At 61.9% G+C, this 123,986-nt stretch overlaps 7 protein-coding genes, 1 long non-coding RNA gene and 1 pseudogene across 20 annotated transcripts; 3 read left to right on the top strand and 6 right to left on the bottom strand.

Annotated features, from left to right (window-relative positions):
- The first annotated feature begins 3,250 nt into the window (after positions 1-3,250).
- LOC309614984 lies at positions 3,251-54,960 on the top strand. The gene is made up of 2 exons (XR_014236488.1): positions 3,251-9,789; positions 53,094-54,960. It is a non-coding gene; the product is annotated as an uncharacterized lncRNA (long non-coding RNA).
- ARC (activity regulated cytoskeleton associated protein) lies at positions 36,602-40,377 on the bottom strand. Its single transcript, XM_082363996.1, has 3 exons — positions 38,022-40,377; positions 37,601-37,743; positions 36,602-37,378 (listed from the first exon to the last, which is right to left on the bottom strand). Exon 1 carries the CDS (start codon positions 39,823-39,825, stop codon positions 38,635-38,637), a length of 1,191 nt encoding a protein of 396 aa, XP_082220122.1. The 5' UTR covers positions 39,826-40,377; the 3' UTR covers positions 36,602-37,378; positions 37,601-37,743; positions 38,022-38,634.
- A 2,973-nt stretch (positions 54,961-57,933) lies between the features above and the next one.
- On the bottom strand, positions 57,934-65,289 carry JRK (Jrk helix-turn-helix protein). 3 transcript variants are annotated; one of them, XM_082363993.1, is made up of 3 exons: positions 64,312-65,289; positions 63,335-63,483; positions 57,934-61,226 (listed from the first exon to the last, which is right to left on the bottom strand). In XM_082363993.1, the coding sequence occupies exon 3, from the start codon at positions 60,838-60,840 to the stop codon at positions 59,254-59,256; it is 1,587 nt and encodes a 528-aa protein (XP_082220119.1). In that variant the 5' UTR covers positions 60,841-61,226; positions 63,335-63,483; positions 64,312-65,289; the 3' UTR covers positions 57,934-59,253. The 3 variants fall into 3 exon arrangements, with proteins under 3 accessions (XP_082220119.1, XP_082220121.1, XP_082220120.1); XM_082363995.1 differs by having other exon boundaries at positions 63,335-63,464; XM_082363994.1 differs by lacking the exon at positions 63,335-63,483.
- A 3,640-nt stretch (positions 65,290-68,929) lies between these two features.
- Positions 68,930-72,703, top strand: PSCA (prostate stem cell antigen). 2 transcript variants are annotated; one of them, XM_082363998.1, is made up of 3 exons: positions 68,930-70,119; positions 71,549-71,656; positions 71,933-72,703. In XM_082363998.1, the coding sequence occupies exons 1-3, from the start codon at positions 69,879-69,881 to the stop codon at positions 72,142-72,144; spliced, it is 561 nt and encodes a 186-aa protein (XP_082220124.1). In that variant the 5' UTR covers positions 68,930-69,878; the 3' UTR covers positions 72,145-72,703. The 2 variants fall into 2 exon arrangements, with proteins under 2 accessions (XP_082220124.1, XP_082220125.1); XM_082363999.1 differs by lacking the exon at positions 68,930-70,119 and adding an exon at positions 70,145-70,495.
- A 4,397-nt stretch (positions 72,704-77,100) lies between these two features.
- Positions 77,101-82,486, top strand: THEM6 (thioesterase superfamily member 6). The gene is made up of 2 exons (XM_082363997.1): positions 77,101-78,653; positions 80,802-82,486. The coding sequence occupies exons 1-2, from the start codon at positions 78,141-78,143 to the stop codon at positions 80,913-80,915; spliced, it is 627 nt and encodes a 208-aa protein (XP_082220123.1). The 5' UTR covers positions 77,101-78,140; the 3' UTR covers positions 80,916-82,486.
- A 3,307-nt stretch (positions 82,487-85,793) lies between these two features.
- On the bottom strand, positions 85,794-87,324 carry SLURP1 (secreted LY6/PLAUR domain containing 1; the record flags this gene model as incomplete). Its single annotated transcript, XM_082363866.1, has 3 exons — positions 85,794-85,998; positions 86,242-86,361; positions 86,808-87,324. The coding sequence occupies 3 exons, from the start codon at positions 87,322-87,324 to the stop codon at positions 85,823-85,825; spliced, it is 813 nt and encodes a 270-aa protein (XP_082219992.1). The 3' UTR covers positions 85,794-85,822.
- Positions 87,325-90,309: 2,985 nt separating this feature from the next.
- On the bottom strand, positions 90,310-91,525 carry LOC309614933 (annotated as a pseudogene). The gene has a single exon. The product of its transcript is annotated as an uncharacterized misc_RNA (transcript).
- Positions 91,526-98,412: 6,887 nt separating this feature from the next.
- LOC309614664 (ly-6/neurotoxin-like protein 1) lies at positions 98,413-104,028 on the bottom strand. Of its 9 annotated transcripts, XM_082363254.1 has the most exons (7): positions 103,888-104,028; positions 102,790-102,991; positions 102,474-102,575; positions 102,247-102,269; positions 101,743-101,885; positions 99,497-99,531; positions 98,413-99,095 (listed from the first exon to the last, which is right to left on the bottom strand). In XM_082363254.1, the coding sequence occupies exons 2-5, from the start codon at positions 102,839-102,841 to the stop codon at positions 101,757-101,759; spliced, it is 306 nt and encodes a 101-aa protein (XP_082219380.1). In that variant the 5' UTR covers positions 102,842-102,991; positions 103,888-104,028; the 3' UTR covers positions 98,413-99,095; positions 99,497-99,531; positions 101,743-101,756. The 9 variants fall into 9 exon arrangements, 6 of the variants coding, with proteins under 6 accessions (XP_082219380.1, XP_082219378.1, XP_082219379.1 ...); XM_082363252.1 differs by lacking the exon at positions 101,743-101,885 and having other exon boundaries at positions 102,247-102,300; XM_082363253.1 differs by having other exon boundaries at positions 98,413-99,531.
- A 5,657-nt stretch (positions 104,029-109,685) lies between these two features.
- Positions 109,686-111,207, bottom strand: LY6D (lymphocyte antigen 6 family member D). The gene is made up of 3 exons (XM_082363241.1): positions 111,080-111,207; positions 110,192-110,290; positions 109,686-109,976 (listed from the first exon to the last, which is right to left on the bottom strand). The coding sequence occupies exons 1-3, from the start codon at positions 111,129-111,131 to the stop codon at positions 109,741-109,743; spliced, it is 387 nt and encodes a 128-aa protein (XP_082219367.1). The 5' UTR covers positions 111,132-111,207; the 3' UTR covers positions 109,686-109,740.
- Positions 111,208-123,986: the final 12,779 nt, after the last annotated feature.

Here is a 123,986-nt window from a genome sequence, read left to right as displayed (position 1 = left end):
CTCTCGCAGCCAGGTAGGACTGGGGTGAGGTCTAGAGGGAGACCCTCATAACCTTCACACAAGTGGGGCCCGGAAGCGTCAGTTTTCTCATTGTTGAGTTTGAGCTCCTCGTATATTTTGGACAATCATTCTTCATCAGATATATGTTTTGCCAGTATTTTCTCCCAGTCCCTGGCTGGTCTCTTCAATCTTCCAGCAGTATCTTCTGCAGAGCAGGATTTTTTAATTTTAAAAACAACTCTAACATCATTTGTTTCTTTCCTGCATTGTGCTTCTCGTGTTCTTTCTAAAAACTCATTGTCACATCCAAGGTCATCCAGATTTTCTCTATGTTAACTTCTAGAAGTTTTACAGTTTTGTATTTTACATTTAGCTCCAAGATCCGCTTGAGTTCATTTTTGTGAATGGCTGTGTCTGGATTCTTTTCTTTCTTTTTTTTTGCTACAGATGTCCAATTGTTCCAGCACAATTTATTGAAAAGACTATCATTTTTCTGTTGAACTGACTTTTCCCCTTTATCAAATATCAGCTGACTGTAATTGGGTGGGTCTATTTCTGGGCCCTCTGTTCTGTTCTATTGACCCATTTGTGTATTCTTTCGCCAGTACCACAGTCTTGGCATTTTACTCTTGTCTGTCTTCCATTTCTCTGTTTTAGGTTTCTGTTCATGGCACTGCTTCTTAGATCATGGTTACAACACTTGCTTTAAAGTCTTTGACAATTTCAACGTCTGTTTCATCTCTTAGTTGGTACTGTTGAATGCCTTTTCTCTTGCAATTGAGATTTTCTTGGTTCTTCATATGCCTAGTAGTTTTGGACTGCACCCTGGACATTGTGAATATTTGGTTGTGAGACTCTGGGTCTCGTTCAGATTCCATGAAGAATGTTGATTTGGGGGTTTGTTTTTGTAGGCAATCAGCTGCCGGTCCCACTTTCTGTGAGCTGTGGTCCCACTTTCAGGTCAGAGAGGTTTCCAGAGCTATTCAGATGTGTCTTATGTATGCATCGCCCACTGGCAAGTCTGGGACCTGAGCAGTGGTCTACCCTTTAGATCAATTCTGAAAGGCTATGGTATGCTGTTTTGGGTCGGACGCAAACATAGTGAGATCGGGGGAGCCCAAGGGTGCACATGCAACTTCGTGTGGTTGCTCCCCAGAACTCCCCCCTCTGTGTGATTTCCCTATACTTTCTGGCTCTTAGGGGACCCCCCTACCCCCATCCTGGCCTTCTGGTTAGAAAGTTGGGCTTTCAGCTTCCCGCCCTGCTGTACACCTTCTGCAAGTGGTTCTTTCTCCCATGCCAAGTGCCAAGACAACAGAAAGAACAAAACAAAAAAGCAATGGGCGCTCTCTCCCCACACTCGGTTTTAGGTGCCTGTACTGCCGGAGGCTACGTCACAACCACTGCCTCACTGCAGATTTGCTGGGGCCTGGGGCAGAGAACAGAAAACAAACAAAAGCCTAAGGCGTCCCTGCCTCTTCCTCTGCCACGTGGGAACCCAATTTCCAGCTCTTTGGACCAGAACTCGAGGGTTTCTCTTGAAGCTCTTTCTGTCTACACCTGGTGAACGCATCCAGGTCTGGAAATACCAGAGGATAAAACAGGACATTTATCACCAGTTCAGTGGTACTTTGAGTTCCACAATCCACATGCTGGTATTTACTTTTCAAAGCCCTCAGAGAGCTGCTGCATGCACGTGGTCCAGGAATTTTAGCTTCATTCGCTGGACAGCAGTGTGGAATGTGCGGACTCCCTCTTGCCCAGACCGGAGCTGGTTCTCGGCATTATTTCTTACTGTCTCGGGCGGGGATCTACGTGGCAAGCTTTCCCTGTGTTCCGTCCGTCCACTTCTCAAACGCTTCACCATCACCAGCACTACTCTGGCGCACATCCTCACAACGAGCCCCTTTGGGACTTGTACAGGGATTGCTTTGTTTTGTAAACTCAGAAGTGGAATCCCTGGGTTATCAGATATGTGTATTCTTAGTTTGCTCCAGGGGTCAGATTGCTCTCCACTTGCCCACACCAGTGTTTTTGAGAGGCAGCAATACATTAAAAAGTACGGTTATTGTACTTTATCCAAGATCTGGCTGTATCTTGGTGGGAGGCATCTTCCGAACACCTGGTCTGTGCACCGCGGAGGTGGGAAACTTCTGTCCCCACCTGCTGACCCCGAAGTGACCTCGGAAGACCTCAGCCCTTTCGCCTTCCTCATCCCCAGCCTCGGGGGCGCTCCACACAGCCCGCCCCCCATCTGTCTGAAGATGCGTCCATTCGTGGCTCCTGACGCTCCACGCTGCCCCGCTCCCTCCTCTCTCAGGCAGGGTCCCCGCTGGGCTGCTCTCCTCCATCCAACCCTGACAAGCAGGAATTCCTCAGATGCGGGGCCGGCCTGCTCCTCCGCGGGGCCCAGGTGCACTGATGCTGCAGGCGCCTCCCCACAGCTCCCTCGCCAGGCCCACACCTGCCGCCCTCGGCTTCTGCAGCCCGGCCAGACGCACTGGTGCCCCCGCCCTGCCGCCCCTGCTGCTCGGCACCACCTTCACACGGAGCTTGGATGCCGCAGTGGGGCCGGCCGAGCACCCAAGGGCGAGCGCTGTTAGGAGGAGCGCTCTGGCCTCCACCAGGGAAGGGCTGTGGGGGGATTCTCTCCTGCCCAGCGCCCACGCGGGCCCACATCCTCGGCAGACACAGGTCCAGACCCCCCAGGCGGGCATCCTCAGCTTCCAGCCTGGCCCCGGCCTGCCCTTCCAGCCGTCCTCCCACAGTCCGCCCTCACCTCCCCTCAAGCAGCACCTTCCGCCCAGACGGGGTCCCGGCTCAGCGCCTTCCAGCGCCCCCTGCCCCTCAGTGTGGACCTCCTCCAGGCCGGGGACAGCAGGCCCTTCCCACCGAGCTCCCTCCCTGCCCTGGCTGGATGTGGAAGTCTCTGGGGATGCCGGGGCCTTGACACGGTCCATTCCCCACAGCTGTCCGGGGCACGTCTGTGCTTCTCCCCAAAAGGGCCTGTGGTGCCCAGTGCAGACCTGAACCGCGTCCCGGGCACCGTCTTCACTCGTTCATTGGATTCGCGTTCACTGAGGGATGACCTCGGGCCAGGAGCTTTCGGAGCAGCTGTAGATGCCATTCCCAGACCAGCCACGGGGAGCCCGGGGGCCGTGGGGCACTGCTCGAGGGCCCCCCCACCTGGGCCTGGGGCAGGAGGGAAGACTCCGACCTGGAAGTGGTAGAGTCCAGGTCAGGCAGGAGGACCGCTCTGGAAAGGGCCGGGCACTGCCCGCTGGGCACTGGGGGGGCAGGGAGAAGACCTCGGGCCAGAAGGCGGTGGAAGTCGGGGACCAGATCGCCAAGGGTCCCAGGGCCACATTCCAGAGTCAAACAGGATCCTGAGGGCAGGACGGGCGTGGGGTTAGGACGGCCTCTCTCAAGGTCCAGGGGACGGGCGCCCAAGGAAAGAGTGCTGGCCCTTCACTCATCAGTCCCCAACAGCCACGGGCCCTGGTCTCACGACCCCTTTAGAGAGTCCCTGCGTCCCCGTGATGGGCAGAACTGTGTCGCCAAGATCCATGTGTTGAAGTCCTAACCCCCGGTACTTCAGGATATGAATGTATTTGGAGAAAAGGTCTTTAAATAGGTGATTAAGTTAAAGCGAGGTCATGAGAGCGGCCCTAATCCAGTATGACTAGTGTCCTTATAAGAAGAGGAGATCAGGACACAGACACGCACAGAGAGATGACCACGTGAGGACACAGGGAGAAGATGGCTGTCTACACGCCAAAGAGAGAGGCCTCAGGGGAACCAGCCCTGCCGATGCCTGGATCTCAGCGGCAATATCTGTGGTGGTTCATTACGGCAACCCAAGCTGGCTAAGACAGGCCCCATTCCCAAGCCTGGCCTCTCCCTCCTTGCTGAGTTGGGAATGACCTGCCTGGCTTTCACTCTCCAAAGCCCTTAGCCTCTCCCGCTGAGTCCATGCTGCCAGGGTGCTGTGGGGCTCACAGCTCTGTCCCCGGGAGGCAGTGCTCCTCAGGGGAGGGCCACCTCCTCTCCAGCACCTCCTGATCGCAGGAGGACCCTCTGTCCCCTCCCCCTACGGGCAGTTCATCCGAAGAGCAAAGACCCAACTCTATGCTTCCCATGAAAAAAACCCACTCTAAGACACAGACAGGTTAAAAGGAAAAAGGCCTGTGATGCTGACACCATCAGAAGCTACATTAACACTAGACAAAGTCGACTCCAGCGCGAAGAACAGACCCGCAGTAAGGATGGTCGTTCCACAATGGTTCTGGGGTCCCTACTCCAAGAGGACAGGTGTCCTAAGTGTTTGTGGAACAGAGCTTCAAAGTAAACGGAGCAAACCTGATGCAGCTACAGGAAAGAGACAATCTACAGTTGTACTGGGATTTCCACACTCCTTTCAGTCACTGATAGAAGAGACAAAATTGGTGAGTACACAGAAGATTTAAACAGCACCACCCCTCGCCTTCACCTGATGGGCATTTGTGGGCACGCCCCAGGGAGAACGGATTGCACAGCCTTTGTCAGCTTGCCCGGCATGTTTACCGACACAGGCTGTAGTCTGGGCCAATATATTTTAAAAGATTCACACTTGTATAAAGTGTTTTCTTTGACAAAAAAAGGAATTAAACTAGAACCTAATTAACGTACTTCTAAATTAGTCATAGAACAAATTTTTAAAAATCTAAACTGAATTTAGAAAGTGTTTTGAACTAAGTGAAAAGGAAAATACAACATATCAAAATTGATCATCACAGTAGATACAGCAAAAGCATTTGACAAAGTCCAACCTCCACCCTCATAAACACTCTCAGCAAATTAAGAACAGAAGGGAAGTTTTTCAACCTGACAAGGAGCTTCTAAAAACCCACAACAAAGCACAACTAGCAGCATGCTTGAATGGAAAGACAGGTGCATTTGCCATCAGATCAGGAGCAAGATGAGACGTCTGCTGTCACCACTGCTGGCCAGCACTGTCCTCGAAGTTCTAGCGTGTGCAGGAAGTTAAGAATGAGATAGAAAAGGCATCGAGATTGGAGAGGAAGACTTTATTAAATAAAACTGCCTTTATTCACAGAAGTCATGCATCAAATCCTATGGAATCTACAGGAAATCCAAAAAGCTAATAAGTGAGTTGAACAAGGTTGCAGGACGGTACAAGATCAATATACAAAAATCAATTGCATTTGTATATACCAACAGAGCACAACTGGAAATTAAAATATTTCTTCTTTTTAAAATTTTTATGGAAATTAAAAATTTTAAATATCATCAGCAAAATCCAAAAAACGTGAAATACATTGGAAAGATCTGACAAAAGATATGCGAGGAATGAGAAGCATGGTCTGGAGGAATTAAAGAAGCCTGAGTAACTGGAGAGGTGGAGTGAGGTCACAGAGCACAAGGTAAAACAATGTTGAGATGTCAGTTATCCCCAAATTGATCTAGAGATGAAACAGAATTCCAGCATGCTGTTCAGTAGCGGCCAATCTGCTGATTCTCTCATTCATATGGAAATGCAAGGAACCTACAATAGCAGAAGGAACTTTTAAAAAGATGAACAAAGTTGAAGGATTCATACCACTCAACTTCCAAGACTTATTATAAAGCTGCCACAAGCAGACAATGTGGTGTTGGCATAAAGACAGTTCTAGATCAGTGGAACGGAATAAAGAGGTCGGAAACAGAAACAGACATGTGGTCAATTGACTTTTGACACAGGTGCAGAGTTAATTCAATAGAGAAGTGTGCTTCTGGAACAACTAGGTATCCATGTGCAAAAAATCCATCCTCAACCCATACCATATACCATATAAAAACTAATTCAAAACAGATCACGGACCTAAGTGTTAAACCTAAAACTACAAAACTTGTAGAAGAAAACGTAATTTAGAAAATATAGAGAAAATCTCTCTTGTCTTGGGTTCAGCAAAGATTTCCTAGATACATTCATCCCTTGGTATCCGTGGGAGATTGGTTCGAGGACCCCCGCAGATGCCAAAATCCACAGATGCTCAAGTCCCTTAGTATATAAAATGGTGCAGTATTTGCATACAACTTATGAACAGCCTCTCATATACTTTACATCGTCTCTAGATTACTTATAATACCTAATACTATGTAAATGCTATATAAATAGTTGGCAGCCTGGCAAATTCAAGTTTTGCTTATTAGAACTTTATGGAATTGTTTTTGCCAAATATTTTCTATCTGAGTTTGGTTGAATCTGCAGATGGGGAACCCGTGGATGCAGAGGGTCAACTGTAGGATACCAAAAACCAAAATAGATGAATTGAATTTCCTCAAAATTAAGAACTTCTGCTCTTCAGAGGAGACAATAAGAGAATAAAAAGACAAGCCACTAACTGGGAGGAAATGCTTTCACATCACGTAACTGATTAGGGCTCACATAGAGACTATAGCCAAACAAATAAAGCGACTTAAAACTTAGGCACAAAATTTGAACATACACCTCACCAGAGAAGATATAAGGATATAAAAAGCACATGGGGGGCTTCCCTGGTGGCGCAGTGGTTGAGAATCTGCTTGCCAATGCAGGGGACACGGGTTCGAGCCCTGGTCTGGGAGGATCCCACATGCTGCGGAGCAACTAGGCCCGTGAGCCACAACTACTGAGCCTGCGCGTCTGGAGCCTGTGCTCCGCAACAAGAGAGGCCGCGATAGTGAGAGGCCCGCGCACCGCGATGAAGAGTGGCCCCCGTTTGCCGCAACTAGAGAAAAGCCCTCGTGTAGAAACAAAGACCCAACACAGCCAAAAATAAATATAAATAAATAAATTTAAAAAAAAAAAAAAAAAAAGCACATGGAAAGATGTTCCCCATCTTAGTAGAGAAATGAAAATTTAAACCACAACGAGACACCACTACAAGCCCATTAGAACGGCTCAAATTTAAAAGACCCACCGTACCGCGTCTTGATGAGGACTTGGAGCTGCTGGAAGTCTCGCCCCCGAGGGGTGGGAGGACACTTGGCAACTGGTTGAAATGACCCAGCCATTTCACCCCTAGGGACTCACCCAACAAAGGTGAAAACATATGTCTATACAGAGACCTTACACGAATCTCACGGCAGCTTTGTGTGTAATAGTCCCAAACTGGGAGCAAAACCAACGCCCCTCATCCAGCGAGTGGATCAGCAAATGGTGGTAAATCCATAAAATCAAATACTGCTCAGCAATAGAAGGAGTGAACTACTGATGCACGTACAATGTGGACGAACCTCAAATTCATTGTGCCGAGTAAGAAGAATCCAGACAAGGGTAACTGTATGTGTGTGATTCCATTAGTACAGGCTTCTATAAAATGCAAGCTGATCTATAACGACAGCAATCAGGTAGTGGTTTCACTGGCAAGGGGGAGAAGGAGAGGTTCCACAGTGGCACAAGGAAGTTTTTGGGGTCATGGATCTGCTCATTATCTTGATTTGGGTGATAATTTCACAGTGATAGGTCAAAACGTGTGAAATTGTACGTTTCAAATATGTCCAGTTTTTGGTATGCCAGTTATACCTCAACTGTTAAATCTGTTAAAAAACCAAAACCAGTGCCTGCCCAGTGTCACGTCCTGTGGCCCTACCTCCGATGCCCCAGGACTGGCTCCGGTTAGACACACGGGTGAACGTGCGTGCTGGCCCAGGCCCCATCCAGGGTCCAGGCACCCACTCCTGGCTGCCGACAGCTCGGACTTGCCCTTCGGTATTATGCCCCTTTACCTAGGGCAACCATAGCCAGTGACTGGTCAGCTCAGGGGCTGGACAATGCCCCAGTTGAGTGTCCTCAGGGCCAGAGGTGGCCCACTTCTCCTGGGACCCCACCTGTCTTCTAACATCTACACCGGCCTCCCAGCTCACAGTCTGCTCTCGGGGGCCCAGCCTAGGTCCCTGCTTGGCCGCCTCCCCATCTGCTGTCTCTCAGTGACCGGGGCTCCTAGGATGGGGAAGGCCAGAGCAGGGTTTATGGCTGGCTGGCTGGCTTTGTTTTCACGGATCTGAACGTCAAAGAAAGTGGTGCCCCTATTTACAATAGCCAAGACATGGACACAACCCAAGTGCCCACCAACAGATGATTGGCTTGAGAAGATGTGGTACATATATACAATGGAATATCACTCAGCCTTAAAAAGAATGAAATATTGCTGTGTGCAGCAACATGGATGGACCTAGAGAATATCATACTAAATGAAATAAGTCAGACAGAGAAAGACAAACATCATATGATATCACTTATATATGGAATCTAAAAAATAATACAAATGAATCTATACACAAAACAGAAGCAGACTCACAGACACAGGAAACAAATTTATGGTCACCAAAGGGAAAAGGGAGGGGGGAGGGATAAATTACGAGTATGGGATTAACTGATACAAACTCCTATACATAAAATAGATAAGCAATGAGGATTTACTTACAGCACAGGGAACTATATTCAATATCTTGTAATAACTTATAATGGAAAAGAATCGGAGAAAATATATATAACTGTATCACTTTGCTGAGCACCTGAAACTAACACAATATTGTAAATCAACTACACCTCAATTTTTAAAAAACGTGGTACTGGGGGTGGCAGGGGATAGGATGGGGGAATTTATGGTTACTTGTAGGTTACAGTCAAGGTACTAGCTTTGGTTTTGGGTAACACGTTTTGTTTTTACAAATAACTAAACCAAGTGTAATATACATGGGCCAACAGTAAGAGTGTATCATAATCAAGGATTATGATCATCTAATTCTGTGCACCAGGGATCCCCTTGAAAAAAAATTAGCAAAGATACTAAATGTTGAAGTTGTAAACGCTTCTAAATAAAATCTTTTCAACATTAAAAAAAAAAAGAAAAAAAGAAAGAAAGAAAGATGTGCCTGTGCCGGCACCGACTCCGGGCAGGGGCTGGTGACAGGTGAGGCGTGCCCAAGGATGTGGGCAAGCCCGAGTGGGGTGTGTGGAGGCGGGGAGCTCGTGTTCCAGGTGGGCAGCGGGGTCTTGGGAGGAGACACAACTCGGGGCAGACCCATGGTCTGGGGTGAGGGAGACCTGGCCACTCATCTTGGGGTGCGCTTTCGCCCCATCACTCCTTCTGATTCTCACAAAACCCTATTGAGCGATGCAGAGACCACAGCCCCATTTGAGGAGGCAGAACCCAAAGATCCATGGTGAAGCCGGGATGAAATCCAAGCAGGCCCGGAGCTCTCTCCTCTGCTTCCCTCACTCACCCACGCGGCCCAGCGCCCAGAACCCCCCCCCCCCAGGAACAGGGCGGTCCCCACGACGTCCGGGGCCAGCTCCAGCGGTGCCAAGCTGATCCTCAGCTTCTCCGTGGGCGGGAGCGTGTACGAGCTCTGCAGGCAGGTCTGCGGGATCCGGGACTTGACCGTGGGTTTGAGATGGGGCCGCAGGCGGCTGGAAGAGACACCAAGGAGGTTCTGGACTCATTTGCACGGCCACAGTCCCAGGAATGGAAGACCTGGCTGAAGCAGAGTCCCAGCGGGCAGGGGCGGACACCATCCACAATGGAGGAGTGGACTCTGGCTGCGGTGAGGCGGCGGGGGGGGGGGGGCGCTGCGGGGAGTGCGGAGCTCATTTGGGCCGGGAGGGGCCATCCCAGCTCATTCATTCACTTCTCTTGGGCTCACTGACGTTTACTGTGAGAAAAGTGAGGGATTATTCTGGGGTCAGTATCAACACTGTGAATAGGATCTGGGTCAACCTGTGAGAAAGGTCAGGGCTCAGAGTGTGACCAGGGTCAGGGGTCAGTGTGACCAGGGTCAGGGCTTAGAGTGTGACCAGGGTCATCGCTCAGAGTGGGACCAAGGTCAGGGGTCAGTGTGACCAGGGTCAGGGCTCAGGGTGTGACCAGGGTCAGGGCTCAGAGTGGGACCAGGGTCAGGACGCAATGTGTGACCAGGTCAGAGGTCAGCCTCTGCTGAGGATAGGGCACAAAGCCATGGACATGGAAGCCTCCCACCCACCATGTCCCACCCTCAGCCCCCGCTCCCCCGTCTTCACAGCTGACTCCTCACCAGGCCTTGCTTCCCGGGTGCCGTCAGTACAGCCCATCTGACGGGCAAGGAAGTCGACTTGCTGACTGAACGTGTAGAAACATTGGCTTGTTCTGCACACACACACACGCACACATAATGCACACAGGGGCACACACACGCACACGGCTCCGCTGCCCCGCTGCCCAAGGCCAGGCCGGGGCTCACGTAGGTGCTGCAGGAGAAGGGGTACCGCACCCGGGAGGCGATGTTGTCCGCCCAGGCGGGACCTGCTTCCCGGCGTGTGTGGCCATCTGCCCGTAGCAGAGCAGGGCGGCGCTGCTGACCCCGCCCCGGTGCATGTCGGGGTCCAGCTGCTGCGGCGGGGAGCGCGGTCGGCAGCGGGGCTTCGGGCTCAGAGAAGGGCCCCCGGCGCCCCCCGCCCTGCTGGACCACAGCCCCTCAGGGCAGACCACCTCCTCTGAGCGGCCTGGCTCATCTGCTCTCCGGGCGAGGCACCCAGGGGGCAGAGCCGCTCAGCGCGGCCCCCCAGGTCAGGTGCACCGTGTGGACACAGTCCTGGGCCGCACGCACAGCCCAAGGTCAGGGTGGGCCCCCCGGCCCCTGACCGTCAGCCCCGACAGAGGCTCGGGAGCCCGCGGGTGGGGTCCTGGGGACGAGGCTCACGTCTGCCGGCCCCCGCGAGAACGGAGGAGGTCTGAGCCCCTCACCGCAGCCCCTCAGGGAGGTGGCCTGCACAGAGCAACCCCGCTGGTTCCAGTGAGCAAACCGAGGCTCAGAGGGCACCAGTGGCCTGGGACGCTCTCCAGGCCCCCGCCCTTCCCGCCCCCACGCCACCCTCTCTACCTGGCTGTCCGGGGACACGGGGGCAGACCTCAGGAACCTGGTGTGGCCCAGGTGCTCCAGCATGGCCCACACCTGCTCCACGTGCGAGGTTGACGTCACACCGACGGCCAGCGCGACGCCCTGTGGCCAGAGGACCCCATGATCCTGTCCCAGGGGGCAGCGCCCTGTAGCCCGCCCGCCCCTCCTAAGGGCCCAGCCCGCGCCCGTCCAGTGTCTGACAAGCAGACGGGCAGGGGCGCCCTGCTCGCCCTCAAGGGCCTGCGCCTCGGTGGGCCCTCCAGGCCAGGACGGAGCCAGGACACGCCCCGGGCAGTCCCCACCGGCACTGCAGGTCAGCGCCTGCTCCAGTGGCCCCGGGTTTATTGACAAAGGGCTGGGGTGCTGTGAGAGTCGCAGAGTCCCTGTGGGAAGGGTGGCAGGGCCATCGGCTGTGAAGCAGCAAGGTGCGCAGGAGGCGGGCTCGGGCCCCGCGGGACTGAGGGAGCCCAAGGGGCTGGGGTGGCACAGGCCTCCGACCCACCTCCCGATGGCAGCACGACCGGTGGGACAGCTCGAGGAGCTCGGTCAGGTGTCTCCTCGCAGCTCCTCGCCGGCGCTCTCTCTGAGGATCAGCCCGTACAAGCGGAAGAGGAAGGCCTGGGGCGGGGAGAGCAGCCGGCGGTGCGGGGCTGGAGGCGGTGCCCTCCCCCCACTCTGTGCCCAGCGCTTGGCAACAACGGCCCTCCCAGGCTGCTCATGTCAGGGGCCCCGGGCAGAGCCAGGCCCTCTGCACCCCAATCACGCTTCAGGTGGGTGTGCAGACTGAACTCGGAACCTTCTAGAATCTTCTTTATTTTCCTCTTAATGAAAATTTGTACTTTCTGTGTTGGGCAACACGACTCGAACGGGGCTGACATCACCATGTGTCTCCATGCGAGAGGGTAAGGCCCAGGGGGCAGACACTACTGTACCCCCAGGCCCGGAGCAGGTCCGGCAGGCCTGGAGCCAGTGCCTAGTGTGCGGGGAGGCTGGCGCCCCTGAGGCCCGAGTGTCCGCAGGCCTGGCCCCCTTGCCTGCCCCGCCAGTTGGGTCTGGGTGTCCTGGAGCAGCCAAGGTATGAGCAAAGCCTCCCCTTGCCTTTCCAGCACTTTCCGGGCCGGGCTTGGCATTTGGGAACGGGGGGTGGTCTGTGCAGTCACAGCCCCCCGGGGTCTCCGAGCCGCATCCGTGGGAAGCCCTGGCAGCCCCGCCTGGGCACCGGCCTTCTCCAAAGGCGACTTGAAGTCCAGGTTCAAGGGCCCCAGGAGCTCCTGGATGCTGGCATCTAGAACCTTCTTCCTGATGAGCTGCAGGCAGCACACAGTGCTCGGCCCCCCGCCCCCGAGGCTGGCGGGACGGAGCCCAGAGTGCACAGGGCAGACAGGCCCCGCGAGGACCGGGTCAGGGACCTGGAGGCCAAGTCCACTGGGAATCTGCGGGGACAGCAGTCACCCCTGGGCAGGCAAAGAACACACAACTTGTTCCCAGAGCGGGTAAGGCGAGGCCCAGGATGCTACTCCTCCAGCAGCCCCCCGGGCACTCATTCTAAGTGGATTCCGGCCGTGCCCACCCCTGCTGACCCCCAGCAGCCAGCTGCCCGTAGGACAGAGGCCTATCCCTTAATACGGCTGGTGAGACCGGCCTGGCCCTGCAGTATCTCCCGAGAGAGCTCCCCACCCTTCTGTGCTGCTGTCTCGAGCCTCACGGCCTTTGCACAGGCTGTGCCCACGGCTGGACGGCTCTCCCCACCCCGAGCCAGATGTCCTGTGCATGGGTCAGCCGTCAGCCAGGTTCCCGGCCCCTGAGGCAGAGCCGAGCTATGCTTGGAGCCCGACCCCCTCTGTAAGCACACGTGCCCTGCTGTGATCCCTCCCCATTGGTCCTGTCTGTCCATCAGCCCCAGACTCCCAGAGAATCTGGAACAGGAATGAAGTCCGGCGGCAGCCCAGGCCTTCACGCTGGACGGAGGGCCGGAGCACGGGCGGCGTCCCCTCACATCAGGCTGAGAGCAGTCACAGGAGGCCCGAGCTGGGGAGTCTCCTGCGTCCTGCAGAGGTGGGCCAGTGCCGCCCAGTCGTCGGGGGCCCCCAGGGTCCCGGGGGCAGGTAGAGCTGGCTCCAGGTGGCGCCCAGGCCCTCGCCCGGCTGACGGGCACCGACGTGTGGGGTTGTGTGCCCACCTGCCCTCCACTCGTGCCCTGACTCCCTCCTACCTTGGGGAACCTTCCCCTGCATGTGCCAGGAGGTCAGGGGCTTCAGGGACGACAGAGGCCGGTGATAGCCAAGGGGCGGAGTGGACCCTGAGGCCCCGGAAGACCCCCCCCTCAGCGGCAGAGGGTGGGGTGTGCGCCTCCTCGGTGGCACGGGCCTCTCTCAGAGGCCCGCCTGGCCGTGCTGCTGGACGCAGCAGAGGATGGACTCCGACACCAGGCTCCTCTCCACGGCTGACCTGGTCCTGATCTTGTTGACGAGCGGCGGGCTGCCGCTCAGGGGCTTGTGCAGAGTCACCTGCCTGAGTGGTCGGCAGGGCCCAGAGGAGCGGAGAGGCAGTGCTGGGGACACCGAGGAGGAGCCAGGCCTTCCGGCTCCAGCTCCAGCTGGGCCCCCACGTCGCAGCAGCCCGGCTGCTTGGTGCACGAGGCATCTGCTGTGAATGTAGCCAGGAAACTCTGAAAACACAGCACTCGGAGGGTACACGCCTCCCCGGATGCTGAGACTCAATCAGGAGGCGCGGTGCCGAACCAGCACCCAGTCCGGGAAAGGGGGACACGGCGCAGGGCAGGAACTCAGAACCTCCGATGAAGGGGAGAAGGGGGTGCCAAGGAATTGCTAATCATTTGGGGCCCCAGTTAACCTGGATCCCAACCCTGTTCCTCGCACCCAAGTAAACAGCAGACCGTCCTGATAGCTGAACTTCCGAGCTGCAACCGTGAACGTACAGAGGAGACCGAGGGGTGTGTATCTCTGAATCCTGGGGTAGAGAAAGGCTTTCTGAATATGGCGCAAAGGCAGAAACCAAAGGGAAGGAACTTGTAGAGCTGGCGACGTGAACTTGGGGCCCAAGCAAGCATTATATTCAGTGTTTACTGGTTAAACACTGAAAACATATTTGTGACATCTATAACAAAGGGTTACTATCAATCTATTAAAGGCTCCTATCAGTCAGCTGGTAAGGATTTGCACCATCATTTCAAACTCAGGCAAAGGGGATGGAGAGAAGGCTTCCAGAAGAAATCCTACAGGCCAGTAATTAAACCAAAAGGGAGTCCCCTCACCAGTGAGGAAAGAAACACAAACTGAAACCAGGAGAGAGGCTCTTTCTTGTCAGCGAGACAAAGATGAACCAGTGTGAAGAGAGACATCCTCATGCGGCTGGGGGTGGGAGGAGGGACCCACCCTGGTCCCTGGGACCCCCAGTTCAATGCGCCCAACCTGCATCTCAGGACTCCTGCCAGCCTCACAGCTCTCCCTCCCCTCCCACCTCTCTCCCCGCCTCCCAGCCCCACCCTCCGAACCCACACCTCTGGCCCCCCTTCCTGTCCAGACCCTCCAGGGCCCTGTCTTTTCCGGGGTCACACTCCAAGCCCCACCAGGTGCCAGGCCCTGCCCCACCCTCATCCTCTCTCCCCACCGCCCCTGAGCTGGCCGTTCCCCCTCAGTGGCAGCGTCCGCTCCTCCCTGGGCCCTGTTGCCCACCCAGCAGTCCCCACTCTCGTGTGACTCTTAGCGGTGCCCCCTCAGCAGCCACGCCCACAGAAGCGCTCGCCCCCACAAAGACCCTCGTGACCAGCACACCGGCTATTGGTTTGGCTGGGGGACTGTTGCCCTATTTAGAGGAGACAGTTTTCTCCGGAGGTTGAACCCCCACTTCTGCAAACTGGTCCCCCAAACCGCCTTCATGGAGGACGGAAAGGCCCTTGTCATCCATTCCATGCCTGGGGTGGAAGTGACAGTGGGCAAGAGTCTGAGGAGGTAAGACCAAAGTCAGCAAAGGAGACAGTGAACCCAAGGAGGTAATGTTAGGGTGGCCCAGGGTAACTGAACCCCAAAGAGGATAATATGGCCAGAGAGCAGAGGTCCGCTGGTAAAGCAGATGGCAGAGGGGAGAGCATGGGCGCCTCGAGCTCCTACTGCCTCACTGCCCCCACCCGACATGTTCCTCCGCCTCTTCCACCTGCGTCCCTCTGCTGTCAAAGCGAAGCAACCACCCCAGCCCCATGGACCCTGCCCATCCTGCCGCCTTGGCCACTGCTGGCCCCCAGGGCCCTCCCCCAAAGGCCACAAAGGCCTTCTTTTCCGTTCTTGCACTCAGCCCTGCCACTCCCACTGCCACGGGGCCTTTGCACAAGCTGTGCTAATGCCTGGAACATTCCTGCCCTGCTGCCCCGTGTGTGGCACCCTCCCCACCCGTCCTCCCCATCCTTCCAAGCCTGGGGTTCCCTTTATCCCCCTTTAGGGTGTGCCTTCAATCTGTCTCCTTGAAGCTTTACGTTCCCAGCAGGGAAGAGTATCCCCAAACACGTGGGTCAGGTGCCTGGAGAAGGACTCAGCCCTGGACTCAGAAATGAGTTCCAGGCAAGCAAGGAAATCACTTACAGAAGATGTTATTCAAATGTAAAGATTGTTTAAAAGGTTATAAAAGGCAACAACCTCCCCCAGAGGGGAGTCTCTGATAAGACCCCCCCAGGAGCACACACTAGTTGGCTGAGAATCCCACTTCTGGGAATTTAATCAATGGAATGAATGAGAAATGCATACAAAATTCACTACTCAAGGATTCTTCTCTGGTTTAAAATAGCCATGCATGTTCAAAAATACAGGAAGAACAGGCAGTGGTTAAAAATCATATTTCTGAAGATTAATGAGGTGGGAAATTGCTCAGGATCCCACGTGGAGTGAAAAAACCATATGATTCTAATTTAAAATTAAGAGTTATCTCTGGGTGTTGGGATTGGGGTAATTTTTTTTTCCTGTACACTTTTCAAATTCCAACTTGTCTGCAATGAGAATGGATTACCCTTATGAGAAAAAAAAAATACTTATTTAAGACCAAAAATGACGTGAGGTTTAAGCAAAAAAAGAAAAAAGTCAGCAGACACTAACTTAGGTCCTGGGGACGGGCTGGGCGGGGGGCCGGAGGGGGAGCTGGCACGGGGCTCTGCCCAGCTCTGGGGTCCAGAGGGCCTGGCAGCCTTAAGGGCCCTGAGAAGATGGAGAGGGCTCAGGTCTCCAGACTCGATGGGGGGCTCAGGCTGCAGAGGGGCTGGTGTGGCAGGAGAGGTTGGAGGGGGCAGGACCCCAGCCCCTCTGGCCGCTGGTAAACGTGCTGCCCACCCTGTGGACATCTGAGAGGAGGAGGCTGGGCCCGAGGTCACTCAGGACCCTGCAGGGTGGCCTGGGTCCCCGTGGCTGGGACTTCCGCTTGATGCTGGCGGCCAGCAGAGCAGCGAGGAAGGTATTCTCTGAGAAAGCCCGGCTGATGACGGCCAAGGCGGGAGGTTTTGAGGACTTTTATGAGTTCACAGGGTGGGGGCAGAAACAGGCCACATGGTCCCAAGACCCAGCAGCCCCGACCAGGAGCAGTGTGTGCAGGTTCTCAAGGTCGTTTGGCGGTCAGGAGGGCCCACTGACGACAACTAAAGTGGGCAGACCAAGGTCACGGTCAACGTCGCCAGTGGTGGCAGACAGGTGTCACTCTCTGAGCAAAGCAGCCGAAGGGGCAGCTGGCGGTGGGGGGCCTGGGGATGCTGGGAGCCCAGAAGGGGGCGGGCGGCGGGGGGGGGGAGGGCGCTGGCATGGGTGGGGTGGGTACCTCCCGAGAGACCCCTCTGTGAGTCGAGTCCTGTCCCAGGGCTCCTGAAGCCACGGTTCCTGCTTCCCAGCGGCCACCCTGCCTAAGAATTCCGTCCTCCAACCGCTCCCAGTGACAGGTGAGGTGTCCTCCAGGTGCGTGGCCCTGAATTTGCTTCTCTGGGGCCCAGAAGGACCCGATCCGGACACAGACAGTTCCCTGAGACGGTGGCGGCCCGAGGACAGGCCCTGCCGCCCCAGGCTCCTCTTCCCGGAGCCCCGCGCCCACTCCCGCCAGCCAGCAGGAAGGGCCGGGCTCATGTCCCCACCGCCAGCACTGGGTGCTGCCCGCCTGCGTTCATTCCATGGGTTTGGGCTCCCTGGGTCCTTCCAGAGTGTGTGGTCCCTCCCTTGCCTCCCTGACCTCAGCCTTGGCTCTCAGCCCCCAGGAGAGCAGGAACCTGGCCAGACCCGGCTAATGCTCCCCGCAAGACTGGCACCTCCACCGGTCACACCCAGGAGGGCAGCTGGGGGCGTGGCTACACCAGCTGCTTCCTCCCTCCTGGGGCGGGGACTCTGGGGAGCAGCCCATCCCTGCCTGGGCCCCCCAACACCTCCTCCTCCCTGCCCCACACCCCGGCACAGGGCAGCTCCGCAGCAGGGTCTGTGCCCTGTCGCCTTCCTCGTAACAGTCTGAAGGGATAACTCCTCCGGGACCCTCTGCCCATTCAGAGAGGGGGTCGCAGGTTTCCAACTGGCGTCTGGGATGCTTTGGAGGGAATCTCTGCCCGGCAGCGTGGCTCTCCGATTCCTGGGGCTGAGGAAACCTCAGAGCCACACACCGTTGAGATAAAACAGGGCCCCCGCCCACCCGCCGACAGAGGGCTGGACTGGGGTGGGCCCACAGGTGGCTTGAGGCTTGGGGAGGTGGGTGGACGAAGAAGGGAGCCGAGAAGAGTGACCCCGGCTCTCGGGGCCCCGCAGCCACCAGCAAGGTCCCCGAGGAACCCAGGGGGCAACCCCACAAGACGATCACTTGCGGGGGTTTCTACCGTAAGTGCCCCCATGCCAACAGCACCTTGGAGAGGTGGACCCCGGGGCTCGGGGAGAGCGGGGGCGCGCAGGCAGCTGACCGGAAGCCTCAATCTGTGGGCCAGTCTCCCTGCAGCCAGAAAGCCGGTATAGAGGGAGGGCCCACAGCATCAGGTTCCCTGGGAGTGGCAGCAACGTGGGGACATTTTGAAAGCTTCAGCCCTGCCCATTGCTCCCAGACGAGGGCCCACAGGGTCGCTCTGACCTCTGTGGGTATTTGGGGGAGGACAGACGACACTGACACAGCCCCGTCCAGGCTCTGGGGCACTGGGGGGACACCCGGGGGTCTCCCGGTCCCTGCAAACCCTTTGGACTTGCGGCATGACCATTTGCACTGGAAGAGGTGCCAGAATGGGCCCTGGCGGTGTGTAACGGGGGGACCTGTAAAGACCCCTGATACCCCTCAGATCCCAGCGGGGTGGAGCTGGACCCACCAAGCCACGCTGGGGCTATGTGACCCTGGAGGATGCATGGTCCTCAGAGGCCCCAGATCTGAATCAGCACCTCCATCCGTGGGGCTCCTGGAGTCTGGTGCCATTTCCATGGCAACAGAGGCCGCTGAGGGGGAGGGGCTGAGCTGAGGGCCCTGGTGATATGTGGGCACTGAGGACCTCTGTTTCGAAGCTCTGAGCACAATGGCAGGTGGGGGGTGGGAGCAGCCCCTTTTAGGGCAAAGCAAGTTGCCCAGTGGCAGGTTCAGCGCAGAGGGTTCTACACCAAGGGGTACAGCCCTAGTGCTGAGCAGAGGGGGTCACTGAGGCAGAAGCAACACGACCCTTTCCTGGAGGAGAGTTAGGAAGTGTCACCTGCCAAGTCTCCACCCAGGGCCCTGCCGCCTGGCACAGCCCTGAGGGGCTCCGAGCCCCCAGGCCCTGCTCAGAACAGTCCCCCTTCCAAGGCCAGGGAGAAGGCCACGTCTGCCCTTCCCCCAGAGAGCTCTGCCCCGAGCCCTCAACCTGCCTGGATGGAGGGGTCCTGGGAGGAGGAAGAGAGGGGAGATGGGGAAACAGAGGCCTGAGGCTGGGCCTGAGGAGGTGAGGAAATGGAGGCTCAGGGACCCTGGGATAGAGGTGACAGGGTCCATTGCAGTTGGGGTCAGACATTAGTGGGTGACCAGGGCTTAAAAGGCGATTCTTAGGAGAGCTCAGGTGCCTGTGGTGTTGCCAGTGTGCTCTGGTCTGGGGACCAGGGACAAAGGATCCAGAGGTCCGAGCAAGCTGGGTATGGCCCTTGCCATGGGGCGGACACAGAGCCCGCACAGCCTGGGAAGGCTTCTGGGGGAGGCAGGAGAGGGACAGAGGACCCCGGGCACTCTTGGGGAAATGGCATGAGGAGAGGAGCTGCGTGTGGCTGGAGGGCGGAGGGTGCAAATACCTGGGAGGTGGTGCAACCCGCCCAGTGGCGGGGGCGTGGGGGGAGGGTGTTACGGACGCTGCACTGGTGGAATCCAGAGGTGAACATGACAGCAGGGGACAAGCAGGCTTCGGGGTGGGGGAAAAGCCCCCCTGCGGCTGCCGGAGTTCAAGCACTTGTGAGTGAGCCGGGCAGGAGGTACCGGCACCCTTGCAAGGGCGAAGCTGGGGTGGCCCGAGTGTTCCCAGAGAAGAGGCTCTATCCCCCCGGTGCCCCACGGGGCTGGGGGCCAGAGGAGGGGCGAAGACAGACCGAAGTGTACGGGTGCTGGAGGAGGGCTGCCCACCCCCTGCGTGCCCCCTGTCGCCCGGAACTCGGCTCTGACCCCTCAGTGTGCACCGGTCACCACAAGAGCTGGAAAGCCCAGAGTCTGGCGTGTAGAAATCTGGATTACCACTGGGGAGAGCAGCGCGGGGCGCGATCACCCTCACAGAGGCTGGGGGCCTGGAGTCCAACCTGCTCCGTCCTCGAGGGGCCGGCTCTGCCCAAGGCACACGCTGTGCTGGTGGTTGGTGACTGGCACATCTTACGTGATGACTTTGCTCCCTGCTGCCCACAGTTCACATGGGGCTGGGGCAGGGCTGGGCAGGATGGCGGAGGCTGCACGAAACTCAAGTCTCAGATGGATCCCATCTCGCTGGGGAGACAGGATGGGAACGACACAGGCTCTTCTGAGTCCCGCTGCAGCCCACGGCTCCCCATGACAGGCTGTCACCATCTGACTCATTCATTTATTCAACATATAATTGAGCACCCAGAATGTACTGTCTTCCGTCAGCTTGGAAAAGGAAGAAAAAGATGTGACCAAGGCAGTCTGTGCCCCCAGGGGCTCACAGCCTGGTAGGGAGACAGAGTCATAAACGGACAGCCGCTCAAAAAGACAGGTGCTCGGTGGAAACAGTCCATTTCTGCCTGGGAAGTTCAGGTCAGGCCTTGCAGAGGAAGGGGCATTTGAGCTGGGGCTTGAAACATACATAAGAGTTTGCCAGATGTTGAGGAAAGAAGAGGAATCGCAGCAGAGGGAATGGCACAAAAAGGTGTGGAGCTGGGAAAACCCAGCGGGTCTCAGGGCAGGTGGGAGGGGAGCAGAGGCAAGTCCCAGGGTTGGGGTGGGGGGATGTTGGGGTGTGCAAGGAGGTGCCTTGTGGGGGGGGGTCACACGGCCCACGTGGCAGGGGGAGTGGGTTGGTGTCCTATTAAAATGTAGGGCTTGGGATTTAGGTTCTGTCTTTGGCAGGAGGGAGCCTTCTGGGGTTTCAGAGCAGCAGTGGCAATGGGGCTTTGGTTTGAGGAAAGTCATGTGGGACAACCAAGGGGCGGCCCGATGGAGAAGGCCAGCCAGCAGGGCGGCCAGGTAGAGGCCGAGCCAGGCTGGTGCCACCCAGCCGCCTTGCTTCCTTCCGCTCGATTCGGCCAGTCACTCTGAGGTCTCTCTGAGCGTCCCCGTGGCCCAGGCCAGCAGAGAGCACGTGGCGTCGAGGGGCCCCACCAGACTCCAGGACTCTCCCACCTCCGGGCAGCGCTGCTAACACGCCTCCTCCAGCCGGGCTCCGGCCCATGCCAGCCCCGGCTGCTCCTGCGTCTGTCTCCCCAGGGCCCCCCCCCGCCCCCCGCCAGCTTCCCCCCTCCCACCCCTCCCTCCTTCCCACCCCTTTCTTCCTGACTCTCCTCCCAGACGCCCAAGGGCAGGAGGGGGCCCAGGTCAGGGCGGGAGGGGGAGGCCAGGCTGGGCAGAGACATTCCAACTGGTGCTGGGGAGGGACCTGGGACGTGGGGAATGGGAGACATCAAGGTGCTCACGGCCGAGCAGCCCGGGCCTGGGCTGGCTCCTCCTGTGGTGGTCCCAGCTGTGGTCCAGTCCCACAGGGCCCCTCCTGCTCCGAGCTCAGGCTCAGATCTGCTCCTCCACTACAGGCTGTGTGGCCTTGGGCAGGTTACTGAGCCCCTCTGTGCCTCTGTTTCCCCACCTGTAAAATAGCACCTGCTATTTGTGATGGTTGTGATGAAGATTAACTGAGCATTTATTTATAAAGCACAGGGACAGCCCTGGGCAGAGAAACACCTCTGATAGAAATAGGATAGAAATACGAAATCAGAGAGGACCACAGGCCCTGAGTCTCTGTCAGGTGCGGTCGGGGTGAGGGAGGGGCGAAGGGGCGAGGAGAGATGCAGCCGCTGTCCTCGGGTTTGGTAAATGGGAAAATGGTGTCTGAGATGGTGGCGTTTGGGCAGGAATGGGAAGGAGCCGGCAAGCACAGGTTGGAGGGCCCGGGCGCGCGGGTTCCAGGCAGAGACGAGCACGGGCACCAGAGGCCTCGCAGGAGCCGGGCCAAGGCCTCAACCCCAGGACCGGGGAGGAGCGGGTGGGATCTACGAAGGGGAGCCACACGGCCAGATTGAAGCCTGTTTTGGAGAAGGGTTTACTGTCCTCCCTCCACTCCTGTCTCCCTCCCTCCCTTCACCTGGTAAATGTCAAATGAGTGCCCAGCACAGGCCAGGCACTGGGGTGGCCCCCCGAGCACAGTGGGGGAGGGACTGCTGTCTCGCGGGGCTCCTGGTCTAGCTGCCACCGATGGCCACCAGTGGTTTAGCTGCTGCAGGTGCCCCAGCCTGACATCACAGCCAGCTTCTGGTCCCGGGACCGAGGCCGGTCAGCTACGGCCCACAGAGCCCACTCACCTGCAGTCGCTCGCCGGCCAAGGGGGTCCACCCTGAGGATGGACCACAGCGCCGGCCTATCCTTGCCTCCCTCTTCCACCTGCAGGGTCCCGGCGGGTCTCCACACAGGCCAGCTGACAGAAGCCCAGTAGAAAAAGGGGGATCCTGGCCAAGTTGGGGAGGGGAGAAGCAAAGGAGTAAGCGGGCAGGAGGTGGAGAAGGGGTGCCGTCCGCCTGGTGCCCTGCATGGGCCTCATCTGCCGCCCAGAGCCCACTGGAAAGAGCCCCACCAGGTTCTCGGCTCTAAAGCTGGATGCTGGGGTCACCCCGGCCAGTCCCATGGTTCACCAGCTGGGTAACTCAGGATACGGCACGAGCGTCTGTGCCTGTTCCCGGTAAATGGGGTTCCCCGGTGAAGAAGTCGGAGGGTGCGGCCCGCGATGCACGCGGCTGGTGTCAGTGGTGAGGTCAGCGGCTCCCACGCTGGGGGGTGGGAGCTGTGCCCTGGGGCAGGCCGAGGAGGACCTCTCAGGTGCCTCCCAGCCCAGGATGCTGTCCCAGGTGGGTGGCGGCAGGAAGGAGGCCTGGGAAGGGGCGGGTGGGGAGCAGAGTCCGAGGGGCTGACCCCGGGAGGTAGAGGGTGGCTGGGAAGAGGTGCAGCTCTGTCCCTTTGGGCTGCAGGGCCCTGGGCAAGCCCTCCCTCTGAGCCCGTGTCTTCATCTGCCATTGGCACATGAGAATTAAACGGAGTCAAGGGCTTCCCTGGTGGCGCAGTGGTTAAGAATCCGTCTGCCAATGCAGGGGACACAGCTTCGAGCCCTGGGCTGGGAAGATCCCACATGCCACGGAGCAACTAAGCCCGTGCGCCACAACTACTGAGCCTGCGCTCTAGAGCCCGCGAGCCACAACTACTGAGCCTGCGTGCCACAACTACTGAGCCCGTGTGCCTACAGCCCGTGCTCCGAAACAAGAGAAGCCACTGCAATGAGAAGCCCAGGCACCGCAATGAAGAGTAGCCCCCGCTCGCCGCAATTAGAGAAAGCCCATGTGCAGCAATGAAGACCCAACACAGCCAAAAATAACAAATAAATAAAATAAATAAATTTAAACGGAGTCGAAGGAGATGATGCTCTCAGAGCTCGGCCATCCTCCCCTTCGGGTGGTCCCACCCGCCCCTCCACGCGCAGCCACGTGGTGGCAGAGACTGTGTCCGCCGCACAGGAGGTTCGAAGAAGCTTGGAATAAAGGACTCCATGTCTTACTTTCTTGGCACATTGTGATGCGCAATGAGTGTTTGTTGAACGAATGAGTGGGAGGACGGACCGGTGGATGAGCAAAAGGACGCGGCAGAGCTGGTTTGTGCATGGCCGGCCGTGGCCAGGCCTGACACCGAGGCGGGGACTCGGCTCTGGAGCAAGTCTGGCTCACGAGGAGTGGACGCGGTGGGGAGGCCCCGCTCTGGCCACACCAGGAGCCCTTGGCCCAGAACCCCAGAGCCCCTGGGCCTCCTGCTATCTGTGCTGACCAAGCACCGTCCTCCCAGCTGTTCCGCTCGGTCCAGGCTCCAGAGCAGACGCCCGGGGCCAGGCCTCGCCTGCCCAGAGCCCGGGGACCTGGAGTGGGCGGGGGAGACCTCCTCCAGCACCCTGGAGGCTGGAGCAGGAGCAGCCACGGCCTGTGTGTCACCCCCCCCCGTAGACCCTGCTCCCAGGAGGCATCGTGGAGGACTGGACGCTGCCCGGCTGCCCATCTCCAGCCGAGGGGCGGGCGCTGTGTCTGCTGGCAAAGCCTGCTCTCCTTCCTCCACGGAAGCAGGGGGCTGGAAGTGATTAACTCGCAGTCGGGCACCCTCTGAGAGGTGGAGGCTGGACGGGACGATCTGTAAGAAGCCATGCTGCCCTGGCAGCGCAGGACGGTATGGGATCGCACGTGCGTGAGTGTGTGCGCTTTCCCTGGCTCACGCGCTCCAGGGCACGTCCAGCCTCCGGGCTCTGCTCTCTCTGGGGATGAGCGTCCATCCTGCTGCCTCTTCCTGCTGCGGAGTCCCATCCTCTGACCTGTGTCCACAGGAGGCGGAGCCAGGCACAGGCTCCTTAAGTGCCCTTTGGGTGGGCCAAGCCTTCTCGTCCCCAGCCCCGGCCTCTGCCACGCAAGATGTGGGCATCCCAGCCTGGCCGAGTCCGAAGGGCCAGGGTCAGCCTCCTTCAGCCCCGGGCCTCCCCTCAGGCAGCTGCTCTCCCAGTAGGCCTTGGCCATCGGCAGCCCCCAGATGGCCCGACTGCCCTTGCTAAAGCAGCTGCACCAAGACCTCCCCTACCCCTCAGGGTCTCCAGCACTTCCAGGTGAGCCCAGGTGTGTCATGTGGGCCCCAGTAGCCCGCCCTGACAGCCTGGCCAGCCTCAGCCCCACCCCGCCACCTCCCCAGTACCCACTGCACGAGTGTCAGTGGTCGGGAGCCGGACCTGCCTTCCAGCCGCAGACCAGCCCCAAGCCGTCTGCTCGGGCAGGACCACTGGCCCTGGAGCTGGCTCCTCATCAGTTAAGGACAGAAAGCTGACAGGGGACGGGAGCTGGGGGCTGCGGTCAACTGGGCACTCAGAGGAGAGCGGCCCATCTGTCCACCCACTGCTGCCCGCGTGAGTGCAGGCGGCCTCTGAAGGTCTCGACTCCTCTGCACTTCCCGGCCAGGCCTGCAGGTCCAGCCCTGCTCTTTGGAGGTAGCCTTGAGCGAGGAAGAAAGGGGGAGGCTTGAATGGAAAGCCATGAGCTTGTACAGGTGCTGCTGCCCACTGTAGCAGAAGTCAGAGATGAGCTCAGAGGGTGTGGCATGGGCTAACCCCAACCCAGTGGTAGTGGATAGTCTTCTCATATAATCAGAAGTCTGGAGTGGGCAGCCCAGGGCTGGTTTGGAAGCTCTGTGCCCCAACAAAGACCCTGCCTCCTTCTACCTTCTTAAAATGAAAAAAAAAAAAAAAAAAAAAAATTTTTTAATACCTCTTACCTCCAGTATTGCTGTTTTGCCTCCAACCATCACATCACCACTCCAGGCAGCCAAAAGGGTGAAAGGGTCTGTGTCAGATGAAAACAAGAGCTTTCGTATAAGCTCTCCCCAGGGACTTTTTATTCCTCATTGGCAAGAAATGGCCACGTGGCCAAAGATTCTGGGGAGGGGCTCTGTGAAGGGCCACATGGCCACCTCAAACAGAGTCAGGGCTTCAGGGAGGAAGGACATGGGTGTGGATGTTGGGCAGGCAGCTGTGGAGGTAGATGTTATTATTTGTGATGATTCCTTAGAAACCCCCTGTTCTCCCACTTCACTACCTGACTCTGTCCTCACCTGCTCCCTGGGCACAGCGTCCAAGTGGCTGCTGGAGCACCTTCCCCACACTAAGTTTGCCAGTGTGGCCCGTCCCCCCATTTGACCTTGAGCCCTTCAAGTCACCTCTGAGCCCCCAGAACCCCCCCCCCACAGAGATGTTATGGCACGGGGTCAGTGACTGTGCCCTGTGTGAGGACTTCCTGTGGGCTGGGCGCCCACCAGGGGTGTGGACTCTGGGGTCACATCCTCAGCCCCCCTCGACCTCAGCCACAGCACGAGCAAAGTGGACGTCCCAGACGCCACAGGTAGGGCATCATGATCATTAGCAGTATATTAGGGCAGTGACTTTTTTTGCTTCACACGCATAACCCACAAGTCCTTGCCTGAGTCAGAGCTGATGACAGGCATTGTTTCTCCTTCAAGGACCACCTTGGTGACCGTGTGAGGTGACAGCTGTGTGAGGGAATGTGATGGGTATTTCCTCTGGGGGCAGGCTCCCACAGCCTCCATCTCCCAGGGTTGGACAGTCACTTGATTCCTTCACCTTTTCCTTGGCCACCTCTTTGAGGCTGGAATTGTCCCCACCTATCAGCCTTGGAAAGGACCAGCTCACTTTGGGAGAAGCTGCCTCAGCTTCCCTAAACCTAGGCCTGAAGAGGACTTTCGTGGCCAATCCCCCGCCCTCCTCGATAGGAGTCCCTTCCACCAGCCGTCGGTTGGTTACCTCCAAGGCCGGGGAACATTACTCTCTCTCCAGGCACATGAATGCTGCAGGGGGCGAGGTTTGTTGCTAATATATAGAAATATACAGTGGATTTTTGTGCATTGATCTTGCATCCTGCAACCTTGCTGAACTCACTTACTAGCTTTAGGAGATTTTTCTGTTGATTTCTTGGGATGTTGTACACAGACAATCATGTCATCTGCAAACAGGAACAATTTTGTTTCTTCCTTTCAATGTGTATGCCTTTTATTTATTTTTCTTGCTTTATTCCAGTGGCTAGAACTTCCACTACTATGTTGAATGAGAGTGGAGAAAGAGACATCCCTGCCTTATTCCTGATCACAGGAGGAAAACATTCAGCCTTTCACCCCAGCGGCATGAGGTTGGCTGTCAGTTTTGGGGGGTTTTTTGATGCTCTTTATCAAGTTGAGAGCATTCCCCTCTCTTCCTGTTTTTCTGAGAGTTTTTATCATGACTTGACTGTTGAATTTTCTCAACTATTTTTTCAGTATCAATCGATATGATCATGTGACTTTTCTTTTTTTAGCTTGCTAACATAGTGGATTACATTGCTTGATTTTCAAATATTGAGCCAGCCTTGCATCCTGGGAACAACCCTAACTTATTCTCTCCAGGAAAAGAGGAGCGATCCCCCCAGGGAGGCCTGAGGCACCTGAGGTTGGGGTACCAGGGAAGCTTGAGGTTAAATAGGGCCAGGTCTCTGTGGGTGAAAGGAAGCCCATACTCTGGTTTTCTGGCCATCGATGAAATGCACATGTGTCAAAGGTGTTATTTCCTTCACCAGTGAGGGACCCAGGAAAATGTTTCAACCAGTTCAAAGGAAAATCCAGGGAACACACATAAACAGGGAGGAAGAAATGCTGAAATGAACTGACAAAGAGATGCAGCAAGAGTCACGTGTGTCCCGTGGACCAGGATTATCTGTGTGATGGTGGTTTTCTACAACCGGCTGACATGTAAGTAGCTCTGAGTCAATGGAAGGCAGAGGCCACCTGGGACGGTGGTCCACCCTCTCTGGTGCAGTGGAAGGTGGTCCCTGCAGACAGAGGGTGGGGCTGGGGCCCGGGCACTGGGGACGTGGCAGCCCGAGGCTGGGTGCTCTGAACAGCTGGCATCTTGGGGACAGGCGTCTGGGTTAGGAAGTTTCCCACAGGGCAGGTGGCAGAGCCCTCACATCAGGCCTGGTGTCCAAGGCCTGGGGACAGAGGAGGTCATGAGCAAGGGTCCACTCTGTGGGCTGGGCCCAGAGACCCCTCCCAGACCCCTCCTGTTCAGGTGCAGGGGCGCCTCTTTGGACCAAGGGGTCACCATCCAGGCTGAGACTACAGGCATCCCTGGCTGAGCCCCTCCTGGTCTTCTGGGCCAAGCCCTGGGGCAAGAACAGAAGGGCCACACCACCCCAGGGGAGAGACCGGCCAAGACTGTCCATCAGGGTGCCCAGGCCTTGGGCATGGGGTCATGTGGTTTCCTCCATGTGGAAGGGACAGGGCAGCCCCCCCAGGGCCTGAAATTCAGATGCCGCCCTTCTGCCCCAAAAAGATTCTGGTAGAGCTGGCCTCGGGCTAGGCTCTGGAATCTGCATCCTTAACCCAAGCTCCGGGAGCTGAAGTGCCTATGAGCAGAGTCCCTGTACATTTGGGGCCAGAAACCCCTCCCCATGGCTGGGAGCCCCTGGGTCGGGGAGACTGACCCCAGGGACAGCTGAGCCCTGAGTGCGGAGGGGCCGCTGGGGAGGCCGGCCAGAGTCCAGAAGGCAGGAGGGTGCGGAGAGGGAGGGCCAGGTGTGACAGGACGGGCCTGCAGGCAGAGCCAGGGCTGGGCACCCCCTGTGCAGGTCGGGGAGGTGGCACCAGGCTGCCAGACTCCCCTCCAGCCCCACACCCCAGTCCGATCTGGGAGGGACACCTCTGCCAGACCGTGTGGAATTGGCCTCAGGCGCTGGAAGCCAGGAGAGGGGGTGACCTGGCTGCAGCCTGGAGCCCCAAGGTGTCCTCAGTCACTCACTGGCAATAACCGCTCAGGGCCTCGGGCTCTGGAACGGCACCCCCGCGGAGATCCTGGCCGCCTTGGAGCCTGGGCAGGGCCTTTCCCAGAGCCTGGAGCCCTCTGGGGTCCCCAGGTTGACAGGTGGGGAAGCCAGAACTCCAGGGACCCCCCAGTACTCAGCCCTCCCCCAGGGCAGTCAGGATCAGCAAACCAGGTGCCCCCCACTGCCCTGAGGTCTCCCCTGGACGGCCCTGCTCTCCACCCATCCCCACCTTTCGAAGGAAGCTCAGCCCCAGGGGTGGTCCTGTCCTCCCCACTCTGGGCGAGGCAGACAGCACCGAGAAACAGAAATAGAGTGGGCCGAAACTGTGATTTAAAATTTTCTAGTAGTCACACAAAAAAATAAAGAGATGAATTAATTTTAATCACATTTTATTTAACCCAGTATATCCAAAATATTCCACAGTGTAGGGAGTATTCCAGCCTCCAGGCAGATGCGATCAGGATGGCCCCTTGTCAGGTGTGCAGAGCTGGTGGGGGGAACATGGCTGATGGCACGTCACAGGGCGGCACAGTCCTGCCGTGGGAGGAGACCCCGGCTACTGGCTGGCTCTTCAGCACCCCCACCAGCCCCTGCGGCCTGCATTCCATCCCCGAGCACCCCGTCCACTGGCTGGGTGGGCGGGGTGGGAGGCGGGGTAAAGGGAGGACTGAGGCAGCCGCTCAGCAAGGCCCAGCCCCGCCCTGCCCAGCCGGCTCTCCTCTCCCACCCACGCAGCTCTTCGGGACTCCAGGCACGGAGCTCCCAGGTGGGCGGGAGGCCAGATGACAGGCGGGGGCTGCTGTCAGCAGTGCGGGCACCGACCCCCGCTTCCCCCACCCCCATCCTGGCTGGGAGCCCCTCTCCCCTCAGCTCCCCTGAGTCCAGTGGCCTGTGTCCCGGGGGGGCTCTGGCCATTTGACAAAGGCCCCCTCCCCTCCCCGCCAGTGCTGCCGTGGCAGGGATGGGGAGACGGAGGCGGGAGGAGGGGAGCCAAGGCAACAGCAAGGACTGGTCCTCAGTGAGTCTGTGGGGAGCCGGGCCAGCGTCCCGGCACTGAGTCTGATCGTGACCATGGCCTGCAGGGGGGACAGGCCCAGCACCATCACAAAGCCACAAAAGGGAAAGAGCTGGTTCAGCCAGGGCCGCCCAACTCCCCCAGAGGCCAAAGGAGAGGGACCTCAGCGAGGGCAGTGGGGACAGAGCGAAGCTGCTGCCGTGGCCTTCCTAGACAGTGATGACCAGGCTGATGTCAACCGGGGCCAGGATGGTGACAACCAGGAGGAGGCAACCATGAGGAAAGGGAGGGTGGCAGTGACGGGGCTGTGCCCTTGGTGGGGATGCTGGAGAATCACAAGAATGGGGTGTCTAATAACCCCCTCCCCCTCTCTGGACCTCCTGATCCCAATCAGGAAACCTCAGGGACCTTTCTGAAGCCCCGCCCACCATACATACACTTACAGACACACACATACATGCGCACACACACGCTCCAGACGCACACACACACGCTCCACACACACACACACATGCACACCCACAGACACACAGGCACACACACAGGTGCCCTGAAATCTGTCCATCAAGGATGCTGTGGTACCACAGCCTGGTTCCCATAGCAACACCTAGATGGTGGGGGAGGGGAGAAGAGTGGAAATGCAGAGAAACACTAAATAAAGAACAACAACTTTAAAAAATGAGCACTCAGGGAGAAATAATCTTGGAGGGATGGCCCAGCCCTGGGCTGAGGGCACCTCTGCCCGTCACTCCCACAAACGCACTGGCCAGCTCTGGCCGCAGAACGGCACTGCTGGAAGAGGACAAGCTCATGCAACGTGACTGAGTCTGTCATGGGGGTGGCCAGGCCAGGTGTGTGGGAGGGGTATCCTGAGGGGAGGAGGGATTAGCTGGTCTTGGGGGCCTGGAGTGCCAGCCTGGGAGACCTCTGCTGTCCCTGCAGTGGGAAGACCGGCAGGACCGGAGCAGGGCTGTGATGTGGGTGGCTTGTCAGAGGTGACTTATTTGCTGGGCTCACCTGGATGAGAACGTGCATCACAGTGGGCTTCCTAGAGGAGGCAGCCCAGGCATCTGCCTGCAGAAGATGGAAGGATTGGAGCTGTGGTGGGAGCAGTGGGCTGGGGGAGGGCGTGACCAAGCGAAGCCGCCAGGCAGTGCGTGGCGTCTGCATAGGGCGGCGGGGGGATGGGGTGGAGCAGGTGAAGGGCCTTGAAGACCTGCCAAGGGGGCCCAAAGGAGGGTACCAGGGGTACCTCAGGAGCAGGGTTACCAGACAACTTCAGGAGTCAGATCTGAGGGGATGCATTGTGGTCTGGGGGTCAGGAGCTGGAATCCTGGGTGGGTGCTGGCCCCAGATCCTTGGGTGTGTCACCTGCCCCCCACCACCGGCTGAGTCGCCTCATTCCATGTTCCCTTCCCATAGGTACCTCCAGCCCAAGGAAGGACTTAGAATCCCAGCCCCAGCCTGCAGTGTGGGCGCCCACGCCCCATCTGTTCTCGTTGGGGAAGCCCCGCAGAGCAACGGGCTTTCCTACACTTGCTAAAAGGAGCAAACCCCAGGTGAGGTCGCCTCACAGACTCCACGGAGCAGCAGGAACACAGCTTTCCTTCTTTCCAAGCACGGGGCTCCGGCGGATGTGGGGGTCTGAGAGGACCACAAGCCCTTGCTTCATCCAGGGATCAGAGGAGAGCAGCGCTCCTGCTCCCCAAACCAGGTCTGAATCGTCACTGGTGAGAAGTCATTGCACAGATGGTTCCGGTGCACCTCCCGCACCAGGTGGTTTCTGAGGCTATGCGGGCACGAGAGGGGCTCATCGTCTGGGACCCCCGGTCCCCTCTGATTGGGAGGTGTCAGAACTTCCTGTAAGGCCCTCCTGGCCTTTGTTAAGTAGAGCCAGCGTCTCCCACAGCGGACAGACCAGAGTGATCAGAGGAGGTTCTCTGACCACCAGGCCTGACACCCTCCTTCCAGGGCAGGTACCCCTCCTCCCTATTTCTCCTGAGTGCAGAGAGACAGACTAACATTTTCCAGCAGAAATGTACGAAGCACCAGGGCAAAACAAAGACAAGATAATTACGGGGATAACAGAGGCTAAAAATAGCCTCCTTCACAGCCCAGACTCCTGGCACGGAAGATGCCAGACAATCCAGCAGCAGGAGCACGGAGCCCAGGGCCCTCCGAGGAGAGGAGGGGCAGACCCCTGGCATGTGCAAGGGCCAGGAAGGGGTGCAGGGCTGGCATGGGGGCCTCTGTCCTCAGGGAGGGACCGCCAGGACAAGGAGGAATGGGATGGGGAGGACCCAAAAGGTGACATCAAGGGTGGGGTGCAGGGAGGTCTCCGTGGAGGAGAGGACGAGAGCAGGGCTTTGGAGGATGAGTAGGAGTTCGGCAGACAGTGGCCATTCCCTGCAGAAGGGGTGGAGGCGGGAGTTCCGTGGGCAGCTCCCAGTGGGACAGTCAGAAAGGCAGGCAAGGGTGGTGTCGGAGGGGGCCTCCGAGGTCCCTGGTCTGAGCCGTTTGGTGACCCTCAGCGTGGGGAGCTCACTCCGTCCTCAGGAAGCTTCTGTCTTTGGGGAGCAGCCTCTAAGCAACACTTTCCCCCCGTGGGCGACCTGAGCCAGGCTTGGCGTGCTCCGTACGGGGCTACGGCTCGGAGGCAGGGCAGCGGCTGGCCCCCGCCCCTGCCCTTTCCAGCTGAGCCCCAGCTGCCTTCAAGGCGCCTTCATGGCTCAGAGCCAAGCTTGGGGCTTAGCCATGGACGTGGCAGGGGACAGACCCCTGGCAGCCCTGGGCCTTTCTGGTGCCGAGCTGAGGAGGCTTGCTTGGAGGCCCCCGAGGTGGCGCCGTGCCCGAGGTCCAGGGCTCCTCCACGGAGAGCAGTCAGAGTAAGGAGGCGTTCTGCCGCAGTGCCTGGTGGCCAGAGGTGGGCGGCAGGAGACAACTAATGAGAGCCAGGCCGCGGGCAGGGGCCTTTGGGAGAGAATGGTGGCGGAGGTTTGCTTCTAAGGGATTCTGGAAGGACAGTGCCTGGCGGGATGGGGGAGGACCAGAGGGCAGGAGACAGAGGAGGCAGAGGCAGAGGGGTGGGTGTGGAAGGAGGGGACAAGGGGGGATGGGGACAGCTGCAAAAAGGGGGCTGGGGAGTAGGCGTCACCTTCCACTGCGGGGCCCTGGGGGCTGGCTTGGAACTGGAGCTTCATCCAGAGGCCCTGGGAGACATTTAGAGAGCTGGGCTCAGGACCTTCCTGGTAGCGATTTTATTCTTTAAAGATCTTTTCATTCCAGGAAAAGGGTTCCAGGAAACAGAGCAATGCAAACCAAAGGCACAAGCAGACCCCAGTGGGAAGTCTTATACGGTGGCATCTCTGAGGGGAAGCGAGTGTGTGGTGATGGTAGATAGAATGAGAGAAGCTATTCGAAATCCCAGGAAGAAACAAAGCGTTGTATAAGAAAGGAGAACTAATTCTCTGGCCTGGAAGATGCCAGGTTGGGATAACTGAACACGGAATATGAAGTTAGCAGAGATGGCGATCTGACCTCCTGGGGAGAGGCAGGAGGTGTGCCGCTCAGGGACGGGTTCCATGATGCCTGAAGCTGGCAGGTGACTAGTTCTCTGTGGCAGGTACAGAGGAGACACGGAGCCTCAGCCAGCTTGCCCGGGAACGGGGCTGAGCGGGGGTGCGGGGGGAGCCTGGGGCCGTGGGCTGCGGGGAAGCCAGGACCTTCCTAGGGTCCCAGCCACAACGGGGCCATCGTGAGACGGGGAGACCCAGGCTGGGGGCAGAGCCGCAGCTTCAGGTGGGCAGGTGGGTGCAGAGAGAAGAGCAGGACTGGCCAGCCAGGGTGGGGGGCTTGGAGAGAGCACCCCTGCCCTGCCCACGGCTTCCCACTTCCACAAAGGCCACGCCGCCAGCTACTCCGCAGCCCTGGGGTCTGGCTTCAGCTCCTGCCCCCAGGCCATGCTGCTCTCCCGAGGTTCCCTGAGGTGGGCCCAGGGTCAGCACTGGGACTATGGGGTCCTCTTAGGTGTTCCGAGTGACTAAGGGAGCACAGCTAGTTTGGATGGGCAGAGTGACGCCGGTTCAGGGTGACTGACAGAGGGCAGGTGGGACCCAGAGGATGGGGCCCGAGGAAGGAACGCTGGCTCCCTCGGCCTTCTCCCTGGCCCACGGGCCAGCCCGAGGCCAGCAGAGATGCAGAGGAGGACGTTTGGTGCACCTGGGGACTCCCTGCTTCTCTTGGGCCTCAGTTTCCCCGTCCATAGGAGAGGCCATTCCAGCTCTGAGGCTCCATCACGGAGAGGAGTGGTAGCTGAGGGCCAGAGGAGCCCCCTCCAGCTGCTGCCCTCACATCTGGGTCCCCCCCAGAGCCGAGGGCTGGGCGCTGGGGCTGCCTGGCCTCCTTCCTGGAGGAAACAGGCTAATGTATGCCACCCGCCCCGGCTGCTGCAGAAGTGGGGCGCCAGCTGGGAGCTCGGCAGGCAGCGTGGGAGAGCCCCTGGGCGGTGATGGCGGGTCTGCGGGGGCCCCTGGGTGGGGACCGGAAGAGAGGAAGAGGCACGAGGGGAGCCTTGTAATTTGGGCCGGTGGGCAGGCCGGGCCAGGGTCAGCGACTGGTCAGAAGCAGGGGTCATGAGTGGCCAAGGGGAGGGGTCCGTGGTGACCAGGGTCAGGGGTCAGTGGGGACAGGGTCACTGGGACCGGGAAGCACATTGTCCTCCCGTAGACAGTCCTCTGACCCTCAGCAGAGCCACTGCAAACTCAGTGCCTGCCTCTTTCTTTGTCCCCAGCAGGAAGAGAAGCAGGCTTTAAAGCAGCAGCCGCAGTGGTAGAACCAGCTTGGATCTCAGAGTCAGGCACGTGTGGGTTCAGGAACAGGCCTTCAAGGAAGTCAGTGTTTTGAGCACATTCCAGGAGGCATGGAGGGCGGAGAATCCTGGCCAGGTCCCCGCCTCTCCCCGAGCCTCAGTTTCGGTGTTGGGAAGGTGGGGCTGTGGAAAGGGGCCCGTCGTGGGTGACCCCGTCATGGGCGGAGCCCGTCGTCGGGCCGCCCCAGCAACTCCTCTGTGCCACTTCTCTGCCGGCAGAGTTGGGTGCTGCACCCCGGTGTTGGCAGTAGGGGAAACCCTTGGCCTGGAGGAAGGCAGCTTCCTGGGGGTGGGGAAACCACAGACATCCCAGGAGGGGGCAGGGCCCACCCAGAGAGACAGCAGTGCCCTGGGCCCCTGAGCTCCACTGCCCAAGCCAGACCTGCCCCGGTCCCCTGGGCTGGCGCACCTGGGGGCACCTGAGGTCTCACCGTGGGGAGTGGCTTTAGGTGTCCCCAGTCTCCTGCCTCCTGTCTCAGGCCCAGACGGCTGGGCGTGGGCTCACTGAGGCAGAGAGAAGGGAGAGGGCCGGTGGGAGGCCCAGGGGAGGCTGGAGCACACATCACACCTTGGACCCAGAGCTGCCCACCACCCCCGGTGAGGTGGGCCTCTGGAACCCTCAGGTGGGCGAGCTACTGGCTATGCGCCCCCCACCCGCAGGGCACAGACGGTCTGTGACACCCCTGGGTGGCCAACCAAGTCACACACAGTAAGACCCAACCTGGCGGGCCATGAAAGCCCACCGGGGGCACGGGGCCCTGCTGACGGCCTCGGCTGAGCCTCGGGGGCCGCCGCACGTGACATCCTGAGCGCCTGCTCTGGCCGGCACCGTGCCCTTGAACCCTCACATCAGCTACGTAGGCAGACTTGATTTTATAGAAAGAGTGGCCCTGGGACTTGAGCCCAAGCCCACCTGGCTCGGAAGCCCCCTCCAAGCTGGGTGTGCAGGCTTAGCCTCTCAGCGCTGCCTGGTACCCCCAGCCCCAGTCCCAGCTCTGCCCTCCCAGGCCTCAGCTTCCCGGCCCCCTAGGGAGGAGAGGAGACCAGGTCTGTGATATCTGGATGGGCAGGACGGGGAGCGGGGGGGGGGAGGCCCACAGCAGGGAGCACCCCGTCCCGGGGCTTGGGCTGTGGGCTTCCTGATGTCTGCTGGGGGTCTGGCCCCCGACCCACGCCACCCCACCCCATTCCGCCCTCCCACCTCTTTTCTTGGGACACAGAGACACAGAGCTGCATCTCAGATTGCCTGTTCCACAATCATCCAATTACAGACAGGAACTTTTTATTAAAAGGAAAAGGCATCTCCAGCTCCCAGCTTTTGATGCGAGCTGTAGTAGTTCTCCCGGAGAAATTACCGACTCTCAGGAATCACCATGGTGCCCAGCGTCCCGTTCCTGTCAATTTCCTTCCCCATGCGTGTCAGCACTTTCATTATTTAAAAAGCATAAAGGAGAAGAACAGGGAAGAGGCGGCCCTCCACCTGGGAGCCTCATACTCGGCCGCCCTCTTTGCGTGCAGGGTGACGCCTTTCCTGGCAGCGGGTGGTTCTCGGCTTCTGCTCGCTTCCTGCCCCCCCAGGTCCCCGTGCGTCCCAGCTCCGTCCTCTCAGCAGGGGCAGCCCCACCCGTGCGGGGGGCGGGGGGCTGAGCTGGCACCGCCTGGCCGGGCACCCCACCTAGCACAACAGCCCCTTCTGAGGGCAGGACTGGCTCCGGGCAGACGACAAGCACCTGTGGATGACCACGGCGGCTGTGAGGGGACTTTTACCCGTCAACCTGGCTGGGCACCGCCCCCAGGCATTCCATCAGACCCTAATCTACGTGTGGCTCTGAAGGTCTTTTGTGGGTGTGACTGACGCTAGATGGTAGGAGAGAATCTGGGTGGGCCTGGGTCAATCGGTTGAAGGGCCTGAAAAGCAGAGCTGAGCCTTCACCGAGGGAGACATCCCACCTGTGGACGGCAGCCCAGCCCGTGCCTGAGGGTCCCACCTGCCCTGCGGACTCTGGACTGGCCCCGCCGCCCCACGGTCAAGTGAGCCAACTCCTGGGAACAAACTTCTCAGTGTCGACCTCCCCGGGCCTGCTTCTCGCCCAACATTGGCTGGTATTGGGTCCGAGCCCCCTCCAGGCCATGTCTCCATCTCTCTCAGGGACCTGGCATCCCCCATGAAGGCAGATGAGGTCGACCGCCCACCCAGCGAGGACGGCCCTCATTTCCAAGGTCTTGGGCCCCAGCATGGATTATATCACTGATGGCTCGCCCGTTTGGCAGACGGGGAACGTGAGGCTCAGAGAGACCAAGCTTATGACCCTGCAGCCAGGACTTGCCAGGGTCCCCTCCCAGCAGGGATCTTTCCCCACCCTCCAGGGATCCAGGGCCTGAGAAGCCCCCCTGGGCCCACAGGCCTCTGTGCGGGCTGAGTCCTGGCAGCAGACGAGTGCCCAGCACCCCCGCCACGCCCACCCCGGGGGGCAGTGGGTGGGAGAGTGTACAGGGGGTTCGGGGGCCTGTCCTCAGCTCAGCACGAACCGCGGCCCTTCCCACTCACTCCCACCGCAGGCTGTCTCAGGTCCCCAGAGACCCTTCAGTCTAGTCACTGGGTTCGAGGAGCCGGCCACCCTAAGCTGCTTCCCTCTGCAGCTTCATGATGTCTGCTGGGGGTCTGCCCCCCGACCCCACTGGGTTCTAGGAGCTGGCCACCCTGAGCTGCTTCCCTCTGCAGCCCCCCTCCAGCCAGCCCCAGCCGGCAGTGAAACAGCAGCACACACACGCCAAGAAGTTTCAGTGTTTTATTAACAAAATCTTACAAAAAGAGTCTGTCTTCAGGTAAGGTGGCAAGGGTGCACGCAGCCTGGCCTGACATTCAGGGCTTGATCCGTTGGGGGGACGGGGAGTTGGCCACACCCTCTTGAGGACCCTGGGGCCTCCCTGCTGCCTGCGCCAGCCTGGGAGTATGGGTTATGGCTTATGTGCAAAAATAAAATGTGGAGGAGCTGGCAGAGTCACCTGTAAGTGTCATTCCCCCGAAGCTGGGAACCCCCAGGGGACAGGCAGAAAGGGGAACCCCCACCAGGCCTGCTCGGGCTGCAGACACGAGTGGCCGGCCAGCACCAGGGTGTTGGTGCCCTGGCAGAGGCGGGGGTCCAGGCCTGGGCAACGGCAGGGCCTGGTAGAGGGCCCACATGAACCTCAGGAGCAAAGGCTGCCGGCTCTCCTGGGGCTGGGCTTGGGGCCGCCAGGTAGGGGCAGGGGCTCTGGCCTCAGCCCCAGGCCTCGTGGCAAGCTCTGGCAGGAGAGGATGGCTGCGCAGTGGGCAGCGGTTCCTGGGCTGGAGCGAGGCCGGGCCCGGGGTGGCGGCCCTGGGGGCGGGCGGGCCGGTGGGCGGCCAGCGGGGCGGGCATAGCGGCAGGCCCTGGCCCTCACGCTGGCCCGTCTTCACCACCAGCCTCTCGCCGGCCTCAGACTTCTCCTCTCATGCAGGCAGCTTGCAGGGGGAGAGGAGAGGAGACACTGCCAGGCACAGCAGCAAAGGCTCCGCAGGAGCCTTGAGACCTGAAAGGAAGGAAGACGCGGATGGCCAGGGACTCAGGAACAGGCCAAGGCCAGGAGGGGCTGCACGGGAAGGACATGCGGTGGACGTCACGGGGCTGCTCTCCCATGGCTGCTTCTCAGCTCACCCAGAGGACTGGAGGGGGGGGCCTGGGACCTGGGGGCTGGGGAGGAGCTTGAGGGCCCCGTGTGAGGACAGCCGAGGGACGGGGTCTCCTGCATTACCTGTTGTCACTCTCCTGGCTCCGAGGGCCGGCTGCTGCCTCAGCCGGATTTGAGGACTCAGGCCCTGTGGGACCTTCCACCTGCCACGGGTGAGTCATCGAGCGGGGCTCGGTCCCTCCCCAGGCTGGCATGAATCAGTGGTGCTGAGGCGAGAGAGAAAACACGGTCCGTGTGAGAGCTGGCTCAGCAAACTCCCCCAGCCCTGCTCCCACCCCAGCCCCCTCTCCCTGATCCCCGGGCTCTCTGCTCCTTCCCCGCCTCCCCACCATGTCCCCCACCCCCCACCCCATCCCGGCTGCTAACTTGCTGGGGATGCGGATGCCCCAGGGCCTCGTGGGCTGGCCTGGAAAGTGGGCTTGGCCCGGGGCCCTCCCGGCTCTACGGCGCCCCCTGGCGGTGGTGCCATGGGGCAGGGGCTCACCTGAGGGGCCAGGAGGCACCAGGACGCCAGGTCTGTTGCTGCCACTGCTGCTGCTGCCTTTTTGGCTTCGGCTCTCTTCCAGGGGAGGGAGCCACACTGCCCGAGGCTGGCCAGCTGCCCTGGGCGGTGGCAGGGGTGCCAGTCGGCTACGAGGCGACTGCCAGGAGAGGCGGCTTCCCAGAAGCCCAGGCTCCTGGGGCACTGGTTCCGCCAGAGCTTCCGCTCTGGGGTGTCCCTTGAGCTTGGTGCCTGTTGGCCCGTGCCATCTGGATACTGGGTTTCTGAGTGCCCAGAGGGCCAGGACACAGCAGGACGAGGCCGCTGTCATGGCCTGAGAGTACGGAGGGTGGGGTCGCTGGCCCAGGCCGGCCCATGCTGGGGAAGACAGACCAAGGGAGGGTGAGAGGGGCAGGGCCCCGCAGGGAAGGGGAGCCCCTTTGGTGTTTGGGGGATGCTGCCCACATCTGAATCACACGTGTCTGTTAGAGTCAGGCTAGGAGGCCGAGGCGGGTGTCCAGCTGCATGAGGACGAGGGCTCCCCCTGCAGGGGTCAGCCCGCTCAAAAGTCCCGGTGGGCAAAGGCCACGGCGGGCAGGCGGGGGGCCGGCGCCCTCTATTCGGGCTGGGTCCGGTCACTGGCTACAGACTCGCTGGTGAGGGCTGGCGTGAGGGCCTCGCTCTCCTCCTCGGCGGGCAGGCGGGGGCCGGTGGGCTCGGCCACCTGCGCCAGGCCGTCCTGCACCTCCATGCCCTTCTGGATAAGCTGCTCCAGGGTCCTGGGCAGCGGGGGCCGCAGGAAGCGCTTGAGCTTGGGCTGCAGGGTGCCCACCACGTACTGGATGATCTCCTCTTCCTCGGCATCCACGTGCAGCGTCTGGTACAGGTCCCGCTTGCGCCACAGGAACTGGTCCAGTGGCTCTCCCTGCTTCTGCGGCAGGTCCAGCTCACGCTGGATGGCCTCTCGTGACAGCGTGCCCTCGCTGTACTGCAGGAATTCCTTCTTGAACTCCACCCAGTTCTTCACCGAGCCCTGCTTGAACTCCCACCACTTCTTGGCCGGCCCATTCATGTGGTTCTGGATCTGTGACAGCCAGTACTCCTCGGAGCCGCCCACCTGGCGCAGGTACTCCTCCAGGTGGCTGAGGAACTCCCGCGGGTCCTCGAAGATCTGCGTGTCCACGCCGGGGCTTGGCTGCCCGTCCTCTCCCAGCCCCCAGGGTGGGTACTGCTGGGCCTCCACCGCCTCTTGTCCGGGCAGCTCGCCCGCGGCCGGTGGTGGGGTGATGGCATAGGGGCTGACCGTGTAGTCGTAGGTGTCAGCCTCGTTGCCGTAGCTCTCGGGACCCCCGACACCTACAGAGACGGTGTGGCGGGAGGGGTTGCCGCCAACCGGGTACTTGCCGCCCATGGACTCCAGGCGGTCGGCCCACCTCTCCAGCCGGTAGAAGACCTCCCGCCACACGTGCATCTCCCGCTTAACCCAGCGCTCCAGGTTGGCGATGGTCTCCTGGCAGCGGCACAGGCAGGCCTTGATGGACCTCTTCCAGCGCTGTGAGTCGCCCGTGGGCACGTACCCATCCAGGTTGCTCTCCAGCTTGCCCACCGAGCGGTGCAGTCCCTTCAGCTCCCGCTCCACCTGCTTGGACACCTCGGCCAGCAGGTGCCGGTGGGTCCTCCGCACGTGCTCCAGCATCTCGGCCCGGCACTTACCGATCTGCAGGATCACGTTGGGCTTGGCCACCGGCCCGCCGCGGGGCGCGGGGTAGGCGTGGAGGCCGCCGGTCGTCCTGCGGTCCAGCTCCATCTGCTCGCAGGTGGCGGCGGTGCTCGGACAGGCGGCGGGGGCGCAGAGGCTGCAAAGTCCTCTTGGGACCGACGAGGAGCGGCTGGGCGCCGGCTACGCGGAGCTGCGCGTGGCGGAGGCTCCCGCGGAACAGCGGCTGGCCCGGGCTGGTCTCGGCGGCCGCGGACCCGCAGGACCCGGCACCCGAGCTCTGCGCTCAGCCTCTCAGCCTCGGCCGCCGGCTCTTTATGCCGCCAGCGCGGGCCGTGGGCGGCCCCGTCGCCGAGCCCCGGCTCCCATTGGCCCGGGCGCAGGCTCCGCGCCCGCGCCCCCAGCCTGCCGGCCCGCCTCCCCGCGCCCACGCGCGCTCCCGGCGGAGGGAGGACCCACCCCCTGCACACCCGGCGGCGGCGGCGGCGGGGTGACTAATGCGCTCGCTCGCACCGCCCCCTCCCTGACCCATTCAGCCCGTGGGACCCAGCGACGGTACTGGGAACAGGCCTGCGACGGCCCCCCCTGCCAGCCAGCGCCGGGCAGGGAGGCGCGGTGAGCGCCCCGCTGCCCCCAGCCAGAGGTAAGGAGGGAGCCCCTTCCCCGGGCCTCAGGGTCAGCTCCCTCCTGTGTCTGCTGTGTCCTGACTGGGGCGGGGGGCGGGGGCGCTGGACTCTGCTCTCCTGGGCCGCCGGCCGCAGACCTGATCTTGCCCAGTCCCGCGTCTGCAGGATGTTCAGCCACAGGTGAGACGTGGCAACGACCCCAGTATTCAGACCCTCTTTCCCTTGGGCTGAAGACCTCCAGGAGTTTTCACGTCCACACACACTCGCAGGTGTCAGGTGTGAGCTCCCGGACGTGGCCTTGAGCTTCCGTCTATCCCCGCCCCGGGCGCCCTTGCGTCCAGGCCCTGGGCTGGTCCTGCGCCCCGGGTAAGGGACAGGCACCCAGGCCTTGGCTCTCCCAGGGCCCCTGGCCTTGGTGTGGGTGTGCGTCGCCTAGGTGGCAGGAGCTAGACAGGACTGCCCCATGCCCCGGCTCCCAGGTCTTTGCTGAGGCCCAAGACTTCTCCACTTAGTGCCTCCCGGGAAACCTGGCAGCTGCTCTCGGGGCAGGGTGGGTGGCGGGGGGATGTGGAGGAGACGGAGGGGCCCTCCACCCACTGCAGGGTGTAGGTCCTGAACCCCCAGGCCACAGCCCAACCGGTCAGAAGCTCCAAGACCTCTGGGCGGGAGTGGTGGGGGGGAGGGTGCTGGCAGCCTGATGCAGTCAGGAGAGGTAGAGAAGCAAAACACCATAAAAGGAACGGGGCTCCGGAAGCTGAGATTCCCGCGGGAGGGAGGCCCCTTCTGCCTCCCTGGCAACAGTGGTGGGGAGGGGCCCTCCCCCTGGGTCCCCTCCCCCCTGGGTCCCCATCACGATGGGTGTGGGCCCAGGTCCTCTGCTGCTCAGTGGGCACAGGGAGCACATACCTGCCCGTGGCCACACACAACCAAGGCCAGTCAAGACGCCCTAGCCGTGCTGCCCGTCTTCTGCTCTCACACGCACACTGCACACTCATCCCCCCTCCCCCACAGACATACTCATAGCTCCCCACCCACCCATCCTCCCCCCGCCCCCCCCCCCGTCCAGTCACCCCATCCACGCCCACCCCCTCACAGGCCCGCCAGCCCCCGGGTCTCAGCACACTCAAGGGCACGTGGGTACCCCTGCTCTGGAATCCCCACTCCCTGCCCCCCTTGGAGGCCCCTTCCCTGCCACCCCCTGCCGCTCTCCTGGGAGCACCGCCCCCCAGAGCCAATCTGCCACCTTCTTTCCCTCTCTGAGCTTCCACCCTTGGTGGGGGGAATGTCTCTGGCAGAAACTCCCCCAAAATCGCTCTCCCGGCATTTCTAATTAAAGGCAAGTGGGTGAGCAGAGAGGGGAGGGTGGAGGGGCAGCACGGAGCAGGGAGGGGGAGTCGGGCCAGAAGCTGCGAGAACAGGAATCCCGGAGCAGGAGACGGCGGCAGGCCCGAGCGTGCCTGTGCGTAAGATGCCTGTGCGGCGGCGAGCAGGCCGGTCACCGTGGGGCCTGAGTGGAGCCGCGAGCCCGCGACCACGTCTGGGTGAGCCCAGGCCTGCGTCCGAGGGCCCTGCTCTGGAAAGGCACGCGATGAGCCAGCTGGGCAGGGACCGCGCTCACACACCTGTGTCGTGTGTGCGCGCGCGCGTGCACACGCGTGCGGTGGGAGTGCCAGAGCCATCACTCGAGTGACCAGGAGCCACCCCTCCACCTCCTCCCACGGTTGACAAAGGCCATGTGGCCCCTGGGGTCCGGCACCCAGACCCGGGAGCCCTGACCAGCTGGGCGGCCCAGGCAGGAGATTGGAAGGGGAGGCACCCCCTTTGTGGGGGGAGGCAGGCAGGAGAGGGGATCGTAGGGCAGCCCAGCAGGCAAAGCTGGTCTTGACCCAGACCCTTGGTGGCCCCTCTGCATGGCCAGCCCAGCCTGACGTGTGTGTGTGGGGTCACAGCCCAGAGGCTGCACTCGCAAGGCCGCTGTGACAGGTGACAGGCCACAGCCGCTGCTCCGGGAACACCTAATCGCTGCCAGCTTTCACCCCAGAAGCCCTCAGCACACCCCACACTGCAGCCTCAGGCTCCACTCTTCTGCCTCCGGAAGGAGGCCTGGCCAGCTCCCGTGCCTCGGGGGGGGGCTGCCCCCACCCTGCTCCTCCGCGCCCCCCTCCCACAGGCAGCCTCACCCAGAGCAGGACGACTCAGGGCCGCAGGCCGAGGAGGGGCAGGCGGAGCGGGGAGCCCGGCCTGGGCCAGGAGGCAGGGGGCCTGGGCTTCCCCAGCTCTCAGAGCCAAGCTGGTCCGCTGCTCCTCAGGCCTGACAGCTCCTGAGGCCTCGCCTGCCTTAGAAGGTGGGGGCTTTGCGGGGGAGGGTGGGCAGGCGGGGTGACCGCAGGCGGGTCTGCCCGGCGCTGGGAACCAGGCAGCCCCCATTCCAGCCCCTCTGCCCCTCGGGCTCCGGGCTCCCAGACCCCAGGTGCTGCTCTCCTGATGCTAAGATGCTTATTTCGGGGGGGTCTCCCCCCAAGTCCACAGCCTCAGGAGACCCACCCCAAACAGAGCCTTGGGTCTCTCCACTTTCCCTGGACAGCCCCCTGCCTCCCAGCAGCTCCTGCCTTCCCAGGGCTGCTCTGCTCTGTGACCAAGTCCTCCCCGACGGGGCTCACCCCGGCCTCTGCAGACCCTCGGTGCCAGCCCCTGGGCCCGCAGAGGTGCTGGAGGTACCCCTCAGCAGGGCAGGACAGGCCGTGCAACCCGAGCCTCCCTCCCCGGCCCTCCTGGGGGCCGGAGCTGGCCTGCCCTCCAGCAGGGCCCTGGCCACAGTCCTGCGCCTCCCAGCCTCGCGTGAGCACCCAGTGCTCGCAGGAGCGCCTTGGGGCAGAGCTCCCGCATCTCCGGCACACACGCTCTCCCGGCCCAGCCCCGCCGATCGCGGCCGCCTGCCCAGGAGCCGCTGTGGCAGCTGCTCGCGGAGGAGAAGCTGGGCCAGGGCGGCTGTCCGCTGCTCACTCTCACCTGACCCTTCCTGCCTGGCTTTGGCCTGGGGTCCAAGTGCCCACCCTCCACATGTACCCACTGCCTGTCCTGCCGCCCAGTGGGACCGTCCTGGGTCATGTGGCCTCACTCTACCTCCTCGTGCCCGCCGGGAGCCTGCCAAAGGCATCTCCCGGCCCAGGCGTCCCGGTGCTGCAGGATCTGCCCACCTCGGCCGCAGCTGCTTCTGGCCGCTCGCCTGCCCCGGCTCCCCGCACCAGGCCACTCCTTCCTTCGGCCTGAATCCAGGCCTCCCTCGGTTGCTGCTTCCCTCTCGCTGGCTGCGACTCTGGCACCAGGGCCCGCGTCTGCACCTCACAGCTGAGTCGCCGGAGCCTGGAACAGAGCACACATTCGGGATGAGCCGTGGAACAGACAAAGTTTTGGGCCCTTCTCCCTCCCTTTCTGGTTGGGAAACATTTGGCCGTTGCCCACCTGAGCCTCAACTTTCCACCTGTAAAATGGGGTGACAGTGCCAGGGCCTGGCGTCCAGCGAGGCCGAGCGCTGGCCCTCTTGCCTCACCCGGTCCCTGCCCGAGGACTTCCCCCACCTCATCCTGCCGACAGCCTCCCGTCAGAGTGTCACTTCTGGGATCTGGGAGGTGGGACGTGGTCAGGACACCCTCCCTGTGGCCCCTGGGGAGGGGCTTCAGTGCTACTTCCTTGCTCTGCTCCCCGAGGCAGCACTGGGGCCAGGGATGTCTGCGCAGGCCCCGGTGATGAGGGGCGAGCAGAGGCGCCGGGGGAGCAGCTGGCAGAAGGGGTCTGAGCCCAGGCAGCTGGGAGGATGCCAGGCGCCCCACGGGTCTGCCCCCGCCATGGCTGGCATCCAGCCACCACCCTCCTCTGAGACCACCTGCAGCGGGGCCGGACATCGGAGAGGGAGAGACAGGGACAGGCAAGGGCCCGGTACACAGGGGTTGGAGCTGAGACCGGGAAAGAGAGCGTCCAGGTGGGAAATGGGGGAGCAGCAAGAGGGAGAGACGCCAGGGCTGGCGGGCTCCTGTCTCGGGAGATGTTCTCCCTCATCTCACAGAGGTTCTGTGAGGTGGGGGCCCTCCCCAGGCCCTGAGCCGGCAGGTGACACAGCTGGGGTCCCTCTGCCACACCTGCCCGAGATGTCTGCTGCAGCAGAGCAGGCCCTGAGAGACCCCGGGAGGCCAGGGCAGAACGGGGAGGGGTCTTGGGAGACCCGGCAGGGCAGGGCACACACTGACCTGAGACAGGAGCTGACGAGGGAGGGGGCTGGGCCCACCTCGGGGGCCGTGGGAAGCAGCGGCGCTGGGCCACGGGGAGGGCTCCGAGCGCCCAGAGCCGCAGGGACATTTTTTTCCCATCCTTGCCCCTCCTCCCGGACCTCCTCCTCTCTCCTGGTTTGGCGGGGCGCGCGCTGCGTCCCCGGAACAGGCAGCCTGTTCATTCCGGGCCTCCACACTCCAGACCGTCTTCCTCCTCCCTCCTGCCTTAGCGCCTCCCGGTCCGCTCTCCGAGGAAAATTTTGTATTTTTCTGATGATCCCGGCACGGTGGTGCCCGACCCGGCTGCTCCTTGCACCCTCCAGGCCAGGGGGCCGAGCCGCGGGGCCATAGGCACGGGGGTGGGGAGCCCATCCTCAAAGGACCTTCATTCCTCACCACCCCCAGCCATGGTAGAAGGGAAAGCAAGGCCCCGAGAGGGTCTGGGGCTGGTCTGAGCCCCTCAGCCGGGAAGCCAGAGCCAGGAAAGGCTGGTGAGAGGATGTGGGGCTGAGCCCGCCAGCTCCCGGCGGCGTCGTGAGCACGGTTCACCTCCTGCGTGACCGTGGGTGAGTCCCCTCTGCCCCGCCCCTCCCTGGCCTCAGTTTCCTCACCCATAGAGTGGGTACAGCCACAGCTCTGCCCTGCTCAGCTGTGAGGTGAGTCAGCCAATCAAACAACAGTTCCGGAGCCTGACTTGGCAGGAGCTGAGCAAGGTGAGGTAGCAGGGAAGTGCAGTTCGCCCCATGAAATAGGGCCATCACCGTGACCCCACACAGTCCCTGGAGGACGCTGGGCTGCGTGTGACCCTAGGCGTGCTGCCTGCTGGGCCACCAGCCTTGGCACTGCGGGCACCAGCAGGCCGTGCCTCTGCTCAGAGGCTCAGGCTTTTCAAGGAGCAGCTGCAGCTTCCAGGGTGCCTGCTGGGACATGAGCGAGGTGAGACGAAGGGAGGGAGGCCGTGTGGCTCCACCGGCGGGGGCTCGGGGTGGAGCCAGGAGGCAGGTGCGAGGGGCAGGAACACTGGACAGGGCTGAGGCCGAGGACGCCTCCGTGCATGCCACCCGCTGGGCGATCACCCACACGGCATCTGAAGTTAAATGTCCCCTCGGCTTGGCAGGTGCCCTGGCCGGGTCTGCGTGTGTCCACAGAGCCGGGACGGGAGTCAGGCACCTGCCTTCCCCCCCGCCCCTGCTTCTCCCCAAGGCATTGGCTGTGTCACCTGCAAATCACTTAACCCCTCTGTTCCCGCCATCCTCATCACACAACGGGGGTAGATGACGGTGGTGGGTGGTGAGGAGGAAAGGGCTGGACCTCTGAGGGCACCATTCCCACCACAGGAATGCCCCGGCCAGCCTGCCGCCCACCGCTCCTTGTTTAGCTCACAAAGGCCTGCCCAGTTTCGAAACCCAAGCATAGAAGCTCAGCACGGCTTACGTGGGGTCTACCTCTGAGCCAGGGTCACCACCTCCAGGAAGGCTTCCCAGCCTCCCAGTGTGGTGTTAACCCCGTCTTCTGTGAGCCTTGTCCTCCCTCTTACGTGCCCCCCTTGGAGCCCCTGAGCACGGCCTCTTCCTGCGTGTGCCAGTTTATGAGTGTGTTGTGAGTGTGAGAGTTTGAGAGCGTGTGTGTGTGTGTGTGTGTGTGTCAGTGTGTAAGAGTGTGTGTGCTCGGCTACCTCTTGATCTCTCCAGCCAAGGTGTGCTCCTGCTTGCTGACTGCCAGGCCCTGAGCTTGCTCTGGGCACATGAAGTGGACAGACCCCTGCTTCCTGCCCTGAAGAGTCTCCGTCCGGCCAGAGGTGCCCCCATACCCCAAGTGTGCCAGCAGCCCAGAGGGGCCCTGCCAGGCAGGGACAGCCTGAGGGTGAGTGGGGTGACGTGGGTGCAGGGGAGGCCGATGGGCTGGTTTGAGGGCTCTTTAAAGGGTCAGGGATGAGGGGAGAGCCACGGTCCCGGTGGCCCCGGTGGTCCCGGCCGTCAGGGGCGGGAGGAGCACGAGGGTTCGGCAGCTTGCCTCGGGGGCTGGAGCTGGGCGGCCGCCCCCTCCTCTCCACCCCACTGGGCGCCAGCCAGGCTGCATGCGGCCACCACCGCCTCCCTGGACGCCCAGGCGGGCCCAGATCGTGCAGCAGGAACCCCAAGGGTTGCTGGCCCCTCAGCCAGGATGAGTGGTTCTCTGCCAGCTGGCTCGGCTGGACGCCCCCGGAGCTGGGTGTTGAGGATGCCCGTGCCAGGGAGGGGGCGGCGGCTGCTGTCCTTCTGTTCCCTGTGTTTCCATTTCCATCTCAGAGCGGGCGCAGTGCGCCAGCCTCCACCGCTCACTTCCGGAGCCATAAAAGGAGAGAGGCTGAGAATAGCTGGTGTGACGGCACAAGGAGCTTCCCCACGCAGGTGCGGGCAGCAGGGCTGCCGCAGGGAAGGCCGGCTCTGTCCCAGCTCCTCCCCGGCCCGCGGCCCCTCCTCCACTCCCTCTGCTGCCTCTCCCTCCCCGCCCTGGGGGCTGGGGCCTGAGCCCCCCGCCCTTCAAGCTGCCTGCCCCACCTGGGCATCTCGTCCACGCCCACAGGCCACCTGGTCCAGCTGAGGCCTCTCTCCTGGGCTCCTGATCCCACAGCCGCCAACGCGGGTGCCCTGCCCAGCTGCAGGCTCCTGGGCGGCCCCAGGCTGGCGTCTTCCCCCACTACCCCCCACCCCCCGCCCTTGGAGGTGGGCACCTCCCTGTCTGCTGTCGGCCTCTCAGATGCCAGGCATGGGCCACGATGATCTTTGGCCCTCAGGGGCCCAGTGTCTGCCGGGCCTCAGCCTCCTGGCCCCAGGTCTCAGCTCGACATGTCCCTGGGCTGCCCCACAGGGTGCCTCGAGGGGCATCTGTCCCTGGGGCACTGTCCGCTCCCTCCAGCTCTGTGCTCTGCCGTTGCTGCCGCGTAGTTCTTACTAACTCTGAACAAAGGGCCTGTGCTTCTGTTCTGCCACGGACCCCGCCAATTATGCAGCCGGTCCCACCTGCCACGGTCCCCTTCTTGGTTCTGGGGTCTCTCTGGAAAGAGGGTCGACACAGAAGGCGTGCGGGAGAAGGGGCCCCACTGTGTGCCGAGCATTTCCCGGCACCTTGGAACAGGCTGGGCAAACCATCATTGTCACCCATTTTACAGATGAGGAACTTGAGGTGCAGAGAGGGTGGGGAATGTGCTTGGGGAACCGGCTGGTGAGCAAATGACCGAGACTCCTGGCCCTGAGGCCGATCCTGTCTGACTGTCCGCTGCCGTCGGCCACTGTCAAAGTCCAGGGTCGGGCTACTCCGGAAGCCCTCTGAGCCTCAGTTTCTTCAGCTGATGGGGGAGGGTTGCCCCTTGGAGGTTCAGGGTGGGGGCCAGGTCAGCAGGACACCTGACCCGCATGCCTTGTTCCAACCCACGTCCCCTCTTCTGCATCCTTGGTCCTAAGATCCGTGTCCAGGCAGGTGCCTGACCAGGGGGTGGCAGCGACCTCTGTAAGTGCTCCCTAGGGTGTGGAGGCCGCCGCGCCAGGTGGCTGGGGGAGCTCAGGGAGGATGATGACGTCTCGGACATTCGCCTGCCCTACCACATGCTGGTGCTGTGACTCTTCCTGGTTTGGGGGTGCCTGTCTGATCCCCACAGGCCAGGGCAGACCCCGGAGGCCCGCACAGACCACTAGGCTCCTTCCGCCATCCAGACACAGCACCCGCCTCCTCCTGTCCCCGCCTCCCTCCCCTGGCTGAGCTCCAGCGGGCTGTTAACCACGGCTGGCCCGGGAGACTGTGACGTCCCAAAAGTCAGGAATCGCCTGAGATGGCCGAGGAGCTGGGTGCACAGCCCAGACCGCCATGGGTGTCCCCACCCTCACCCCACTTCATGGATTCTTCTAAACACACCCTCACTCCTCCCTGGCCACGCAGACTGGGCATCAGGCCCCGGGGCGGGGGCGGGGCAGCACATCAGAGGACGGGCCCCTAAGAGAAGGCCCGGCACCAGGGCTGGGGGGCCGCAGGCTCAGGCCGGGCTGGGCCTCAGAGGGAGGAAGGGTAGAGCCAGCCGTCCTGGGGGTCGGCGCTGCCCACCAGCTCTGGAAGCAGGCCTGCCCTGCCCCGTGCTGGCACCGGCCCATGACTGCCCTGTGGACAGGTGTCCTCCCTGGAGGTGCTGCCCTTGCCCCTCAGCTGGAGGTGAGGGGCTCTGGGACCCCTAAGGTCTCGGGCGGAGGCAGGGGTGGGCTCCAGGGCCCTCCCCGCCGCGGCCCACTTGCCCAGACCCATGGCCGCCCCTGCCCTCTGCTCCCCTCCTGCCTGGGTCCCCGCCTGGCGCTCTCCTGCCACCCCCTCCACCACCATCATCATCACCACCATCATCACCACCATCATCATCACCACCGTCATCATCATCACCATGACCATCATCACCATCATCACCACCGTCATCACCAGCACCACCATCATCATCACCCTCATCATCACCACCATCACCACCATCATCACCATCACCACCTCCATCACAACCATCACCCTCACCATCCCCACTGTCTCAGTCAGCTCAGATCCCTGCAACAAAATACCACAGACCAGGTGGCTTAAACAACAGACATTTATTTCTCACAGTTCTGGAGGCTGGGAAGTCCAATATAAGGGTGCCAGCCCATTAGGTTTCTGGTGAGAGCTCTCTTGGCTAGTAGATGGCTGTCTTCTTGAAGTGTTCTCACAGGGCCTTTTCTTGGCTTGTAAGAAAGAGAGAAACTGAGAGCGATCATCCTCTTCTGATACAGGCATTAGTCCTATCAGGTTAGGGCCCCACTCTCATGACCTCCTCTCACCATAATTACCTCCTAAAAGCCCTATCTCCAAACACTGTCCTGCTGGGGTTAGGGCTTCATCACATGACTCTGGGCAGGGGGACACAATCCAGTCAACAGCACCCACCATCCCCAACATCACCACCACCGTTAAAACCACCACGAGCTCCTCACTGCCCCACTTTCAGCACCAGCACCCTTGCTACCACGCTACCTTCATCCCCGCCTTCCTCCACCCGGGCTGCTCTGAACAGAATACCACCGACGGGGTGCCTCGCAAACAACAGAAATTTTCTTCGCACCATTCTGGAGGCTGGAGATCCAAGGTCAGGGTGCCAGGGTGGTAGGGTTCTGGTGAAAGCCCTCTTCTTGGATGTGGGCCGCAGACCTCACTGTGTCCTCACGTGACGGAAGGGGCGAGGGGGCTATCTCGGGTCTCTTTTTTAAGGGCATTAATCCAAATCAAGGCTCCACCCTCATAACCTGATCACCTCTCAAAGCTCCCACCTCCAAATACCATCACCTTAGGGGTTAGGATTTCAACAGTTAAACTTGGGGGGGTTATACAAACATCCAGACCATAGCACCCCCCGTCACCAGCATCCTCATCCACTACCACTATTACTGTCACCTCTACCACACCCACCATCATAACCGTGACCTCCGCCATCAACCATCCCCACCGTCCTCTCCACCCCCATCACTCCTGTCACCAACGTCAAAGCCACCACCTCCACTGTGCACAGTACATACAACCATCACCACTGTCACTGTGTCCCGCCATCTCCTCTCCACCCCCCGTGACCACCGCACCCACCGCCATTCCCAGCACCACCATCGACATCACTATCACCACCTTCATCATCCACACGACCACCCTACCGAGCCTGCCCTCTGGCTGGCGGTGCACTTCACTGATGACGAGTGAGGGCCTCGAGGGAGGCAGACCTGGGCTCAGATTCCAGTCGTGCTCATTATTGTGGCCACGGCACTTGAACCCACCTTCCTAATTGGAGAAAAGGAGTTCACTGTCCAACTCCAGACCATTGCTTCCTATAAGGACAACTTTGCCCTCTGGGGGCAGTGGGAGGCTGTCTGTCCAGGTGGCCCCATTTCCAGCCCCCAGGAGAGTCTCCAAGGGGTGTCTGGATCATGGGATGACAGCTTGTGACCCAGTGGTCGGGCGAGGCCCTGTCGTCAAGTGTCTGGAAGATTCCGCGTTGTCGGACAGGTCAGATGCAACCGCAGCGTGGGCAGCTCGCGGACCCGGGGCAGGGCGTGGCTTCCAGCCCCCGTTCTTGCAAACAAGCTGGGAGGACCTTTGTGTCACTAAAGAAGAAAGTCCCTTCCGGTGAGAACCAGAGCTGAGGGGATGGTGAACTTCGAAGCGTTTGCTGAAATACCCATTTTGTGTTCTGACGTCCAACCTTCAGTCCTCTCGGTGAGAAACCACTGAACAAGGACTAGTGCTGCACAGGGTGGAGGTGACACGGGGCCGCGGGAGGCGAGGAGACGGGCACTGAACCAGGCCGGCCGGCGCCGCAAGCTCTAACCCTTAGCTGCTGCCCCACGGTCTCGTCCAGGCCTCCAGCTGGGGCGTAGCAGCAGCTGCCCACCCCCTTTGCCAGCCTGGGGCCCAGCAGCATCTCTCTGGCCGCCCAGGACCACCAGGCCTGAGCCTCAATGCCGAGGTCACCGCGCCTGCTGGCTGGGCCCCCCTGCTAGGATGGCGGGGCAGCGCAGACGCCCGCGTCTGGTGGACGGCGGCAACTCGAGGCCTCGTGGAATCCGCTGCAGAGCCTCCCGAGGACACCTGGACTCCTCTTTCGTCATTAGGAAGGATCGGCCAGTGGAGTGGCTGGCTCACGGAGAGCCCGGTGACATCACTGCGCCGCTTCGTTAATAAAGTGACGGAACAGATGCCCACTCGCCGGAGGCCGCAGCCGAGCCCCCTCCTCGGAGGAGAATCCTGGGGCCCGAGCTGCTTCCTAAGCTAATGGAGCCCTCCTTAGACCCCTCTTCCGACTGCCCCCTAGCCCCAGCCCTCTCGCCCTCCTCCGTTTCTCCATCTGCTGCTAGTGGGGCCTCAGCTTCCCCCTAGCTGTTGGCCAGGCTGCAGGTATGCTGCTCGTGGAGGAGAGATGGAGAGCGAGCCTGGAGGATACAGGGTCGGGACCCGGACCCAGGGCCACCTCACCCTTGCTCCGTGGGGTCCTGATCTGGAAGTGGGGAGCAGGGCCTCCTCCAGGCCTTGTTGGGGAACTCCAGGGATGCAGGAAGGTCGGGCACAGGCCCCCACTCCTGCCAGGTCCAGACGTAAAATCCGGGGTCCATCTTCTCCACTGCAGTGAGGCCCCCCCTGCCCTCGTGGTGGCCGGTGTCTCAGTGTCTTGAGGCCTGAGCTCACACCGCAGCCTTGGGGAACAAGGGCACAGGGCCTGCCCATCACCCGCTCCCCAGCCCCTCGCACCTCACACCTCTGTCCCCCAATCCCCACCTTCAGAGGTTCCCAACTGCAGTCGGGACACCACAGCCTGGCAGAGGGGTCCCCAACAGGCAGGTCCCGCCCCCTCCAGGACACTGGCCTTTTGCTCTCACAGGCCTGTTCTGGCCTCCCATTGTCCCCCTGGGAAGCTCTCTCAGCCTGTGACTCCCAGCCCCCGGGCTCCACCGGTGTCGGTCTGCGGGCCTGTGGAGGTGGGACCTGTGTCTGAGTGGGCACAGGGCCAGGCTGGACAGAGAAGGAAGCTCCCCGCCCCCGCAGGATGCCCGCGGCGGGCTCTCTGGCCCCTCCCCACCGCAAAGCCTACAGCCTGACCTCTGCAGCCAGAGGCCACTGGCCCCAGCTGGCGAGTGGGAGGAGCCAGAGCCCAGGTCCCTGGGGAGGGAGGGGCAGAGGCAGGGCAGCTGGCTGCTGGGCCCCCAAGCCCCGTGGTCTCTGCGAATGGGGCTGGCTGGAGGGGTCTCGGTTCTGGTCCCTGCGTGTGCCTGCCCACCAGATGACCGGGGCCTGGCGCAGCCCTGATGCTCCCCCAGGAGCCGCCTGGACCAGCTGGGGTCTGCGCTTGGGCGAGCCCAGCTCTGACACTCACACCTCCCCCGCCCTGCAGTGAGTCAGCTCCACAGTCACTCTCCACCCCCGGAGACTGTCACCCAGGACCTGGAACCGCGCTGCACCTGGAGTTGGGCAGAGGCGGAGGAAGGGGAGTGTTGTGACCACAGAGAGCACTGAGTCACACGTGGGGGAGGAGGGGGGAGGTCAGCAGAGGCTCTTACCTTCCCCCAGGGGAGGAGTGAGACCTACACAGGGCTCCAGGCCCCCTGGTTTTGCCCTACTTATGAGCTAAGGGAACATGGGGGCCAGGGCGAGGGCTCAGCGTGGGACCAGGGCCAGGGTTCAGTGTGTGACCGGGGCCAGGGTTCAGCGTGGGACCAGGGCCAGGGCTCAGCGTGGGACCAGGGCCAGGGCTCAGTGTGTGACCAGGGTCAGGGCTCAGCGTGGGACCAGGGCCAGGGCTCAGCGTGGGACCAGGGCCAGGGCTCAGCGTGGGACCAGGGCCAGGGCTCAGCTTGGGATCAGAGTCAGGGCTCAGCGTGTGACCAGGGCGAGGGCTCAGAGTGTGACCAGGGTCAGGGCTCAGCGTGGGACCAGTGTCAGGGCTCAGCGTGGGACCAGGGTCAGGGTTCACCCAGGCCAAGCACAGCAGATCCCTGAGTCCTGGCTGATCAGGAACCTTCTAGCTCCTTCAAGCTTCTACGCTGGGGCTGGCTACACTCCCTCGTGAGCCCAGCAGAGGGCACTGTGCAGCCCCCGAAGACAGAACAAAGGAAGCCCCTGTTCTGGAAGGGTCTGTGAGGGTGCCACAACCCCCTGCAGTTTCCACATCCACACACCCATTGGCCCCAGGCTGGAAGACCGTCCCTGGAGAGGGTGTGTCAGAGGGGTGACCACCACACCTCACAGCCTGGCCTCTGCCAGGGGCTGGGGGCAGCCAGTGAAACCCAGACCCCAGGAGCTACCCTGGGGCCCCCACCCTGCTGGGCCTCTGGCTCCTCTTCTCACTGGGGCTGCTCACGACACGAAGCAGGCCTCGGTTCCGAGCCCAGTTCCCGGGCCCCGGCCAGCGCGATGGGCCTTCTGCGCCTGCTCACGTGTCAGAGGGACGTGGCCATTCCCCCGCCGAGCCTGGGGTCTCCAGCCCACCCTTCCGGCACTGCCCAAGAATCCCCTCCTGCCCAAAGTCCAGAGCGGTGGCCACACTGACCGGGAGTCACACAGCAGTAAGTCTGCGGTCTGGGTCAGGCCTCGGGACCCCTCCGTGAAATGGGGCCGTCACGGGGACGGGCCCCACGTCCACCCGCGAAGGCCTGTGCCCCCCGTAGGCCCGGTTGGGTAGGAGAGGCGGCAGACAGCAGCGGTGGCTCGGGAGGGCTCAGGGCCCAGCGCCACGACCTCCAACTGCGACGGAGGGCCAGGCTGCTGCTGCCGCCTCGGCCTCCCTTTCTGGGCAGTGGGTGACATTGTCCCACGTGGCTCTGAGACCATCCATCTTCTTCATTTTCATCCTGTCCTTTGAATGGCATAATCTCTATCAGCCTCGAGCACTATCAAGGTCACTAATTCTTCTGTTAGTTCACATCTCCTGTAGAGCCCTTCCAGTGAATTTTTCATCTGTTGTTGTACTTTTCGACTCTGGAATTTCCATGGGTTTTTTTTTTTAAGAGGAATGGTTTTTTGTTGTTTTTTTTAAAATACTTGTATTAAGGTGTCATCTGTCTATTCTTAATTAAGATAGCTGAGTTTCCTTTAAGATGGTCACAGAAGCAGGGTGTGTTTGTTTTTAGACCACGCCCCGCGGCATGTGGGATCTTAGCTCCCGGACCAGGGATCGAACCCGTGCCCCCTACAGCGGAAGCACAGAGTCCTAGCCGCTGGACCACCAGGGAAGTCCCTCCAGGTTTTTTAAAATAACTTTTTGTTTATAATCTTTTTATAGATCCTCTCTACTTGATACCTTCCTTTCTTTTTTCCCCCTTCTTTAATCATGGTTTCCTTTCGTTCTCTGACCACATTTGTAAAGGCCAATTTGAAGTCTTTTCCTGTTAAATCCAACATCTCACTCCCTGAGGCAGTATCCGTTGCCTGCTTTTTGGTAACAATATGGTATGTGGCCATATTTTCCTGTTTCTTTGCACGCTCGTAATTTTTGGTTGGAAACTGATCCTTTTAGGAAATGTATCGTACCAACTCTGGGTACTGGGACTTGTTCCCTGCTCGTTTTGTGTTTGGCTGGCTGGGTCATCTCAGTGGCTCCTCTGCAGCCCCTGGCGGCGCCCCCAGTGCTCCTTCTCGGGGGGGGGGGGGCTCCAGCAGGCCCACGCTCCGCCCACCTCCAACCCCACGGCAGCGGTGTTGCCAAAGCTCTGTGCGGTCCCTGCCCACAGCCAGCTGTTAAGTTCCACTCACAGCTGGCTGACTGCTCTGTTGTTTTTTGTTTGTTTGTTTGTTTTTTATAAATTTATTTATTTTTGGCTGCATTGGGTCTTCATTGTTGTGCACGGGCTTTCTCTGGTTGCAGAGCACAGGCTCTAGGTGCATGGGCTTCAGTAGCTGTGGCTCGTGGGCTCTAGAGCACAGGCTCAGTAGTTGTGGTGCACGGGCTTAGTTGCTCTGCGGCATGTGGGATCTTCCCGGACCAGGGCTCGAACCCGTGTTCCCTGCATTAGCAGGCGGATTCTTAACCACTGCGCCACCAGGGAAGTCCCTGCTCTGTTGTTTTTAACAATGCCCTGGGCGTAAGCTGCTTCTCAGACCGATCCAGTCAAATTTGGCTCCTTTGAACGAATAGATACTGAGATCAGTGCTTGAGACTTTTTCCCTGACCCACAGACAGCCTCCAGTTTAGCCTGCATCACCAGTAAATCTATCAGCCTCCTCCCACTGGCCTTTCTCCACGATGTCCGGTTTCTGAGAGCAGCCTTAGGCTTGCACTTCTCCACACTCTGCAGCAAACGAAGTCAGCTCCTTAGCAGAGGGACTAGCTCTGTCCCACGGCCCGCTCCTCCCCGGGAAGAACCTGAGCACAGCTCTGGGGCGGGGGGTGAGTGGCAGCCCTGCTTCCCGAGCGGAGTGGTAGGTGGAAGGGGCAGCGATCCAGGCCTCCCGGGCCTGCCATGCAGGTGGCGCACCCCACACACGTCCTGGGCTCCCCTCAGCAACGTGCCCCGCGTCCTCACGGACACGGCGGCCGCGACCCGGGGAAGCGACTGCCGGACAGGGCGGCCGCCCCAGCAGCCCTTCTCGGGAGACCTGCGCTCCCTGGAAGCAGGAAGGGGCTTTGTCTCACCGCCCTCTGGCCTCAAGCTGAGCCCAACGCCCAGCACGCAGCAGGCGCTGAGCAACGCTACGCGTGGACGAAACAGAAGCACGTCTACGCGCCAAGAAAACCCACTGACGCTGGTGCCTGTGGATGCCTCCTTCCTGGGGCTGCCCAGGCGGGTCCTGTTTGCCCAAAATTCTGCTGCCCCTGTGCCACAGCCTCCCAGGAACAGAAGCAGCGTGTGGCCCTGCCGCCGACCCCCATCCCTCCAGGAACAGCTGGTGACGGCGGCCCCGAGCTGCCTCCAAAGGGCTCTGCCTCCCGACCTGGGTAATCCTGGCCGAGAAAGGTCCAAGCAGAGGCTGCAACTGCCTGCCGTCCTTTCTTCATTCATCTGCCCTCCACCCAGCCACCCTCCAATCCCCCCTACCCCACCACCCGGCCCACCAGAGGTGTGAGTGCTACCACGCGGACACGCCCAGGGCAGGGCCTACCCCGCCCCCGCCCCCGCCCCCGCCCCCGCCCCGGCGGGAAACACTGGTGAGGCGGGGCGGTTCACCCCAGACCCCTACGCAGGCTCAGCCTTCCCCAGCTGGACGACCTCCAGGACCTCCCACACTGCACCACGGGTCTAACCTGGGGCGCCTGCAGACCCCCCAGCACTGGGCAGCAGGCACTGCAGGCAGCGGACCCAAAGCAAAAGACTGTGAAGGACCACCGACCCACCCAGCCCCCTGGCAGCTGCCTGACTTCCATCTACAGCCTGCGGGTCCAGCCCCTGCTCGGCCAGGCTCAGGCAAGGGGCACCCCCGGCGGAGGCTGCCTGTCCTGGGTCGGGGGCCCCAGGCCTCCCAGCAGACTCTGGCCTCCTCCCCCTGCATCCCGGCACCGCAGGCACTGCCCAGGAACCGTCCCTTATCCACCGCAGGCAGGGCTGACGCCTGCTGCCCGTCCGGCTCCGGGGACGCCCCGATTCCTCCCGCGGTGGGAAGGAGAGGCTGAGGACACGGTGCGGCCGCAGGCGGCTTCCTCCCAGCTCGGGGTCTGCCAAGTCGTTTTGACCACCGAGAAGGGGGAAGGTCAAGGTGGGCAAACAGACCGGAAGGGGCCGCCGAGTCCCGACAGGGACGACTCCTGGGCTCGTCCCAGGGCACCGGTGCTGCCTGCCTGGGGCGGGAGGAATGTGCGCAGCTCCCGCTGTGCCCGAGCTCGCTGCCCCCGCAGGGTGAGCAGGGGGCCTGGAAGAGGCTCTGCCAGCGGGACGGAGACCCCACTGCCCCTGGGGGCTTCAGGAGAGGAGACAGAGGGGCCGATGCACGGGCGGATGAGGAGGCCTTCCCACCCGGCTCCGATTTCGCACCCGGTCCAGTGGGGCCCCCGAAGACTGTTTAGGAAAGACTCTGAGACCAGAACATTCTGACCCCTTGAGCCTCTCAGAAACTGTAAGTGAAGAGCAAAGCCCCAGGGGTGGGCGCCCGGGGGCGGGGCAGAGACGGGGGCATCCCCGGGCAGCTGGGCGCCGCTGGGCTCCGGTCCTCCCCGGGCGCGCGCACCTCACGCTGCACCTCAGTCTGCACCCCGAGAAACCTCGCACCGCCCGGGATCTCCAGCACCGAGGCCATGAGGAGGGGCCCGTGCTGGCTCGTTAGGGGAGAGGGAAGCAGGCAGGGCCGAGTCCTGCCCCCTGAAGAACGCAGCACAGGGGGAGCGTCTGGTCCTGGAAGGAGGACAGACACCCTCAGCCAGGCAGTGACAAGTGCTCATTGATCGGCCACAACACAGCCAGGACGGGGGCAGGCTGTGAGGGCAGGACAAGAGTCTGGCCTGGGGTCTACAGTCTGGTGGGGACAGAGCACCCACGGGGGGCCTAGGAGAGCCGGTTCCACCCGCCCCCGCCCCCCAGCACAGTCCTGCGGCTCCAGAACCGCTGGCCTGGGGTCAAGGGGCTGACAGCGGGGAGGGAGCTTCTCCACGTGTCCGTCCATCTCCACGCTGCCGCCCCTGACATCGGACCCTGTTAACACCTCAAGCAGCTGCAATTCAACCGCACAGGGGACGCACAGGAGTCCAAAAGTGGCACAAAAGTACACGGTGCACAGATGTCGCCCCAAACACGTGAAGGAAACCGATGTGACAACGCAGCAGGAGGCGATCAGGCCCAAAGAATCAGCAACGACACTCTGAGAACGATCTGTGCTTGTTGCACAATCTTCACACACGCATTTAAAGCGGGAAACACACGGTCCACAGAGCAGTGCCAGGTCAGCCACGACTGTCGCCTCACTGTTTGGAAAGATGTAAAAACACCAGAGACATCGACTGCGGACCAAGCCCTCACCTCCCCTCGGCTCTCACGGGAACAGAGGGCTCTCGGCACGCAACAAACACAGGAATGAAAACTATGTGCCGATTCAGCTACCCACGAAGGGGATGCAACTGAAGGCAAGCAGTGAGAAGAGCACAGAAAAGCACGCCCATTTCATGTACGTTCACAGAGGGCGACCACTGCCGATAAGGGGCTCTCTGTCCTACGGCTGTGCTGACGAGCGACATGGCAGAACGGAGAGGCTGGGAATCAGCTGCAACCCAGGAAACACAGCCGCGTCATCCCGCAATCGGCCTTCAGGAGACCACCAGCACAGCCAGCGTTCCCCACGTGAATCACTGCGGGGCAAACAGCTGAAAAGAGGAGTTCAAATACTGCTAGGCAGCTCAGCTGCATGTTTTACTGTTTTTGTTATATCGCCTAAGGCTAATTTCTGAACATCTGGTCAAAGTTTATTAATGCAGAGGCTGTAAATGTGAAATTCCGGGGAACGAGGCCTGTAGGTTGGACTCGGAGCCAAGATGCTCGAAACACTGGCAGTGTCCTGTAGCCCCGCATTGGGAAGACGGGCACCCCAGCCGCCCGCTCCTGCTGGCTTTAACGGAGCAATTCTATCACATCAAGTCGGCGTGCAGTCTGCTGCATCGTGGGGTCCAAGCCTGAGAGGCAGGATGTGCTGGCAACACGGAGAAACTCTGAGAGACTTGTGCTGCTACGTGAGCTCACGACTGAAGGGGGACACGTGGCCTGTAAAGCCACAGGCAGGGGCCACGCCGACTCTTATTCGTATTGAGTCCCGCCCTCGGTGACCTGCCCTCAGAGACCTGCCCGACCCAGGGCTGGCCCCCAGACCAGCAGACTGAGTCCCGGTGGAGGGGAGCGGTGGGCCACAGGAAGGGCCAGCCCCGTCAAGTGGCAGCGGGTACCGCCATTGGTCGGCTGAAGGCGGCTCTTCCCCACCTGGACAGAGAGACATCTCCACCCTCGGACACAGCAAGGCTCAGCCAGCGAACACGAGGCTGGCTTCCGGCCACCGGAGGCTCCGGCACGTTTCGGGTCTGGGTGGGCCCTTCAGGAAGACCCCCTGGCACCCATGTGGCAGGCCACACGGCAAAACCCCGATGGGGCGGCCGTCCTGAGGGACGTGACCCCTGAGACCGCAGGTCGGGCCCCGCTGCCTCAGGCCTCACCCGCTGTGGACGAGCCGGGCAGAGGGGAGCGAGGCGGGGCGCCGCGAGGCCCAGAGTGCTCCCAGGGCGCCTCGAGCTTGACTGCGGCCCGGAGGGCCCTGCGCCGCTGTGCCTGCTGCCGCCTGCCGAACGCGGAGCGCAGCGCGCGCAGCTGGCCCACCTCCTGTGCCGAGAAGCAGGGCTGGCCCTCCGCAAAGCGCACCACAGCGTCGAAGGACGCAGCTGCCTGCTCCCAGGCCGCCTCGTCACGCTCCCCGGCCTCGGCCAGCTCGGGACTCCCCGTGGCCGCGCCCCCTAGGCGGGCCGGGGCGCCTCCCCCGAGCCCGGGGATGTGCACGAAGGTCTGGTCGGGAGGCTTCGTCCTGAGGCGCTCGGGCTCCTCCTCTGAAGACGAGCCTTCGACGAGCGTGACCTCGGGCCACAGCTTCCTCCAGGCCCGGCTGAAGACGCCGCCCGGCACCGCGTTCCAGGCGCAGGCCACGTCGAGCACGGCATCGTGCACGCTGCAGCGAGGGGTGAAGGCCTGCAGCGTGCCGCGAGGGGTGACGAAGTTCCTCATGAAATCCCTCCGAATGCCCTGGTCCATGGGCTGGATCAGGGAGGTGACGCTGGCGGGCAGGAAGATGGTGAAAATGTTCTCCGAAACCAACTCGGCCTCCCGCGGGTGGGCCCGGGAGCCGTCCAGCAGGAGGATGGCCTTGCTGTCTTCGGGCAGAGCCACGGCTCGGAAGTGCTCCTTCACCGCGGGCACAAAGATGTGATGGAACCAGTCAGTAAAAATCTCCTTGTCCACCCACGCGTGGCCTTGGGCCTTGTACGCGACAGGCAGGTGCTGGATGCCCTGGACCGCCTTGGGGCCGCCGCATTGCCCGACCACCAAGGGCTTGATCCTGTGGGAGCCCGTGGCGTTGGCGCACATGAGGACGGTCAGCCTGTCCTTGTTCTGCTTGGGGCCGGGCACCACCCCACCCTCCGGGCTGGGACTGGGCGAGCTGCGCCAGAAGAGGCCGGTCTCATCGGCGTTGTACACCTGCTCGGGGGACAGGCCGTGCTCGGCGGTTAAGCTCCGGAAGAAGCCGCAGAACTGCTCTGCAGCCTGGTGGTCGGCCGCCTGTTTCTCGCTGGACGCGTCCAGCTTCTTGATGCCGTGTCTGGCCTTAAAACGCCAGAGCCAGCCGCCAGAAAACACGCAGGGCTCGGTCAGCTGCATCTGCTCGTAGAAGTCCTTGGCCTTTTCAATGAGCATGGGGCCCGAGACGGGCACGCCCTCGGCGCGCTTCACCAGGAACCACTCGTACAGCACGCGGTCCAGGTGCTCGAGCTTGGGCGTGTGCAGCGTGCGCCGGTGCGCCAGGGCCTTGTCCGAGTCGGAGTTGGCGAAGAAGCGGAGCAGCTGGGCCTTGTGGGCCCTGATGTCGTACAGGGTGGACATGCCCACGTTGTACTCCTGCATCAGCGCCTTCCTGCTCTCCCCCTTCTCCAGGCGCCGGCAGATGTCCATCTTCTCCTTCAGGGTCAGCACCACCCTCTTGCGCTTCTCCCCCGGGCTCCTCCCTGCAGCCGGCTTGGAGGCCATGAGGAGGGGGCTCGGCCCGGCCGACAGGGGTCGCGCCTGAGCCAGTACTGGAGGCCTTTCCACCCCTCCCTCCCCTCCCACCACCCTCGCCCACCTGCGTCCTGCTGATGCAGATGCTGACGCTGACGCGGGGCCACCACGAGCCAAGAGCCAAGGCCCCTTCCCGGCTCCGGCAGCTTCCCGGCCCTCTCTGCAGGGGGGACCAGCGTCAGCCGCCCTAGTCTTCCACGGCTGGAACCTCCAGCCTTCTCTGCAGGGACGGTGGCAGCTTCTCCCCTCAAACACGGACCGGAGGGTAAAGGGGCCCCGGAAGCTGGTTTCCGGCAAATCGAGGTTTCACCGTCTGAGCCGTGGGTGCCTCTCTCACGCACATGGTGCTTTAGCAGCTGGAAAGCAAAAGGGGGAAGAAAGAAAAACGTTACGGGGGCACGCTCCTCGGCCACCATAGGCACATTGTTACTTTCGACGTGCTGGGGAGCGGCAGGGGGCGGTGTGGTGGAGGCGACGAACACGCGAGCTGGCCGGCAGGTGGCGCAGGGAAGAGGCCTGCCTGGCGCGCTGGGCACACTGGCTCGTCTCAGCTTCCACAGGTGACCTCGGAGTCGCTCGCTACGGCTCCAAATTAAAAGTGGCTCTCTTGGAAGCAACCTGGCCTCCCGGGAAAAACGCCAAGGGCGATGCCACTGAACGAAGCAAGGAAGCCATAGACGCTGGGCGACCTGAGAGCCACGTCCCACCTCCAGAACCAACCTTCCCTCTGTAGCTGCTCTCGGCCCACCTGACCTATCCACCTTCACAAAGCCCTTGTTCCCTCGAGGGCGGCCGAGGCAGGGGATGGAGGTGCTGCGAGGGGCAGGGATTCCTCTAGACTTCCGGGGCTGAGGAGCCTGCAAACCTCTTCTGAAACAAGGTCCCCTCAAACCCTCGCTTTGACAGCAGGCCCCAAACTGCTTCTAGAAAACCAGGCCTTGGTAGGCCTCGGGCTCCTCCCAGAGCTGGGAGGGGCTGCCAGTCTCTCAGCTACTGGTCCCCACAGCGACACGCTCAGACGCCAAGGACGCCTCTGGATGCAGTCACACGTGAGTGTGCAAACAACACTCACACGCACCCTCCCTCCATTACACACACACAGGACACTGGAAAGGGCCAGGCCAGGGCGGGCTTCCTGAATACTTGTTGATCGAGAACACCCTATGAATAAATTACTAATTCATGCTGGAAACAAAAACATGAGAACTGTCTTCTGGCCCCGCTGGGAGCAGGGTGGTCTTCCTGCATCAGTTATGTATCCTTGTAAGTAGTAAACTTCGTGTTTAAGTTGACATACACGTCTTTGGTTAAAGCTAGTAAGAGAACATAAAGGAAAGTGACTTATATAAACCCCACAGCTCTGGTCTAACTTGTCTTTCCTCATCATCTCGTCTTTCATCCTCATAAAGATCTGGGTCATTACGGTCCCTTCCAGCTGGTCATGTCCATCCCTTTATGACAATTTCCCCAAACGCCCCCCACCCCTCCCTGCTCCGTGGAGCAGACACGTAGGACTTAGCAGACGGTCCTGGCTGACCTGGGCAGCCTGTGAGAGTCACAGCCCTGTCACATGTCACCTGGTAAAACGCCAACTTCCTCCAGCCCCTGAGGAGCGAAGAGTTGTTATCCCCACACTGACCAGCCCTGGCTGCTCTGCTCGGGCTGTGTGGCGTGTCTGCCACGAGTCCTGTCGTCTCCGTCCCGGCCAGCTGTGTCCCCGGCGCCCCTCTCACCCGGGCAGGACTGCCAGTCACCGAGGCAGCACCACAGCCAGCTGTGTCCCCGGCGCCCCTCTCACCCGGGCGGGACTGCCAGTCACCGAGGCAGCACCACAGGCCAGCTGTGTCCCCGGCGCCCCTCTCACCCGGGCGGGACTGCCAGTCACCGAGGCAGCACCACAGGCAGCTGACGGCATCCGTCGCCAGGTCCCAGCGCGGAAAGGCAGCAACTCCCACCTCACCTCCCTCCCAAACCCTCACACTCGGCTCTGTCCAACTTCACGCCACAGGTGAGGCCACAGGACTACTCACGTGTGGGACATAAAAAGGTAGCCCCTTGAGACCACAGCTCAACAGAAATGAAGTTTATTCAGATGTAGCAAGAGTCCCAAAGACAAACCCTAGGCATGTCAGCAGCCAGCCCAAGGTACCTCCTTTCACCCTTCTGAGTCAGTCTCCTGGTCTGCAAAGTGCGGGTGCTGGGCCTGCTGGGACCTATTTTCATCCTATTGGGTTGGCTAAAAAGTTTGCTCAGGCTTTTCCATAAGATGCTACGGAGAATCCCGAACGACCTTTTCGGCCAACGCAATATTTACTGGGTGACAGTGTGATTGTGGACTGCCTGGCCCTGTGGAAAGCAGAGAGAACTAAAGGCCATAATCCATCCTTAAGGAAACATTCAATATAAAACCACCGTACAAACCAGGAGGAAACAGGGGACCCCCGGTCACTTGCGAGGGACTTACTCTAAGCACAAAAGGAAGGAGGAAGGGCCGGACGCGGCACCGGGAGGAGGTTCAGCGCCAGACACGGGCCCACTGCGGACGTTTCCTCACGGCTGAGCCTGATACAAGGGAGATGGAAACACCGGTCCCGCTGGAGACACAAAAACTTCCTTTAAAAGTGAAATTCAGATATTACTTCTGAGACAATTTCTTAAACCAAAAGGAAACAACACGGCCAAAAAATTAAGACGGTTTGCAGCCTTGCCACTGATACCCTCTTGGGCCATAGGGGACGGTAGGAGGGGGCAGAGTTGGGGCAGGAGAGAGAAGAGTGGGGCACCACCTGCATTCTGCCCCTTCCTGCAGGCGGGGAGATGCTCGTCCTTAGAGAAGAGCCTGAGGAATTTAGGAGGAGAATGTGAGAAACCACGTTTCCTCGGCAGTAGCCAGTAGTGCGCAAGGGCGTGTGTAGGGAGCGGGGCGACTATCAGGAAAAATACTCCAGACATAAGTGTTCCGGCCCGAGGAAGGGCTGGATTAAGTCTTGAAGGGCAAGAGGGACTGGGGAGGGGTCCTGGGTCAGGGGCGGACATGGGGGTGCGCACCCTGCAGAGAGGGGAGGCGGGCAGTTAGTTACCCACGCAGACCCCTCCTTCGTGGGCGCAGGTGCGGGGCCGTGGGCAGCCCGAAGCAGGGGGGCGGCTCGGGTTAGGGGAGAGGCTTGTTTTGATAGCGTTTCTAACGCCGGGGACCACGTTTGGGGCAGAAAAGCAAAAACCAAAAAGAAAAGAAAGCGGCCAGGTCTCAGGCCGGCTCCTTCCTGGCGAAGGGACCTCGGGGGCTGGTCCTTCCTCAGGGGGAAGCACCGGCCAGGCTCGGAGGGAGGCTGCGGAGAGACCAGCTCGGTTTCGGGGGCCCCGGGGAGGCTCCGCACCAGCAGCTCGGCCCCGGGCCCCAGCGGCCCGCCCGGCACCCCCGCAGGCCTGGACCCCACTCACCTGCAGACCCCGAGCCGCCACCGCCGGCCGGAAGCGCCCCGCCCCCCGCCGGTCCGCGCCGCTCCGCCTTCCCCCAGCCACTTCCGGGACGCTCTAGGCGGCCCGGGGGACTCGGCGTTTCTGTGGCTCCGCGGGTGGCGGCGGGCGCGCGGTGACCGTAGGCTCGGGTTCGGAGATGGGTGCATCTCTGGGCCGAAAAGGCGGGGGCTCTTGTCCTGGGCAGGGGTGGCAGCAGGGCAGGGTGGGCCCGGCGCCCCCGGCCGGGAGGCCTCGGGTGGGGACGTTCCTGACGGAGGAAGGCAGTGCTTGAGCCCCTCCCTTTGCGAAGTCCACCGGCAACGCTGTTTTCCTCCTCCCTGGCCTCATCCACCCCTAATTTAGATGATTTGGATGATGAGATTTGAAACTTCCGAGCTGGGGAGACTTGGATGAGATTCAGACTTGAGTTGATGCTGTAATGGGTTGAGATTTGGGGGACCTTCGGATGGGGTGAATGTATTTTGCATGAGGGGCAGAGGATGTCCAAGCTCGAATCCCCAGAACCTGTGACTGGGTCACCTCACATGGCATCAGGGACTTTGCAGATGCAATTGAGTTACGATTTTTGAGATGGGCGATTATCCCCATTATGAGGATGGGCCCGGTGTCATCACAGGGTCCTCATAAGAGGGAGGAAGGAGGCACAGAGCCGGAGAAGGATGTGAGGATGCAGGCAGAGGGAGAAAAGGAGATGTGACAGCAGACGCAGGATGGAGTGTGCGCCTAGAAGATGGAGGAAGGGGCCACCAGCCAAGGAATGCAGGGCCTGCAGGAGCCGGAGAAGAGCCTGCAGAAGGAACCAGCTCTGTGGACACCTTGATTTTTAGCTCCGTAAGGCTCGTGTCAGACTTCTGACCTCCAGAACTGTAAGATGATAAATGTGTGTTGTTTTAAGCCCAGTTTATGGTCATCTGTTGCAGCAGCAACAGGGAACTAGGATAGATTTTCATAGTTCTCTCCCTCTTTGTTCACCTTCTTCCCTTGGCTCCCAGGACACGACCACCCCTGGCCCTCCTTCCTCACCTTCCCCTAATGATTCCCAACGGGCCAGCTTCACCCCTCCGCTCTCTCCTCTCTGTCCACGCCCCCTCATGGGATCTCCTCCAGTCTCGTGCTGTGCCTACCAGCAAAGGCAGGCAGCTCCCAAGTTTATGCCTCCTGCCAGGACCCTGCCCGCAAACTCTAGCCGCCTGTGCCCTACCCAGCGTCCCGACGTACGACGTACGTAGCCTTCTAACCCTCGAGCCGGCATTTCTACACCTGGACTCGCACTCCTCCCCCGGCCGGGCTCCAGCTTCACACCACCCACCGCAGTGAGTTGCAGCTCCACGTCTCCATCGCTCTGGCCAAAAACACGGAGTCATCCCTGACTCTTTGTCCCCCCACCCCCACGCTCTGCCCTCCACATCCAGGCAGCGTCTGGCCTCTGCTCACTCCCCCCAGGCCGCCCTGAACCCGCTGTTGCCTTCCCTGGCCCTGGCTTCTGCCCTTGCCCCCAGCGGACTGGAGGGCCCTTAGCCAGCGGGGTTTCCGGGATTGGTGAGGTTGACCCCAGGGAGGCCGGCTTCATCCCCGCATGGCACTCTGCTGCCACCTTGTGGGCACCGGATCTCTTGCGCCCCCCAGAACCTGCTGGGGCCGATGCTCCCACCATCACGCTGGGAGCCTCGGGCCTCGTCTCCAGGACTGAGTCCACTCTGGCAGAGAGGAAGGGGTCGGAAGAAGGAAGACCATCCCCTGGTGTCACATGAAGCCTGGCATGGAGGGCCCCCTCCCCCAAGTATCCCCCCAGTGCACAGGGTCAGGCCCCCGACCAGGCCAGACTGTCCACAGCCCGAAGGCCTTGGAGAGGGTCTGGCTGAGCGGACGCCCCTCCCCGCCCCCTCCCGTGGCATCCCAGAAAGGTCCTCCTGGGCCACCAGGCCTGGCGAGGTCCTGCTCTCACTGTCTTCCAAGCCCACGGGGCTCCTGAGTGCTGTGGTCCCTCTGCCCATGGCCCTTGGCCGGGGCCACGCTGGGCACCCAGCCCAGGTTCCAGACCCTCGGGTGGAGAGATGTCCGGTCCCCCCAGAGCCAGGGCGAGGGTTTCTCACAGCAGAGGGGACTTTACTTGGGGGTTGGGGGTGTGGCCGGAGCTCCTGGCTCCCCGACTTCACTCGGGGAGGGAGGAGTGGACAGGAGAAGGGGGGCCGGCTAGGGGCTCAGTCCTGAGAGGCACCGAGGCCCTGAGGACTTGGGAACACACAGGAGGGGCACCTCTGCGACCAGGGCTCTCTGGGGACTGAGACCCCTGAGCCCAGGACGGACAGTGTGGGGCTGGTGCACCGATCAGGTGGACGGGGTCTCAGTGCCCTGCACGCACACTCAGCTGTGGGACACGCATTTACACACGCCCTCCACATGCACTGTCCACCCAGGAACACACCCTCACACACGCATTCCACACGGTCGCTCCCACATGCAGTTTTCACACACACAGACAGCTCACAGAGTCGGAGCTTGCAAGACTCGGCTTTAATTTTGAGAACCTATAATGGGGAGCCCGGCGCCATGGACGCTGTCCCCAGTCTGTCAGGGATCTGGCAGTGCACCAATTACCTTCCTGGTGATACATGCACTTTTCTAAAGGAAAATGTCTACAAATGTGGAAGAGAATTCAGTTGCGGTTTTGCAGTAATACCCCATCTTTATTTTTCTTAATTAATTCTGCATAAAATAATGAATTCATTCAAAACTGATGTCCATTAAAGTGTGGAGCCATGTGGCAGCCCCAGGAGGCGGCAGTGGTCTGTTGGCAAGGAACCCCTGTGAGGTGGGTCTGCCCCACACAGCCTGCCTCCCCCCCAGTGCCCAGCCCCACCACCAGTCCTAGCAGCCCCGGCTGCACACTGGCAAGATGAGGGAAGTCCCTGAGCTATGTGAACAGGCAGGATCTCCAGGGAACCCAACCGGTTTGGGCCCATGGGCGGGCAGGCGGAGGGCCAAGAGAACAGGAAGATCTGGAGTCCCAGGAGGTGGCTGCAGAGCGGAGGAGAGGAGGGGCTGAGGGCGAGTCACATGGAAGCCACCCCTCGACCCCATTCACTGTACAGAGGGACTGCGGGGAGCCACGCCCCTACAGGCCTTCCCGGGAAGGTGGATCCCACCGAAGGATCCAGGCTCAATTCAGGCTCCCTGCGTGCCCAGAGCACGAGTGGCGGGATGGGGCTCAGCATGGGACCAGGGTCGGGGCTTAGACTTTGACCCCAGTGAGAGCTCAGTTTGGGGCCCAGGTCAGAGCTCAAACTGTGATTAGGAGTAGAGTTTAATAACTGTCCACAGGGCATGACAGCCGTGGTCTTCTATATTTGAGTCATGTCCATTAGGTCATCTATCTCGGTCAGCTTGGGCTGCCATAACAAAATACCAGAGTCTGGGTGACATAAACAAGAGAATTTGTTTCTCTCCCAGTTCTGGAGCCCGGCAGTCTGAGATCAGGGTTCCTGGGTGGGCAGGTTCTGGTGGGGACTCTCTTCCTGGTTTGCAGGCGGTTCCCTCGCACTGTATCCTCGCGTGGCAGAGAGAGAGCTGGTGCCACATCTTCTCAGGTCACCGAATCCCATCGTGAGGGCCCCAACCTCATGACCTCATCCGACCCTGAGGCCCCCTCTCTGAAAACCATCAGGTTGGGGGTTAGGGCTTCAACATATGAATTAGGGGAGGACACAGTTCAGCCTATAGCGCTGCGCCCTTGGCCCTCAAAATTCATGTCCTTCTCACATGCACGGTGCAGTCCCGTCATCCCAATAAGCCCAGGAGTCTTAACTCATTACAGGGTCCACACGAACCCCTAAAGCCCAAGGTGTCCTCCAGACCCTCTCTACATCAGACATGGCCGAGTCCAGGTATGATTCATCCTGGCAAATTCCTCTCTGGCTGTGAATCTGTGCAACCAGACAAATTACGTGCCTCCAAAATACAGCCATGGGACAGGCCAAGGACAGAGATTCCCACCGCAAAGGGAAAAATCGGAAGGGAGAGTGGCGGGTCCCAACCCCAGCAAAGCAGCGCCATCGCCGGGGCTCCGGGCGGTCCTGCCTGACGGCAGCCGAGGACCCTGCGGTGCTGTGCTGTGCACGGCGGGGTGTGGAGTAGCATTCTCGGCCTGCACCCCTGGACGCCAGGAGCACCCCCATTAGGGCAACTGAAAATGTCTTCAGGCCCCGCCAAACGTCCCCTGGGCCACGGAGACGCCCCCATCTGAGAACCAATGCCTTACGGTAACCACTTCATATCAAATCACATCAACGAACACATGGGCAACTGTCAATATTTGAAGAATGAGTGCTCCAGGCTGGTGCTAGGTGCTGGGTGCCTTGAACACAAAACAGAGAAGAAAGGCCCCGGCCCAGGGCACCGCAGCTCCCTGTGAACTGGGGTGGGGGCGGGGCGCAGACGGGCAGCCCCACAAGGGAACAGTGAAGGCACAAACATTTTACTTCCCACGTGAGGCAGCTGAGCTGAGGGGGCGGGGGGGCAGGGGGGGCGTGTTCAGAGAGAAAGTACCAGGCGGGCAGCGTGGGCAACGAAGGTGCCGGTGCAGGGGCCACGCTCACCTCTGTGTGACCTTGAGCAAGTTCCTCCCTCTCTGGGCCCCAGGCTCCAAGGGACAGAGCCCGGCCTGGGGGGAGCCGGGGCGCTGGGGTCGGGGTAGACCCCAGGAGTGCCGTGAATCCCGGGAGGGCTGGGTCTCAGGGCACCCCTGCACCCAGGCGTCCCCCCACTGCGGGGCACTCACCTGCTCCCCGGCCTTCCCTACGGCCCAGGGAGCCCCTTCCCCTGGTGCCCCTGCTCCTGGCAACGTCCTTTCCACCCCTGACGTGCCCTGGGCCCTTTTCTGGGGGGTAAATCAAGGAGGGGAGTGAGATATGCTCCACAAGGCCATCCACAGGGCCAGGAAGATCTGAGGAAATGAAAGGCCCTCTCCCCCTGTGGGAGGAGCTCCTCACCCCCAGACACACCCTGGGACCAGCAGGCGGTGGGTGCAGCCTGTGCCTGCTACCACCTGGCCGACACTCCAAGGGGTCCCAGGGAGACTGGGCACAAAGGGAGGGTCAGGTTGAGAGGGCCACAGGGACCACTCATGGCCCCCAGAGCAACAGCAGCCGGGAGCCACTGGCCCCCCTGGTGCAGAGGAATGAGGGGAAGGGCCAGTCCCAGAGGCTGGCTGGAGCCGCTGTGATGGGAGAAGGCTGGTGACATGGAAGCAGCTGCTGCCAGGGTGGCCCAGGCGTCAGGTGTGGCGGAACAGCTGGCCTGGCTGCTGAACCTCTCACCCTCAGGTCTTGGCCAGTGGAAGCCTTTATAGGATCCTTACGGGACCCAGGACACAAACAGGGTGGAGAGGGGGCCTGGGTCTGGATGGAGAATGTCTGGCCCAGTGCCAAGCTCTTGTCACCTCCTCGTCCCGCAGAGGCCCCTGACACGGCATTTCCCGGACTCCCCTGCAGCTAAAGTGCCACGGTGTTGGCGGGGTATCGAGTCAGGTCATGAGGGTGAGGCCCGCAGCTCTGGCCCGTACGCTGTGCGCCACACCCTCGCACCCTCCCCAGGAGGTCCCCACCAGGCCCCCTCTCTGCAGCCCACGTTTCCTTCCTGCTGATCGTCTGTGCCGTCTGATCGAGGCCTGTCAGCCCAGCGGGACTCAGCCACAGGGGTCAGCATGGTTCCCGCACAGAGCACAGTGGGGCCGAGGGAGGGGCCCTCAACCTGGGCTCAAAGACGGAAGGAGTGAGTGAATCTGGGGAATGCGGTCTCCTTTCTCTGGCCTCGCCGCCCCTCTGAGGTGGTGGAGAAGCGGTCTGGGGCCTCGTCCTGGGGTGGCTGAGACATGGCCCCTGCCCCGGGCAGGCTCTGCCTTCCCGAAGCAGAAAGAAGGCCAAAGGGAGCGGGAGGGTGCAGCCGGGCGGGGGCTGGAGATTGGGACCTGCCCCGCCCTGGAGCCCTGCGGCCAGGAAGCTAGTGGTGTTGACCGTGGGCGGCCACCCCCCCACCCCAGCCAGCAGAGCCATATAAAGCCGCCCAAGGTCTGCTCCCCGCTGCCCACCCGCCACCATGAAGGCTGTCCTCCTTGCCCTGCTAGCCGCTGTCTTGGCCCTGCGGCCAGGTGAGACCACAGGGGGCCAAGGGGCAGGGGTGGGGGGAGTAGGGCCGGGGCGGGGGGCGGATGATCGAGGAAGGCCAGAGAGGCAGAGAGGAAGGAGGTGGTGGGGGCAGGCTGGGCGGAAAGACGGGAGGCAGAGGCGGGGAGAAGGGGCTTTGACCCCACCCAGGTCCCCCTGGGGCAGCTCTTGGTGCAGCCAGGATACCGGGTCATCTCCTAGCTGTCCCCCGAGGCGGGAGCAGGCGGGTCAGAGCAGGGGTCTCTCCTCTAGCGCCGTGGGGCCGGCCTGGCTGCTGGAGGGGTGACGGATGGAGGGATGCGCAGAGAGCCTGTGGGGTGGGCGGGGGGCACAGGGGCAAAGAGCCTCAAGTGAAGAAGGGCCACAGAGGGACGGAGGGAAGAGTGATCGGGCCCTTCTCCCCAGGCCCAGCCCCGGCTTCCGATGGGGGCAGCAGGGGTAGGCTGTGGGCCTGCACTGCTCCAGGACTCTCCTGGCCCAGGGTCCCCGGGTGATCAGTAAAGCTCTCAGAGCCTCAGCTCCCTCTCCTGGAAAGCATGATCATGGTGGTGCCCGAGAACACACGGGTCGGCCGGCGTGTGCGGTGCCCGAGCACAGGCCACCCGCGGGGAACCTGTTGGCACTGAGGTGACATGGATGCCAGCTTCGTCATCGTTTTACCCAGAGGAGACCTAATTGTCACGACAGCTGGGGCCACTGCCCCCAGGGACAGAGCAGGGCCGGGCCAGGGGCGCACCTACGGGCTCACAGCTCCGGCTCGGGGGGAGGGGGATGCTGAGAGGCAGTGTGAAGGGTCCTGTGCCTGCTGCCCCCACCTGCCTAGCGTGCGTCCCTCTCAGGAGCGTGGGCATCGTAGCAGGGCCTGGCAAGCAGGGGGTGGGCGTGGCGCCCTCCCTGTGAGGGGCCCCCGCTTTGTGGCTCTTGTGCACCAGACAATGCTCCCTACTCTGTGTGACCGCTGAGAAAACGAGGCTCCCCCCATCCCCCCGCAGCATGGGTGGGCAGCCTCTGAGCTCCACCCCACCCCCACCTTGCAGGCACCGCCCTGCAGTGTTACTCCTGCAAGGCCAACGTCAGCAACGAGGACTGCCAGCACATGCAGAACTGCAGCCGCTCTGAGACCCAGTGCCGGACCGAGTTCATCCGTAAGTGGCCCTGCTGTCCCCGCAGGCCTCCCTGCGCCCCTGCCCTGCCCCCTGCACCATCCCCTAGAAGCCCTGCACCTTCCCTCCACTGGCAGGGATTCAAAGGGCCTGGGATTAGGCGTCTGCGCTGAACTGTCCATCCTTCTGTCCACCTGTCCCCCTGCCCACTTGTTCTCCTGTCCACACATAAATATTGATGCTCAGCTTCCCATCTGTATTTGGCGGGTGAGTATCCAGGGCCCGGCCCTCGCCCAGTGGTCCCCGTGCCTCCCCCAGGTGCTGTTGATCTCCTGACCCTCATCAGCAAGGGCTGCAGCTTGCACTGCATGGACTCAGAGGACTACTACGTGGGCAAGAAAAACGTCACATGCTGCTCTACTGACCTGTGCAACGCCAGCGGGGCCCACGCCCTGCAGCCGGCCATTGTCACCCTGACGCCGCTCACCGTTCTTGGCGTGCTGCTGTTCTGGGGCCCCGGGCAGCTGTAGGATCCAGGAGGACCCTGTTGTGTCCCATGCTGGGCAGTGGTGCCCAGGGGCCCGGGGGGCACTCCTCACACACACCTGGTCCAGTCACAGCCCTTTCTGAACCCTAACTCAGGTCGGGCGATGCCCCTCTGCCCTTTCCAGCCCTCCCTGGCTCCCTCCAGGACTCCTGCCCAGCTCCCACCGCTCGGCAGGCTGCGCTCTGTGATGTGGAACAGCGTGCAGATGGCCCAGCAGACCCCTTCCCAATATTCCGACCCACCCCTTAACCTTCACTCAGGCACCTCTTCCTCCAGGAAGCCTTCCCTGCCTGCCCCCGCCACGAGCTGAGCCAGGTCCTGCCTGTGGTGTCCCCCGCACCCAGCATGAAGCAGGCTCTCAGGAGGGCCCCGAAAAGGCTGAGAGGAAACATTCCGAGTAGAATTAGGGTCAGGGGTGTGAGGTCCTGGGAGCCCCAAGAGACGAAGCTTGGAGGGGGGACTAGCTCCCCATGTTCATGGGGGTCCTGGGGCAGCAACCCCAGCACACAGTAGGCCCTTAATAAAGGTCCATGGGCTTGGTTGCAGTGAGTCTGTCCTTGCATGCCCGCAGGCTGAGGTCAAGGTTGGGGTCCAGGGCTGTGAAGCGTTGCCACCTGGGGCCACGTCTGTGGCTGTGGCCGTGCCCTTGGCTCCGGCCAGGGCAGGAGCAAATGTCTGACTCCTGGAAGGGAGGACATCGCTGCAAGGCCGCGTCCCTGGGGCCTCCCGGCTCTTGCTGTGTGGCCTCACACATGTTGCTCAACCTCTCTGAGCCTCAGATGCTCACTGGGACCCATCTCTGCTGTGAGGACTGACCCAGAGACTTCAAGGCATGGAGACATTTCTGGGTGGCAGGGGCTGCTGCTGCACGAGGCCGCCAGACCCCTGCCCTGTCCTCCCCCTTCAGCTTGAGGACAGCACCTCTGTCTGTTTCTTCAATTTCTTATTTTGTTTGTTGTAAGGGCTTCACACCCAGAGCAAAAAATTCAAACTGTACAAGAGGGTCTCCAGTGCTGAGCCAGTTCCCCAACCCCGAGCGCGGGACCCTCCCCTCTCTAGGATGCTCCCATCGCATGCTTGGGGCTCCTTCCGGGGTAACTAACTGTGAGGCCTGGGGGAGCCCCAGGGGACACGGCCCCTGCCTGGCCTCTTTCATACCTGGGAAAGTCCTTCTGAAAACCCAGCTGGCCCCTGCCCTCGGGCGCCAGGGCTCAGGAGGGCCGGGGCCTGGGTGAGACCTGCCCGCACAGGACGGTGCTTCCAGCCCACACCAGGCGCTGGGCGGTGGATGAGGCAGGATTAGAACCCGGGTCCTGGAGGGACCCTCCAGGTTGACACAGCAGCAGGTGGGGTGGGGTCACGCTCACCAGAGTCCAGGCCAGGGCACAGGGAGCCCCAGGCAGCCCAGTGCCCCGGGTGGTGACGTCGGGAGGGCAGAGGAGACCAGAGGTCTCCACACTCAGAGCCCACGGCAACCCACACCTTAGCGCCTCCCTGTGGAGGGGTGCGCTGCCCTGGGGCCGAGGCTCATGGAGGTGAGGTGCCCTGGGCCCCAGTGGTTTGAATTCTTTGGGTCAACATGAGAGGAGAGAGACGGCAGGTGGGAGGCCTGACCGCGCTCCCCAGGCCCTGTAACCCGGGGCCTCCCCTCGCCTCCTGAGCCATCCCTGAGGTCACGCAGCCTTGAGCCTCCAGAACAGGGACAGGCCCCGGGCGGCCCAGGAGCCTGTTCTGCTCCCGACCCAGCACCTCGGGGCAAAGGTCTCCCCCTCCTGCAGGACGGAGGGCTGATGGGGGCTCTGCCTCTCCAAGCGTGAGGACAGCACGGGGGCCACCTGCAGGGGCAGCCCAGGGTCCCTCAGCCGGCCCAACGCAGGGTCTGGACTGGGATCCCCACCGCTCCACCCCACACCATTTCATCGTCAGAAACTATGCGAAAGCAAGAAAGAGCAAGTGCAGAACCCTCTCCCCGAGCCCTAGGATGGTATCCGGCCCCATTTTCACCCTCATGCTGATGCTTCTTGTGCAAGAATAAGGAGCATCCTGTGAATTTACACACCTGGTCACACTCTCTTCAGGAAGCGGCTTTTTTTTTTCTAAACCTCTATCTCTCCTTGGTAAGGACTAGACACCCCGTGGTGGTTGAGATGATCCTCCGGACAGACCGACGTGTCTTTGTTTTTAAGATGCCACTTGCTGAGCATCTTCCGTGGGAGAGATACTGTCCTGGTCTGTCTGCATCTCTAGTAATCGGTGATGACAAGAGCAGACATGGCGTAGCGCTCACCACGGGCCGGGCACTCCTCTGCCGCCTCCCATGCAGTCATTCATCCATTCCTCCCCCCTTGGGGGCAGGGCTGTGCAGAGGAGGAACCCGAGGCAGAGAGAGGTGAAGCAACTTGCCCAAGATCACACAGTTAGTTAGAACTGGTGAGGCTGCATTCCAACCCCGGTTGAAAGAGGCTCAGAGAGGTGAAGGAGCTGACCTGGGGTCACACAGAAGGCTCCTGCCCACCCCAAATCAGGCCCCTGAGTGGTTATCTCCCGCCCTGGCCCCAGCTCCCAGCCACACCCAGCCCTGGGCTTTCCTCCCCTGAGGACTCTGGCTCGGCCGGACCATCTCTCCGGCCCCTCGGGGGCTGAGGTTGATGACTGGTCCGGCTCCCTGGGGATGTCCCCACCCTCCCCACTGGACTCCAGCTGCAGCAGAGAGTCAAGCTAGATGGGAAGGAGAGTGGGTCTCCGGTGGGTGCTGTGCAGTCCTGGAGTACCCCAGGGGGCCCTTCCTGAGTCAGGAGAGACGCAGAGCTCTTGCCCAAGCGCCCACAGCTGCAGGGCGCAGAGCTGGGACCCCATCCATCCACCCCACAAAAGCTGTGGGGTGTTGGGGCAGGCCTCGGGTGAGCAGCTCGCCTGTGCCCGGTGCTTGGACCACCACCGTGGCCCGCTGCCTGAACGTCAACACGCGCCCTGGGGGCCCAGGCCTGCCTCACCAGGGACGCTGGCTCAGGACTCGCCCAGGGCAGACAGCACCCAGAAAAGAACCCCAGCACAGGAGTAATCGAGTCGGTCTCCCCCAGGCCTGCGATAGAGCTACCCTCTGTTAGGGAGACCGCCCCCTTTTTACGGAACTGAGTTTCAGGTGGCCGGCCCCCCAGCTCGCACTGCGGACCAACAGGTCTGCTCCCTCGCGACCCTGGTTCTGTCCCGCCCGCAGGCTACCCCTTCGTGGCACTGTGGTGGTGACCAAGGTGTGCGCGTACCCATGCGAGCCCTCGAACGCGGACGGTCTGGGCCAAAAGGGCTCGCAGAGCTGCTGCCGCCAGGATCCGTGCCCCGCGCGGGGCGCTGCTGGCGTCCGGGCCGGGCCCGGCCCGGGGGCGGCTCTGGGGGCGGGGCGGGGCGGAGCTTGGGCGGGGCCGGGGCGGGGCCGAGGTTGGGTCCCGGTCCAGGGAGGGGCTGCCCGCCGCGTTTCCGCCACTCTCACTGCTGCTCCTGGTTTGCCGGGCGGCATCCTGAGCCCCTGCTCCTCTTGGTTCTGGAGCCTCGAATCCAAGCAGGCAGCCGCTAGAACTTAGGCTGCGGGCCTGCCTCTGGCGGTGACGCCCGGTGCTACCCAGACACGAGAGTCCTTGAGGAACCAAGGGGACCCAGAAGTACCCCTCCGCTGCTCCTCCACCCTGCTTGATACTCCAAGCCAGGGCCGAGGGAAGGGATCGAGGTTCCGCGCCCAGGACTCCTTCCAGACTCCCAATAAACTGCCAGTGACCCATCACAACATGCCTGCGTCCATTGTGTGGGACTGAAGCGGCCCGATGGTGGGAGGAGGGGGGGCGGAGAAGGCGCTGGTCCTTACAGCATTCACGTTTTGAGCGCCCTCGGTGCACCGGGCATCCCGCTGGCCCTGGGATTTAGCAATCAACGAGACAGACCAGGCCCTGGCCTCCTGGCCTCAAGGTCTAGCAGGGCGAGAGCCCCCCGTGCCTACGGATCATATCTGTGAGTAAAAGTGGAGTGAGACCAGGGCTCTGGGGATCTAGCCCAGTCCGGGATTCAGGAAAGGGGCAGATGGGGCAGGGGGGGTCCCCTGGCAGAGACAACAGCATGTGCAGTGTGTGTGTGTGTGTGTGTGTGTGTGTGTGTGTGTGTGCGTGTGCGGTGTTGGGTGGCCTCCTGGATAGCAGAAGCTCAGAAGGAAGCCAGGTGGGCGGGGCGGTGGGGGGAGCACAGGCTGTGAGGAAGTTGGGGGCAGGGGTCTCATAAGCTCCCGGCTGGATTCTCATTCACCAAACTTCACTGACATCTCCAGAACCAGGTCTCTAGCTTCGGGGCCCTCCCCAGGGGGGACGGGACAAGGTGGGTGACAAGGAGGCTGTGTTCTCAGAGGAGCAGCCAAGGGGGGCTCCAAAGACATGTCATTCTTCTGTTCGCCCTGAGAAGCTAGCTCACCCCCGACAGACAGCTCAGAGCCAAGCCAGGGCAGGGAGAGCATTACCCGGACACGCGTGAGCAATGTGCGGGAAGGGCCTTCTTACCGCCAGGGCTTCCTAGGGCAGCTGGGCCTGCCCTGATAGGAAACGAGTTCCCTGTCCCTGGGAGTATCCAAGCAGATCCAGGGACTCAGGAAAACCCAGACCCCACTCTGCCCAGCTGCTGGCCCCAGAAGCAAAGCCAGAAAAGCAAAAAACTCAGCCTCTGCCCTGACAGTGAATGTGGCATGGGAGGCCACCCAGCCCCAGCGTGGACTGTGGAACAGGGCTACCCCAGGATCTCCTTCAGGGGCTTTCAAGAACCCCTCAACCCGAGCCCAGGCTGGGTGTGGACTGGATGAAAGCCCAGTTGCCTCAGTCCAGCTGCTGCCAGATGCGTTCTCAGAGCCTCGGGACCTCAGCAATCACTCCTTAAACCCACCCATCCCGGGACTCCAGTACTGACCTAAGGAGGCGGCCTCCGGGGTCACTGGCAAACGCCGTCGTTGGAGAGGCCTGGAGGCCGGCCGGGCCTTCTCTGGGCCTTCCCTCCCGGCCTCGCAGAAAAGAGGGACAGGACACCTACTGTGCGTGGCAGTCCGCCAGGCCAGGCGTCCCAAGTGCCTAAGGCAAGGCCTTTGAATCGGTTGCTGAGTCATTTACATTTACTGACTCCTCCCTCTCCATCCGGGACATTATTTGCTCCCGCTTCAAAAAGTGCAAAGGGTGGGAATGCTTGGAAATGAGGTTGCGGTTATCAGGACCTTTGGGGAGGAAGTGGTGAATGTGGGGGGAGGGTTAATGAGGTTACAGGCTGAGACTGAAAAGGTGTATTGGAGCCAGACTGAGATACTCCCTGAACCCGCCGCATATGGGGCTGTCGCCCTGCGAAAGTGGGGAGCCAGCCCCTGGTGGTTCTGGAGTAGAGGAGGGTCGGTTTCCAGCAGCCTCCAAGCAGCGCCGCTAGGGACCGGCCTATGTCCATGTGTCCTGCCAAATTCCACAGCCTAGGCCGGGGAAGTGCTGGAGACTTTGACCCTCCCAGATCAGAGGCGGAATCTCCGGGGTCACTCCAAGTCTTCAAGAGCCAGGGAAAGGCGCGAGGGGCTCCCGCTCCCAGAGGGCGGGCAACGCTGGGGGAGACCCGGAACGCCCCCGCGCCTGCAGCGCGGGGCGTGACCGCCAGATGCCGCTGTGGTGCTCGGCGCGCCGCCCTATACCCCGCCCACTCCGGGGAAAGCAAAAGCGGCGCGGGCGGCGGGGGTAGGACGGACCACTGAGAGCGGGGAGGGGGGCCCGGGGCGGGGGGCGGGGCTCCGCGCAGGCCTCCGGCGCGTCTCCCCCCTCAGCCAGCCTCGCGAGATGGTTCGCTCCGGCCGCGCTGCGCTCAACGGTTCCCAGGCTGGCCGATAGAGCTGGGGTGTCAGGGCTGCACCGCCGCGCGCACTGTCGGTACCAGCGCCGAGGGCTCCGCAGCACCCCTGCGCCCGCCGCTGCCGCCGCCGCCGCGATGCTGGGGCTGCTCATGGCGGTGCTGGCCCTGGCGCTCGCCTACTTCGCGCTGCTGGACGGCTGGTACCTGGTGCGCGTGCCGTGCGCCGTACTGCGCGCGCGCCTGCTGCAGCCCCGCGTCCGTGACCTGCTGGCTGAGCAGAGCTACGCGGGCCGCGTGCTGCCCTCGGACTTGGACCTGCTGCTGCACATGAACAACGCGCGCTACCTGCGCGAGGCCGACGTGGCGCGCGCCGCGCACCTGGCCCGCTGCGGCGTGCTCGGGGCTCTGCGCGCGCTCGGGGCGCGCGCCGTGCTGGCAGCTTCGTGCGCGCGCTACCGCCGCTCTCTGCGTCTGCTCGAGCCGTTCGAGGTGCGCACCCGCCTGCTGGGCTGGGACGACCGCGCCTTCTACCTGGAGGCGCGCTTCATCAGCCTGCGCGACGGCTTCGTGTGCGCGCTGCTGCGCTCCCGCCAGCACGTGCTGGGCACCTCGCCGGAGCGCGTCGTGCAGCACCTGTGCAAGCGCAGGGTAAGCGTCCCCCGCCCCGAGCGCACTCCTCCCGCTGGACCCTGCGGACTCCTGGTCCCTGCCCCCCGCCCCTGTGGAAGGCCTGCCGCCTACTCCTTTTGGGGTGCCCCTGTCCGGCCGAGTACCGCTCCAGCCCTTTTCTTTGGACCCAGGGCCTTCTTCACTGATGCCATTTTTCTTGGGACCTCTCAGGGTCCCCTCATCAACTCTCTGTAGTCGGACTCAGCATGCTCCCCTCCTGCCATCCCTTATTAATCCCTCAAGGCTCCCTGCCCCACGATACGCCTTTTCCAGAACGGGGAAGGCCAGACCAGGCGTCTCCCAAAGAGTCTAAGTGTGGCTTGGAGTGCGGAGCCGGCCTCACTGGTCCTTGGTTCTGAATGTAGCATGGAAGCCAGGTGGGGGTGGGGTGGGGAGATGGGGGCTGGGGCGTTAGTGAGAGGAGGTTGCTGGGAGTTCTCAAGGACCTGAGACCCCCTTCACCCAGCTTAGACCTGAGGGGCTGGGTCACCATCACCTGGGTTAGGGGTGAGCCCTGAGCCCTATAGAGCTGCAAGCCCTTCTGCCTTTTCCAGTTGGAGAAAAGAAGGCTGCAGCACCTGCCTGGGGCTCAAGGCCCCTCCCCAGGGCCTGCTCCTCCCAGCACGGCCTGCTGCTGCAGCGTGGCACCTGGGCCCTGGGGACGCTGCTGCGGTGCTGGTTGCCAGGGCAGGCTCCTGCTGCAGGCACGTTCCTAAAAACATGCTTGGAGCCTCCATGCCAAAGCCAGGGCCCGCTGGGCCCCAGGGTGCCCTCAGGCAGGGTGCTGCCCTCTCTGGCCCTTGACAGGAGCAGAGGAGGGACACAGCCACACGTTAATCACGAGAGGCTAGCCTTTCCTTTATATCGGAGGTGGGGAAACTGAGGCTCAGAGGGGCAATGCGAACTGCTTAAGGCTGCACAGTGGGCCACAGGCCCAGTCCCCTGGTTTTCTGTCTCTTTGAGTCCGGGACGCCCCCAAAGGGCCTGGATCCCTCCCACCCCACACCCACAGAGGTGCTCTGTATGTCCCTTCATGCGTCAGGAGGCTGGGAGGGGACGGCCATCGAGGCTTTAAATCGATGGGCTGAGAGCTGCGAGCAAAAGGCGGAGGAGAGGGAGCCAGGGCCACTTTCCTGCAGGGGAGGGTGGTCAGGCGTGGGTTGATGGGTGAGATCCACATGAGAGGCGAGGGGGCCCATACCATGGCATGGCGAGGACACTCGGCCACAGATGGCCAGGAGTCAGCCGGCCTGAGCCCCTGGGCCGGGAGGGTCCCGGGCGCAGTCTTGGGTTTAGTGTGGGACAGGCTGAGCCCAGTGCCCAGAGATCTGCATGCTGAACGGCTGGTGTGGGGCAGAACGGCCTTGCAGGGAGAGCTGGGCTACAGCCAAGCCTGGATCTGGTGATTCCAGCTGGGCTGGGAGGAGGACGCTTCCGAGAGCCAGGCCCAGCTCTGCCCAGACTTACCCTGTGACCCGGCTCTGAGCTCCTCTGCCCAGCCTCCCTGATGCCCTGAGGTGGGTGCGCATCTCCCCTCATCCCTGCGAGTCCCGCAAGTCCTCGGAGCCCTCCAGCCTGGCCCAGCCCCTTGCCCCATCACAGAATGGTGGCCGAGTTTGCAGGGAGGCGGCTGGCGTGGCTGAGCAGGGGGGCGCAGGAACGCGCTGCGGAGGCCCCGAGGTGACCTGGGAGGCGGCGTCTGGCTCCTGCTGGCGCGCTGAGAGAGAGGGCCTCAGGCAGGGCCCTGTCCTGGGCTCTCCCGGCAGAGCCGCTCCGACGCCGCTTCTGCCCCCGCATCCCCTGCCCTGCCTCTGGCCGCTCTGGGTCTCCCGTCTCCTGTCACCCACTCCAACCAGCTGGCCTCAGAGGTTCTTGCCCCTCAGTCGTGACCCAGTGGGGGAGACAGGGCTGATTAAGGGGCGTGGTGTCCTGAGAGCTGGGATGGGGAGGAGCCAGCACTGCGGGGCCTGGGAGGGTGTCAGGGAGGGGGCTGGGGCTGGGGAACGGTGTGAGCCGAGGTCCAGAGGTGTGAAGACCGCAAGCTGGCTGTCCCCCCCCGCCCCGGCCCTGCTGGTCCCCACGGCAGCGGGTGGCCCGTGGGAGCCTCACCCTCGTCTTCCCCCGCAGGTGGAGCCCCCTGAGCTGCCAGCCGACCTGCAGCACTGGATCGCCTACAACGAGGCCAGCAGCCAGCTGCTCCGGGCCGGGAGCGGGCTCGGCCACGCTGTAAAGGACCAGTGAGCACCGCAGCCTTCCCGCCCTGCCCACCAGCCTTGACCTGGGGGCAGTTGCCCACCCTTCCCCGCCTGCCAGGAGGCAGAGAGCGCAGAATGGGCCGGCCGGGCTGGGCTCTCTCTGAGCTGGAGTGGCCTTGCGACCGGCCCAGCCCCCTTCACACGCTCGAGGCCCTCCCCCGCCCCCATTATCGATGTCCCTCTACGCCCCATCCCACGCGGAGCACGGGATGCGGGTGACACAGGCACCCAGACCAGCTGTGCGCTCAGGATGATGACGATGGGCAAACTGGAAGGCCCAGGGCCCTTGGCATGCAGGCAGCGGGGTTTGGGGGTGGCCCACCCAGCAGGTGCAGCCCCGTGTCCATGTGTCGCGTTGGGGGAGAGTGCCTGGAGCAGGGGTCTGGCTAGAGTTGCCCTGAGCACCAGAGCTTGGAGTCCGAGCTGCCGTGGGGGTGAGGCCCAAGCAGTGCTGGAGGCGGGGCTGGGGCTGGCCGGGGCCGGGGCCTGGGGGCCTGATTCGGGCGCAGCAAGGAGCTGGGAAGGGTCAGAGCAGCATTTCAAGGCAGATCCCTCTGGCTGCGAGTGAGGGAAGGGGAGGCCCAGGGCAGAGTCTGGCAGACTAGGGGTCAGGCAGACTGACCCAAGGGCACGCAGGAGGGAGGCCTGGCCACCAGGCTCCCGGGATGGGGGCAGGTCCTGCAGCAGAGGCTTGTGGCCCTGGAGAGTGTGCTGGGGCCAGTGCAGGTCAGATGGCACAGGGGCTCCAGTGGAGGTGGTGAACTGTCGTAGCTGAGGGTGTCCTAGTTGGGGCCTGCTGCTGAGGAGGGATTGGGGAGTGGGATTCTGCCTGGGTGCCCTCACCCATCTGCACCCATCAGTGCCCATAGGACTGTGCTGTGTGATGGTGGGGGAGGGGGTCCTGCCCTCTCTGGGCCTACAACACCTCAGTTGTCTGCCCTCCTGCTGGGGCTGTCCTTGCCTGACATTCTGCCCCGCTGTTGACTTTTTTCCTTCCTGCGCAGAGAGCTGCTTCCCTCAGTGGGCTGAGGCTGGAGAGGGTCTTCTTGGTTTTGCTTGAGTGGGTCTGTCCTGGCAGCTGCTCTTGGGGCTCCCTGATGGCGTCACCGGCCGAGGGCTCCCACTCCTGCCCAGTCTCCCGCCTTGCAGCTGGGGAAAGGGAGGCCTGGAGAGAAGCAGGCACTGGCCCGGAGCCTTCAGGAGCGCTGAGGGCAAAGCAGGTGGGCCTTGTCCCTGGCTGGCTGGGGACAGAGGTCAGGGCTCTGGGTGTGGGATTGGTGCTTTCCTGTGTGGGGGCTGCCCAGGGCAGGGTGCCCACTCACCTGTGCCCCTGCAGCTGCCCCCTCCGGCCCACGGGGCAGGCCAGAGCAGCTGGGGCCCAGGACTGCCCCCTTGCCACCCAGCCCACGACCCCGCTGCCAGCTGGAGCCAGGAGCACAGCCGCACCCCTCATGCCTCCCCTGTCCCCACAGTGTCATCTGCCTCAGCCACCGTGGGAACACTGCAGTTTTTCTGTTTGTTTAAAGAAAGCCCAAGAGTAAAGGGTCTCAAACGTGAGCTGGCTGGGGAGTCCTCATTTCCGAAGCCCTGGTCCCCCAGGGGTGTTTTCTGGTGTGGGGGGCTGTCGGGCTTGTTGGCTGAGCTTGGGGAGCACGCTGGCAGGCTGGAATGCTGTCCCCATTCCACAGAACATGGGGTCGAGGCCAGAAAGGAGCTGCCCCAAGCCCCTCCAGCCCTGGTCCTCTTCTCATCTGCAGCTTTCCACAGGGACTTGGGAGGTCATGCCCCAGACTCTGGGTCTGGGCCCCCAGGCTCCTGGGGTCACTGGGCAGGGTGTGGGTGCCAGGGGGGTCAGAGGTCAGTGGGCCTTGATGCGTGGGGGGCCAGGGGGAGCATAGGGGCTGTTCCGCAGGCTGCTCCAAGAGGGCAGGGAGTGGGACCTCTGGGATGTAAGGCAGGTGAGTGATGGAGGGGTGGGTGGTGTCTGTGCTCTGACCACCTGCCCAGGAGGGCCAGCAGTGGGACCTGGGACAGAAGAGCAGTTGGAAGCAGCTGGGTTTGCAAGAGGCATTCAGCGATGGGACAGTGGGGCTGGAGAGGCGGGGAGCAGGTCAGCGGTTTGCTGCCAGGGTGGTCGGCTGAGGCCTTGGCCCTTTCCACCTTTCCGGGCAGCCTGAGGGCCTTGGGGACTGATGGGCCGTGCCTCATGCCTGTCCTGAGCCAGTGGCCACGTGGGGGGCAGATGGGCACCCGCACAGAATGTCTGTTTCTCTTCGTGTAAGAGGTGTTTGCACAGGTCCTGAGGGGTTGGGGGCAGGGGAGGTTGGGGGATTGTGTTAGGTGTCTGAGCTGAGCATTGCCAGACAGGACAAGTTCCCGGGTGGGACCACAGATAGGAAATGGTGCACGCAGATGGTCTGGGCCTGGGCAGGTCCAGCCAGTGGTCCTAAGTGGCTGGCTGGGGCCCTGGAGCAGGGCGGGGGGCTGCGGAGGCAGGATGGGGTGCCTGGGCGTGGTCTGACACACTTGGCACTGTGTGTGTGTGTGAGTGTGGTGGGGGGGAGAGAGAGAGAAGGGGTGTTCAGGATGGTCAAGGGCATCTGGGTTGCATGTGGCTGCCCCAGGGGCATGGGGACTTCTGTGTCCACTTCAGGGAGATGCACCCCAGCTGGGCAGGGGGAGGGGAGGCTCTCGGTCCACATTTGGAGGACAGGCCAACAGCAGAGGGGAAGAGGGTCCTTGTTGACTAGGGGCCCTGGGGCCAGGGCTGGGGCTTTGGAAGTGTATCTGCAGCCTGGCTCTTCTGGCGAGTCCCACTCTGATCCCGTGGACTGGCCGCTTTTGTTGAGAAATTCAGGTGACTGTTTCAGCCCGCACGCGCGCCGGCCACTGGTTCTCCCCTGGGCCACGCTCCCCACCTCCCACAGGCCGACGGCTACAGAGATGCCCGCGCCAGCACCCCACAACCCTGTGTTGTCTGTGGGGTATCTGACTCCCAGGTGACTCCCCCGCCTGACACCTGCCTGTGGGACACGGGGGTGGGGAGGGGAGGGGCGCCGGAGCTCCTGGCGGGGCAGTGGTGGCGTTCCACACCCTAATCTCATCTCTCCTTTTCTCGATTTTAACTTAATGGAAGAGGGACCCTTGCTCCTTTCCCTTGCCAGTGGGCAGGGGTGGGGCGTTGAGCAGCCCTTGGTAACCCTTGGTGGGCATCTCCCCTCCCTTTGCAGTTCTCTGTGACCCACAGCTTCCCCATGACTGGAGGTGGGGCGTGGGCGCGGTCTGGCACCAGCTCCTTGCCTCTAAGGCCCCACGTGCCCGCAGATGGTGTGAGCAGCTGCCAGCCACCCTCTGGCCACTCTTGAGGCCCCTCCACCGCGGCCTCCCCAGCTCCCGTGGTGGGTGCGGGCCGGTGGGCGTTTCCAGGCCCGCGGGCTGGGCAGGGACTTGGTGGGCCCCCTTGGGCTCAGACCACCTCGCTGAGCTCCCGGTGGAGGTGTCGGCAGGGCAGATGCATGACCTGGGTGCCCAGGGGAGGGGTCCGAGGGGCGCGTGCCCTCTGCTGGCCATGTCGGCGCAGGGCGGAGGCCCCGCAGGTGCCTGCTGCCACCCGCCCGCTCACCTGCTCTGCACCCCTAAAGAGCCCAGAGGTACCCTCCGTGTTGCTCCTCTGCTGAGGCTGAGGTGGGAGTGACTCAGTCTCCCACTCCTTGGGGTGAGGGTCCCCAAGGTGAGGCGGTGGCCCTGGCCCTGGCCTCCAAGTGCAGGGTCCATTAGGTGCTGTCTAGAAGTCTGGCCGCAATGCAGAGCGTGGAAAGTACCCAGCCCAGAGGCCCAATGGCATGGTGGGCAGAGACACCCTGGGCTCACTCTGGCTCCCGCCTCTGCCTCCCTGGAGTGGGGCTGGAGCAGGTGACTGCCAGGGACAGCTGGGAGCCACGTGGGAGGGGCAGGAGCCTGAGACAGGGCCTCCTGGGACCTAAGGACCCTGGGCTCCTGGGGGGTGGTCAGCCTCCGAGGACACTCTGCTGCCCATCCTTGGGCAGACAGGCCAGGCCATTGGGAGTGCTGCGGGCGCAGCACGGCCTGGACCCCCGAGCTGGCCCTGGGGGCCTGGGCTGAGCTGGCATGGCCTTCGTGTTCCGTGCACACAGCCTCCTCTAATCTCAGCTGTCCCCAGGGCCCAGGGTGTAGTAGGCCCGTTGTCACAGGAGGTGACTGAGCCCCGTGGAGATGTATGGATGCCAGCAGGCCCAGGGGCACCCCACTCCTACACACTCGGGAAGACCCAGCCTGGGTAGGCAGGCTGTCTGAGCTCCACATGCCCTCTTCCCCAGCCTCCGCTTGCTGCTGCGGCAGCCCTGGGCTGGACAGGCATACTCGCCCGTGGAGAAAACTGGATTGCAACCCCAGTTTCCTCCCCATCCTGGGGGTGTGGAGCGGGGGTGATGCCTACAGGGTCTCAGGGAATATTCTGGGAGCGGGGTCAGATTTTACTTGGGCTGAGGAATGGGTCCTGCCTGGTCTGACATTCAGGAAGGCTGGCCTAGGATGCATTTCTCCCCCTAAGCCTCTGTTTTCCCATCTGTGAAATGGGTCGAAATGGCCCTGGGTGAGAACGAGGCTCAGGGGCCAGAACACGCCTGGTTCCGCCCAGCTGCCTGAAGGCGGTCTGTGGGCTCTCAGCGTCCAGAAGAAAAGAGGTCGTCTCCAGCCTCACCTTATTTATTTTTGACAAGTTTGGTGGAGGAGGGCAGAGAGTGCCCTGAAACGATTCTCTCCCCTAGGGTCCCACGAGTAACCTGAGGCCCAGTGAGCTTGGGCCATGGGGGCGTGCCAGCAGCGCTGACCGCCAGCAGTGCCAGGCTCTTCAGGAAAGGAGGTGGCCCAGGATTATGGCCCCCTAGGGACTAGGGCCCCAGCACTGAGCCTGGCAACCCCCATAGAATTACAGAGGTCATGGAAACAGCAGTAGCTGGGGTGGGCAGCCCCGATGGTGTCTGGGTCAGCGGCCTCGCAGGAGCTGGAGCAGGAACTGGTCACCACGGGGCTGTGGTTGAAGGGGAACTCTGCCGGGGAGGGCAGCCATCAGAGACTGGTCCCCACCGCCCAGTGCCTTCTTCAGCCGCCCCGGCCTCCATGCACTTGACCGTGCCCTTCCTGCCTCTTCCCATGCTACCCTGAGACCCCTAAACTAACTGCCGCCCTGGGAAGTTACCCTGTTGGGGTCTGCGATGTGGCCCTGAGATGGGAGCTGGGAGCCCGAGGCTGATGCAGCCCCACAGAGCCAACCTGCGGGCCCCCAGCCTCACCTGACTCCACCGTCAGCTGCGAGGTCTTGCACGCTGTGTCCTCCGGCTTGCAGTTAGTAATGGTCTTGCTCAAAAGAAGGGCCCTGGGCTGCTCACAGGTGACGCATCTTAAGGCCTCACCTGGGAGAGGGATAGGGACAGACCCTCATCATCTGGCCTTGAGACCCATCCTGGACACAGGAGGAAGGGCTGGAGAAGAGGCCAGGGATGGTCCAGCCCCTGGGCCGTTCCCCACGGATCCACCTGGAGCATCTTCTCCTGTCCCTCCCTGGGAGAGTGGCTCTCCCTACTGAGCCCCTTCAGGCCCAGGCCACTGAGCGCAGGCTTGAACGCTGCGACCCTCTCCCCGAGCCTTGGTTCGCCTTCCTGGAGAGGGGGCTGTGACCCTTGTCCTGGGTGAAGCCAGGCTCAGGACCGGGCGGCTCATTTAGGGTGAGGGAAGGTGAGCCCAGTGGGGGACCTAAGGAAGCCTTCCCCTCAAAGCCCCCCAGTGGCCCCCTCCCCACTGAGGAGGTGGGCCAAGCGAGGACCAGAGACAGGGCCCCTTGCCAGCCGGCCGCACTCACCCAAGCTCACGGTCAAGGCCGAGGTGAGATGCAGCGGCAGCAGGGCCCTGGGAAAGGCCGTTCCCTCTGCTCCTGAGCCGGGAGGGCGGCCGCCTGTGCCGGCCTCCGGTGGGGATTTATAGCCAGCCCTTGGGCCCCCATCTGGGTGGCACAGGGCAGAACTGGGAGGCGGCTGGCAGGAGGGCGCGTGGCCGCCAGCGCATGCACAGGCCCTGAGGGAGCGGCGCCCCGCGGCGCTGGAGGCTGCCCCGGCCCCTCCCTGCAGCCCGGCCTGTTCTTGCCACACAGGAACTGCAGGCCTGTTTGTCAGGCTCCGGCCTGGACTGATGTCCCTCTCAAACCCAACCAGGCCAAGGTCCATCTCCTCCACTCTGAGACGTCCTCTACCTGGTGCATACCTGACCCAGGGACCCACCAGAGCAGAGGCCCGGAGGTGGGGTGTCAGGTCAGGTGCAGAGGAGGTGAGTGCCTGGTGAGGGGGTGGGTGTGGGCCCACCAGGCCCCCTTTTGGGCTCATGAGGGTGGTGCCCGGACCAGCCACCTCATCACTGCCAACCCCTTCCCCACGAATGGCCTTTAGACCAAGCCTGAGCCTCCTCGTTCTAGACCCCAGACAAGAGGGCTCTGCCCACGCCCCCCCAGGCTCCTGGATCTTCACTGCCCACCTCCACTGCACACTCCCATTTCCACGCCTTTGCCTGTGCTCTGCTTCTCACTGAGCAGCCTCTCTGGTCTCCCGTCGTAGCCTCCAATCTCCCCAGTCCAGGTGCTTCTCACCCAGAGTCCTTTCTGGTTTCTCTGTCCTCTGAGGGCTCAGTGAGTGGTTGTGTGGATGGATGGATGGGTGGGTGGGTGAGTGGATGGATAGATGGATGCACGGATGGATGGTTGAAAAGACGGGTGGATAGACGATGTTTGAGAGAGTGGGTGCGTGGAGGGAGGAATGAGTGGATAGACGCTGCATGGGGGGGGGGCTGGCTGGTGGGAAAGGGGGGTGGATGAAAGAACAAGTGGACGGGTAGGTGGTGGATGAAATGGTGTATGCCGTGTGGACGGTGGAGGGGAGCCGGCTGCAGGGTAGGGAGTTACCCCCAGTCTCGGGGCAGGATGGCATGCTGGGAGGAGCTCGGGGCTGGCACCCGGGAGGCCTGGGTCTGGGCTTTGCTGCCGTCTCCACGTGTGGCCTTGGGGTGACTCTCATCCCTCTGGACTGGATTTCTGTTTGTATGATGGGACTAGGGACCCTGGGCAGTTGTGAGGGCAGAAGTGACCTGGCCACGTGGACTGAGAGATGGTTGCAAGGAAACAGGGCGGGGGCGTTGTTTGCAAAGGGAGAGACTGTGGCTAATGCAAGTCGGACCATCAAGTCGCGCACGGCAGGTGCGGCACAGACAGCAGCAGGACGGCCCTCCCCTGGGGCTTGGTCCGCGAGCGCACTAAGGACTTGGTGAGAGGACCCGGGGAGCGTCTGGTCTGGAGCCTCGGGGACTGAGTGGGTCCCTGCTCCCCCGACCTCCCGTGCGACCAGGTCTGCTCATGAGCCACCCTGACCCCCTTCCTTTATGTGTAGACCGGGCAGAGGATCATCGACCCAGAGGGCAGCTGTGAAAACTTGCCCGTGAAGGTCACAGTGGAGGTGGACGTGGAACAGCAGTGGGGTGGGCGTGCCGAGAAGCAGGCTGGTCTGGGCTCCAGGTGGGGAGACCCCGTGTGCTGTCGGAGGAGGCTGCCTGGAAAGGGCCTGCGCCCCGGCTCTGAAGGAGCCGGAAGACCTCGGAGGTGGAGGCTGGCAGGGAGGGCGCTGCCGGGGCGGCGGCGGGGTAGTGGCCAGGAAGGGCACGCAGCCTTCCCGTGTTTGCCTGTAGGGCTGTGTGTGTGTGTGTGTGTGTGTGTGTGTGTGTGTGTGTGTGTGTGTGTGTTTACTGAGTCTCAGTCCAGGCTCTAAGGCCAAGTGACCCTCCGCTGTCCTCATTTTTGTGAGAGGCACGAGAAGAGCCAGGTGAGAGGTGCGATGCGTGACTGGGGGCAGTGTCTCCCCCTTGACAAGCTCAGCGCTCAGAGTCACAGCCCCCGATGTGGCATCCAAGACAGCGTGTGAACGTTCCTGGCCTCCCAGCCCAAGGGTCCGCCCAAGGCAGGGGGTCTGCGGGGGTCCTGCTGGCTGGGAGCTGGCTCGGATGGCAAGTCTTACCCACAGGAAGCAGAGGTGTGGAGTTGCCAGGGTCCGAGGAACAGGGGGCCTTCTAGGCCACCACCGGTCTCTTCTCCCACAGGCCTGGGGTGCCCTCGGTGGCACCCGACCATGAGTCCTGGCTGCTGCCTTCCTCCCTCCAGGAGCAGGAGGCCCTTAAAGGGGGTGATGGCTGACAGTGGGGCTCTCTGGACCCAGGGTTGCAGGCTGGGGGACACCCTGTGGTGCAGAAGGAAGGCTACACAGCCCCATCTCAACTTGGCAGGAGACGCCGGGTGCTGGGCGCCCCTCCCAGATCCCAGGGGCCCACTCACCCAGGGGCCTAGGAGAAGCTTCTGGAGCAGGGCAGGGCAGGGTGGTGGGGCAGAGAGGAGGGGGCATCCCAGGGTACCTAGGGCCTGTCTCCTGCCTTCCCCTGGGTCCATCCTTCCTCAAGTGCCCGGGCCTGTGCTGAGTGCTTATAGGACTGTGTATACGTGTGTGTGTGTGTGTGTGTGTGTGTGTGTGTGGTCGGGGAGTGGTTTGAGAGGCCTGTCGGATGGGTGGCTCTCTGGGGAGATGGTCTGGAGCTTTGGAGCTGGCCCAAGACCAAGGTGAAACAGAGCTCCCTCCTGCACTGGAGCTTGGGCTGCCCTGGGCAGCAGGGAGTGGGGCTTGGTGAGGCGGGGCCAGGGGAGCTTTCCGGGGTGGGCCCGGAGAAGGCTTGCAGCCTGCGCCTCTCAGCGCCCTCCACCGCACGACGCAGGGACCATGTCACCACAGGCCTGACCACGGGGTAAAGCCCTGTTCAGGGGCAGGCCAGTGAGCCTTGGGACGCTTCATGGAGTCATCCCAGATCCTGGGCCGCTTGCCCCCCTAGACCTACCTTCCACCTGGCCTGGCCTGCCCTCCTCTACCAGCCAATGTCTCTGTCATTCAAGGGCAGCCCTAATGCCCCCTCCTCCAAGAAGCCCCCCAGATCCAGTCCTGGTGGATGTGGTGCTCCCCCTGCCCGTGGGGCCCCCAGAGCCCCCGAGGCCAGGAGGGCAGAGACCTGCCTGGTTGGTGGGGGTGTCCCAGGGCTAGTGACCGTCCTTGTCCCCACGTCACAGGGAGATGGAGGGCGCACGGACAGACGGGTCAGCAGTGTGGGCGAAGAGAGAGCTCCCAAGAGAGCCGGGGCGGCTGGGCCGGGCAGAGGTGGACGGAGAGATGGATGGAAGGGCTAGAAGGGCTGAGGGGGACACGGCCTAGGTGACGGAGCCTGAGACACAGCGGGCGGCCCTCCCCATGCCAGGGGGCAGGTCCGCTCCCAGAAAAGAGATTCAGGAGGCCTGGTGCGGCCGTGGGCCACGATTGCTCAAAGGCCCAGGGCAGGCGCCCCGTCCACATAGCACAGGTCAGTGTTGCAGCAGGACACGGGCCGGGTCCAGCCGATGCCGTCCACGTCCGAGGGCACGCACTTGCTGGCACAGGACTTGGTCACCGCGGAGCCCCCCCGGAAAGGGGACGCTGGGGGTATGGGGGCACCGGCGTCAGGCTGGCCTATGACCCCGCCCTCCACGGCCTCCAAGCCCCAGCCCAGCTGTCTCCTGCAGCATCCACTCTGGGGTCACCACCCCCGTCTCAGTCCCTCCGTGACCCAGCCCCTCCTCCTGTCCACCACCATTGCGCAGCACTCGTGGTGATTCGCTCCAGATGCCCCGCGGGATGAGGCCACTCCTCCCCCAGCGACTCCCCAGCCAGGCTGAAGATTGTTGCCATTGCAGGAAGGACAGGGAGGAACGAGGGAGGGAGGGAGGCCCGGCTGCTTGGACCCAAAGCCCTTTCTGGAACTGACGAAGGTGGCGACTGCTCTCTGCCCATGGGGTGCCTGGCCTGGAGGCAGCTCTGACCCTGGGACCCCAGCCCCGCCCTACCCGGCCCCACTGCCCCATCTCCAGGGAGCAGAGCGTGGTCTTGCACATGGTTCTGTGGGCATTGCAGGTCGTGGTGGTGACTCAGCTGGACACGCTGGTGGGCTCAGGACTGTTGTAGCATTGCAAGGCCACCACTGGGGAAGGAGTGGAGAGGGACGGGTCAGGCAGGCCCCGGCCCTCCCAAGCCCTCTGACCAGAAGGCCCAGGTTTGAGGAGGACAGCTCCACCCAGGGTCCAGTCGCCCACCGACCAAAACTCAGGGAACATTCAAGAGCTTCGAGCTGGGGTCCCCGAGTCCTGAGGCCGACTGTGCCCCTGGAGGGGCCAAGGCCAGGCAGGGATGAAGCAGCTTTGGGAGCACTGGGGAGGCGCAGGGAGACGGAGGCACTGGGGCCCCTGCAGTAAAGGGCCTGGCAGGGGCAGGCGGGTCACCCCTGGCATCCTCATCAGCAAAATGCAGGACCCGAAGGGCTGCAGAGTGGATCGGGGATCAGGCAAGGAGGTATGTGGCGTGCAGGGTGGGCCGGGCTGGGCCCGGTGTCCCCGCTGGTGGAAGCTTAACAAGGGAGGGGAGAAGAGCCACGGTCCAGTGGGACCCAGGCCGGTCAGGGCGTAGGGTGGTGGGGTGGCGGGGGACTTAGGGCACACAGGCTGCTCCTCTTCCCTCCAGCCCCAGTGCCCCACCCCTACCATGGCAGCCCAAGCCGCCCACGTGCACAGTGAGGCCCCTCCACCCCCGCTGACTGTTGCTGTGTCTCTCGGGATGACCTCAGTTTTCCCCTCTGGGAAATGGGCAGAACCATCTGGCTGGGGCCCACCCAACCCAGCTCCTTTTCTGGTTGGGGGTGGGCCCCCCAAGGGCCTGGGATGTCTCAGACCCCCAGTCTCCCAGTATGTCTGGTTTGCTTCCCTCTTCTCCACCTCCTGCTCCCCCACCCCCCGGTGCCTCCCTGGTGTCCGCAAGGCCCCTCCTGAGACCTGCCCCCGCACCATGGCCCAGGAGCCGGGGAGCATGATTCTGACCCTGTCCGCCCGCCCCAGCAGAAAGCCCTTCCCTGGAGCCCCATGCTGACGAAGGGCTGTTCTCCAGTGGGCACCCAGGACCTTGGCCACCAACCCCCCTGCCAGTCGCAGCCCTGGGGAGAGGCCCCTCCCCGCCACACCCCTCCTCACCCTGGCCCAGGTCGCAGGCGCCCCGTCTGCCGCAGAGCCCCACCGTGCCTGGCCCACCCCACTGCCACCTCTCCCTTCTCACACCACATCTCCTCTGCCGCCCTGCTTTCTTCCTCTCCCTCCATCCCCCCATCGCCCCAGGCACTGCCTCGTCTGGCGGCCCCGCACCCCTCACCGAGCTCACAGCCGGCGGCCAGCACCAGCGCCAGCAGCGCCAGCCGTGTCCCCCAGAGTCTGGTCCCTGCAGCGCGCGGTCCTGGGCCTGCCCCGCAGGGATGGCGAACACCCGCTGCAGCCACCCGACCGGTCAGCCGAGCAGATCAGGGGGACTGTGGGTGGCAGAGGCACGGAGACCCGCCCCCCGCCCACTGGGCCCCACCCGCCTCCACCTGGACACCCGCTCCTCTGTGGTCCCCCCCCCCGCCCCTCCCTGCCCCTTCCCCATTCCTCTACCTCCCGCGCAGTCTGGGCCCCTCCCCGCACCCTCGTGATCCCCCTCTTAGGATTGGGGGTTCCTCACCCGCCTCTGTAACTCCCTCGGTGGGGCTCTCTACCTTCTCCCCCCACCCCAACCTGAGATATCCCTGCACCTGAGGAAGACCCCCAGGCCACCTGGAAGGGAGCAGCAGAGGGTGAGGGCTCTCCTGCACCCTGACCCCTGCCTCTGTCAGGCACCTGTCCGGCCTGGGGTCCCCACGCTGTTCTCCAGGGTGGATTGCTGGTCTAGTGGTTCTGCGTTCAAATCCTCCCAGAGCGCCCCAGGCCCCAGCACCCAGCTTCTCTGAGGTGGTCACGTGGGATGTAGTGATGGGGAGATGGCCGCCAGGACAACCAGCCAAAATGTGCTCACAGGCTTAAGGGGACAAAGACAGGAAAAGTGCTGGGTCAACAGGAAGGTCCTGGATGGGGGGAGGGGGAAGGGGCAGGGTCGCCTTGGGATGCTAATCCTGGCGTCCCCTGGGGGGGCAGGCACTCCTGGATCAGGGCCCAGGGGGCTGCCCCTCAGGCAGGGCTCCCCTGGCCCAACTGCAGGTCACGAAGTTGACAGGCAGGCCCCGGCCCGGGCTCAGATGGGGGAGATGTGGATTTGGGCCCTAGATTCAAGCGGCTCCAGGCACTGCGCCCCCCCGGGGCGGCCTGCACCTCAGCCTCGCCAGGTGTGCCCCACCTGTGACCCTGTCACCCCCTCCTCCAGGCCCCATGCTGCCGGAGCACACGCTGGGAGGGTAGGGGCGGGTTGATGGCAGGGCTGTGCGCAGAGACACTCGGGGCTCTGCTGCAGCCTCGCTCCACCCTCCATCTTCTACCAAAGGCTCCAGACCTCACTCCCTCCAGACTCCGCTCCCGCTCTTCCTGCACCGGGGATGCCCTTCCCACCCCTGCCTCTCGTGGTTGAAATTCTGTCTTGGGACCGCCCGCCCCACCCCGCCATCACCCCCAAGGCCTTTTCTAGCCTCTGGGCATCAGCTCCATTTGGGGTCTGGTCTTTGACCCCGAGACTGGGAGGGCCTATGTCTCCCTGGGCACTGGGTCGGGGGACACCTAGCCTTCCTTAACACCCAGAATGTGTCAGACACTCCGCCTGCTGAATCTTATTTTTCTCACTACAGCCAACGATGGTACCCAGTGCTGATGCCTGGATTTTGGATGCAGGATGGGAGGCTCTAGCAGCGAGCTGACGGGCCGGTCATCCAGGGAGGGCTGGGCAAAAGCCAAGACAGCAGCCGGGCCTGTCTGATTCTGCTCTTCGCCAGGCTGCCAAGCTGGATGCTGGGTGCAGCTAATCCTGGTGGTGCAGACACCACCACGCACAGCCGAGGTTCTTCCTTGGGTTGAGCCCAATTCCTTTGCTGTGGCTGGCCCAGCCCACCGCCGTCCTGCCCTCAGACCCAGGGCCCCCACCTGTTCTTTCCTTCCGGAACATACCTGGCCCTTGGGCATTAACTCCTCCTAGAGTTTCTGCGTGACCCCTGCTGGGGAGACACAGGCTGAACCTTTCTGCAAAGTTGCTACCTACTTAGGGTGAGGAGGAATGTGCCCCAGCCAGCGTCTGGGCTGCTCTGCTTAGGGTGCCTCCCTGCTAAGAGGTCTACATCCTTCTCTCTGTTTCTCCAGGAGCCTCTGGATCAGAGATCAGCGTGTGACCAGGCTCAGGGGTCAGAGTGTGACCAGGCTCAGGGGTCAGAGTGTGACCAGGCTCAGGGCTCAGCATGTCACCAAGGTCAGGGCTCAGATTGTGACCAGTGTCAGGTCTCAGAGTGTGACCAGCATCAGGGCTCAGCGTGTGACCAGGCTCAGGGCTCAGAGTTGACCAGGGTCAGGGCTCAGCGTGTGACCAGGGTCAGGGCTCAGAGTGGGACCAGGGTCAGGGCTCAGCTTGTCACCAGGGTCGGGGCTCAGCGTGGGACCAGGGTCAGGGCTCCGCGGCTCCAGCTGCCCGGCATGGCCTCCTACCCAGCCTGCCTGTGGGGTTGTCTCCTCAGAGCAGTGTCTGTGGATCCCCAAGTAGGCCAAGGGGTTTCCCTACCTGGGTTTCCACTTACCTATGCCCCTCTTGTGTCCGGCAGAGCAGACTGAGGGCCCTTAAACCCATGTTTCTAAGATGTGAAGAAACTGCGCAGACAGTGTGAAGGGCTCCTGGGGCCGTGGCTGTACCTGTTTCTTCTCTCTGCAGCGCCCAGTGGGATGCCCTGACGGATTACTCCCTGTCCTAGCGGGCACTCAGGCTGCTCAGTCTGTGCTCAAAACACCGCTGTGAGGCCCTCCACTGCAGAGTCTTCACGGCCTTTAGCCACGGGCAATGGGACACACACACGGGGGCCAGATCAGTCCCTCGAGTACCGTGCCGTCTCCCTCCCGGGCAGGGCCCTCCTGGTCCAGTGGTCAGGGCTTCTTACCCCACGTCCCTCCCGTCCCAGGTGTTTGGGTGACGTCTCGGCAGCCTGCACTCAACAACACTCCAGGGACATCTTACAGCTTCACCGGCGGCACCTCCTTGCGCGATTCCCGCCAGGGCACACAGCGGGCGCTGTCCCTGCCCCCTTGGCATCACTGTCCTGCCATTTTTTTGCTCAAAGATTTAAAATGCTACTTCCTTCATTTTGCTCCTCTCTGATTGGAAGTGTGGTTGAATGTCTTTTCCTTTGAACGTGCTACTCACGTCCTTGCCCCTTCCTTGTGGATTTGTAGTTTTCTTTATATAGGAATGGAATCCACCTCTTTTTCGCATATAGCAAATGTTTCCTACCTTGTCTTCTTTTAGATTTGTTTATGGCATTTTTCACGCATTTCTTTTTAGATTTGTATGTCATCATGAATCTTTCTCAATCTGAATTTTGAGTCTTGTTTTTCTTAAAATGTTTTTTCTTTTTTTTCTTTTTAACAGCTTTATTGGGTATACTTCACATACCATGCAGTTCACCCATGTGAAGTGTTTTTGGCATATTTAGAGATACGTGCAACCATCAGAGTCAGTTTTAGAATACTTTCATTGTCTCAAAAAGAAACCCCTACCCTTTGGCCGTCACCTCCAAACCCCCTGATGGGGGCCCCTGGGGGCGGAGGGTCAGCCCCCCACCTGGGTGGACCTGGTCCCCTCTCTCAGGCCCTCTTCTGGGCTGAGGCCAGTGGGTTCTCTCCCTGCCCTGCTCCTGACTTGCTGGACGCCTGGGTCAGGCTATGCCCCTCTGAGCCTGGCGCCCCCCACCTGGGCCAGGAGGGTGTGGCCAGCCCGCTCCGCACCCCCTACTCATGGGTGGTGATAGTGATACAGCGCTGGAGCCTGCCGGGCCTCTGGACTTGTGGGAGCATCCTCCAAAGCCCTTGCACTGGTGACACTGCAAGGCTTGGACTGCAGCCACAGGCATAGGGACAGACAGACGGACACACAGACAGGGACAGAGCTGAGGGCAACTCCTGCATAATGGCACCCTCTCTTTCCACTCAGCGACGTCTCAGTGGACACTCAGCACCCGGCGGGGCTCCCATGATCCCCTGGCCACAGGCTGAGCCGGGGGAGGGAGAGGAGGCCGCCCAACCCCCGTGACCCAGCCCTGGCGGTGACAAGGGCGTTCTCTGCATTGAGCTCAGATCCCCCAGTCTTCCTGTCCTCATCCATCCACCCTGATGACCCAGGGGCAGTTCTCGGGGGTCATTGGTGAGGCCTGGGCCCCGAGCCTCACAGACTTTTCCCACAGGGCAGAGACCCCCCTTCCCCAGGGTCCCTGCAAGGGGAGACAGTGGGCAGATCCCAGAAACAGTTGGGAGGGGGAGCGCCGGGCCTGGGCCGGGGCTGTCCAGATGCTTCCTCTGTCCATCTCATTTAGGGCCATGGGGCTGGTGAGGCGGGTGCTGACCCAGGTGGGAAAACGGCTGGGGGCTGGGGGAGTGGGCTGGTTGGGATTGGATTGGGGGGGCCCAGTTGGTTTTGTTCAGGCATCTGGGTGGGTGGAGATGCCACCCCAACTCGGGGGTCGGTGGGGAGATGACGAGGCCAGGTGTGGGCAACCCCATTTTGGGGCATGTCCCCGAGGACCCCTTGAGCAGGCCTCAGGGGCAGATGCAGCCAGCGACAGTGGATGTGGGCGGAGCCAGAGAAGACTGCAGTGATGGGAGTGGGAAAACTGCCTCCAGAATAAGGCCGGACCGGAAAGGGGAGAGGCCTGGATCCTCCCTGGGGGAGAGGAAGGAGGAAGGCATGAGAGGGTGGACCCAGGAGCAGGCCAAGACATCAAATTCAGGTGGGTGGGTTCACTGCTGGACTGGGAAGGACCGTGGGGGTGGGGGAAGGAGGGGTCAAGCCAGGGGCAGGGCGCTGAGCGGTCCGCACCTCTTGCAGGGACGAGGACAGGGTGAGGGCTCAGCTGATGGGCCCGCAGGTCCGGGGGGCGGTTGGGCAGAGGGTAGGAGCTGGTGGACGGGAGAGCCAGTGCCTCAGGAAAGGGGGCGCGGGGGCAGGAAGTGGGCTCCCCCAAGGTGGGAATCACAGCTCAGTGGTGGCCGAGATCGGAGGGACAGGCTTAGAGCCAGCGGGGAGGGCTGGAGAGGAGGTGGCCCTGAGCCCTGGACTCACCCAGCTCCAGGTTCAAGGCAGCGGCCAGCAGGAGCCCAGGGAGCAGCCTCATGTCCTCCTGGGGAGAGGCCTGGCTCCCAGGGCGCCCGGGCTGCTGTCTTACACCAGCTGCTGCTCTGCCCCGCCCCCGAGGCCAGCTCAGCCGAGGAACTGGACTGGGCCCTGGTCCCCAGGCTCGATGGCTGTGTGGCCTCCGGAGAGCCTCATTTAATTCCATAAACCTCTTTTCTGGTCCTCAAATGATACGACTGTGGATCACGTAATTTGGCGTGGCACACGATGAACCCTCAGCGCACAGCCTCTGGCCTCCCGGGTGAACAGGAATGAGGGTCTGGCTCAGACCTGGGGGCCTAGCCCCTGGCCCTAAACATGCAAACAAAGCTTAGGGCCCGCCAAAGCCAGAAGCTTCACCAGCACGGCCCCCTGCGGGGCCCCTGCGGTGAGTTAGCGGAGCAGCTGCCCTCCGAAGAGCCACAAAGCACGGTCCTCAGCTTTCCTGTCTGTCAAATGGGCCTCCCTCCAGAAGTGGTGGTTCTGCACTGTCTACCCCCTGGGAGTGACGAGGGACCCTGGTCATGATCGTGACTGTACTGCAGGGCCCAGGACCTGTGGGTGTTTGTCCAGTGCTGGGGGGCGGGGAGCAGAAAGGCCCTTGGTATTAAGAGAGGCCCCATGATGGGTGAGAGCCCAGAAGGACCCTCCTGAGAGCAGGAGCCAGACTTTGTGGGAGCGATGCGCCAGCCAAGCCATTCTGCCAAAATGGGAGGTGCACCGTGGGGGCAGTGTGGGTGGCTGTCTGAAGGGGGCCAGCCCTGCCGGCCCAGAGGCCCTTGTCTGCCCTGGCAGCCCGAGTGGCTTTTGTCCATCCCTCTATCTGGTGGGCTCCTGTGGGCAGTCGGTCTCAGACCCCGCTCCCAGGCAGAGAGGAAGAGCCGGGTGGTGGGGGGGGGGTTCCTGGGGTCCCACCTCCCCCACCAGCCCCGTCAGCCTTCCCCCAGGGGTCCGCTGGGTGAGGTGGTGGGCCTGCCTCGCTCCCAGGGAACCAGAACTGGGGCCGCTCCTGTGAACCCTGGGAGTCCTCCTGCCTCTCCTGTCTGGCTCCCCTCCCGTGGGTCATCCCCTGCCCTGGGCCAGGGCTGGTTCGAGGTCAAGACTGGGTGACCCAGGGTGGGCGGGAGCCTAGGACAGACAGAGCCAGCAGGACCGGCAAACCAGACCACTGGGTGGAGGTGAGCGCAGGAGGGGTGGCTGGTGGGACAGAAAGTCGACACATGTATTCAACCATTTATTCACTAGCTCGAGGAGGTGCAAACGAGACCTCTCTGGGAGGCCGTGTGAGGGAGGGGGGCCATGGCCTGAAGTCGATGCCCATGCTGGGTAGGGTCAGGAAGTGGATAGAAAGGGCACCATCCGTCTGTCTGTCCATCCGTTCATCCATCTGTCCACCCGGTGCCTTCTGTGTGCCAGGCCCCAGACTGGGCAGTTACGCCCCAGCCTGGTGGGCGCTCTTGTCCCCATTTTATCAGCAAGACAACAGAGGCTCAGAGATGTGAACGACAAGCTCCAGATCAGCCTGAGGGACAGGATCCAACAAAATTTGGGGGAGGGGGAGAGATGAAAAAGAAAGGGACCTCTCACTTTCTTTTTACCTGTCTCAGAGGTTTAGAATCATGAAAAAAATACACGTTCATCACCACAAATCAGATGTTACAAAGGGAGGTGAGAAGCAGCTGTCCAGCCTCCCCTGTGCACGTCCGCCTGCACCGGGGCCGCAGCTGTGTTCCAGGCAGATGGACGGCACAGGAGTCCATGGAGGTGCCACCACACAGTCAAGCAGCCGCTCCTGAGACAGGCAGGCTGCTTCCAGATCTGAAACGTCACGAAGAGCCGCGAGAAAGAGCCTGGGCCTCTCCGCCTGCTGAGCGGGCTCTCGTTTCCGTTGGGGCCCCACGATCCTGACACAGGTGGGGAAGGGGTCTGGGCCAGGTGAGCTCGGAGTGCCTGGCACCCCTCTGCCCTCCTCTGTGCTATTCCACCCCTGGCCCAGCACCCAGACACAGGGCTGGACGCCCTGACTCTGTCCTTCATGGCTTCTCAAACCTCCTGGTGCTGATTTTCTCTCTTTCCTGACCCTAAGCTGTTATAATGATTTCACATGCTAAAATCCTCTTAAATTTATAAACCCACCTTCTCAGCTTCCCCTTCCTCTCCCAGCTGATGGGAGAAGCGACTGCAGGGTGGGGCAGGGGTGCAGTGGGGGCGGGGGACAAGAAGTCCCACCTGGCTTGGGCAACTACTTCACCTCTCTGTGCCTCAGTTTCCTCATCTGTGAAAGGGGCATGATAACGGCTCCTACCTTGCAGGGTTGTCTTGCAGTGCTTAGAGCCACGACTGCAGGGAAACGGGCAGATGTTAGTTACTAACCTCATGGACAGTCAGTTGGGACAAGTTGACTTGTTTGATTTCCAAGGGCCCTACTGGTGCGTTCCCCTGATTTTGCAGTGCCACGCACTCCCCACTCGGGGGCCCGGCCAGGGCGTGAGCATAACACCTTAGGCGTGTCTGTGCCGAGTTTCGACCACAGCCGGGCCAGGCAGAACCCAGTCTGTGGAGGTGGGACACGCAGCATGGTCCCTGGTGCTGGGGGCGGTGCCATGGGTATTGGGATGGGACCAGGTCAGGGTGGAGGAAGGTTGGACAGATGGAGGCGAGGGGCAGGTGTGAGAAGCTCCCCCAACACCAAGCACACCCAGCTGCTGGATCCCTGATCTCAGTGACCCCAGAGCCCATAGGGGGCCAGGCAGGGCTCTACTCCATCCCCGCCAGGACAGGAGGGAGGGAGGGAGGACCCGATCTAGCCGAGGAGCCACCGGACCCAGGACAAAGTGCTTGCACAAGCAGGGCAGTGACAGTGCTTCCCAGGCCTCTCCTGCTGAGTCAGGAGGGCAGTCTGCCCACGGCTGCCCTCCCTCCCAGGAAGCATCTGGAGCTGCAGTGGCCCTGCAGCCAATTCTGCGGGGAGTGTGGTCACTTCCCTGAGGTGGACCACTCCTGGGAGTCTTTGGGTGGAGGAGCTGGGTGTGGGGTCTGGCTTCCCCCCAGCCTCCCCCAGGGAGGGGCTCTCACCACACTGGGCATCAGGGGGAGGGGCCACCTGGCCGGCTGTCTGGGGTTCGGTCCTTCTGCTTCTTGGCCCTCTGGGAAGCCTGACCCAGGCCTGCCTAAGGACCTCCTACCCGGGCTCCCCCAGGGCGACCTGATCCCCTGAGGTCTGGCGGTCCCAGAGGGAAGCTCTCAAGAGGGAATTTCCAGCACAGGTCCCCCTGACAGGGGCCATGCTTAGGGGCCAAGGGCTTCTGAGTTCCAGGGACAACCGCCCACGTGGGCACCTGCCACCATCCTGCACACTTGGGCCGTGCCAACCTGAAGGGGCTCCTTGGCCCCTCCCCGGACACTGGAGCTGGGGGCACTGGTCAGCTGAGGAGGCCTCAGGCGCCGTGTGACCCCGGCACAACGCTGCGCCTCCTGACTGGCCTCACTGGAAGGAGGGCCCGGCTCCCCGGGCCACCCGGGTCCAGAACAGCAGACGCTGGGCAAGGGTGGGGCTCACCTAGGGTGGGTGCCTTTTAAATGATGCCCTTTCTTGGGTCTCTGGGGGTCCCAAGGCCCAGCTTGACTCGGGGCACCTGAGAGCCACTCCCTGAGCTGAGGCTGGAGCGCTCCAGCCAGAGCGGACCTCCCGCCCTCCCCGTGGGCAGAGTCAGAGGTCGAGGGGTCCGCGAAACCCTTTGGGGCCAAGGCCAGCGCACCCGGCACTCGTTCAGTCGGGATCCTGCTGCTGCCGACGGGATAGCAGTCAAGCCGCTGCGAGGGGCGAGGGGATCCCGGCTGCGCGGGGAGGGAGCGTGGCCCTTTGCACTCTCCTTTCCCGACCTGTCCTCCCCTCCTCCCCCGGACCTCCCCTCTCCCTCTCCCCTCCCCTCTTTTCCTGACCCCAGTCCCCCTCCCTTCCCCGACTCCTCCTCCCCTCCTTCCCCGGACCCTGCCTCCCCCTCCCCTCCGGCGGACCGAGCCCACCCCTGCCCGGCGCGGCCCCGAGCGTCCACCAGAGGGCGCCCCGCTCCGGTTCAAGGATGCACCGCCCCCGCCCCCGCCCCGGCGAATCCTCGGCGCCCCCCCCCCCCACCTCCCCCGTAAAGAGGCGCACTCCGCTAGGGCCTGCTTAGGGCTGAAAGCCAGGCTTCGGGTGGCCACCGCTCTGCTCCCTTCCCTCCTGGCCCAAAATAGTCCTGGGATCAGCTCTCAAGCTCGACCAAATATAGCCTGGCCTCTCCAGGCTCAGGCCTTGCGCAGGGGCCCAGCGCCGGGTCTGGAGGGGCCTCAGGGGCCTCTTTAGGCTGAGCCACTTCCTCCCCTGCCAAGGGCTGCCTAGACACGAGGGGACAGCCGACGGGGGGGTGGGCACAGGGCTTCCCCGATCGGCCCGCCATGCCACACGTGCCCTGGGCAGCCCTTCTGGGGCCGTGGAGAGCCTTCTTCCTAGGACTATTCCCCACCCCCTGGGTCCCTAATCTCCCCTCCCCCTCCAGCACACTTACACACCTTCACATCAGTGTTCACCGGCCAACTGAAGATCCCCCATAAACAGCACACCGTGCCCACACCCCCATCCTTGGATAGAGGAGGGGGCTGAGCTGCCCCATCAAAGCCAGATGCCTTGGGAGGTGTGGTCCCACATCGGCCTTCTGAAAACAACAGGTCATGACCTGGAAGCAGACCCCAGGGTGGCTGGGGGAGGTCAAGAGTCCTCTTGCAGACACTCCTGGATGCCGCTGGGTGGGTCTGGGGAGGGCGGCGGGGGGGGGGGGTGCAGGGGAGAGGGTGGGGCCTTGCTGCTGAGCACTTTGCCCTTGAGTCTGTGGAGGGCGGAACGGGGCTTTAGAGCAGACCCCAGAGGGTGGCCAGGAGTACAAGGGCCAGGGTTGCAGGGGCCGCGAGGCCAGCGCCGTTACAGAGGTCGTACTGGCAGCATGAAGTGGTGGACGCGTGCTTGGAGTAGCCATCGTACACGGTCTCAAAGCAGCTGGGCACACATGACTTGCTCACCTTCATCCTGGTCGGGGTGTAGTCTGCAGAGGGATGGGGAGGTGGGCCAGGACCCTGAGGGGGCCAACCCCAGCATGCAGGGCCATTAGGCCAGGTTCCCCTAAGCCAGGAGCTCCCAAAAAGGATCCTGGGGCAGGCGGGAGCCTCCCTCCTCAGCCTCCCTCACACTCCCCCACCCGCCGCCGTGCTCCCCAGGCAGGCCTGTGAGGGGCATCCCCGCAACTCACAAGTGCGCGTGGTCATGCAGTAGGTGACCATGGCCGGGCAGCGCACGGGGTTGAAGCAGTTCTCGCCATTGTAGGCACACACGTGGCAGTCCAGAGCCTGGGCTGGGGGCCGGGGGCCGGGGCCGGAGGGAGATGGGGGTCAGAGAACAGCGAGAGGCCCCCTCCTCCAGCCCATCAGCCCCCTGGTCCCGTCAGTTTCCCCAGGTCAGAACAGCTGGGAGGAGAGGCGGTCACTGGGATTTCTGCCCCCACCCCCTCCAGCCTGCCTGCCCCCAAAGGTGGGTCTGTCCATCCCTCTCTTCTCCATCCATCTTACCCACAGGTAGGCCCACCAAGGCCACCAGGAACAGGGCGAGCAGGGGCGCCATGGCTGGAGGTGAGAGGGCAGAGTGGGAGCAGGGAAGTGGAGAGCAGCTGGTCTTCAATTCAACTCAGGCCAGGGCTGGGGCAAGGCACAGAGGGGGTGGGACAACCCCCTGCCCTCTGGGAGCTCCTGGTCGACTGGAGGCGCTATGGCCCTGCACAGAGGGGGATGAGGACAGGTGGTCACAGCAGGGCCTGAGGGACCCACAGGCTTGGGCAGAGGAGCCCCCCAACTCAGCCTGGGAGTCAGGGAAGACTTCCTGGAGGAGGAGACACGAATGAGATGAGAAGGAAGCAGGGGTGGGGGGCCAAGGGGAGGCCAGAAGGCTGGAGGGGCCTTGAATGCGAGGCCAAACCCACAGTCTACCGGGGATGCTTGATGCAGGGGCCCAGGAGCGTGGCACCCAGCCCTCTCCCACCCAGGGCCCTGGGGCCCCGGGGGTGGGTCTATCCTCACTGCTCCCCCTACCCTTTGCCCCTGGCGTGTCCCCACGTGGGCCCCCCCACTTCCTGACACTTTCAGGGCCCAGCTAGGGGCCCCTCTCCCGGAAGACCTCCAGAGCCCTGCCTGGGGTTTTGAGTCAGTACTGCAGAGCTACCGGCAGCGGAAGGCTTCGGGGCTCTGTCCAGCCTGCGCGGGAATGCGCTTTGAATGCACTCCAGGAGGGCACTTGGGCAAGACAAGAACTTCCCAGTCTGGATCTGCTGTTTGGAGCGGAGATGCCCACTCTCTCGGAAAGAGTCTGGGGGGTGTCTGGAGTACGACTCCCCTCCCCGCGCGGATAGTCCAGCCCCGGGTCCCCGCCTCGGGGAACTAAATTAGACCCTCCCCTTCCCGAGAATAACAAATCCATCTTCCATGACCCATTTTCCGGGCGTGCACCTTGGGATGTTCAAGGTCTGAGCAACGCCGGGCCTGCGGCTCCAGCTCTTCCCGCCCCCTCCCGGAGAGCCCCGACCCCAAGACTGCGGTCCCAAGTTCGGAGGGCTGTCGGGGTGACCTCAACCATGACCTTCACCACAATGAGCCCCCGTTGCGCCTACGACTCACCCCTCGCCGGCCCTGCGAGCCCGGGTCTGACAATGCGTCTGTCCGTGAGCCCCGCCCTGACCACGCCGCGCCGCCGCCCCGCGGCAGAGCCGCCCATCGCGCGTGACCTCACCGCAGGCCCCGCCCCGCCCGCGGGTTCGTCCTTCCCGCGGGGGCTGGGACCCCCCCGGGGCTGGGACCCCCCCCGCCCCCCTCGGAGAGCCAACCGCGCCCAGACCTAGGCCCCCCGCAGGGACACCCGCGCTACCCTCAGACGCATGCGCACCTCGGGGTGGGGCACGGGCCATCTCCACGGGGACGGAGTCTTCTGCCCCTCCCTCCCTCTCCCTGCTTCCGCCCGCCGCCCTTCGCCCACTCACCCCCGTGTTGCTAGTCAGCCCCGCACCCCAGCAGCAGCCTGCGCCCCTTCTTCCTTTAGCCCAGTTGTACAGGGATGTTAGCGGAGCTGCAGCGGGTGCCGGGGTGGGGGTGGGGGGGCGCTGACTTCTGGATCCGGCTTCTGGGTCCCCACGTGGCCCCGCTTTACCTGCTGTGTGACCTCGGCAAGTTACCTAGCATCTCTGGGCCTCGGTCCCCACACCAGGTCCCTCCTAACAAAGCGTAAAAGCAAGCCTTGAAAGGAGCCCATTGTTTCATGGACCCCCTTCCACGGTAATAATAATGTTTAAGGCAAAATTTAAGATTTTCATGGGCCCTAAATTTTTTTTTTTTTTCTAATGTGAGGGAAAAAATGCAACATTTTCTTTGACCCTCAATTTTATTTTTCTTTAAAAGAGTTGAACCACTTTGGGGACCCTAGGCCCTGAGCCTCCAACGCGAAGTTGGCACTCTCCCTGGACGCACTGGGATGGTTGGTCACCCTATTTGCCAAATAGTCCCTGAGATGCCACAGGGTGCCAGGAGTTGGGGATAAAACGGGCAAACGTTCCCAAATATTCTCACGGTCATGAAGCTCACACTCTAATGGGGCATAAAATAAACACGTGGGTCAAAACCCAAGTATGCTGTGGGCTTCAGCATCAGATCATGATGAATTAACAGCAACTGGATTTTACGCTTGCCTTTAAACAACTGAAAAATGGGACAAAATAAATGAAGCCATGGTTCTCGGAGGTCGCACAGCAGGCAGCAGGGGCCATGACCCTGGAGGTGGGGGAGACAAAAGAGCTGCAGGCCACAGCGCAGGGAGGAGAAACCCAGACAGAGCCCAGGATTCTCTGATTGAGGAGAGGAGAGTTCAGGGAAGCCAAAGCAGCTGGATCTCACAGGGCAGAGAGGAGAAAGCTGTCCCCTCTCCAACCCACAGGGCTGGGGAGGTCAGCAGAGTGTGCCTGTGTCTTAAGCTGAGGGCCCATCAGTGCACACATTCCAAGATGTGGAAGAAGCAGGCACAAGAGTTCCCAGAGCTCACAGAGGGCTGGAGGAGAAACCTTGTATCAACTGAAAAAAATACAAACCCACACAAGCTAAAAGTCTTGAGTTAATATTTTATTTGGGGACCCTACTGAGGACTATAGCCCAGGAGACAGCCTCTCAGCTCTGAGGAACTGGTCCAAAGAGGTAAGGGAGGAGCCGGGACATACAGGAGTTCTTGCTGGGAAAAAACAAACAAACAAATGTACTCAAACATCAAAAGATCACTGCTAGTCACAAAAAGCAGACATCGTAAGTTAATGATTTTAGTGCTTTTCTCTGTTCGGGAAGATGCAAGAGTCTGGGCTCATTGAAATTATTCCTTTGATGTGCATCTTAGCTATCTAGGGCGAGTATCCTGTTTTCCTCTATCCTGAATTCCCCTCAGGGAAACTATAAACTCATGGAACCCAGAAATTCAATGAACCTCAAGCACAAGAAATTGAAGAAAACTATACCAAAGCACATCGTGATCAATTGCTTAAAACCAGTGATAAAGAGAAACCACTAAAAGCAGACATTGTGTGATGCACAAGAAGAGAAGGATGCCAGCAGATTTCTTGTCAGAAACAGTACAAGCCAACACAGTGAAGCAATATTTGAAACACCAAAACACAAAAACAAAACAAACAACTTGGAATTATATGCCCCCCAAAAACATCTCTGAAAAGTGAAGGGGAAATAAAGATGCTTTCAGACATGCAAAGGCAAAAAGAATTCTTTTCTAGAATTAAAAAAAAAAAAAAAAAAAAGCAAGAAAAGAAAAATCAAAGAGCTCTACTTAATAAAGTAACAAAGGAGATAAAATGGAATCACAGAGAGTAATCTGGTCATTGACAAGAAGGCAGAAAAAGAGGGGAAAGGAAAAAGAACAGGTGGGACAGAGGGAAGACAGAAGGCAGGATGAGAGAGTTAAAACCATGACACCTCTAATCACACTGAATGGTCCAAACACCCCAACTAGGAAGCAGAGGTTGTCAGATTAAATAAAAAGAGAAAGAGTCATGTCTCTGCTGCCCTCAAGAAGTCCACTGTACATGTAAGATCACATGTAGGTTAAAAGGCAAAGCACGGAGGAAGAGACACCAGGCTCACAGTAATTAAAAGAAAGCAGGAGTGACCACACTCATATCAGACAAAGTGGATTTTAGAGCAAAAGATATAGCCAGGAATAAAGAAGGACGTTACATAATGATAAAAGGGTCGGTTCATTAAGGGGACATAGCAGTCCTAAATGTTTATGCACCTAACAACTGAGTTTCAAAACACACAAAGCCATAAAACCTGATAGAACAAAAAGGAGAAAAAGAAAATTCATGATTCCAACCAGAGATTTCAACACTCCTTTCTTAGAGAATTTTTTTTTTTTTGGCTGCATTGGGTCTTCGTTGCTGCACGTGGGCTTTCTCTAGTTGTGGTGAGCCGGGGGCTACTCTTCATTGCAGTGTGCGGGCTTCTCATTGCAGTGGCTTCTCTTGTTGTGGAGCACGGGCTCTAGGCACGCAGGCTCAGTAGTTGCGGCGCATGGGCTTAGTTGCTCTGTGGTATGTGGGATCTTCCCGGACCAGGGCTCAAACCCGTGTCCCCTGCATTGGCAGGTGGATTCTTAACCACTGTGCCACCAGGGAAGCCCAACACTCCTTTCTTAAGAGCTCATAGAAGTCAACAGAAAATGAATAACGATAAAGGAGACTTGAACAACACTACCAGCCCATGTGACCTACTTGATAAGTACAGAAGGAGAGCCCGTTCTTTTCAAAGACACACAGAATATTGATCAAGATAGACCTATTGTGGGCCATAAAATAAATCTCAACAAATTTACAGGGATTGAAATCCTACAAATTATTTTATTGGGCTACAGTGGAATTAAATCAAGAAATCAAGAACAGAAAAATAAGATCACCAAATGTTTAGAAACTGGGCAACACATTTCTAAATAACCGGTGGGCTAAAGGAAAAATTTTAAAGGAGATTAGAAAGTATTTCCAACTGAATGAAAATGAAAACACAATATATCAAAGTTAGTGGATGCAGCTAAAGCAGTGTTTAGAAGGAAAGTTTTGGCACTAACGCTTGTATGAGAAAAAATAAAGTTCTCGACACAATGGCCTATGATCCCACCTTCAGAAACTAGAACAAGAGTAAATCAAACCCCAAGTAAGCAAAATGAAGGAAATGATAAAAATAAGAGCAAAAGGGCTTCCCTGGTGGCGCAGTGGTTGAGAATCTGCCTGCCAATGCAGGGGACACGGGTTCGAACCCTGGTCTGGGAAGATCCCACATGCCACGGAGCAACTGGGCCCGTGAGCCACAATTACTGAGCCTGCGCGTCTGGAGCCTGTGCTCCGCAACAAGAGAGGCCGCGATGGTGAGAGGCCCGCGCACCGCGATGAAGAGTGGTCCCCACTTGCCACAACTAGAGAAAGCCCTCGCACAGAAACGAAGACTCAACACAGTCATAAATAAATAAATAAAAGAACGTGAATTTCTTTAAAAAAAAAAAAATAAGAGCAAAAAAATCAAGGAAATAGAAGAAGAAAATCAATAAGAGAAAATCAATCAACCCAAAAGCTGATCTTTGAGACTATCAATACAATTTTTACCCCCCTAGCCAGACTGCTCAGAAAGAAAAGAGACAAGACAGATCACTAATATCAGGAATGACAAAGGGAGCCTTATGAAAGGCCATAGCAGCATTACAAAGATAATAAGGGAACATTATGAATGACATTGTTACCAAAAGTGGGGTCTGCCTGCTTGCCGCTCAAAAGCCAATAAAGAGGCCAGGTTGGTGAAAAGGAAAGTTTGGTTTATTTCCGAGGCCAGCAACCAGGGCGAGGGGAACTCCTGTCCAAAGGCCGACTCCTCCCCACCCCAAAAAAAATCAGTGGGCTAGAGCTTTTATAGACGGAGGGAGCTCCATGAAGAAACAGCACAGGCAGCTCTGACAGTCATCTTGACATTGGTCATCCGTGGGTTGATCAGCAGTCATCTTGATTGTTTTAAGTACAGTTAATCTTCATTTCCAGGGTTGGTTTGTTCCCATTTCTTTGAGGCCAGTTCTCAGAATTGTGGCAGCTAATGTCATGGCTACAGCCTGCTCATCATGCAGTTCACTTCTTCCACCCGGTGGGGGTTTCTAACCCGGGGCCCAGGTGGCCTCGGTTGTCCCTTTAGGGATGGCCGCTCTGCGGAGCCTCCCCTGACCCCGTGTGGCGGCCTCCTCCTCCTTCTGCCCCCGGAAGTTTGCTGACTGCACCCGTGGCTTCCAGGTGGGGGTGAGGGGTCTTCTCCGGAGTTTGGCACCAGGAGGCACTTTCCTCCCTGGCTCCAGCTGGCCTCTCTCCGGAGGCGGATGTCCCTGCCCCCCACCTCTTGATTCCAATCCCAGCCGCACAGCCGGCCTGCTGTGGGATATCCCGAGGACTCGGGATGGTCCGCGCCCTGTGCGTCCCCGCCCCTCTGTCCGACCTCAGTGGCCCGCGCGTCCGACCCGGCCTTCCCACTCCCTGCCCCGGGCGCCGGGTGCCGAGGGCACCGAGTGGGCTCTGAGGGAGGGGAGAGGCGTCCATCCCCCCTTGGCAGCTCCTCCCACGGCCCGGCTCTCCGGTGGCCACCGCGGGGGGCGCGCTGGTCCTCGCAATATTCCCGCCGCAGCAGGAGCTACGGTCGGATCGCAGCCCAAGGGAGCGCGGAGCGGGAGAGAACTGCCGCGGGCAGAGGGTGTTGCTCAAGGTCAACTGGTAGGACAAGGTGGGACCCTGGCGAGCCTGGGCAGGCGGGGCTTGGCCATGAGGGGTGGGGGAAGGGCTGGCAGGGTGGGCGGGGCGGCCCTGAAGGGAGGGGCTCCACCGCGTGGTCTCAGGCAGGCTGGTGGCTGCCTGGTGAGGAGCTATGGCCTCGCCATCACTGCTCCACTGACACGCTTCTGCCGGCGCGCCCGCTCAGGCCTCCCCCAGGAGGGCCCTCCTTGTCTGGGGCTGCAAAGGAGGTGCCTGGGGAGGGTCGTGTCCCCTCCAGGGGTGAAGGGTGACGGTGGCCCTCCGGGCATCATGCACGCTGCCAAGACTGGCCCTGGGTGACAAACCCGGGGACTTGGGGGCCTGTGTGTGTGGATGGCTCCTCCCCACTCCCTCTACTCCCGGAACCAGCACAGACACGACCACACTGGTTTGCAACCATTTATTCCTGTGCAGGGCTTTGGTTAGAAAAATAAACGGAAACCAAACAGAATGAATATGAAGCCTGAAGGGAGCCGAATGCCTCCTGTCCCCCCTCCTCCCCCCGCTGCTCAGGGAGGGGCGTCTTCTTGTGCTGGGGGAGGCGCGGCTCCAAGCCAGCAGCTCTTCGTGCCGCACCGCCGCCCTGCCCTAGACCTTCCAGGGGAGCCCCCATCCAGGCCAGGGAGAGGAGGGGGTGGGGCCCCGGTCCCGAGGGTCACAGGCTGGGGGCCCAGGTGAGGGCGAGGAGGCCCAGGGCCAGCGCCAGGCCGAGGGGGGCGCTGGTGAGCAGGGCGCCGGCGGGCGCAGCGCTCTCCAGATTCTCGTTGCACAGGTCGCTCTGGCAGCACAGGGTGGCCGAGGACCCCCTGCTGACTTGGCCCTGCAGGTTGTGCGTGGGCGTGCACGACTCCGCGCAGTCCTTCACCACCAGGTTCCCAGATAGGGGCTCCACTGGGGACGGGTGGGCGAGGTCAGGCCAGGCAGCACCTCCGACCCCCAGGGCCTCCCAAGTACCAGTTCCCAGCTTCCATCGCCACCGTGACCGGACAGTCACCGAGATCACTCCCACCATCCTCCCCAGGGATGATCGTCCAAGCCCTGGGACACCGGGACAGAGCCTTGGAGTGTCCTGCAGGGGCCCCTTTCCCCTCCCCCAGATCACTCACCCTTGGTCACGGTCCTGCAGAATTTTGAGTTGACTGAGCAGGTCTGAGGTTCCTTACAGTTGGTGGAGCTTGTGCATATGTGACAGCGGAGAGCCTGAGCTGGGGGCGAGGGTGTAGGGGTTTCAGCAGGCCCCAGGGAGACCTCCCAGGGAGACAGGGAGGCCTGGGTTTACTGCCGGAAAAGACTCCTCCTGGACAGAGCCCTCTGCCACCCCTGCCCTAGGCCAGTCCCCTCTGAGGCCCCTGGGCCCCGCCAGGGTTCAGATCTTGCACACAGCCTCAGGAGGCAGGAGGTGACAGTCCGTGTCCGCTGGGGCCCTGGCACCCCGCCCAGAGGAGCTGTCCAGCGCCGGGCATCCCTACAGGACCAGTGAGGAGGTGGCCAGTATGTGGTGCACTGAAGACCCTTCCCCAGGGGCATCAGAGGCTCTGGAATTTGCTAACAGTGGCTCACAGGACCTGGCTGCAGTCCCCACCCTGGGGGCTGTCTCCTGGTGGGCAGCCCACGGTGAGGACCTGAGGCTGCGTTGGGGTCCCAGAGGCTGTCAGGTTGGCCATGCTGAGCCTGCGGGAGGGAGGGTGAAGGGTGACCCAGGAAGGCCCTGGGCCCTGGAGAGGGGGATCAGGGGCTGAACCCTGGGTATCTGTCTTTCCCCAGGAGAGGCATCTCAAGACAACTCCCAGCATCGCTCCTTCTCAGAATGTCTGATTCTCAGGGTTGATTCTCTGATTCTGAAATATTAAGTCTGTGATCCCACAAAGTTAAGATGCGGGGTTCACTTTGTTCTAGGGTTCACAACGCCGAGGTTCTCTGTGCCTAGAGGTGAGCAACTCCAGGCTTCCAGGGTCCGGCTCCCCACTGCCCCCAGCCCCCAGCCAGCTCCTCACCTGGCCCAGAAGCCACAGCCAGGGCAACAAGGAACAGCAGGGCTGTCTTCATCTCGGGCGTTCCCGGGAACAGTGGGAGCCCCTCCTCTCCAGAGGCCTTATAGCTGGGACAGGTGCTGGTGGGAGGGAGGAGCGGGGAGCGGCCCCTCCCTGCCTGGCCCACGCCCTCCAGCGAGGCACACCTCTGCCCTGCCAGCTGGAGGGATCCCTGCCCCCGCTCCACCCCCACCCCACCCCACCCCCACCGCGCCGCCTGCCCCTCTCTGGGCTGTGGACAAAGGCCTCAGCTGGCTCTGTAGCCCACCTCCTCTCTCTGTCCTCTGCCCAGCTCTGGTCACTTTGTCTTTGACCTTCCACTTTGTCTCTGACTTCCACCCTCAGATAGGGTCACAGAGTCCCAAGCCTGTGTGGGTGCCCTGGGGGTATCCAGCGCTGTGCTGGGGCCAAGGGGCGTGGTGCAGGAGGGAGGCTCAGGCCCTGCATTCTTGGGCTCCCGGGGGCTCTGGGTTGCTAGGTTGACCCCCAGGGGTCCTGGGGAAAAGACCCTGGGGAAGTGAAGTGTTCACTAAGATGTCTGGACCTGGGGGAGAAGGGGAAAGAGAAGCCCTCGGGGCAGGGACGTGGATGCCAGATGTGCCTGCGGAGAGGTGAGCACCGACTGGGTGAGGGCTGTGAAGTCCAGCGGGACCTGGGGCTTCGGAGGAGGGGCAGGGGCTGGACTGCTGGGGAGGGGGTGGTGTGGAGGCAAAGACGCAACCCCCCATCGTCTCCACCACCCCTGCCTCCCATCTTTCCAGGCCCCAGGACCCCTCCTCACCAAGTGCTCCCTCCGCCATGCTCCAGCCCGGCCCTCCTCCAGCAGCTGCCCGCATCCTGCTTTGTGACAGTTGCTCTCTGTGTCTGCTTTGGTCCTGAAAGGCAGTGTGCTCTTCCAGGCCAGGCCTAGGGCCCCGCCTGGTGCGGGGTTCGGCTGGGGGGTGCCGGGCAGATCCCGCCCCACCCTCTCCCTCTGGCAGTGCTCACAGGAGGGACGCGGGCCTCTGCGCATAGGCTCCCCCTTCCCTTGCCCCTCTCCCCGCAGGTTCCCCTGTCTGCTTGCTGGCCCTGGGACCCCACTACTTCTCCGATGTGCCCGGCAAACCCTGCTGGGAGGTGCGGGTGGGACCCGCAGAGGCAGGCTGTGATGACGCCGAGTGGGGCCGGGGCACTGACGGAGGTCAGCCCGGGGCCGCCGCCAGCAGCCCAACCTGCCGGTGGACACGCCCCTGAGGGTCTGGTGGGGCAGCGCCTGCTGTGGGGATCTGGGCCAGCCTAAGGCTCTTTGGAGCAGAGGCTCAGGCCGGTCAGGTCTGGGCTCCAGACCCCTGGCCTTTCCTCCTGGCAGGCCCCCGGGCAAGCTGGCTCGTGAGCTGGGCCTCACCTCCTCCCTGCCGAGTCAGGGGTGCATATCGTGATGCTGGGGGTCCAAAGAGGTGTGCCCACCCTGAAGCAGTCACTGGACCTGCAGGACCTGCACAATGGTGGAGGGGCGGTGTTGCGGTGCCTTCCAGGATCCTGGGGGGCACAGGGAGGGGGCAGGCAGGAGCCCCCGAGGCAGCCTCGCATCAGCCTCCTGAGCCCGCGAAGGCTGCCTGTCCCGCTGGCTGGTCCCTGGGGCTTGTTTAAGGCAGCTGGGGTGCGGATTGACAAGGCAGGTGACGTGGGGGTCCCTGGGCCCTGATCCAGAGAGAGAAAGTCACCCTGAGATCCGAGGTCTCCCCCGAAGCGGGAGGGAGGATGCCCAGGGGGCCCTGGGAAGCAGGGCACAGGGCTCAGCGACAGGGTGGCAACTGGCAAGGGGTGGCGGATGGCAGGTGGGGAGTGGCGACTACTTGGGACAACGGTCATGGAAGCTGCTGGAAAAACAGGTTTGGGGGATTAGGTTTCCTGTCGGGCCCGGTGGCGCTGCGGGATCCAGGGATGTCGGGCCGACTGGGAGTGGAGGTCTGGGCGTGAGGGCGCTGGGCAGCGGGCTCCCCGCATGTAGGGCTGGAGGGGGCCCTGTACCCCCGATCCACCTCCATGAGGCACCTCAGGCTTTTATGTGACTGTGTGCCCTGGTGGCAGGGCTAGACACTGGAGCAGAGGCGGCAGCTGGTCCTGTTCTGTGGGAAGGAGGCCTTTGCCCCGGCAGGGCCGCCCACAAGGATGTGAGCTGCCTCTCCTGGGGCGTCCTAGCAGAAACATCAACCCCAGATACACTTTACTTGTGGGAGAAAGTGGGTGATTCCAATGACAGGAGCTCTCAGAGAACTGGGAGTTATCAGGACGGTGCAGTCGGGGAGGGCTTCCTGCAGGCAGTGCTCTGGCCACCACGGTCTTAGAGGCCGGGTTCAGGGGACAGAGGAGCCCTGAAACTCGTCCCCTACCAACCCCTTTCACTGGTGAGGAAATAAGGGCCAGAGAGGACCGGGCTGGCACCAGGTCATCCGGGAGTGGGGCAGAAACTGGCACTTGTTTCTGTCACCACTGACCCCTCCTTCCCTCCCCCCTCACGTGCTGGAGAGAGCAGCTGCTTTCCAGAACCCGAGCCCTCCTATCAGCCTGGGTCCCTAGACCTGACTGTACCAGCAGGCGTGACGCCCAGGAGAGGCCTTGGAGGGAATACTACCCACTACGCCCACCCGCTAGCCCTGCCTGCTCCCTGAACTCAGCTGTCCAGGAAGCCAGACGCCAAGACAAGCCCGGGCCTCTGCCTGCAGCTGAGGTTCTCCTGCCCGGGCCCTCTCCCTGTACCTGGCCTTCCTGCCCTCTCCCGCTGGTCTCAGCCTGGGCATGGGCGAGGGGCCAGGGCCACTGGGCTTACGCAGAGCAGGAGTGTGGCCCAGAGAGGGAAGCGCCCCGCTCAGCGTGGCACAGCAGCCGCCCCAGGCCTGCCCCGGGCTGAGGGCGGGCGCCTCCAAACCTCAGGCCAGGACAGGCTTCTTCAGCTCAGGTCACCATAAGGGCAGCCCCGGCCCCGGCTACACCCCCAAACTTCCCTCCACCTCAAGGCGCCCCATTCACCTCCTTCTTCATTCCTTCAACAGAGTTTTAGAAGGACTCAGCTCGTGCCAGGCACAGAGGGTGTAACAGAGACTGAGCGAGGAGAGACAGGGCCCAGGCTTCAGGGCCCCCCGACTAGCTGGGGAGATGTCGAGAGGGTGGACATGTGATGCTGTGTGTGTACCCGACGTGAGCATGCTGATCAGGGAGGCCGAGGGACCCAGGGGGGCTCTCCCCGGGGTGGAGTGGGGAAGGGCATCCCGGAGAGGGAGCCAGGGTCTGGCTCAGGGGCCGTGCGTGGCCTTGGGGGCCATGCTCCCTTTCTGTCTCTCTCTTCTTCCCCAGCTGGAGTGAGGTGACTTCCCCTGAGTCAGGCAGCGGAGCGATGCAGGGTCTCCCTTGGGCCTGCTCTGTTCCTGTAAGTCACACACATGCATGCATACAGGGCCGCAGCTGACATACAGAGGGTAGGGCCTTGCCCAGGGTCACCCAGTCAGTGAGTGGGAGCCAGAGCTGGGCCTGGCCCCCCAGCCTGGGGCTCTAACCCTCACCCAGGCCTCTCCACTCCTCCCTCCTGGTGCAGGAGAGTTGCCTTTACACCCAGGGCCGCAGGCCTAGATGTGGGTCTCTCTCACCAACTGCCCAGGGCCTGACATGGCCCCATCCATCCTAGATCATGGGACCCTGGCCACCAGCTGCCCTTCTCCAGAGACACCTTCTCCCCATCGCTGGGTGAGGCTTCTGGATGCAGTTAATATCCTTGGGCTGGGCTGGGGGCTGGGGTCCAAGGCCGGCTCTGCCCCTCTGCGCTGGCCTCTCATACATGCGGGGCCCTTCTTTCCTGCTCTGCCAGGCCGAAAATCCAGGGAGTAGCCACGTGGGCAGCGCTTCCCTGCCTCGAAGCACAGCCTGTCGCCAGGAGTGGCTGGGCAGGAGCCCTAGGGCCAAGAGAGACCAACCCCCCTGAGAGAGGCCTCACAGGACCCCTGCTCACAGCAGCTCCGAGGACCAGCACAGGGCACCTCTCCACGGAGCCCCACGTGGGCCCTGACTGTCAGCTTCTCTGGCTGTGTCCCTGAGAGAACACTGGGACTTGGGGATCTGGGCGATGAGGGCGAAGTCCTCAGGTGTGGGCTGCGTCCTTCCGTGAAGGCATGGGTATAGGTTCTGGGGTAGTGACCTCGGGGCCCTTCTCACTTTCCACCCTCACTTCTCTGCCCTCACTTGCTCCCGACACCTACCCACCCATCCACCCATCTATCCATCATTCATGCATGCATCCGTCCACCTATCCGTCCACCCATCCATTATCCATCCATCCATCCTCCCCATCCGTCTAGCCACTCATCTACCTAGCCATCCATGTATCCACCCATCCTATTATCCATGCATTCATCCATCTTCCATCCGTCTATCAATCTATCCATCTGTCCATCCATCCATTCATCCATCCACCATCTACCCATCTACTCATTCCACTTACACGTCCTCTAGGAAATAATTACAATGATGTTTCTCTATCTCCTCTCTCCTCTTCCCTTTCTCATTTACACACACACCTACCCCTGACAAGAGAAAACAGTAATTCTCAAAGACCACGGAGTGAAACCTGGTGGGGCTCGGAGAGCCTTAGGTCTGCAGGTGGTTGGCAGGCAGCTCTGGAACTTGCAACACCTGACATGCAGACACTCCGTTTTTATTTAAGATTATGTTAACTGGGGAGGAGAAGGGGGCTTTGGGAGGACATCACTGATCGTAACCCTTAAGAGGGGAATAAATATCTAATATAAATCATGCGCTCCGTGTCTGTCCGTCTTTGGCACTAGTACCTCTTACACAGGGCAGTGTAAATTCCTTTCCTTGGCAAACCTCCACCCCTGTCACTTTGTCCCCTGCCCCTTGGGAACAGGAAATGACCCCTTTTTGGGTGCTGCCACTCTTTAAGCCCCACTAAAACATGGCCAGGACAACCAAGAATTTTTAAAAAAAAGGTTTTTTGGAAACAGCTGATGAAACTGTGGAATTGGGACTATGTGTTGGGGAAGTCTTCAGTCTGCAGTGAGACCCCGATTTCAGACGTGGACAGCCTCTCTGCAGACCCTGCATTTTGCAGACATGGTTCCCGGGCACAGGGCAATGGGAGCCAGCAGGGTGGCATCTGCAGCAGCCACATGGCCTGGGGGCTAGTGGCACTCTGTCCTCACGGGGCCGGTGTCTGCTCCTCCAGGCCTCAGGCGGCTGCTGAGCTTGGGGTCTGGAACAGCCCAGCTCCAACGCTCTCTGCTCAGCTTGGTGGCCTCAGGGACCCGGCTCTGGCACCAGTCCCGGTCCAGGGGTTTGCATATTGTTGCAGCCCACTCTGGGTGTGGGGACAGCCCCCAGGCAGGGAGGTGGGTCCCAATCTGGGCCTGCCAGGAGCTCATGACTACAATCCCAGGGGCTCAGGGGATCAGAGGGTTTGTGCCGTCATAACTTGGGGACGTTACGTAAGAAGGGAGCAGGGGCGGCCCCCCTGGCTGGAGGGAAGGTGACTCACAGAGGCCCAGGAGCCCCGGGGATGGGCCCAGAGCAGAGGAAGCAGCTTGACTGCGAAGCCCGGGGCACACGGAGGGCCTGGTGCTCCAGGACCCCTGCTGGCTGGCGGTCTGGGCTTCTAACCCAGAAGACTGCAGAGCCACCCCTGCTGCCAAGCCGTCTGAGCTCCAGCTGCCTCCCTGCCCTCCGACCCCACCCCCTGTTATTCAGGGATTTCAGAAATAACAGGTCGCAGCCTGAGCCTTCCACGGACGGCCCCACCCCCGCGCCCCCCGAGTGCTCCTCCCTAAATCAGCAGCAGCAGCAGGGGCTCCAGGGTCAGAGCCAGCCTCCCTGCCCCGCTGCCCCCGAGCCCTGCTCTGCTGGCGCGTCGGGTGCCCACCCCCAGGCTTCCTGCCAGGCGTCCTCTTGAAGTCCCTCCAGCCCTTCCCTACCTCCGGGCCTTTGCACCTACCGTCCGGCTGCCTGCCCGTGGTCAGGATCACAGCCACAACCTCGCCCTCTGAGAGGCCGGTGAGCCCTGCAGCACCCGACCTCCTCCAGAGCCCCCGTCACAACTTGCGGGCCCACCTTTGCTTGTCGGTTTGCGGGCTACGGCCCCCAGGTCTGCTGTGTCACCGTGGTGTCTCAGTGCCCACGTGATCTCTGAGTGTCTGTTGATTTAATGACTGGGGGGCATCTGTAGGTGGGCGTGGAGAGAACTCAGGCTTGGGTGCAGACCACCACTCCGCCACCAGGAGCCGGGGGACCAGGCAAGGGTCCGGAAGGCTCTTCGTGCCTCAGTTTGCTAATCTGTAGTGAGGGAGAGTGAGCGTCTTCATCTGGAAACAGCCCCCTTGCCCCACCCCTACTTCTGAACACAGAAGCCCTTGGAGGAGGCGGCCATGAGTTGTCATGTGGCGTCCAACGTGGTTCTCCGTTGGGACTTGTAGGGGTGGGGCCTGCCCCAGAGGGAAGGTTGGTCAGACAAGAGAGGCAAGAAAGGAAATTTCCACTTTCCTTAAGAGAAGAAACCCCAGGCTTCTAAGGCTGGGTGGGGTGGTCCAACCCTGGGCTCCACCTTTGCTGCTGGGACGGCTGCCCCATACGTGCCCCATAACCACCTCTTCCTGGGCCTCGAGGCCTGGCTGTGCTGGGGGCTGGGAGGGCCCCCGAGGGAATCCTGACACCCTTATTTCAAGGCAGGCCACCCTCAGCCTATCTTGTCCCCGAAACAGCCCAAGGTGCAGACAGTGGGCCGAAGTCGCACAAGAGGGCAGGCCCCTCCCACTGGCTTGAAACCTCCGCTGCCCTGTACTTCTCGGGACCGCTGTGCTCCCCGACGGAACGGCCACCACCGCCCTGTCACAGGAGCAGGGGACCAACAGTGGCCGGGCACACAGGCCCTGGGGCCAGAGAGGTGGCTGGCGGGAACAGGAAGGGCCTTCCTCCCTCTGGGGCAGGTAGACGGGCTCATGAGGAAGGGCCCTGGGCAGACGTGTGGAGGAGCAAACCTGGAGAGCTGGGGGCCTTGGGCCCTGGGAGGAGACTCAGAGCTCCGGGCGCCTGGCGTGCCCCGATCGGGGATGTAGGACGGGCAGGGGTGGGCACAGAGCTGACCACCCATGCTGGGGGACACTGAGACTCCGAGGGGCTCCCCGGGGGGCGCCGTGTCAGCCCCCAACTTGGGATTTGCTGAAAGCATGTTTCTGCCTCTCTGGCCAAGGGGGTTCGGGACAGAAGTTGGCTTCTTAGAGAAGAGGACATTGCTGCATCCCCACCTGAGCATGTGCCTTGTTGAGGACGCCCCCCATAAAGTGCCACCTGCCCCTCCAGGTGCCCCCTGCCCTTGGTCCTTGGGTCCAAGCCCCAAGACTGAGGACTAGAAAACTCACCAGACCCCACGTCTCAGACTGAGCTCAGAGCAGCCCTGCAGCTTTAATCCTTCTCTCTCAACATCCTGGGGGGTCGCCTCTGGGGGAGGTAGGGCCACCTCCCAGTCCCTATGCCCCCCGCAGTGGGCAGCCAGGGTACCGTGGGAAAGGTCTGCCTTCACCTGGCAGGGGCTGGCAGGGGTGCCAGTGGCCTTCCAGAGGCTCCGTCCCTCCCCGATTTCAGCACCCTGAGCCCCGGAGGCAGGCAGGAAGGAGGCCCCCTGGGTCTGTGATGCATGAACGCTCTAGCTGACCAGTGGACGGGAAGGTGGGAGAGCGAGGGGAAGAGGGGCCAATGGTGGACGAACGAGCATCCGTGTGGGCACGGGAGTGGCCGGTGGGGCGCATGGAAAGCCCAACCCTCAGATCTGCCTCTGCCTGCGCGGGAGGCGGCTGGAGGGACCTGATGGCCACGGAGCACAGGGGTCCTGGGAGGCAGGACCTCTCGGAGCCCCAGGGGAAGCCCCTGAAGTGGGATGGAGGGTGCTGGGGAGAATCGAGGTGCCCATCCCACTCCGGGATGGTCAGGGGACCCCAGGAGCCCTGGAGAGGGCTGAGGGTGTTCCCGCATCGGTGGCTCCCTGAGGGAGGGGGGCTGGTGTGGCCTGGGGGGAGCAGGGAGGAGTGACAGGGAGACAAGGGCTCTTCCTGCCAGCGCTGGGGTTTGTGGGGGGATGCGTGGGCTGCAGATGGACCCCGTGCAGCCTGAGTCCAGGCTGAGAGGGGTCAGGCGAGAGCCAGGGCCGGCCCATGGCGGGTGGGCTCACCGGGCTGCCTGGAGCAGCGCCCACAGCGGGCTGGCCGAGGCGCTGAGCCCCAGGGTGCCATGGCCGCCCATCAGACCCACGGCCGCGCTGCTGTTGCGCTGGCTGCGCTGACAGCAGGAGACGGAGGGGGCCAGGCCGTCCGAGGACACGGTGCTGCTGGGGCACGTCGGGGCGCAGGACCTCATGACCAGGATGCCTCTGGGGCTGGCTGTGGAGAGAGGGCCAGGGCCCGTGGGTGCCTGCTCCGTGCGCACCCACCCAGCCAGCCCGTGGGGAAGTCCTGCCGCCTGGGGCCGTGGGCACTGCAGGCACAGCCCCTCTCTGGGCTCCGGGATCTCACGTGTGAGTGTCCCAAAGAGCCTTCCGCTGTGTGCGCAGGTGAGTCTGGGGAGACCGGGCGCCCCCGTGACACCTGGGGTCAGGGAGTGACACGGTGACTCTCCACGCCCAGGCTGTCTTCCCCTCCCTCTGGCACATGTGGGGGCACTTCTCTGCTCTGGGTTTCAGGCTCCAGAGGGAATGCCAGGCCCTGTCCTCACCCCGTCCCCTTCTGGGACTGCAAAGCCCTAGGAAGTGGTGGGTATGGGATTAGAAGGACACCGGGCAGGCTGCACAGTTGCCTTTAGAGCTTCACAACCCTACGGGGAAGGGAAAGTGCTAGCAGGGAGCAGGGGCCCCTGGGGAGTGAGTAGGGCGCTCGGGTAAGACGCCTTCCCCCGTGGGCACTGGCTCGGCCTCCATACCTGCACGACAGGGCCGCTAAGCAGGGCTCCTGAGATGCCGCTGTCGGCAGCTCAGAGCCCAGTGGTGCTGGGTCAGCGTGAGTTGCTTCCCCCAACCTGTCCTGTGCAGAGCGCGCTGGAGCCTGTGAGCCTGACCGAAGGGGACTCCTGTTCGCAGCTGGCCCAGAAACCAGAGGACTAGAGGGTCTATCTCAAGGCACCTCTATGTCCTTGTCTGGAGAAGGTGGGTAATAAGAGGGCCAACTTCTGTGGTTGTTTGGGGTTAAACGGATTCATTCATGAGTGGTGTTGACAGCAGGCTGAATAAACGTCACTTTTGGGTTGGCGTAGTTAGGAGCAATGTTTAGGGTGGTGCCATCAGAGCCACCAGTGCAGGAAGGACATTGCCCTCTAAGGCCTTGGCCAAGCAGAGGGACAGAGCTGCCAGCTCCTGGTGGATCGAAGCTGTGCCCTGACCAGGAGTGTCACAGGCCAATGTGACCATTTGAGGGGCCTCGAGCAAAGGCCAACTTGCCCAGGTGGGCAGCAGTCCCCTACCAGGAGGCCACATTTGTGGACATATCCGCTGGGGCAGTGTCAGGCCGGACACCGGATGGGGGCATTTCTTTACCTCTTACCCCAGCAGTGGATTCTGCAATTAACATGATGATTAGTCACTGCTCTGCTCAGTTATTTAAATAGGGAGCTGTGTTTTTGTGGATAGAACATAATAGGGGCATTCTTGGAGAAACCCAGCAGGACCTTGGGGGCCCTCCCGGGTACAATGCCCTTCATGTCCTCTCTTCTTGTTGGCCTTCCTAGAGTTCCAAAGAGCAGACTCAAGCAGCTAATGATTAGGATGACAGAGCCACAGGACTCCTTGTTCCTCTGGAAAGGACACAGATGACAATCTGATGCATATCTCTGAGCTGTTCTATGGAAACTAAGGCCCCCACCCAGTGGAAGATGGTAGCTACATGCTGACCACAAGCACTAGACCCCAGATGAGCTGGAACCAGAAAGTCAAGGTTCCAGAAAATCCCCCAGTTAGGTACTTCACCACCAACCAATGGAGAAATGTCCACGAGCTGATCACCCCCCCTGCAACCCTCATCCCTAATGTTGCCTTTAAAATCCCTTCCCTGAAAGCCTTTGGGGAGTTCAGGGCTTTTGAGCACGAGCTGCCCACTCTCCTTGCTTGGCACCCTGCAAATAAATGCTGTACTTTCCTTCATCACAACCCAGTGTGAGTAGACTGGCTTTGCTGCGTGTCAGGTGAGCAGACCTGAGTTCTGTTTGGTAACAGTGGTAGCAGTGACTAACCCGTTTCTGAGTACTACTGAGAAGACACAGCAGGTGCTGGTGACACCGCCCAGTGTGGGCACGTCTTCCCTGGAAGGCTCTGAGCTCCAGCTTCCTGGCCTGAGAAATGGGATATTAGGCCAGGGCTGTTGGAGGATTGACTGAGAAGATGGACTCATACCTTGGGCCTGGCGCCCAGCAGGGGCTGGCTCTTTGCTGTGAGGACCTCCGAGGGGCTGTGGTCCCAGACCCCTCCTCACCGGATCCACAGAAGCCAAGGTTCAAAGATCACCCCGTCCCCCAGGACTGCCCAGCTACCATCCCCATGGTCAGATGAGAAAACTGAGGCTTGGGGAGGCACCATGACCTACTGGAGGCACTTTGGGGGGGATGGGGGGGCGCAGAGGAGTGACCGCCCCACCACTGCCCAGGCTGAGTTGGCCAGAGGGCTCTTGTCCCTCCACTCGCTGTCCCAGGCCCCCCAGTGCCCCCCATCTGCATGGGTCTGCCAGCACCCTCCTTCTCAGTGGGGCCTCACTGCTCCCTCCCCACTTGTCAGCCCGGGGGACCCCCTGACCACATGGTCAGGTTGGGTCTGACTGCTGCCCCTGGAGGGGACACTCAGGGAGTGCCGCTGGGTCAGACAGGTGGATGGACAGACAGATGGGCAGTGAGGGGCAAGTGGGAGGTGGGGTGAAGGCGGAGACAGCAGGCCTGGGCAAGGCCCCGCCCCAGGGAGGGAACTGCAGCCCTCAGGGTGTCTGGTCCTGCCCAGGGTGAGAGAGCTGAGGCCCTGGGTGTGAAGGGCGACCTGGTGGGGGTGGTCCTGGGCGTGCTGGGGATCGCCGGGGAGAAGCAGTGCCCCCTTGGTCCCTCTCACTTTGAGACTTACTGTTTCCTAGCCACTTCCCCCCAGTAAGCCCCTCGAGGACAGGGACCTTGTGGTCCCTGCCTTGTACCAGGGCCAAAGCCAGGGGCGCACAGTAGGTGCTCAGGGGCCATCTGCCAGGTGGCTGAGGGAGGAGCAGCTCCTGGCTGTGGCCCCTGCAGCTGGGGCTCTGCCAGAAGGGGGGCTTGTCCCCTAGCCTCTGAGAAAGTGACATGCTAGTGCCTCTGGGCAGGGTCTTTCTCTGCCTGACAGACAGCAGAGGGTCCAGGAGGCACTGGAGGGGCCCTCTGCTCCCGCACGGTGTCCCTGGGCTGAAAGGAGGCTGATGGCCAGCTGGGTGGTGGGGAGACCCCCGCATGGGTCCCAGCCCTGCCGTGCACTCGTGGGGGCTCTGGCCATCCGCTGTGCCCCCCCCTGTAATGAGTCCCGGCTGCTAGGGCCTCTGTCACCATCGGGATTGACAAGGGGCTGTGGCCCAGAGGATGGGTCCCTGGTGAGGCTGCTGGGCTGCCCTGTGCGTGGCAGAGCCCCTGCTTCCTGTGGGGAGCCTGGGGGACACGGCTGGGGCCTCTGCAGACGTGAGCCCAACGGTGGCAGCACCCTGCAAGGGGAGAGGGCTCCTCGTTCCCTCGCAGAAACAGACAAAGCTGCCCGGCCGGCCTCCCCTGGACCTCACGCAGCGCCCATAACTGACCGTCACCACATCACGCCTCTTCTCTCTGAGGGGCAGCAGCTTCCGGGGCCCCCTTCATTTCAGGCCCCCACCCTATCCCTGCCACCCCTTCCAGGCCAACCATTCCTGCCGCACAGACGCCCACCAGGTAACTTCCCGGGGCCCACCGGCACCCTGACCTGCCTGTCGCTGTCACCAGCAGGCCCTACTCGAGAGCTTGGGCCCCGGTTCAGCCCGCGGCTGCTCAGACCCTAAGAGGGGATCCCGGGAGGTTGGAGGAGGGAGGGGCCTGCCCTGGGGGTGTGGGGGGAGCCTGGAGAAGGCAGGGTCCGGGTGTGGTTGGGCAGGGCAGGCCGGGGCCCCAGCACAGTGCGAGGTGCCCGGGTCAGGGGTCCTGCCACCCATGATGTGAGGTAGGGAGCCCGGGAGAGGCACCCCGGCCAGGCTGCCGACCGAGGCCCGGCGTCCCAGGCGTCACTCTCCTTCCGTGCCCACGTCTTGCAGAATCCGTGGACCACCTGCTCCCTCCATCCCAAGTATTTCACATGGACTCACTCAAACCGGGAAGCCCATGCTGGGGCCTTGCTGTGACAATGTTGTTGGGTTGCTGAAGGAGTGTCTCTTAACCGACCCTTGTATGGACACGTGAGTAACACAAGCAAGGACGGGTAGTCCCTGCCCCCTACAGCCCCGGGGTGGGCCCCACTGCGGGGTTCCTGCTGGAGGGCGTGGTGTCCCCGAGGGTCTGGGTGGGCCGAGGAGAGTCCGGCGGGCTTGCGGGGGCCACGGGGTGGTGTGGGACTCACCGGCGTGCATAATCACACGGCACTTGTCGGGCGGGGCACACTCCGCCAGCGGCTCGCAGGGCTCGCGGCCACAGCGCTGCAGGGCCTGGGCTGGGAGGAAAGGAAGCACAGGCCCGTGGTCAGTCTGGGCTGGGGGCTCGGGCAGTCACTGGGGTGGGCGGCCTGGGGGCCTGGGCCTGGGGCTACACTGAGCGCCTCCTCTTCCTCCCCCCTGCCCCTGGAGGTGCTCCTGGTCCCCTGGGACAGGCCGAGGGGCTCAGGATCTGGTGGCAGGGA

The sequence above is a fragment of the Balaenoptera borealis genome (genome assembly GCF_965194805.1).
Source record: "Balaenoptera borealis genome assembly, chromosome: 17".
Lineage (NCBI taxonomy): Eukaryota > Metazoa > Chordata > Mammalia > Artiodactyla > Balaenopteridae > Balaenoptera > Balaenoptera borealis.
Note: the sequence above shows the minus strand (reverse complement) of the source record. Positions and strands in the feature narration are given on the sequence as shown.

Coding starts and splice junctions, on each gene's coding strand:
- ARC (XM_082363996.1), bottom strand. CDS start 39,825: ATGGAGCTGGACCGCAGGACGACCGGCGGCCTCCACGCCTACCCCGCG.
- JRK (XM_082363993.1), bottom strand. CDS start 60,840: ATGGCCTCCAAGCCGGCTGCAGGGAGGAGCCCGGGGGAGAAGCGCAAG.
- PSCA (XM_082363998.1), top strand. CDS start 69,879: ATGAGGGTGAGGCCCGCAGCTCTGGCCCGTACGCTGTGCGCCACACCC. Junction 70,120..71,548: donor TGGGCTCAAAGACGGAAGGA/GTGAGTGAATCT, acceptor CCCACCTTGCAG/GCACCGCCCTGCAGTGTTAC. Junction 71,657..71,932: donor GTGCCGGACCGAGTTCATCC/GTAAGTGGCCCT, acceptor TGCCTCCCCCAG/GTGCTGTTGATCTCCTGACC.
- THEM6 (XM_082363997.1), top strand. CDS start 78,141: ATGCTGGGGCTGCTCATGGCGGTGCTGGCCCTGGCGCTCGCCTACTTC. Junction 78,654..80,801: donor AGCACCTGTGCAAGCGCAGG/GTAAGCGTCCCC, acceptor CTTCCCCCGCAG/GTGGAGCCCCCTGAGCTGCC.
- LOC309614664 (XM_082363251.1), bottom strand. CDS start 102,841: ATGGCGCCCCTGCTCGCCCTGTTCCTGGTGGCCTTGGTGGGCCTACCT. Junction 102,576..102,789: donor CTTGGTGGGCCTACCTGTGG/GTAAGATGGATG, acceptor CCCGGCCCCCAG/CCCAGGCTCTGGACTGCCAC. Junction 102,270..102,473: donor CTGCATGACCACGCGCACTT/GTGAGTTGCGGG, acceptor ATCCCTCTGCAG/ACTACACCCCGACCAGGATG.
- LY6D (XM_082363241.1), bottom strand. CDS start 111,131: ATGAAGACAGCCCTGCTGTTCCTTGTTGCCCTGGCTGTGGCTTCTGGG. Junction 110,291..111,079: donor GGCTGTGGCTTCTGGGCCAG/GTGAGGAGCTGG, acceptor CCTCGCCCCCAG/CTCAGGCTCTCCGCTGTCAC. Junction 109,977..110,191: donor CTGCAGGACCGTGACCAAGG/GTGAGTGATCTG, acceptor ACCCGTCCCCAG/TGGAGCCCCTATCTGGGAAC.